The sequence below is a fragment of the Neomonachus schauinslandi genome, chromosome 1, assembly GCF_002201575.2.
Source record: "Neomonachus schauinslandi chromosome 1, ASM220157v2, whole genome shotgun sequence".
In the NCBI taxonomy this organism is placed as follows: Eukaryota; Metazoa; Chordata; class Mammalia; order Carnivora; family Phocidae; genus Neomonachus; species Neomonachus schauinslandi.
In genome coordinates this window covers 157,922,182-158,060,245 of record NC_058403.1, presented here as the reverse complement: position 1 = coordinate 158,060,245, position 138,064 = coordinate 157,922,182, and the positions used below count along the sequence as shown (strand labels likewise).

Here is a 138,064-nt window from a genome sequence, read left to right as displayed (position 1 = left end):
CCCCCCCCCCCCCCCCCCCCCCCGCACACACAGGATTGTCAGGATGGCCGAGAGGCGGCGGTTCACCGAGCAGAGCACCGAGCGAGCATTTGCAAGGACCGCGACGGCTGGCGTTGGTGTGTGCGGTGCATGCAGGCTCCCTGCGCACCGACCGGTGCCCGAGGAAGGGTGGCTTGCGGGGCATGTGGGCAGGACGGGCACGCCAGCTGTGGCCTGAGGGGCGGCTTGGGGTCTGGGGAGCGGGAAGGACCTCCTCAACGCTAGGGTTAATGTGGCGTAGTTCAGGTACGCGACGACCGAGGCCAGGGTCCGGGCTGGAGACCTCTGGGGGCAGAACCGAGAGGGTTCCCGGGACACACCGGACAGATGTTCAGTGCGGGCTGCCGCGCTCCTGGCCCTTCTCTACAGGGGAAGCAGCGGTGAGTGCCTAGCCTTTGCCGTGTGCAGCTGCCTCAGTCAGGGCCTCTCCAGACCGGGAGTGGAGTAGCCCCCCGCCCCCCAGCCCCTCCGTGTCACAGGCGCCCCGGGCACTCGGGGGATCGCCTCCCTTCCCGGCCTCTCTGCCCACGAGGGGGCGCGGGGCCCTGCGTTTCTGTCCCGCTGCCGCCGCCGCCGCCGGGCGCCCTGCCTTCCCTCTCCCGTCCGCCCCGCCGCCGCCAGAGGTCAGACCCGCCTGGCCAGGCCGGGGTGGCGGCGGCGAGGATGCAACCCCCGCCCAGGGTCCGCGCGGCCGTTAGGCGTTGGGCGCGCGCCCCGCCCCCCGACGTCCCCGCCGCCGCGGCCCGGCCCCGCCCCGCCCCCGTCTCCACGGAGACCAGCACGCTTCCCGGCGCCCGCCTCCCAACTGCAGTCCCGCTACTGCTCCCGCCTGCGCCTCGCGCTGCTGTGGACGCCGCTGCTGTGCGCGCCGTGAGCCAGGGTCTCCCAGACGCTTATTAACGTGCAGACCTCCAGACTGCCTTCTCTGAAGAGTCGGGCAATAGGTTCAGGGAGGGTCATGGGAATCTCTCCTTTTTTTTTTTTTTTTAAAGATTTTATTTATTTGAGAGAGAGAATGAGAGAGAGGAGGGTCAGAGGGAGAAGCAGACTCCCCGCTGAGCAGGGAGCCCGATGCGGGACTCGATCCAGGGACTCCAGGATCATGACCTGAGCCGAAGGCAGTTGCTTAACCAACTGAGCCACCCAGGCTCCCGGGAACCTCTCCTTTACCAGGGCGATTCTTATGATCGATGAGGATCGGCAGGTTTGGGAAAGGAATTAACCAAAGCCTAGAGAGTTTAGACCCTTGGGTATTGTTACTAGTAATCCAGGACCTGCATTAGAACTTTGCTGCAGCACGGTTCTCCTGAAACGTTGCTAATGTTTCCCTGGGGTGGAGCCGAAGCCAGACTCCAGGGATTTGTGCCCTGGGCACAGATCATCCCGGATAATTTGCCCCCCACGGGGCTGCAGTGAAGGAGGTTCTGAGAGGGTGTTGTATAAAGGGCCTATCTCCCCTCCGCTCTCCCCAAGAAAGCCCCGGGAAAGACATTGCTTTGGGGACTGCCAATCCGCAACAAATCTTAAAACTATCACAGAAGCTCTTAAACTATCACAGAAGCTCTGCAAAGCTGACACTGTCTTGGATCTTGAACTGGGAGGCTGAAAGAATATTCCAGCACCCACCTGTGGTCTCTCCCACTCAGGCTAGGCCACATCTAAGCCTACCCAAGAGACCAACTGCTGGTCTTGGAACACCCCCAGAACAGATTTTTAGCTACCTAGAGTCCCCGCAGAGGAACCCATGGGTTAAAAATATACATACTGGGGCAGGCTGACCTGAAAGGTGACTTCTAGGGTGACATGGTGAACTGAAAGCTGGTGCACACCTGACTTAATGTAGCGCCAGCTAGCAGAGCTAGCCTCCAGAATGACCTTTTAACTGATCCCCACTGACCACAGGATGAAGGCACTATTCCTGATGCTGCCTCAAGACCTGTGCAACAAGCACCTGCGGGCCTCTCCATGTTTGGAACCCACGCTGCCAGCCCCAGTGGTTACAATGAACATCGGGGACCAGTGCTTCCCAGACTTGCCTGATCATAAAACCACTGGAGACATAATCACATGTAGAACACCACACTCTGCATGTCTCAGTACCTGGCTCACACCCAGCCTTGAGGTGCCCAAACGAAGCTCAAAAAAGCTGCAACCAATTCTTGGGCCCCTTTCTGGCTGGCTTATATGTTAATCAACAACCTGCCTTTGTCGGTAACCCAGTACCCTACTCAGGCACACCAGTGATCAGGGACCACATTGTTCTGGGGAGTCTGTGCCTCCTTCCTATCCAGGTGAGGCATCCCGAAGGGCTGGGATATTCACCGTTTCCTCTGTGACCATATACATGTGCATATAATAAGGGCATGTGAAGAGCAGTTCTGCGGGCTTCAGGCCTTGATTAAGAAAGGAAAAGGGGTTTTCCTTTTCCTACACAGAAACGCACAAAGCAGGAATAGAAATAAACCTCCGTGCCCACTAATAATAGTCTCTTGCCAACCTGTCATCTTACAGGGCCAGGGATGCTAGAATATAGTGACTCCCAGCTCCTTTCCTAGTTCTGTATGGGGCCTTAAGCCAAAAGCCTCTGCTGATTAATCACCATCTGGACGTGTGGTTCTCCTGTATGCTTTTTAAAAAATACCAGTGCCTTCTCTCAGACCAATTGAATCCAAAGCGCTGAAGGTAGGGCCCTGTCATGAGGATGTTTTAAAGTTCTAGCTCTCCAGACAAGTCTAAGCATCACCGAGGGGGAGAATGACTGTTTCAGGTCATGTGTAAATACTGTCTTAGCAGCTCAAGCTCTGCAGCCCAACCTAAGGAGATGAGCTCCAGGGGCTCCCAGTGGTCAAAGGGGCAAGCTTCTGGGCATCCCGGCTTCCAGAATGCAGAGCAATCTGAAGCTGGGATAAAAGGGAAGTCTGGGAGGGGGCATATCACACTTCCCTGGACCATTTCACAGGGGAGGGAAGGGTGACCAAAAGGCATTCTCTTTTCCCTTCAGCTCATACCTCCTTCCAGCAAAGCTGGCAGGGGTGGCCCACAGGCTCTCTTACAGCATTTTAGCCAAAGAAATCATTCCTCACTCCTCCCCAACACTGCAAAAAGCTCACCCTCCGTTCATATAAGGGAGCTGCAGGCAGAAGGCTACAGAACTCAGAACTCAGTAGCTCTCAACCTGGCCTGAGAGCTGAGTTTATATCCCTTTGTCTTGCGTGCTGTGTGATTTTGAGTACTCACAGCCAGCCTCCGCTGCAGCTGGGAGGGAGGGCTGATACCAAAGAGGTGGGGCAGTTGCGGGGAGACCTGGGGTTTCTGTGAGGCTAAGCCCTATTTTCAGGTTCGTGGACTAAATTTAGGTACTAACTGCCTTTGACCATTTTACATTAAGGGTGTCCTTTTTAAAATAAAATGTACGTAACATAAAATTTACCATTTTAATCATTTTTAGTGTACAGTTCAGTGCATTAAGTATATTCACAATGTTGTGCAACCGTCATCACTATTTCCAGAGTATTTCCATCATCCCAAATAGAAACTGTACCAACTAAATATTAACTCTCCATTCCCTCTGCTCCCAACTTCTTTCTTTCCTTCTTTCTTTCTTTCTTTTTAAAAGATTTTATTTATTTATATGAGAGAGCATGAGAGAGACATCATGAGTAGGGGGGAGGGGTAGAGGGAGAAGCAGGCTCCCCACTGACCAGGGAGCCCAATGTGGGACTCGATCCCAGGATCCTGGGATCATGACCTGAGCCGAAGGCAGACGTTTAACCGACTGAGCCACCCAGGTGCTCCTTCTTTCTTTGTTTCTTCCTCCCTCCCTCTCTCATTCTCTCTCTCTTTCTTTCGACAGCTTGAGCATGCAAGTGGGGATGGGGGTTGGGGGCACAGTGTGGAGCCTGATGTGGGGCTCCATCTCATGACCCTGTGATCATGACTCCAGCCAAAATCAAGGGTCAGATGCTTAACCAACTGAGCCACCCAGGCGCTCCAGGAGCCCTTGCTTTTAAATAATCTTGACTAATAGGAATGTTTCTCATAGACACCATTGTAATTCTAGGTTGCTTTTAGTAAGATTTCATCATGTTTGGAAATATCTATAGATTCTGGTAGTGAAAGATGTCACACTTACCTGTTTAAATTTAAAAGATTTTTTCTTTTAGCTAAGCCTTTTTGGGTCCTTAGAGCCTGAGGGATGTGCCATGGGTTTGGAGATTGTGTGGTGTTTTACAGTGTACCTGTTGCACAGAAATTTTCTTGAGGTTGGCACAGACCCAGTGTCCATCTATTCCATTCCATGACCAATTTGTCCTAACATGGGAATCCTTGGGTTAGGTGGTGAGCATTCCAACAACTTTTATTTTTTTTATTTTTTCTAAAGATTTTATCCATTTATTTGACAGAGAGACAGCGAGAGAGGGAACACAAGCAGGGGGAGCAGGAGAGGGAGAAAGAAGCAGGCTACCCTCTGAGCAAGAAGCCCAACGTGAGGCTCAATCCCAGGATGCTGGGATCATGACCTGAGCCGAAGGCAGATGCCCAATGACTGAGCCACCCAGGCGCCCCATTCCAACAACTTTTAAATGCTCAACCTGTGCCCACCAATTTTGTGGCTGCTTCTGAGATTCCCCTTAGCAACAGTCTTTATCTACATGAAACAACACAAACATGCACATTAATATGTCAACAGTAACCAACAGATATTATGGCTTGCAGGCCAAGAGAAGCCCCCTGTGTGTACCGCCACCTGTTCCCACCATGGAAACTTGCACTGGAGAAAGGACTGAACCAGCAGACCTCAACAAATGGGGACTTCAGACTGCGGGCTCCACATAAATTAAGAACTATAAACTGTCCCGAACAGTTCCCATATGGACCTTGGGACATAAGCAAGGGCTGGGGGTTTCCACTAATTAAACAAGAATTGTGGTCTGAAACAAACACGAGGGGCTTGGGTTCTGGGCAGAACTCTTTCACAGCCGAAGCTCACCTGCCCTGAAATCCCCCTGTCCCCAGCTTCTATTCTATTTTCAGTTTCTTAGATTTTTCCTATTTTAGGCACTTGATATAAGTGGAATCCCACATTACATACCCTCTATGTCAGGCTTATTTTATTTAGTATAATGTCTTCAAGGTGCATCCATGTCATAGCATGATTCAGAATTTTATTCCTTTTAATGGCTGAGTAGTATTCCATTATATATTCCATGGAATACTATTCAGCCATTAAAGGAGTAAATTATCACATTTTGTTTATCCATTCATCTGCTGGTGGGCACTTGGATTGTTACCAGCCTTTGGCTCTTGTGGATAATGCTGCTAGGAATATGATGTATGTGTATCTCTCAGAGTCCTAGCTTTCAATTATTTGGGGTCTGTACCAGGAGTGGAATTGCTGGGTCACATGGTAATTCTACATTTAACTTGTAGCTATGTGGTTTTTTTTTTTTTTTTTGTAGCTATGTTAACTCTTTGTTTTTTTTAAATTTATTTTTATATATTTTTTTAAAGTTTTATTTATTTGACAGAGAGAGACACAGCGAGAGGGGAACACAAGCAGGGGGAGTGGGAGAGGGAGAAGCAGGCTCCCTGCTGAGCAGGGAGCCCGATGAGGGACTCGATCCCAGGACCCCTGGATCATGGCCTGAGCCGAAAGCAGACGCTTAATGACTGAGCCACCCAGGCGGCCCTATGTCAACTCTTTGAAGAATGGCTAAATATTTTCCACAGCAGCTGCACCATTTTACATTCCCTCCAGCACGCACAAGGGTTCCAGCTTCTCCACATCATTGTGAACACTTATTTTTTATTTTGTGTAACAGCCACACTAATGGATGTTGGGTGCTTTGGATTTGCATTTCCCCAGTGACTAATGACATTGAACATCTCGTTCATGTGCTTATTGGCCACCTGTTTATCTTTGGAGAAATGTCTATTCAAGTCCTTTGAACATTTCTGAATTGCATTGTTTTGATATTAAGTTGTAGGATTTCTTTATATACTCTGCTATTAATCCCTTATCAGATATATGATTTACTAAAGTTTTTAATGAAGTCCAACTTATCTATTTTGTTGTTGTCTGTGCCTTAGTGGTCCTATCCAAGAAATGATTGCCAAAGTCACTGCCATGAAGTGTCCCATGTTTTCTTCTTTTTTTTAATTTTATGTATTTATTTGACAGAGGGAGAGAGAGTGCACAAGCAGGGGAAGGGCAGAGGGAGAAGCAGACTCCCCCCTCCGAGGAGGGAGCCTGACTCGGGGCTCAATCTCAGGACCACGAGATCATGACCTGAGCTGAAGGCAGACGCCCAACTGACTGAGCCACCCAGGTGCCCCTCTACGTTTTCCTCTAAGAGATTTACGGTTTTAGCTATCATTCTTTGCTCCATTTTGAGTTGTGTCTATAGTGTTAGGTAAGGGCCCAACTTCTTTCTTTTGCATGTGGCTATCCAGTTTTCCCAGCATGATTTATTGAAAAGACTGTCCTTTCCCCACTCAATGGTCTTGGCACCATTGTTGAAAATTAACCGTATATGTAAGAGTTCTCTTTTTTTTCAAAGCCCAACATGGGGCATGAACTCACAACCCTGAAATGAAGAGTTGCATGCTTTACTGACTGAGCCAGCCAGGCGCCCGAATAAAGGTTCATTTCTGGGCTCTCTATTCTCTTCCATTGGTCTATATGTCTGTTCCTGTGCTAGTACTACATGTTTTGATTACAGTTTTTTTTTTTTTTTAAGGAAACAAATTTATTGAACATCCTGCAAAGGAGCAGCAGGTAGGACAGCAAAGGAGAGACTGCCTACACTAGTGTTTTTGCCTTTTTTTTAGAGAGGTGGGGGGAGGGGCAGAGGGAGAAGGAGAGAGAGAATTTTAAGCAGGCTCCGTGCCCAGAGTGGAGCCCGACATGGGCTGGATCTCACCATCCTGAGATCATGACCTGAGCCAAAATCAAGAGTCAGATGCTAAACCGACTGAGCCACCCAGGCGCCCTGATGGGTTTTTCTATTCCTGCAGAAAACATCGTGAGATTTTTTTAAAAAAGATTTTATTTCTTTCACAGAGAGAGCGACTATCCCAAGATTTTGATAAAGACTGCATTGAGGGGCGCCTGGGTGGCTCAGTCAGTTAAGCGTCTGCCTTCAGCTCAGGTCATGATCCCAGGGTCCTGGGGTCGAGCCCTGCATCGGGCTCCCTGCTCCACAGGAAGCCTGCTTCTCCCTCTCCTGCTGTCTCTCCCTGGCTTGTGCTCTTTTACTCTCTGTCAAATAAATAGTCTTAAAAAAAAAAAAGACTGCATTGAATCTGTATAGTTTTGGGTAGCACTGTTACCTTAAATTTTTTTTTTTTAAGATTTTATTTATTTATTTGAGAGAGAGAATGAGAGAGAGCATGAGAGGGGGGAGGGTCAGAGGGAGAAGCAGACTCCCTGCCGAGCAGGGAGCCCGATGCGGGACTCGATCCTGTGACTCCAGGATCATGACCTGAGCCGAAGGCAGTGGCTTAACCAACTGAGCCACCCAGGCGCCCGCACTGTTACCTTAATATTAAGCCTTCCAATCCATGAAGATGGGATGTCTTTCCATTTATTTAGGTCTTTAATTTCTATCAGCAACGTTCTGTACTTTTCAGTGTGTAAGTCTTACACCTACCAGGTTATTTTTAATATTTTTATTCTTACTGATACTATTGTAAATGGAATTATTTTTTTTAAAGATTTTATTTATTTAACACAGAGAAACAGCAAGAGAGGGAATACAAACAGGGGGAGTGGGAGAGGGAGAAGCAGACTCCCCGCTGAGCAGGGAGCCCGATGTGGGGCTCGATCCCATGACCCTGGGATCATGACCTGAGTTGAAGGCAGATGCTTAGCCAACTGAGCCACCCAGGTGCCCCGGAATTATTTTCTTAAATTTACTTTTTGAATTGTTGTTAGTGTATAGAAATGCAACTGGGGACCCCTGTGTGGCTCAGTCATCTAAGCATCTGCCAGGGTCCTGAGAGTTATATATAAATTTTATATATATATAATAATACTATAGTATAGTATTATTAACTATAGTCATCATGCTGCACATCAATTATTACATCATGGGCTTTTTTTTTTTTTAAAGATTTTATTTATTTATTCATGAGAGATAGAGAGAGGCAGAGGCAGAGGGAGAAGCAGGCTCCCCGCGGAACAAGGAGCCCGATGTGGGACTCGATCCCAGGACCCTGGGATCATGACCTGAGCTGAAGGCAGACGCTTAACCGACTGAGCCACCCAGGCGTCCACATCATGGGCTTCTTTATAACTGGAAGTATGTACCTTCTGACCACCTTCACTCATTTCACCCAATTCCCACCCCCTGCCTCTGGCAACCACCAATCTGTTCTCTGTATATGAGTTTGGTTTTTTGTTTTTTAGATTCCAGATATAGGTGAGATCATATGGTATTATGTCTTTGTCTGACTTACACTTAGCACAATGCCTTCAAGGTCTAGCTATGTTGGCACGAAATGGCAAAATTTCCCTTTTATGGCTGTGTACATACACACACACACACACACACACACCACATCCTATCCATCCATCGATGGACACGTAGGTTGCTTCCACGTCCTGACTATCCTATCATAAATAATGTTGCAGTGAACGTTGGGGTGAATATGTCTTTTGACCTTGTATTTTCATTTCCTTTGGATAAATACCCAGAAGTGGGATTGCTGGATCATATGGTAGTTCTGTTTTTAATTTTTTTTTTTTAAAGATTTTATTTATTTGAGACAGAGAGAATGAGATAGAGAGAGCATGAGAGGGAGGAGGGTCAGAGGGAGAAGCAGACTCCCTGCCGAGCAGGGAGCCCGATGCGGGACTCGATCCAGGGACTCCAGGATCATGACCTGAGCCGAAGGCAGTCGCCTAACCAACTGAGCCACCCAGGCGCCCTGTTTTTAATTTTTTGAGGAACGTCCACACTGTTTTCCCTAGGGCTGCACAAGGGTTCCTTTTTCTCCACATCCTCACCAACACTTGTTATTTCTCAGCTCTTTGATTTTAGCCATTCTGACGGGTGATATCTCATTGTGGTTTTGATTTGCATTTCCTTGATGATAAGTGATGTTGAGCACCCTTTCACATATCCATTAGCCATCTATCTTTGGAAAAATGTCTATTCAGCTCCTCTGCCCATTTTTTTATTTCTTTTTGCTACTGAGTTAAAGTTCTTTATTTTTTTTTTTTTTAAGATTTTATTTATTTGACACAGAGAGAGACAGCGAGAGAGAGAGCACAAGCAGGGGGAGTGGGAGAGGGAGAAGCAGGCTTCCTGCTGAGCAGGGAGCCCGATGCGGGGCTCGATCCCAAGACCCTGGGATCATGACCTGAGCTGAAGGCAGACGCTCAACCAACTGAGCCACCCAGGCGCCCCGAGTTAAAGTTCTTTATATATAGATAGATAGATAGATGATAGATGATGTATAAATATTTTCTCCATATTTAAATTGTTGAATATTTTTCAAATGCTTCTTCTACATTAATTGATGGGATCATGTTTTTTTCCCTTGATTCTAAGATTTTATTTATTTGTCAGAGTGAGTGAGTGAGCACAAGCAGGGGGAGCGGCAGGCAGAGGGAGAAGCAGGCTCCCCGCTGAGCAAGAAGCCCGATGTGGGACTCGTTCCCAGGACCCTGAGATCATGACCTGAGCTGAAGGCAGACACTTAACCAATTAAGCCACCCAGGTGCCTCCATTTTCCCTCCATTCTATAAATATGGATTATATTGATAGATTTTCATGTTGAAGCATCCTTGCATTCTAGGAATAAACCCCACTTGGCCATGGTGTATAATCCTTTTAATAGGCTTCAGCATTTTTCTAGCAGTCAGAGAATCAATGACCTAATAGCATTTTGGTGCTCTTCAGGATAACCTGAATTAAAGTCAGAGTTGGAGGATCCTATCCCATGGCAAGGAATTGAAAAGACAAGTTTCCTGGCCCTTCCACAACTCCTAGACAAAACAATCCCCAAACAGTCTTTTTTGGCGGGGGTGGGTGGGGGGGAAAAAGACCAGAGAGAGTCAGGGTACTTTTTCTGAACTGACAGCCACGCTAGAAGCAACAGATACAGATGCAAACCCAACTATCGAATTCACCACTTCAGTTCAATAGGCCCTCCCAGGTGGCTTTTTCCTTCCTTAAAGCTTGAAATGTATTATGCCTTTACCCTTTCCCCTCCCTGGCCTAAAGAAGGGAGTAATAATTCACCCATGAACTAGACTAAAGCCCAAGTGGCTAACAAAATTCCAGCACTGGCTCCCTTCGTGTAATTCCAGCAAAATTCCATGTACCCCCGCAAAAGAGGGCATCTTCAGCCTCGCAGGCTGAATGGAGGCGGGACTTCTGCCAGCTGAAGAGGAACCAGGAAAGGGAATGTGAAAGCACAGTGCTCCTCTCCTCGAAGGAAAGAGGGAGGCACAGGGTGCGCCATGCCAGCACTCAGGTTATCTTCCAGACATCCGGCATCTCCCAACTGGCCAGGAAAAGAAGGGTATGGAGGGCTGGCAGTCAGAGAGGGATGGGCAGAGCAGTCCGGCCAGTGCCTCACCAAGCCATAAGCCAGATCTCCTGAAGCAGGTGTAGTCCACTCAGAATTCTTGGCCAGCACTTGCACAAGGCACTGTATGACCTATGAGCAAGGTAGGCAAGTTTTAAGTGAGGTGGGTCCTCAATTAATAATCATTATGAGGTATTCAGGAATGAGATCACAGCGTTGCATTTTCTTCCAATAGTTTTTAAATTTTATTTTTAGTGTGTTAATTTTAGTGTGCTGGCTTTGCAGATGCCCTCAACAAATTCTTCTTTTTTTAAAGTAATCTATACACACCCAACATGGGGTCTGAACTCACAACATGACCCCAAGATCAAGAGTTGGATGCTCTACCAACTGAGCTAGCCAGGTGCCCCTTTCCAAGTTTTTTTTTTAAGATTTTATTTTTTGACAGAGAGAAACACAGCGAGAGAGGGAACACAAGCAGGGGGAGTGGGAGAGGGAGAAGCAGGCTTCCCGCTGAGCAGGGAGCCCGATGCGGGGCTCGATCCCAGGACCCTGGGATCATGACCGGAGCCGAAGGCAGACACTTAATGACTGAGCCACCCAGGCGCCCCCCTTTCCAAGTTTTTAAGAGCAGCTAGAAAACTGAATATTGTGTGGTATCTTCCAGTTTAAAAATATTGGTTGGATGTGTGTAGGGAAAGTGGGGTCAAAAATTAATGGGCAGGACTGCAACTTAGTGTGTGTGGGGGGCGTACAGCTAAAACACACATCTGAGATCTTTTTTTTAAGCCTAAATCCTCTTCTGTCTCTTAGGCAATGGGCCGTACATGTAATTGTAACTCAAAAAATACTTAGGGTAGTATTTTTCACCACTTCAACTCTGGCTGCACATTAGAATCACCTGGAAAGGGCACCTGGGTGGCTCAGTTGGCTAAGCGTCTGCCTTTGGCTCAGGTCATGAACCCAGGGTCCTGGGATAGAGCCCCGCACATCGGGCTCCCTGCTCAGCCGTGAGTCTGCTTCTCCCTCACCCGCTGCCCCTCCCCCCAGCTTGTGCTGTCTTTCTCAAATAAGTAAGATCTTTGAAAAAAGAAAAAAAAGTCACCTGGAGAGGTTTTAAAAAACTACCTTGGGTACCTGGGTGGCTCAGTTGGTTAAGTGTCTGCCTTTGGCTCAGGTCATGATCCCAGGGTCCTGGGACTGAGCCCCCACACTGGGCTCTCTGCTCAGCAGGGAGTCTGCTTCTCCCTCTCCCTCTGTGCTTGCTCTCTCTCATAAATAAATAAATCTTTATTAAAAAAAAAAAGGCTATCTTGGGGGCACCTGCCTGGCTCAGTAGGTGGAGCACATGACTCGATCTCCAGGTTGTGAGTTTGAGCCCCATGATGGGTGTAGAGATTACATGAAATCTGGAAAAAAAGGAAAAAAGAAAAAAAAAAGGCTACCTGGGATACCCCAGCACTGTCAAGTTTAATAAATTGGGTGGGATCCAGGCCTCCAGCTGACTTTTTTTTTTTTTTTTTTTAAAGATTTTATTTATTTATTTGAGAGAGAATGAGAGACAGAGAGCATGAGAGGGAGGAGGGTCAGAGGGAGAAGCAGACTCCCTGCCGAGCAGGGAGCCCGATGCGGGACTCGATCCCGGGACTCCAGGATCATGACCTGAGCCGAAGGCAGTCACTTAACCAACTGAGCCACCCAGGCGCCCATGACTTTTTTTTTTTTTTTAAGATTTTATTTATTTGACACAGAGAGACATAGCGAGAGAGGGAACACAAGCAGAGGGAGAGGGAGAAGCAGGCTTCCTGTGGAGCAGTGAGCCCGATGTGGGGCTCGATCCCAGGACCCTGGGATCATGACCTGAGCTGAAGGCAGACGCTTAACGACTGAGCCAAAGCAAAAGAGAGAGCACACACAGGTGAGGGGAATGACAGAGGGAGAGAATCTTGAAGCAGACTTCTTGCTGAGCGCAGAGCCCGATGCAGGGCTCAGTCTCAGGACCCTGAGATCATGACCTGAGCCGAAGGCAGCCGCTTAACCGACTGAGCCACCCAGGCGTCCCTCTCAGCCAACTTTAGACAAGTTGTTTTCTCTTAACTGTTTTTTCTCTTTACAGAAGGTAGTTCGCACCTTACAAGGTTTTTTGTTTTGTTTTTGCCTTTTTTTTAAGATTTTATTTCTTTGAGAGAGAGAAAGCGAGAGGGATCACAGAGGGAGAGGGAGAAACAGACTCACCGCTGACTGAGAGGAAAGCCCAATGTGGGGCTTGATCCCAGGACTCTGAGATCATGACCTGAGCCGAAGGCAGACGCTCAACTGAGCCACCCAGGCACCTCCCTTACAAGGTTTTTAAGGAAAGGGAAGGGGAAAGTTTTAAGTCAGGAAGGGAAAACCTGGCATGAAGCCAGCTTTAAGAAATAAAGATAAGTGAAAAGTTAATGATAGACATAGGAGCTAATATGGAGACAGGATATGTTACCAGCTGAATTGTCTTCTCCCTAATTCATATGTTGCAGTCCTAAGTCCCAGTACCTCAGAATGTGAAGACAAGCTCTTTAAAAAGGTAGCTGAGTTAAAATGAGGTCATATGCGTGGGCCCTAACCCATTATGACTGGTGTCCTTCTAGGAAGAGATTAGGACACAGACACTCAGAGGGAAGACGTGAAGAAACAGGGAAAAGATGCCCACCTACAGGCCGAGAGGGGCCCCCAGAAGGAGCCAATTCTGCTGACACCTTGATCTCGAACTTCTATCCTCCAAAATGGTGAGAAAATGAAATTGTTAAGTCACCCAGTCTGTGGTATTTGTAACAGTGGTCCTAGTAAACTAATCACACAGGACATACCCAAGAGAAAAGACAAAGAACAGAATGGGATCTGTGAGATGACAGTAATTTGGGACACAGGAAAAGGCCTCTAGGACTAGGGGCACATGGTCAGGTTCAGAGTTGGCTTCATGATAAAGTTCAAGGAGTAGCAGGTCAGATCATCATCTGTCAGGATGAAGGTAAGAGGATAAGGATCACAGTTAGTGTTAAGGTCAATTTTAAGTAATTATCAATTCAGGGTTGGGTGGGTTAAAGTGGGTCTGTCAGTACAGTGGCAGGATCAGTATGAAGGTAATGTTATTTCAAGGTCAAGTTTAGAAAGGTTAAAATGAATGTCAATGTCAAAGTGAGAATCTAGGGCAGTGTCAAGGTCAGGTTCAAAAAGCAAGATAGAGTCATCATGATGATCAGGGTCAGAACCAGAGTCAGATTCAAGGAAAAATTCAAATTCAAATTCACTTCAAGGTCATGGTGTCTCAAGGTAAAGGATTGTTGTTGGTGCTAGAAAGAGAGTTCTAAGGGGGCACCTGGCTGGCTCAGTCAGAAGAGCATGCGACTCTTAATCTTGGGGTCATGTGTTTGAGCCTCACGTTGGCTGTAGAGCTTACTTATTTAAAAAAAAAAAAAAAAAGTCTTAAGAATTTAAGGTCAGGTTCAAGATCCAGTAAAAATTTAGGATAAGATAGGATCAGAGTACTGGTTTCTATCAGGGTAAGGGTCCGGTCAAAGGTCTGAATATTCTGAAGGGCCATGATCAAAGTCATTTTAAGTTCAGGGCAGCTCAAAATCAGGATTATCATCAGTGACACGATGATGGATTCAAGGTCAAGTATAAATTTAGGACATGACAATGATCAGGGTGTTTCAGATTTAGGCTCAAGGTCATGAAAAGCATCAGTGTATTTGGTTCAGTACCACAGGCAAGGTCAGTTTCAAGGACAAAACTAAGAACAAAATATGGTAAGGATGATGGTCAGGGTGAAAACAAGGGTTAGAATTAGGGCCTGGTTCAGGATCACTTTCAAATTTGAGGTCAAATTCATAGTCATTCCAAGTTCAAGGAGGGTTAATATCAGGATGATTGTTAGTGTATAAGGTTGAAGGTCAAGTTCAAGATCAAGCTGAAAGAGTGAGCTATAATAGGTCAGAACATCAGATCAAGGTCAGGTTCCAGGTCAACTTCAAAGTTAATCCAGGTCATTTCAAGGGGATCATTGTCAGGATCATTAGTGTATGAAGGACAAGATCGAGGTCAAGAAGTTCTAGGTTAAAATCAGTGACTCAGTGTAAGATGGCAGGGTGATCAGGTTCAGGATACGGGTTAAATTTTTTTTTTTTTAAAGATTTTATTTGAGAGAGAGAGAGAGCGCTCAAGCAGCGGGAGCGGCAGAGGGAGAGGGAGAAGCACGCTCCCCGCTAAGCAAGGAGCCCAATGCGGGACTCGATCCCAGGATCCTGGGATCATGACCTGGGATGAAGGCAGGTGCTTAACTGAGCCACCCTGGCGCCCCAAAGGTAAATTTCAAGGTCACTTCAAGATGATCAAATTTAAGGGTAAGTTTAGCATTGATCTTGGCTAATTAAGATTTTGAATTTTAAGTTCATTCCAAGGTTTTGATGAATATTAATGTGATATTTAGGGTCAAGTTCAGGTCAAGCTCAAAATGAGGGCAAGAGGAACATGATATCCAAAGGATGAGAGACTGGATCAGGGTTAGGATCAAGGGCAGTTTCAAGGATAAAGTCAAGTCCAAGATTATTTCATAGGCAGGGTGGGTCAAGGCTGGGTTCATGGAGAAGATCCAGTTTAGGAGCACCTGGGTGGCTCAGTTGGGTAAGCGTCTGCCTTTGGCTCAGCTCATGATCTCAGGGTCCTGCGTTCAGCTCCCTTCTCAGTGGGAAGCCTGCTTCTCCCTCTCCCTCTGCTGCTCCCCCTGCTTGTGCTCTCTCTCAAATAAAATCTTTTTTGATTTTTTTAGATTTTATTTATTTGACAGAGAGAGACACAGCGAGAGAAAACACAAGCCAGGGGAATGGGAGAGGGAGAAGCAGGCTTCCTGCTGAGCACGGAGCCTGATGCAGGGCTCAATCCCAGGCCCCTGGGATCGAGTCCCACATCAGGCTCCCTGTTCTGCGGGGAGCCTGCTTCTCCCTCTCCCACTCCCCCTGCTTGTGTTCCCTCTCTCGCTGTGTCTCTCTCTGTCAAATAAATAAATAAAATCTTAAAAAAAACAAAACAAAACAATTAGGATGAGACGTGGTCAGAATGAGTTTCAAGGTCCTTTCAAAGCAAGGAAGGGTCAAAGTCAATGTGAGGTACAGGAAGGTTGTCAAGGTCACAATGAAGGTTAAGAGGTTCAATATCAAGGTCATGTTTATGTGCAAGGTCAGGCTGGGGGCAAAAATCACAGGTCTTTGGAGTGTGTCTGGCTTAGCATCAGGGCTTGGGGTCAGGATTAGTGAAACAAGATGAATAAAACTCATCAATATACATTCACCTCAACAGCCAGCTCTGAGAGTTTGAGCCAATTAAGAGGAGTCTAATTAATGTAAGCATGCTCAGTCTCAATTATTTGATTTACAAAACTCCTAACTGCATGTTAGCATAAACCAAGATGGACAAGAAGTGTGCTCCATATGTTCATCTCTCTGGCACATTATTTCTCTGAGGTAGAGTGAATTAGCATGAATCTAATTAGTGCTATTGAAAAGCATCATTATTCAGTTCAAACAAGCTCAGTCTCAGACATTCTTCCTAAAGGCAAAACCTTATTGCTGGCTAGTATTAACTAACATGAACATAAGCAATTCAACATATACATTCATCTCAAAGGCATATTCTTAAGAAGTGGGAGGAATTAAGATCGATCTGATTAGGAGTTTGGATAAGAATTCCTGTTAGTGTAAGGCACCGGGGTGGCTCAGGTCATGATCTCCAGGTCTTGGGATCGAGCCCTTCATCAGGCTTCCTGCTCGGTGGGGAGCCTGCTTCTCCCTCTCCCTCTGCCTGCCGCTCCCCCCTGCTTGTGCGCTCACATGCTCTGTCAAATAAATAAAAAATAAAATCAGGGGCACCTGCTTGGGTGGCTCAGTCGGTTAAGCGTTTGCCTTCAGCTCAGGTCATGATCCCAGGGTCCTGGGATAAAGCTCCACGTCCGGCTCTCAGCTCAGCAGGGAGTCTGCTTCTTCCTCTCCCTCTGCTTGTGTTCTGTCTCTCTCTCAAATGAATAAATAAAATCTTTTAAAAAAAAGAATTCCTATTAATGCAACAAACAGCCCCAGACTCCTTATAGATTGTTGGAGTAAACTGCCAAGTAAGCACTGCAATACACATTCATATTGTGAGACAGTGAATTTGGATCAAACTAAGGCATACTATTTATTTATTTAAAAGATTTTATTTGTCAGAGAGAGAGCACAAGCAGGGGGAGCGGCAGGCAGAGGGAGAAACAGACTCCCCACTGAGCAGGGAGCCCGATGTGGGGCTCAATCCCAGGACCCCGGGATCATGACCTGAGCCGAAGGCAGCTGCTTAACTGACTGAGCCACCCAGGTGTCCCTAAGGCATACTATTTAAACAAATTTATATTAGTGCAACAAATTCATTTCCATTCTTCTCAAAATTCTTGTTTGAGCAAACTGAGATGAATGGAAACACAGCAACACATGTTCGTCTCAATTCACCTTTTTAAGATTTATTTATTTGGAAGAGAGCAAGAGTAAGAGCGTACAAGCAGTGGCGGGGGGGGGGGGGGAAGCAGAGGGAGAGGGAGAAGCAGGTCTCCTGCTGAGCAGGGAGCCCGAAGCGGGGCTCAATCCCAGGAACCAGAGATCATGACCCGAGCCAAAACCAAGAGTTGGACACTCAACTGACTGAACCAGCCAGGTGCCTCTCAGCCATTACCTCTTACTCTAAGTGGTCATCTCAAAATGAAAGAAGTCAACGTCAGGATGGTTATCAGTTTTAGACTGATGGTTGTGATCAGAGGTCAAGGTCCATTTCCATGTCACATTTAAGGTTAGGACCAGCGAGTATGATCGAGGAATAGGAGCCTTGTTTGTAGAAGTGAGCATCACACAGATCCATAAACCAGAGAAGATCTAGGCCATGAGGCACTAGCCATGGTGGAGTTGTAATTGTGAGCTTCTATTTTTTTTTTTTCTTAAAAGGTTTATTTATTTGAGAAAGAGAGTGGGGGAAGGGGCAGAGGGAGAGAATATCCAAGCTGACTCCTGCCGAGCGTACAGCCTGATGCGGGGCTCGATCTCACGACCCATGAGATCGTGACCTGAGCCAAAACCAAGAGTTGGACATTTAACTGACTGAGCCACCCAGGTGCCCCAGTTGTGAGCTTCTGAAAATGCTATTTGTAACAAACAAACTGAGCCAAGAGTAGGCACGGGGAAAGGAACCAACTGAGGAACCTGAGAAGTGGAAATGTAGAAAAGTGTGGTGAAAGAGAATCCAAGAGCTTAGTCAATGGGGGCATTTCTAGAAGCAAAACCTACACCAACCCTGATTGAAACACTACTATTCTATAAATTTGGTTCTAGGTGGCATATATTCAGTTCCAGCTGGTGACCTATAATATCGGAATACAGGGCCCCCTGCTGCCACATCTTCCTCTCCTGTGAAAAATCAGAAATCCAGAAATATGATACCTAAGTATTAGCAACTACGCCAACTACAAAACAGAAAAGAGCACAAAGGCTAATTACGCTCATACCCGACAGGCTGTGCACGGTCCACAGGCACAGTCTGTAGTTGCTCCTCCACAGGGACAATGTTTTCTCTATTCAGAGTCCCCACACCCCATCACTGTGATTAAAAACACCAAAACCAAAAACTAGGGACAGGCACTATAGGGCCGGACGTGACAAGGCCTTTCTGCCTCAAAGGCACCACATGTGCCCAGTTATGAAGGGCTCTTAGGCTTGATAAAGCATCGGCTATGATTAGCTAACATGGTCTCTACTGAGCCAAGGGTCTAGAAGAAGGAAAAAAGACAGGGCAAAGGCAGATGATCTTTGTTCTTGTTACATTTTATTGGCATCACGTTCATCTCTTTACAGAAGAACTTGGCCCACACCCTAGAATGTAGACCTTTGGAAAAAGAGGAAGTGCTCCGTTAAGCAAGCTACAATGCAGGGGCAGATCCTAGGGAGGGGGCAGAACTGCCAGGGTTCCATACCAAAGAAACAGGTTAATGAATAGTGGGCAATACTGGGAGTTGGTGGGGAAAAGGAGAAAAAGGTTTGCTAACCTAAGGATACCACAACCCTGAAAGGAGTGCCTTCTAGAACAAAGGTAAAATCACTAGGACAGATCTGTTAGGATTTTCCTTTTCCTCTTAATCAGTAGGATGCTGACCTAATAGGGGAGTTTTGAAGTGTGGAGCAGAAGGGGGGGGGGGAGGGGGGGGGGGAAAAATGAGAATTTTAATTTCTGAAACAACAGCCATTTATCCATTGCACACACCACTGTATTATGCAAATCAACCTTTTGGAAAATGTAGACACAGAAGGGAACTAGACAGTGTTCCCCCTGGAGAGATGAAAGCTTTTTGGCTCGTAAGTCTTTGATAAAAGGCGTACATAATTCTTGTGTCTCCTGTACAGAATACTGCCTCTAGCTGGACTTCTGCATTCTGAGTTGCTAACACTCTGCAATCCAGACAGGGTTCAACCCTCCATCTTACACGCCTGCATTACAGGACTTAAACACATAATCCAAGAATTTCTTACACTAATTTATACATTTTTAATTGGTTGCATATATTAACATGTACTATAAGATTCTTTTCTAAGAAGCATTACATAATAAATGGATACTGTAAAAAGATCTGATTAGTTAAAAGTAACAAGCATTAACAGATACATACAAAACTCAGCCTGATCAGACTGGGTGTGAGCCTGTAATGAAGCATGGGGCACCAGCCTTCCCAAGTGGTAGCCTTCACAGGAGGGAGGGGTGGGGGTAGGGGGTAAAAACACCACAAGACCGTTAAAAAAATCAGATAACTAATTAGACACAGATTAACTGTAAACAGTTCTCTCTCCCCAGTGACAAAAAGAATAAGCTTCCGATGCTGACTCCACACCAGAACGATTTCTACAGCTTGCCTGTTGTGCTGCCGTACAAGGGCTGATGTGGTGGGTGGGCAGACCCCGATGGAGTCATCACAGGCCTGGGCTGGAGTCTGTCTGCTTGTATCAGGGCTGTGTGTGTGTGTGTGTGTGTGTGTGTGTAAGGGTGAGTGTGTTTGATGGGGTTTCTTTTGGCAGCTGGATTCAATAGATGACTTTATGTTTTGTTTGGAAGAGGAGAGGGGGCTTGTGTTGGAAGGCCTAAGTGTGTTCTTTGTTTGTGAAGGACTCTGTGCTCTGCTCTCACTGCCCCTTCAGCAACTGCAGCTTTCCCCTGAGGGCTTGGCCCGGTCGTTCTTGTCCAGTTTGATGGGTTCAGGGAATTCGTTGTACAGCTCCACCTCTGTTTCCTGGGCAGAGAGAGAGAGAAAGGTCTGTTACTCAGGGTATGGGGAACTTCCGAGCTCAGCGGTGCTCTTCCACAGCGCTCGGTGGGCAGGGGGCTGGGGGACAGACGCGGCAGTGAAGGGAGGGCTCTGGCAGAAGGTGCTCAACTCTCAAGGGCTGAGCAAGGGGACGACAGGTTTTGTGACAACCCTGGGAAAATGTGAAGAGAGAAACCGAGCAGGAAGAGCTGCAATCGATACTGAGCAGTCAGGACACAGCTGACTCATGCTCTCCATCATCATGATGGAGATCTGGTGGCTTGGGGACCACAGCCAGCTCACAAAGGCTTTCTGCGTGCTCCTTATCGTCTCATCACCAACACTTTGAAAATCAGACTTCAACATGGGCTGGATTTTGGCAGCTCTTAGCACTTCCACAAGGCAAGTGTGGGCTGGAGCATGAGTGCTCCCTGCCCTCTCAGTCCCAAAACATTCCTCTAGTTCCCTATTTGCCATTTATTTTTCTGGACTGATGGCCCGTTTTCTTTTTTTTCCAAGGGTTTAGGAGGGTTTTGCCTCTAAATGCTGCATACTTAGAAACCAGCTATGGATGAATTTTATCACCAACTGTGGTGAGAGGTCATAGGAGATGGACCGTGGTCAGTTTAGTGTGACTTTTTGCTGAAATAACATGTGTCTAGTGAGGAGCAGCTTTCCACTTCCTGGTGCAGGAAAACAGTTTGTTACTTCAACACTGAGCACCTATGTGACAGGCAGTGTTCTATAAAAATAAAAACCTCTAAGAATACACATTAAAAAACCAAAAAGGTTTACTGAGATAAATTCAGTGGTTTTTAGTGTATTCACAAATTGGGCAACCATCACCACTAATTCCACAAATTTTCTTCACCCCATAGAAACCCTGCACCCGTTAGCAGTCATTCCCCAGCCCCACCAGACACCCCCAAGCCTTGGCAATCACTGACATCTACTTTCTGTCTTTACAGATTTGCCTATTTTGGTTATTTCATTTGATGGGACATTTGTTTTTATTTCTGCTTTTTGGCTATTATGAGTAATGCTATTATGAATATTCATGTACAAGATTTTGTGTGGACAGGTTTTTGTTTCTCCTGGGTAACACCTACGAGTGGAATTGCTGGGTCATATAGTGACGCTTCATGTTTAACTTTTTGAGGAACTGCCAGACCGCTTTCCAAAGTGGGTGCACCATTTTACATTCCCACCAGCACCTAGGAGTATATTTAATATGAAAGGCAAAGGATGTGAAAAGTGATACAGTGTCACTGAAGGACAGCACACAAAACCTAAGATAATAGCTGTTACGGACTGAATGTCTGTGTCTCTCCAAAATTTCTATGTTGAAATCCTAATCCCCAGTGTGCTAGTATTAGGATTAAGAAAGTAATGAAGGTGAAATGAGGTCATAAAGGGTGGGGCCCTGATCTGACAGGATCAGTGTGTCCTTGTAAGAAAAGACATCAGAGAGTGGGGGTTCCCACTTGCTCGTGCTTGCTGTTGAGTACAGAGGAAAAGCCACGCACCCGAGGACAGGAGAAAGACGGCGGTCTGCAAATGGGGAAGGGAGCCCTTAGCAGAAAGTGAATTTGCTGGCACCATGATTATAAACCTCTGGCCTCCACAACTGAGAGACCATAAAAGCCTGCTATTTTGCCACCCAGTCTGCAATATTTTGTAATGGTACCCAAAGCACACTACTAAGAGCTCTGATGCGCAATCCCAATTAGAATCTCAATAAGGTTTTGTATTTGGGAAGGGTGAGGAAGGAAAAAGGTGGAACTGGAATAAAATTCTCAGTCTAAATGGAAAATGCACCAAAATAGCAAAAACAAACAAACAAACAAAAACAAAAACCAAACAAACCCCCAAACCAACAAAAAAACCCCACAAAAAAGTCTTTTTGTCAGTCACTAGTCACTTGTCAGCAGAGGTCAGACTACAATATAAAGGCAGTCAAATCAAGACGGTCCAGGCAAGGAATATGCACGCTGCCAAACAGACTGGGAAGACCCAATTTTGGAAGACCAAAAATAGATCCCAATATACATGAGCATTAAATACACAAAGGTAATGCTTCAGTCCACTGGGGAAAGTGGTTTATTTAACAATTTGCTGCTAATAATTGAAACAACTGGCTATCCCGCTAAAAGAAAAAAGGTGAGTCCCTATTTCCTGCCATAAGCCAAAAATAAATTTCAATTGAATTAGACAACAAATAATCCAGACACAGGAAACCCAGACACTTAAAATGACACACCTAACAAAAATTACTTTTTTCGATGCCCCAGAAAGACAGCAGAGTTGGAAAAGTCACTTGCCATACCGGTCAAGTTAATTCCAGTTCACAGAAGGCTCACGGGAAGCGGCGGGCGCCCAGGCCAGTGCCACGGGCTGGCGGTGTGCAGCAGGGGGGCCCGACGACTGGCTGCACGGCAGCAGGGCCCCACACGGTGCCGGCCATTTGCTGCTGAGCAGGAAGAGAAGGACTGAAGTATGAGTGCCTTTGAGGAAAGTGATCTGGCACCATCTTTTGAAAGCGCATGTACCTTTCAATCTAACAATCTTACTCCTGAGAGGCTAGCGTGTAGGAACAAAAAAATATTCTAGTAAGGCTACAGGGACAGCAATATTCAGAGAGAAAAACTGTTGGTGATGCCAGTCAACAGGGAGCTGGTGGAAACAATTCCCCAGACCTGTTTAGATTTGCATGCAAGTGTAGGAACACGAGGAAAAGCATATTCAGTTACTGACCTAGGTGTGAAGGTGGGTTAAAGGAAGGGGGAGGGGGGGAGGCAAAGGCCTTGGGCCTGCATCCTCTTTGTATCAGTGTTGCTCAGTGGGGGCTCTCCTAGTGTTTTGGGTGGATCGATTTCTTTCATCACGGAACACTCAGTGCAGCCTCCAGCCCTTGGAACAACCCATTCCAGGTACTTCCCTGCCCACAGGTCCAGATGCCCTGTCCTGCTGAGAACTGGTACCTTCTATAAACCCAGTTTCCTGGAGCTGGCAGAACCTGCCTTGCCCTTTACAGCCACCACGTGCTTCCTTAAAATGTTCTCCGCATCTTCTGGTGTGCACCTCACCTGACACTCACCCGCTCCCCAAGTCTGACCATCACAGATGACTGATGGTGCCTCACAATCTGTCCTAACTCACTGGCCCCCAAAGAGCTGCTGAATCAAAAGAGCCTTCAACTCCCTCATGTCAACAAGAAGTAACGGTCTCTTTTTCTGGGAACAGTTGAGTAAACAACATAAATCAGAAAGAACACCTCACTCAAGGAATACAATTCCCAGAACTTCTGGTTAAGCTTTCCTTCTGGTGATCTGGTGATCCAATATAACCAGTTACGAGAACGCCAAGAGCGAACCCATCTCATTCCATCTTCACAACCACCCTCCAAATCAAGTATTATTTGACAGAGGAGGGTATGGAAGCTCAGAAATGATTTAAAAACAAACAAACAAACAACACAAAAAACTAGGTCTAATGATGGGTAGCAGACCTGGGATTTGAATTCAAGTTTATCCCCTCCTTCAGTAGCAGCCATCTGACTAAGGGCCTCCTAGTGGTCTCATCTCCTAACAGCATGCAGAGAGAGTAAGAACATACCCAAATAAGGGTGGCCTCAGCCTGTCTTCATTGCCCTTGCATTGTATAGGTTATTCACAAACAAGTGGAATTTCTGGAAGCTTTAGCAGAATGCCTCATTGCCTTCCCAGATAAACACACGGGTTCTTCTGGCTACACAGAAAAAAGAGCTAAGAAAGATTAAGGACAAGAAAGCCAGGCAGGGGCTGGGTCGATGGTCAGTCACCAGAGGGAGCCAGACAGCTGCAAGAGACCCACCTGTTTAAGTGCATTCCGTGCAATTGTCTGGAACGCCTGCTCCACATTGATGGCCTCCTTGGCACTGGTCTCGAAGTAGGGAATGTTGTTTTTGCTGTAGCACCAGGCCTGTGCCCGCTTTGTGGCCACCTGGAAGAGGAAGAAGGGTGTACGTGTGCTCCCGATAGAGGCAGCCAGCACGGGTGAGGGAGCAGACCGGGGATGAGGGTGTGCGGGGGTTCGAGGAAGGGAGCTGCAGGCCTGGCCAAGGTCATGCTGCTGGCTCTGTGTAATACTGCTAGGCCTCAAACCCAAGCCCATTCTACAGTCCATAGGTTCCAACCCTTAGCTACACTTACAGGCAGATGATGAAAGAGTAAGCAGCTAGCCCGGGAAGTACTGAATTGTTTCTCTTGGGACCTCAGAGGTCCCAGCCCAGGAAATGCCTGGCCGCTTGGTCTCAAGCTTTGCAGTCCCATCCCCATTACTGCTAGTGTTACATCACCTGTACCACCGAATTCTGCAGCTCTCACTGACACCCCTGCCTCTCCTACCCTAATTCCTTCCCCACCCCTAGCCCACTTCCAGGCATGAGAGGACTGTCACCTAAGGGAGAAAAAGAGATCAATGGCCAGAAATAAACCAAGCTATAATTAAGAGTCTATGCTCCCAAGAGAAATGCTATTTCAAAGTAAACCAGAGCAATTTTACTCAAAAGCCCAAAGCACACATGGAGATCCAGGCAGGCCCCTGAGGTGCAGGAGCACTCGAGAATGACAAAATCTAATTATCTCCTTTCGAGTACAGAAGGAGAACTGAGGCTCAGAGGGCAAAGACAATGGCCCAAAGTGAGAGCCGGCTGGAGACAGCATGGGGATTTAAACCAGGTCTCGTGGGCCCTGGTCCTCAAAGGGTGCTGACCGGAAGGTAGTTCACATTCCCACAGGTACCTTTCTGGAGCCATTCTGGGCTTTGCATAGAACCCACCAAACCACAAGTCACCTTAGAAGCCAGTGTCTCTCATAGGAGAGGAAAACAGTAACGGGCCAAACTAGAAAGCCACCATTTCCCAAGCTCCTCCTGGGTGCCAGGGCTTCTGGGTACACTGTCATCTGATCCCAGAGTATTCTTGTTATGTAAGTCAAGATTCAGACTCCAAGAAATATTCCCAAATTAAAAGTGCATGAGCCAGGCTTTAAATGCAAGTCTGCCTTTAAATCCAAAAGACCAAAATGCAGACTGCAACTGGCCTCAAGTCAAATTACTTCATAGGGACCAAAATGATGGCCAGTACAGGCAACTCCACAAAGTGGACTTGCTCTTCTCTTGGCATAATTTCAAAGGGAATAGCACTGCAGACTTTCACTGCCCCTGTTCTGCCCCAGGGGAAGCAAAAACGGTATGCCTTTACTAGACTAGGAAGCAAGGCCCGATTCCAAGGACTGGGCAGGTAACTAGTTAGTTATGCCTCCCCTCTACCCCACTATGGGGGGCACACATACACAGAGATATGCTGGGGACTGGTCCTTAAGGCACATGGCTTTTTACCAATCAAAACCAAAAACAGGGGCGCTTGGGTGGCTTAGTCGTTAAGCGCCTGCCTTCAGCTCAGGTCATGATCCCAGGGCCCTGGGATCGAGCCCCGCATCGGGCTCCCTGCTTGGCGGAGAGCCTGCTTCTCCCTCTCCCACTACCCCCGCTTGTGTTCCCTCTCTCACTGTCTCTCTCTGTCAAATAAATAAAATCTTAAAACAAAACAAAACAAACCACCCACTAAAACCCGTACCTGTCATCTGAAACTTAGCTGCCACTTTTAGAAGGCCCAGGAGCCACGACCTAAATGAGGGTAGATTCATAAGCCTCCACATTTAGGATTCCTACTATCTTTAGCACTTACTTGTCTGTTTTCGAGGTCAATCTTGTTTCCCAACACAACGAAGGGGAAGTTTTCAGGATCCCGGGGACTGGCCTGGATGAGAAACTCATCTCTCCAGCTATCGAGGGTTTTGAATGTGTTGGGGGCAGTAACGTCAAATACCAGAACGCAGCAGTCTGCGCCTCTGTAGAAGGCCACACCAAGTGACTGGAACCGTTCCTGGCCTGCTGTGTCCCAGATCTGCGAGAGATAAAACATTATTCCTTGGGGGGCACAGCACTAGGAGTGGGGGACGCCAGAGGAAACGAGCTGCATTATGGAGCCACCGAGAGACAAGCGACTTCAGATTTCAGAATTCAGGAAGCAGAGTGCAGCACCAGAGTATCCCACACAGCCCTGACAGAGAGTATATGTGATTGCATGTTCTGCAGAGGGCAGACAACGAGTCTGAACTCTGCTAGAAAATGTTTTCATCTTGATCTGGGTGGTGGTTCCATGAATAGATATTTATGTAAAATTCATGATATAAACTTAACATTTATGTACCCTGGGAACTTTCTGGGGGTGATGGAAATACAGGGACGTAATTACACACTGAATTGTACATTTAAATCTACATATTGTACTGTATATAAAGTTTACCTAAAAAAATCAGAATGTTTTATTTATATTATGACTCAATTAAAAAAAAAAAAAAGGCAAACAAAAACCCCTGAGAGAGAGAGATGAAGGGAAAGACAACAAGGACATACTTTAGAATAGAGGGGAAAGCCAGCTTTTAATCAAAAGAACACCAGGTACTACTGACTAGCTCAAAGAACTTCATATCGTTCATTGCCATGCTAGGTTCGAGAGCAAGGATGGATTTCCTTACTGCCCTAGATCCCTAACAAGGCCACCCTGGTCAGCCTGAGAGATGGTGAGTGTTCTGAGGAATGGTTCCACAACCCCCAGCAAGTCATCTGGTTTAAGAAAGTGGGGGTCAGAAGCAGCATACCATTACTTCTAGCTGACATGGGTCTTTAACTGTTGGATTCACTGGTTTGCAGGAAACCCACTTAACTTCAGAACATAAGAACTTGGACCATCCTTTATAACCCAAATAAATGGCAATTTTATGTCCAAATCACCAGCCAACTACCCCAAAGGCCCAGGGTTTGAACCAAAATGGGAGTGTGGCTTGGGCCACTAGTTTTATCTCCAGAACCAAATTCTACAGAAGGATGGTTGAGCTCCTTTTTTTTTTTTTTTTAAAGATTTTATTTATTTGAGAGAGAGAGAATGAGAGAGAGAGAGAGCATGAGGGGGGGGAGGGTCAGAGGGAGAAGCAGACTCCTCGCTGAGCAAGGAGCCCGATGTGGGACTCAATCCCGGGACTCCAGGATCATGACCTGAGCCAAAGGCAGTCGCTTAACCAACTGAGCCACCCAGGCGCCCAGGATGGTTGAGCTCCTTTGTGAAGGCTTTCTCAGGCGGTCAGTCCTGCCTCCCTCCAAGTGATGCAGAACACTTGGGGAACCCGTCAAGTGTCCCTAGGCCATACAAAGATTGAGCTCCCAGTTCAGGTAGGAAGAGCACCCTATAAGACGAGGTTATGATGCTTGATTAGAATAAGTAAAAACAGGCACAAGAGAAATAACAGGACAGGGCAGTAATCTGGGATTCACATTTCTTTAACACTACCAACGTAATCAAAGCTCATGATGTTCTACTAAATCCCCTAACACCTCCCAAAATATTCTCTGAAAGGAGTCCTAAAACCTGTGCAAATCCAGACAGTTGATTTACTCTTGGGGACCGGCTCAAATGACAGTGCAGCAAACAGGAGTGGAGCCAGAACTTAGATACTGACTGGAGGGCTGGATACAGCAGCATTAGAACCCCCTAGAGAAGGTCCAGTAAAGCAATATGACTACACAACTCTAAACTCTGGCCCACAGACTGGCCAAGAATAGCTCAGGCCAACAGCATGCTGGAAGGGGGCTACTGTGGTTACCAATGTCAGGGCTGAGCAAAAGTGCACATTTCAGCTTTCTGTCAATGAACAGTCCCCAAGAGCCCAAGTGTTACTCCTATGAGGAGGACAGGTCTGAGAAACCCGCCTCAGCCTTTTCTTCCAATGCGCATGACCCTCCATAACCAGTACATGAAAACATGGCTGACAGGACTCTTGGCCACAACTGTGAGACCAGGGAGCCTGACCTTGGCAGCCCACTCCATCCCCAGGAAACCCCAACCACTACATAAACTATCTATACGCACTTCACTCTGGGAAGAATCTTTCTAAAATAGGACATGCCCTAGCAGCCATGGGAGGTCAGCCTGACTGTAGAGTAGAGGTAGGAGGCTGTCATGAATGTCTGTGTATGGCACAGGAGTGCTCAGGCCACTGGTAAAAGCAGCAGCCACTCAAATAGAACCAGAAGGAAGTGACGATGACTTTGATATAAGGGTGAAGACAAACTCAAAGGCAATTATTTTCCCCGCCTCTCATCAGGATGGGGAACTAAATGCAACCCCCACTACAACAAACAAAGCACACATATGCAGACAAAATTCGATCTCTGGTGCCAGTGGATACCCAGTAGAGGGACTGCGGGTGATGTCTGCTTTTGTGCTTTTCTGGTTTCCCAATGTCCTACAGTGAGTATGTGTCTCTGAGTGAAAAAATGAACCCTTTCTTGTAACAGGGAGACTGACCGATGGAGGGGGACCCAAGAGCCTGGTCATACAATAAGGAAAGTAGAAACAGACAACTATTTCTATAAAGAGAAAGTAGGAAAAAAACAGAACTTAAATCTAGGCTTGGACAAATTAAAAAAAAAAAAAATTTTTTTTTTTCCATTAGAGAAGTAACACTGTCACTACGTAAACATTTGGGTAAGTAAAGCCAAAGCTAAAAAACCCCCTGAAACACTTGGCACCCTCCCACACAGAGAGCATCTTCATTAGCTCATTTGTTATTCTAGGTATCCAGGCTGTGGGGTTTTACGTAGCTGAAATCTCACACAACGCATCACGCCGTGCCCTCCCCATCACTCCTCTCTGCCCAAGTGACACATCACAGTACTCTCTGACAGGAGTTCCCACCTTTACTGCTGCCCAACAAACTCAGCGAACAATTTCACTCTTGTTTTTTAAAAACATATTACTGTCAAATTTCCACAATTTTAAGGACCTCAGGAATGAATGTTAACTTACAGAGCCTCTTCCATATTTCCGATTGCTTGTTTAGGACAGAATCCCAAGAGGAGAACTCTATGACTTTTTTTTTTTTTTTTTTTTTAAAGATTTTATTTATTTGACAGAGAGAGACACAGCGTGAGAGGGAACACAAGCAGTGGGAGTGGGACAGGGAAAAGGAGGCTTCCTGCTGAGCAGGGAGCCCAATGTGGGGCCCGATCCCAGGACCCTGGGATCATGACCTGAGCCGAAGGCATACGCTTAACGGCTGAGCCACCCAGGCGCCCCTAAACTCTATGACTCTTGTTGGAACCAAACGGGTACTTGGAACTCAGATAACAGAGAAGGCAAAGTAAGGCATTAAGAAGTGAAGTTGAAAAACTGCGCAGTTATTCTTTGCAACTTTAAAAAATTAATTTATCTTCACACCTAGAAACGTAAAGTTCTATGACTGTGATCTCTTAAAATTTTTAATATTTTATAGCACACCCATATATCTATTTACCCATACTCTAATGTGACAAATATTAACACTGCCACAGTAATGTCAGTTTTTTTTTGTTTGTTTTTTTAAAGAAACAGAGTTAACCCTTCCTCACAGCATTCCCTTTCCTTCCTCCCCAGACGTAAATGGGTCCTGAAGAGTTAAGAGTCTACAATGTAATAGTATGATCCTGTACATCTTTCTGCAACTTGCTTTTTTTCCTTTTCCAAAGGTTAACGGCTATATAGCATTCCACTACCTTAATATACACACTCTATTCCCTGGTCATCTCAGCAGCAAGGAGCATTCTTCCTACACTTCTCTTCCTATGCCCAGAGCTAAGTTTCTCTAGGCTCTCTTCCTAGACAGAGAATTGTGCATGCTCAACAATGGAGAGCAAAATGGTAGTCTCTACTGAAAAGGGCTGCATTGATACACTCCCACCATCAACTTGACAATATTCTACTCCCTATATTCCAGCCAAAGCTTGATTTTGTGAGCCTTTTTTCCCCCATGTCTGTACATTTATAGCAACATGCTTTATTAACTTTAAAGTAAAATGTAGGGCGCCTGGTGGCTCAGTTGGTTAAATGTCTGCCTTCAGCTCAGGTCATGACCCCGGGATCCTGGGATTGAGCCCAGAGCCAGGCTCCCTGCTCAGTGGGAAGTCTGCTTCTCCCTCTCCTCCTCTCCGCCACCCCACCCCAGCTTGTGTTCTCTCTCTCAAATAAAATCTTAAAAAAAAGAACATTTGTGTTATACATTTCAATCACTTTGAAGAACTCTATCTACATCAAGACATATCTATATAAAATGAGGAATATATTAGAATTAAAAGGTTATCTGGGTTTGCATTTTTCTTAAAATGTACATAAATTCTCACTTCCAACTCTAATTTCAGTATGTCATGTCTGAATATTTACTTTCTACATGAGGGACTCTGCTTTTAAAATGTTGTGGTATGACCACCTTTTAGTTCTACTGATGATAAATATATCTAAATAATTTCAAACGAGGGGCGCCTGGGTGGCTCAGTCGTTAAGCATCTGCCTTCGGCTCAGGTCATGGTCGCAGGGTCCTGGGATTGAGCCCCACATCGGGCTCCCTGCTCCGTGGGAAGTCTGCTCCTCCCTCTCCCACTCCCCCTGCTTGTGTTCCTGCTCTCACTATCTATCTCTCTCTCTCTGTCAAATAAATAAATAAAATCTTAAAAAAAAAAAATTTCAAATGATACTTTATATTGAAATAGGACACTTTCCCCCCCACATCCATGATTTACTTACTTTATAACCAGAAGTTTGTTCCTCCTAATCCCCTTCACCTGTTTCTCCCATTTCCCACCCCCACCCCCCTGGCCCCCACCAGTTTGTTCTCTGTACTGAGGAGTCTGTTTTTGTGTTGTTGTTTATTCATTTGTTTTTTTAGATTCCACATATAAGAGAAACCATATGGTATTTGTCTCTGTCTGAATGATTTCACTGGGCATAATACTCTCTAGGCCCATCCATGTTGTTGCAAACAGCAAGATCTCACTCTTTTTATGGTGAGTACCACATCTTTATCCATTCACCTGTAGATGCTTCCATTTGAAATAAGACACTTACTGAATATTATTATTTTACTTCAAGTCTAATTTTAGTTCTAGAGAAGGTGGTCCTATCTCAAAGGCTTGGACAAGGTTTTCTTTTTCTCTTAGTCCAGGAAGATCACTTTATAGAGCAAACACTTGAGGTTTCTTAAGTGATGCAGAGCAACGATGCCTGTCTGTGATACATCCACATGAAATTATTTCCAACATGCTTTTATGTAAATTTTTAACTTTACAAAGTCTCTCTCTGAACAGTCAGGCTCAATATATGACACTTGCATGACCTTGTTTTTCCAGCATGCTGTTAGCCCTCCATGTGATCAAATCCAATGCTCATGATTTAAGAGCAGTGGCAACAACTGCCTGAATTCTGTTGTCTAGAGGGCCTGATGAGAGGTTATGTCCTTCTGCCAACTCTCCTGGCCCTGGTAGCACACCACAGCCCCACAGCAAAGCCACTTGGATGCCGCCAGTCAGGGTTGACATCCACTTTATTCAACCAGCCCCAGAAGTATCTGGAGTCACATGACCATGGGAGTTTCTTTAAGCCACACAACTGCTGGGAAATTTTTCCAAAGGAGCATCTTTTGATAGCATTGAGAGGGAGGGAGGGAGTGATCCCTGTGACTACAGCAGTGTCACCCTGCCCTGTCACCTTTTTAAATTTGTAATTCCCTGAAATCAAGCCACTGGACATTAAAGGTTTCTTCTGATAGTTGCCTGTTGATGTCTGTTGTCCAGTTATCCACGGGGTTGTTGACTGGATACTATTATGCATTATCAACATTTTTTCTGGTCTGTGGTTTTTATTATTTGGGAATCTTGTTATTCAAATGTTTAATTTAATGTAGTCTACTATTGATCTTTAATCTTCTTTGATTTGTGCTTTCTCTATTTTAAACACCTTAAGGTAAAACAATTACTTTAATTTGTAAAGTTTTCATTTTGTACTTTTTTCATTCAGGTCTTGAACCCTCTGGTTACTCCCCACCCAAAATAGAAAACCATGGGCCCACTCCACTCACTGTGTAACTCCCCCTTTTCCTACTCTTTTGGAAGCCGCCTCTCTACTCAGTGTCCAGCTAGGTGTGCCCTGCTTGAGTGCCCCCTGTTCCCTTGATCCGCATGTCTCTGACAATATCACACTGTTTAAATTACCATGGCTTCATAGTAAGTTAACTTTAAATTTTTCTCGCATACTTGATTCCATATAATGTTTAATATTGATGAATTTCTACCTTCTTCCTGAGCAATATAAGGTATCCACAACAACCACTAATCTTCCCTAACACATTAAATTATATAGGTCTAATCCTGGTTTTCTGTGATAGTTTGGAAGTTACATGCTCTTACTATTAGGGTCATAATTCTAACAATAAATATATGCATACAATTAAAGTTTTATCTCAGTTTATCTTATCTCAAACCTTTCTAAATGGAATCACTTTCTTTCTGCCTGAAGTACATCTTTTAGAATTTTTGCCATAGAACCTAAGGATGTATGCTTTCATTCTTCCAGGATATTTTTAGCAGGGACAGAACACAGTGCTGAAGGTTTCTTTCAGAATATATTCCGCCTGTTGATTTCCACTGTTACTGTTGAGAGTCAACTGTTAGTCTCATTCCTGTTCCTTTTTAAGGTCATCTTTTTCCTCCAGATGCTTTCGAGTTTGTCTTTTGTTTTTGCAATTTCATTATAGTACGTCGAGATTTCTTTTTTATTTATCCATCTTGGAATTTGGGCTTCCTGAATCTGTAGACTAGTGCCACATCAATCCTGGAAAATTCTCGACAAATATCATCTTTGATCTATTCCCTTTCTTTTGAGATTAAAAGGAAGTCTGACCTATCTACTGAATCCTGTTTGTACTTCTCTTTCCTATCATTCTTCCTTTCAGCCCTCTTCTGGCATGTCCTATCTGCTGCTAAAAACATTCTTGGATTCCCACCTTTTGGTTATTATATTTCATTTTTAGAAATTCTATTAACCTACACCACCTGTTTAGTTTCTTCTCTCCAGATACATAAGATTGCCTTATTTCTTTAAATATAAAAACCACTCTGAATGATCAGGGAGCTTTCCATTGGTTCTGCCTTGTTTTCTTGTTTGGATTATCTTATTGCACGCTGCTAAAAGCCCGTGAAAAATATGAGGATTCCTCAAGATCTAGGATGATGATGCCTCTGTCCAGAGATCATGGTTTTCATTTACTTCTAGTCTTTCAAGCTGGCTGCAATAGGATGAGGGCCAGCCTTTTGTTTCAACCTTTCAGAACACCTTCTTGCCCTGCTGTTTCCAGACTCCAGTGACCTGAGATTCTCCAGCTGGAGTTCACTCCAGCAGTGCAGCCCTGCAGGGTCCCAGCTTAGTAGGGTACATGGAGCTCTATGATAACAGCCCCACACCCAGAAGGAGCTGGGTTCTGACTTTGGAATCAGCCCGCACTGCTATCGAAGCCATAGCCTGGCTCTATAGCTGTTTTCTCCTGGTACAGGAAGCAGCTTTTAGTCTGGCTGGTGCACATGTAAAATCTGCAGGTAGTACTTTACACCAGCAGCCTGAAGGCATTCCATTCCCTTCTGCCTCCTGTCGTCCCCGAGAACTCCTCTGTTAACCTTTGTAAGTAATCCTTCTTTCCTCTCTAGTTGCTCTTATAATTTTGCTTTTGGTGTTCTGCAATTCTGAGTCTTCTGGGTAATTTGCTCAGTTCTCAAAGCTTACTGTTTTCTTCAGCTGTGTTTAATCTGTAGGTTAACTGTTCATTTGGTTTATCACAATGACCATGTTTTCACTTCTTCAAGTTCTAAGTTCTCCAGATCCTCATTTTTTTATAGTATCCTTTTTCATTATGGTTTCGATTCCTTTTTTAAAAATCTCCAGTCATTGTGAACATTTTTTGTGGTACATTATTTCCTCATGTGGCTATGAGCTCACCTTCTGTCCTGAAGTTGCAAGTCTTCCTAAGAATGGTCTTATCTCTGCTTTTGTCAGGAATAACAGGGATTTATGGGTTTATGTCAACATTCCTGTCCCATGTAGAGTATAAGCTCAGAACCCAGACATGAGCATAGTGGGACTGAGAGTCTCCAACAAGAAAGCAAAGAGGCAAAGCCTCAAGCCTACTTCATTCATGAGCTTTGCCACTTCCTTGGGTTGAGGGTATTTGGTCCTGTTTTCTCATATTTCCAAGGTCCCGGGTGAGTGTGAGACTGAGTGAGTGAATGAGTGAGTGAGAGAGAGAGAGAGAGAGAGAGAGAGAGAGAGAGAGAGAGAGTGTGTGTGTGTGTGTGTGTGTGTCTTCCCAAGGGGATTCTCAATTCTAGTTCCCCTACCTTTTGTAGTCACATCTCCTGCCCCTGGCGAGTGATGAAACTCTAGTCCTGGTTATAAACTTGCAAAGCACCATGGCAGAAGCCCCCAAGCTTATCACTAGCTTTCGGTTCCCTCTTCTTTCCTGAAACCTGGAAATTTCTTTTTCTCTCAAGTTTGGCTTATTAAAACTGTAGTCATATTTTGGACATCTGTATGTGTATGCTTGGGGGAGGTGGGAGGCGAAATCCGTATTAACTCCATCCTGGATGTGTGAGTCAAGGAAGTGTCAAGAGTCCTTATCCTCTGGGAGCATGTCACAGCTTGAGGTCCATGTGTGTAAAAACTTCTACCTGTAACACCTGGATCATTCAAACATTTCGGTGAGCCTGGTGTTTGCTAGGACTACAGTGGGATAAGAATTATAGTTGTCTCTTGAGGCCTAGTTTGCCAGGGACCTCATTTAATACAGGAAGGAACAACTGCTGTGGAGGTAGGAGTTTCAGAAGACAACACCTGGGCTAAAAGTTGGAGACTTCAGGATGAAGACAAAGATGGGACAAAGGGGCTGGGATGGAAGCAGACAGATGCAAGGACAGGTTTGTAAGAGCAGCCCGTGGTTTAGAAGGACTGGCAAAAGACAAAAAAGTGAAGAATAGTTTGTAGCCAGAATGCAAAGGCTTTCAAAAGTTCCTATGAAGGAATGTGTATTTTAGCCTAATTGTTGCAAGGGAAAATCTTAAAAGATTAAGGTGATACACAAAAAAGCTAGGCTGGCTTAAGAGAAACACAACTTTGGTGGCTATAGATAGGACAGATTAAAAGAAGCCAGAAAAATAGGGAAACTACATGAACAGCTACTTTAAGAATCTAGGAGAAACCCAAAGACATTTTGGCCTAAAGAAAGGAATGAGTTAGACATTTTGGAGACACAGCAAGACAGAGGCCTGTATGTTGTCAAATTCAGCAAAAACAAAAACAAAAAAACCCAAACCAAACCAACAGCAAAAAAAAGGAACTCCAATTAAATTTGAGCTTTGGAAAAACAATGAAAAATTTCTAGTATGTCTCATGCAATATCTGGGTCATACTAGATGTCCTGTATTTTATCTGGCAATCCTACCTGTGGCCAATTATCCATGAATATTGTAGTGGGAAATGAAGAACAGGGAGGGAAAATGCCTAGGCATGAACAAAAGGGTTCAGCCCGAATGAACAAGGCTTGGTTGGCAAAGTGGAGACGCGTGCTTACCTGCATTGTAACTAGTCTGTCATCCACCATCACCTCCTTTGTCAGAAAGTCTGCTCCTATTGTAGCTTTGTACTGATTACTGAATTTCTTGTTCACATACTGGTTCATGAGTGATGTCTTACCAACTCTGAAATTGGAGAAAAACCACAAGTATAGGTCAACTAGCAAGGGATGGAAAACAGATTCTGATCCTTGCAACTCTGAAGATACCTGCCTATCTTAAAGGAGAACAAGGAACTGTAATCACAACAGAGAGCCGTGCCAGCCAACTGCCCAGTGTTACTCATTCGAGGTTGTATTTTCTCCTGGGATAAAAATACGGGGTACAGATATGGGCCAGATGTTGAAAAGCTGCTTTTAAGTTTGTACAAGCAAGTCAGATGGTAGAACCTAGTATTATCTTTTTCCTTCCAGAAAGATGTCAGCAAATACTCTCCTTCTAAAAGGAGCTACAGCAATAAGATCACTCTACCACTCCAAAAATATCTCTGCTGTCTTGGGTGTCTCTCCATTTAGGGGTTGCTATTCAGTCTAAGAAAGTAATAGCACAGGAGGAAGTCAATGGCTGCGAGCAGACATACACACCAGTCAGCCACCTGCTGCTCCAAAGTTTAAAATCTGAAGTGGAGAAAGCATCAATATTCCACCAAATCAGAATCTACCTCAGAGTAAGCTCCTCCAGAGATGTTTTCCAATAAGAAAACTCAGCAAGAGACAATGTGTGGATTTTTTTTTTGGTGATGAGATTAGCTGGGGCAGGTTGATGATAATACAAAAGGCTTCTTCAAAGTCAACGGGAATGCCTTCCTTTCCCACTGAGAAACACACTCATTTTCATATGCAGAGAACCTGGTAGTACAGTTATGGCTTAAGGCAGTGTTCTCCAACCCAGGCCACCTGGATCTGAATTTTCAGAGGAGGCCAGGAGATCTGTAATCAAATAAAGACTTGGTGATTCTTTCCAGGCAAGTTTGGGCCTAAAACAATACCTTTCAATCCTGACACCACACTAGAGTCACCAGGAGTAAGGGAGGCAAGGGAGGGACAGAGACAGAGAGACAGAGAGATGTGTGTATTTAAGTACTGCTAACTAGGCCCAACCCACTGGTATGGAAAACTTTTAAAAGGCTCCTCAGGGGGCGCCTGGGTGGCTCAGTCACTTGGCGTCTGCCTTCGGCTCAGATCATGATTCCAGCGTCCTGGGATCAAGCCTCACGTTGGGCTCCCTGCTCCACGGGAAGCCTGCTTCTCCCTCTCCCACTCCCCCTGCTTGTGTTCCCTCTCTTGCTATGTCTCTCTCTGGCAAATAAATAAATAAAATCTTTTAAAAAAGAAATAAATAAAAGGCTCCTCAGGCAATTAAAAAAGCCAGCCAGGGTAGAAAAATCACTGCCTTTTTAAAGGGCAGGGAGCTCTGGGATAAGGAGGCATACCTGCATTTATTATTATTATTTTAAAAAAAAAATACAGGGGCGCCTGGGTGGCTCAGTCGTTAAGCGTCTGCCTTCGGCTCAGGTCATGATCCTGGGGTCCTGGGATGGAGCCCCGCATCGAGCTCCCTGCTCAGCGGGAAGCCTGCTTCTCCCCCCCTCCCACTCCCCCTGCTTGTTGTTCCTGCTCTCACTCTGTCAAATTAATAAAAATCTTAAAAAAAAAAAAATACATAGCTTCCAGTTGGTCTAAGGTTTCACAGGTCACTTCAGATGCTGAGTCTGAAAAGCCTCCCACAGAATCCTAACAGCTACTAAAGAGCTGGTCACTTACTTAGTGGCAGATCTAGGATCAGAATCCAGTTATCCAGTCCCAGGTTCTTTTGAATATAGACCTGAATCTGGCACAGCGGTGGGAGGATACCGCACAGCACACCCCAAACCCACAACTGGTAGGCATGAGGTCAGTGGCAACAAATCTACATAAACAGAACTCCCTTGTCTAACCAGCTCAGAAAAAAGGGATTCCATGAAACTATTCTTGAGTTTAAATAGCTACCCCTTCCCCCAAATCATGCCAAAGATCAGGGAATGAAGGGTTACAGAACAAGAGATCATTCACATTTCTGCTGTGCCCGAAAGAGCAGGAGACCTACGGCCCCACTGCCACCACTATTAGAGAAGGAACTGCCAAATGTCAGCATGGAGGGCACAGGCTTCAAGGAGGTCACGTTTATTAATCCAAGCCAACATGTTAGTTCAAACGGTGAGAACCACTTACCCAGAATCTCCCAGGATGATAACCTTCAGCAACACTTTCTTCCTAGAGGTCATCCTTCACACTAAAAGGAAAAAGGAGAAAGCACTGTGAGTGTGACAGAAATACCAAGGCTAACCACATCCCCCAGTGTAAACATCGAAACAGCCCCGGGAGCACTGAGTCTTGGGCCTTTCTGTTGGCTATTTCCCTGCCATCCAGGGGGACTGGGCAGAGAGCAGTATCAGTCATTAGAACTCTGGACCCAAGCTGGGCAAAATAGTGAGTCAGGCTCATCCTGCCCCTCGGGGTAGTCCAAAAGAACGGATTCTCCCTCTTGGATGTTGGATCAGAGTGGATTAATGCTCCAACTTCCTCAACAGCTCAGTCCTGCTTCATTCAAGTCTCTGCTCACATTGCACTTCCTCAGAGAGGTGATCTTATCTAAAGTAGCATACCCTCTCCCCATCTGCTCTATCCCTTTACATTGCCTTAGTTTTCTTCAGAGCACTTAACCACTACTTGGCATCTGAATCTATTACATTTGTCTGTCTTCTCCCTTTTCTTTTTTTTTTTAAAAGATTTTATTTATTTATTTGACAGAGAGAGAGACAGTGAGAGCAGGAACACAAGCAGGGGGAGTGGGAGAGGGAGAAGCAGGCTTCCCGCCGAGCAGGGAGCCCGATGCGGGGCTCGATCCCAGGACCCTGGGATCATGACCTGAGCCGAAGGCAGACGCTTAACGACTGAGCCACCCAGGCGCCCGTCTTCTCCCTTTTCGAATAACCTCCACCAAGACAGTTTTATTCCCCACTACATCTCTAGTGCCAAGTAGAGAATTGTTATCAAATACTGGGGTAGTGTGAGAATAATACTTGACCTGTAGCTCTTGGAATCACCCTTTTCTAGAAAACCTTTCAGGCAGCCTTCCCTACCCTTGACCAGACAATGTAAGATGCCTAATCTTTGCTCATCTCTATTCCAGAACCTGCTCCTATTTACTTTTCAAGACAGGGTTCCTGTCTTAATTATCCCTTAGTCTCCTGAACCTGACCCAGTGACTTTCAGAAAAGCAGAAGTCTTAAATTCTGGACCCCAAAGTTAGCAACTTATCTAAAACTGCTAGACGATCACTCCTCCGACAGCTGGAATCCCCAGCGTGAGGCCTGTGTTCTCTGGAACCAGGAATTCAAGACTGAATGACACCTATACCTGAGAGCCCTTAGCTCTGGTCCATCATCCTCAGGAGACCGTGAAACAGCAAGGGCAGCAGACTACAAGTAACAAGGCAAGGGTCAACATCTACCTCCTGCCTTCAGTGGAGCTGCGGGAAAGAAGTGTTTACATATAAAAAAAGGTAGGTAAGGAACTGGGTTCAGTAAAGCCTGTTGTTATTCTTCTACAGTTTGGGAGAACAAGGCAGTCAAAACCAGGTCTCAGAAAAGCTATTTTTTAGTTTCATTTTTATTTTTTTAAAGATTTTTATTTATTTATGTGTCGGGGGGGAGGGGCGGTAAGTGCCCAAGTAGGGGGAGTGGCAGGCAGAGGGAGAAGCAGGCTTCCCATCGAGCAGGGAGCCCGATGTAGGGCTTGATCCCAGGACCCTGGGCCATGACCTGAGCCGAAGGCAGACGCTTAACCAACTGAACCACCCAGGCGTCCCTTAAGTTTCATTTTTAACCACCTAGCTTCTAGAAGGCTGAGGCTGGCTATAGTGACTGTGACTTTATCCTTTAGTGCTTGCTTCTGTTACAGTCTTATACATCTAATATTCCTTTGAGTGAATTAAGTGTTTAAATAGCTATTCCTGCCTTTTACTTAATATACCAAAAATCTGGGGAAAGTAATGCTGTAAAGAACATTTTTGAACTTCAGTTTGTGGGATCATTTCCTTGGGACCCAGCAACAGCCATGGGGCGGTGCAGGTGGGGTGGGCATGATCTTCTTAGATTCAGACTCACAGGATTATCACAGGCCATACCTGGCACTTGCCTACAAGAACACAGCTTGCTGGCTGTTCTTTCAACAATCCACACAGCAGATGGCTCTGGTATAGGGAGACAGTGTGGGTTCAACCCCTGACTTAAAACCCTCATTGTTGAGGGGATCCAATCATCTGTTTTAATAGCTCTGTTGGCTTCTTGTGAGGAACACAACCAGCACAAGAGCCACTGTACTCTGTGAAGCCCAAGCATGGGGCTCCATGGGGGTACTTCACAGCCTCTCCCTATCCAGATGCAATTACCAACCAGGAGACATTTTACCATAAGCTACAGTGCCCAGCAACAGAAGGTGACAGTCTGCCTTTATCAGGTTCCCCAGAAAAAAAGTTAACCAAAGGTCAAATTCTCACACAGGCAAAAGGGTTCTGTTAAACTTAACTTACAGATATTGTTTAGGAATGGGGTTACTGAATCAAAAGTATAAACATTTTCATGACTTTCACTAATTCACTTTTCTGAAGGATTTTCCAAATTTATACTGCAACCACTGTTGCAGTGGTTAACAGCAGTATAGGACTTAAGTAAGAAAATGACAATCTTACTGAAACAAAGGAAATCTGAATTAATGAAGAGATATCTCCAATAGGAAGACTTAATGCAGGGATGTAAATTCTCCTCTACTGAAACAATCCCAAGGATTTTTTGGAACTTGAAATAATCCTATTCATCAAAATAAATTCACAAGAGTCCCTCCCATTCTTCCCCAAAAGAATAATGACAAGAGGACAGAGGACTTGCCTTAACAGTCTTGGAAAGTATGTTATAAAAAGACAGTATTAAAAGTATGGGGCTGGAATAGGACTAAACAGAAAAATAACCCAGAAATGAATAATTTGGACAAATATGGCATTATAAAATTCAGTAGCAAAAGGATGAAAAAAAAAAAATTCACAAAGTGAAGGCAGCCAGAAAAATTCTGAGAATTAAGATCCTTACACTTGATGCTCCAAAACGGATTACCAAAGGAGTAAAGATGTAAATGTAAAAATGAAGTTGAAAGGAATACAATATTGGGTTTTTCCTGGATTGTAGAACTACAAATAGCTTTGTTTTCTTTATACTATCTTATTGTGACCTTTGGAGGAACATATTACCCTTAAACTGAAAAAGCTATTTCCATTTTGGAGAAAAACGTTAATCTGCTGATTTTTCAAGTAAGTTTTCTCATTACAATAATAGTCCTTATTCATCATGAAAGATGAACTACACACGAATGAGGATTTTCATCCTCACTTAGGGCCTGTCGAACATTCAAGGGTTGTTGCAAATGATACTCAACAGTGGATCTGAAGAAACCCAACAAGTGGTTTCACCGGGATGTTGATGGCTTTAAACTGGCAAAGTTCAGAGCCATGTTTTTGTACTTACTGTTCTCCAGGATCAAGAATGGGGGACACTTGTTTCTAGAAAAGAGCTAAGAAAAAAAAACAAAACTCAAGCACAACTTTTGCTACAAGAAGCTGCCCAAGCTGCAATGTCTTTAAACTCCACTCGCAGTTTCTTCTGTTACTGATTTCCATCAACACCTTCATGGATTTCTGAAGACTGAAATTACTTTTTGAAATTCTACAAACTAAGGGGATGCCTGGCTGGCTCAGGTGGTAGTACATGCAACTCGATCTCAGGGTTGTGAGTTCTAGCCCCAGGTTGGGCACAGAGTTTACTTAAAAATAAATAAATAAATAAATAAAAATCCTACAAACTAGAAACTTCTAACTGGGAAACAGTTTCTAACACAGAGACCATTCCTTTTACAGGAGAAACTGAAGCAGGCAAAGAGGAAAAAAAGAGTTGTACAAGGTCCCTAGCCACTGTGTTCCTTGGAAATGAATATTTTGGATAACATCTATTAATCCATTTACATATGATATCTTCTAAAACCTTTTTAGAATAAGGTGTATTCAGAACACATTTCCTTCCTTCTGCTTTCAAACCAAGCCTCATTAGTGTGCTCTGGAACGACTTCCTAGGAAGAACAAGCAATACTAACTATTCCATATGATGCATCAATTCTTTCCCTCAAGTATAATTTTTTCTCACGTAATAAATCAAAAGCTAGAATGTTCCTCTGTTAGCCTGGAGTTATCACCTTCTTCATCTCTGAAGCAGAGAAACAAACTGGCCATAAAGGCAGACACAACAAAGAAACCCCATGTAGGTAAAAAGGTCAGGAAAATAATATCCAAGGGTCTGGGCTGGGCACGGCCAGTGAGGTCAGAAAGGGCCCAATAGAGAATCGTTAGGGCGAGGGCAGTGAGAACAGATAACTGCTATGGGAAAAACTGGAGGAGCAGGGAAGGGGTAGAAGTTGGCGGTCAGCGGGCCACTGCAAAGTCTGGCCAATGCAACTTTGTGTGGTGATCACAAACTTAAGATGACTGCTCAAGTAGAGGTGAGACTAGGGAGTTGCAGTATCAAGGAGTTGAAAGCAAAGCGTTTGCAAAGCCATCAAGACAACTATAAAACACAGGGAATGAAGGTGAACCAGGTGTTGTATCATGTCCAAGATCACATAGCAATTGAGTGGCAGAGCTGGAATTGTCAGAAGTGTCAGCCCAGGCCTCAATACTTGACCATCATGCCACTCTGTAATGTCAGCTCTCACCGCAAAGAGGATTCTGGTTCACCAGGGCTGGGGATCAGTCCTCAATTAGGCATTCTTAAAAGTTCCTTCTGGTAACTGAGGCACACACACCAGGTTTGGAAAATACTGACTTGAGGTCCATAACTGCTGTTCTGATTTACATGTGTGTCTGATACAGTGATAGCACATATGTTAGAGGTGCAAGGAAAGGGCAGTTAAACCAACTGGTTTTCTAGAGCCCATTAACATTTTTATTTGCTTGGTGTTGCCAAGTTGCCTACTCTCTAACAGCTAGATCCTAATCAAACAAGTGACTTTTCTGCTATCCTGTCTCTCCCCCCACCCCCCAATTAAAGTACTGAATTATAGAAAATTTAGAAAGGTACACACAAGAATGAAGCAAAGACAAAAAGGCACCCAAAATTCCAACTCTTAGAAACAATCACTATTAGCACCAGGGGCGCCTGGGCGGCTCAGTCGGTTAAGCGACTGCCTTCGGCTCAGGTCATGATCCTGGAGTCCCGGGATCGGGTCCCGCATCGGGCTCCCTGCTCGGCGGGGAGTCTGCTTCTCCCTCTGACCCTCCTCCCTCTCATGCTCTCTGTCTCTCATTCTCTCTCTCTCAAATAAATAAATAAAATCTTTAAAAAAAAAAAAAAAAAAAGAGAGAAACAATCACTATTAGCACCAGAGTTTAGGTCTTTCTAGTTTTCCTTCAAATGGCTGAGATTATACTGTTGCATCCTGTTTTGTTATTGACATTAAGGTTGCATAATACTGCAGCATATGGATAATGCCACTATTATTAAGCATGCAATTATTTTTATTTATTTATTTATTTGACAGAGAGAGAGACAGCGAGAGAGGGAACACAGGCAGGGGGAGTGGGAGAGGGAGAAGCAGGCTTCCCGCTGAGCAGGGAGCCCGATGCAGGGCTTGATCCCAGGACCTTGGGATCACGACCTGAGCTGAAGGCAGACGCCACCCAGGTGCCCCTATTTTAAATTATGTATATAATCTGATCAGACACACAAATGGGTTATCACTCGGCAAAATAGTATGAATATTTTAAAGGCCCTTGAAATACACTGACAAAATTATTTTCCAGAACAGTTTTACTAACACCCACACCATCAGTGAACTAGTTATTTCCATTTCACCATACCCCAGCCATCATTAGCACAAATCATTGTTAATCATATAGCTAGAAAAGAGGGCCAACTGGTTCCATCTGCATCTCTTAGCTCAGCAGAGGTCAAACATTTCAACCAGGTATCTCTCAGTTGTCTGATGGTCTCTGCCTATTTTATCTACTATAATGTGATTTACTGCATACATAGTCTATAGTATTGAGAAGGAAGCATCATGGGGACAGAAGTTTAGGCTTCTGAGCAGATTTGAAAGTACCATTCTGAACTATAACCAGCTTGAAACCTCTCCATCCCATTTTCTTCCAAGACTCCGTGCTCTGTACCTGACCATTAAAGAAGACCCAGCAGGGGCACCTGGGTGGCTCAGTCGGTTAAGCATCTGCCTTCTACTCAGGTCATGATCCCAGGGTCCCGGGATCGAGGCCCCCGCGTCCCCCCGTCTGGCTCCCTGTTGAGCGGGGAAGCCTGCTTCTCCCTCTCCCTCTGCCCCTCCCCTGGCTTGCACGCAAGAGCGCTCTCTCTCAAATAAATTAAATCTTAGAAGAAGAAGATGGGGGCGCCTGGGTGGCTCAGTTGGTTAAGCGACTGCCTTCGGCTCAGGTCATGATCCTGGAGTCCCGGCATAGAGTCCCGCATCGGGCTCCCTGCTCAGCAGGGGGTCTGCTTCTCCCTCTGCCCTCTTCCCTCTCGTGCTCTCTGTCTCTCATTCTCTCTCTCTCAAATAAATAAACAAAAAAATCTTAAAAAAAAAAAAGAAGAAGAAGAAGATGGCGATGATGACCCAGCAGTCATCTTGTCCTCAAAATCAATGAATTCAAGGCTCAGAGTGAGGTAGGCAAGCAACATGTACCGATAAGGTTCTGGAGAAGGTCACAGGGGAGGCACCGGGAAGGCATATACTACCACTGTGCTGGTCACCAAGCTGAACAGTAACGTCCGCTGTAGGTAGATTCTTTGGAACTTTTCAAACCGAGGAATCTGATTAGGGCCTAACGAGTGAAAGAGCAGAGCCTATGAAAGAGCAAGAAATAAAGACCACTTCCTGAGCGCACTCCGTGCCAGGCACTACACTATAGGTCATGCATTTTTTTTTTTTTTTAAAGATTTTATTTATTTGACAGAGAGAGACACAGCGAGAGGGAACACAAGCAGGGGGAGTGGGAGAGGGAGAAGCAGGCTTCCCGCCGAGCAGGGAGCCTGAAGCGGGGCTCGATCCCAGGACCCTGGGACCATGACCTGAGCGGAAGGCAGATGCTTAACGACTGAGCCACCCAGGCGCCCTATCTATAGGTCATGCATTTAATCCTCACAATGAGCCCATAAGGTCGAATTCTCATTTAACAGACAAGGAAAAAGAAGTTTGTAGGTGGTCACTTAATTTGTTAAAATATTCAGATGTGAGATGGGAGCCCAGGACCAATTACAAAGCGCTTCATATTGGGTTGATCAACGAGATCAAAAAGGCTTGTCATGCTTCAAAATAATCCACAGGGTGAGATGGGAGTGCACAGCCAAAACAAGACAGGCTGGTAACAGGCTGAGCGATGGGTGCAGGGGGGTGCACAGCACTGTTCACACTACTTTTTTTTTTTTTTTTTTTTTAAGAAGAAAGAAAAAAAGAAAGGGGGGGGGGGGGGGGGGAGATAGAAGGAGAAAGCAGACTCTCCGCTGAGCACGTGGGACTCGATCCCAGGACTCTGAGATCATGACCTGAGCTGAAGGCAGGTGCTTAACGACTGAGCCACCCAGGCGCCCTGTTCACACTATTTTTGCACTATTTGAGATTTTCCATAATAGAAAATTATAAATGCAATTCACACTTTTAACAAATTAGGAAAAATCAAGAATGTAATAAATTTATTTTCATTAATAAAAATACTGTGACAAACTTTTATGACAAATGTGTCCCAGATTCAGGCTTGATAATCATCTCTGGTTATCTGTGATAATCAGCCTCTGGTTTGCGGGCAAGCATACTGTTAGTCTTGCCATGATAGAAATCTTAGGTTAGAAACGTCTGGCACACTGGCAACGATGTGGATGGAACTAGAGGGTATTATGCTAAGCAAAATAAGTCAATCAGAGAAAGACAATTATCATATGATCTCACTGATATGTGGAATTTGAGAAACAAGGCAGGGGCACCTAGGTGGCTCAGTTGTTAAGCGTCTGCCTTCGGCTCAGGTCATGATCTCAGAGTCCTGGGATCGAGTCCCACATCGGGCTTCCTGCTCAGTGGGAAGCCTGCTTCTCCCTCTCCCACTCCCCCTGCTTGTGTTCCTGCTCTTGCTGTCTCTGTCTCTGTCAAATAAATAAAATCTTTAAAAAAAAAATATATATATATATAACCTTCCCTTCTTAAAAACAACAGAGCAGCGACCCACCCACAGAGGTGTCTTTAAAAAAAAGAGAGAGAGAGAAACAGGCAGAGGATCATAGGGCAAGGGAGGGAAAAGTGAAACAAGATGAAACCAGAGAGGGAGACAAACCATAAGAGACTCTTAATCTCAGGAAACAAACTGAGGGTTGCTGGAGTGGAGGGGGGTGGGTGGGATGGGGTGGCTGGGTGATGGACATTGCGGAGGGTATGTGCCATGGTGAGCACTGTGAACTGTGTAAGACTGATGAATCACAGACCTGTATCCCTGAAACAAATAATACATTATATGTTAATAAAAAGAAAAAAAGAAAAGAAATATCTGGCACATACCTTCTTTTAAAAAGGAAGCCTAAATAAAAAATTATGTTACGACTTTGATAATAACTTTTTTTTTTTAAGATTTTATTTATTTGAGAGAGAGGGAGGGAGAATGAGCAGGGGGAAGGACAGAGGGAGACGCAGACTCCCTGCTGAGCAGGGAGCCTGTCGAGGTGCTAGCTCCCAGGACCCTGAAATCATGACCTGAGGTGAAGGCAGCCACTTAACCGACTGAGCCAGCCAGGCGCCCCAGAAGTAACTTGTTTTAAGATCAGTTTGAGAGAGAGAGAGAAAGGGAGGGGAATAATATAAATTTGGATTCCCACAACTGAGCTGTTTAAGATGGAAAGTTTGAACAAAAGAATTTTCTTTCTTTTTTTAAGTAAACTCTACCCTCGAACTCACAATCCCGAGATCAAGACTCCCATGCTCTGCTGTCTGAGCCAGCCAGGCACCCCAAGAGCAAAATTTTCAACAAATAGTATCACCCAGCCAATTCCAATTCCAATGGCTAAAAGGCACTACACAAGGGTTCTAGAGTAGCAGGAGACAGCCATAAAAGGTCAATAAACGTATATAAAAACAATCCACGAAGTGGAAGGAAGTTATGCTAGTTGCAGAAGGTGGTTTGCTTGATGGGCATAGGAACCACAGATAACAAGTGAAGGAAGACTAGCTACACAAAGGCTTAAGATCAAATGTTACCAAGTGCATCTCTTGAAAACTCACTATGTGCTTGTCTTCAGGCTAAGCATCTTATCTGTATCATCTCATCTGGGTAAGCATGAAGATTAAGATAACTCAGTGTTACTTATGGGACAGTTTAAGGGTGTTCAGTGTGTCCTCTGTGGATGGGAGTTGGAGCGTGACTACTGTAACAATCCCAGGGTTAGCAAATCCAGGAAATACTCTACTTTAAAAAAAAAGAGGAAAAAGGACAAGGGCGAACAGATTGCCTGAGTTAAAAATAAAAATGGCTTCAAAATTCTAGGCCCAGAGGAAAGGCAAGAAATAATATCTCGAATGATGTTTTGAAAGCTCCCAAATTAAAACAAGCCATAATTTCAAATGGTAGCAAAAATGTCCCTCCAATAAGGAAATGAGAAAGATGGAAACTGGAGTTGTTTGGAAAACCCCATGATCAGATGGTGCCCGAACCAGGTGCAGGTACAGGAAAGTGAACGAGAGAAGAATGTAGGCCACAGCCACATACTTCCCGGAGGGGATACAAGGCTCCAGAGAGGAGGAGGCTCATCCTGGGCAGGGGGCAGGAGTGGAAAGACTGACTGCCAGTCTGGGAAGGAGGAGGGAAGGGGATGAGTGGGGGCCTTCGACCAAAGCCCTTTCTGTGGAATCATGAAGTCACTTTGGGGAAGCTCAGGATAGTGCTGGTGTTCTAGAAACTCAGACAACAGGATTAGGTTGGAAAGCAGACTTTAGCAACCGGTCAGTATGGACAATCACTATCTCCAAATGCACAACAGGCGTTTAGGCAAGTAAGCCACCTTTTTACTTTTAACTAGCCTTTCTTGTTTTTACGGAATAAAGTCACTTGCCTGGTCTGGAGCACCTTCCCTGCCCTTCAATTGGCTAAGTTCTAATACCCTTCATTCAACACAAGTGTATTTCAGAATAATCCTAAAACCTTAAATCTAGGTTCTCTACTTCTAGGGCACCAGAGTTTGTAGCGAGTTTTTTCTTTCCCTTTCAGGTCAAATGCTGCCGTCAGCAGGAAGCCTCCCCTAGCCTCCCCAGGGCCCAAGACAGACTCCAGCCTTCCTTCCACCAGTTTCCATTACATCCACCCAGTAAATGAAGAGATACTGTGGGTAGGACTAAGCTGTGACCAACCCAGAGTGGAATCTGCCCAAAGAGGAAGCCCACACCTGGGACACAGATGGCTGGGGGCAGTGGGCAGGGCCTGTGGAATTTCTTCCCGTGTTAAAGCAGTTGGTACTCTGGAAAGTTCAAGAGCCACTGGTTTAATAGAGTCAAGGATCTGGTCAGGAACATGTATTTTCAAGTCTAGGAATAATATGAGCTCAGTTGAATTTTATCATATTCCTCTTTCCTCCTAAATAGAGGGCCTGGAGTAATCTTGCAGTCAAATCTTTTTTTAAAGTTTTTAAGTAAAGGGGGCGCCTGGGTGGCTCAGATGGTTAAGCGTCTGCCTTCGGCTCAGGTCATGATCCCGGAGTCCTGGGATCGAGTCCCACATCGGGCTCCCCGCTCTGCGGGAAGTCTGCTTCTCCCTCTGCCTCTCTCTCTCTCATGAATAAGTAAATAAAATCTTTAAAAAAAAAAAAAAAAAAGTTTTTAAGTAAAGGGACGCCTGGGTGGCTCAGTCGGTTAAGCATCTGCCTCTGGCTAGGGTCATGATCCTGGGGTCCTGGGATCAAATATATCGGGCACCTTGCTCAGCAGGGAGCCTGCCTCTCCCTCTGCCTGCCACTCTCCCTGCTTGTGCTCTCTCTCTGACAAATAAATAAAATCTTTAAAATAAAAAATTTAAGTAAAATCTACCAGTGTGGGGCTTGAATTCACAAACCCGAGATCAAGAGTCACTTGCTCTACCGATTGAGCCAGCCAGGCGCCCTTATTTTTTAAAGATACACTGTATTTAGCCGTATCTCAGATTTCACTGCTAATTGAGGAATGCTTGTTTGTGCTAGGATTTTATGATTTCAGTCTAGATGCCTGTGCTAAAATGAGAATGTCAGCATTCACTGGACACATAGGGCAGTACAAAGAATAATAATAGATGGCTGGCCTTGCCTTCTAGAGGTCTGCTATCTGGTAGGCAAGAAGACATAATCATTCCACAGGGCAGTATAAGTAACAGTACTTTAAGGGAGAGAACACTATCAACAGAAATACTGGAACATTTTCAAAAGCAAGACTGAAGAGCTGTACAAGCAAGACTGAAGAGCTGTACATGCAATGCCTAAGAAGGAGAGTCCAGTGTGTCAAAACTAATTGGTCAGGATGTTTTACTTGTTTTCTATCTCTTACAAGCTTCAGAGAAGTTCTCAGGAAGCCCAGTGGGAAATGTTAAAGGACTGAAATGAGAAAGAGCAAGACTTTGAAGGGACAGGTCTGAGAAGCAGTTGGACCACCAGAGGGATCAAAAAAAGTTTTCTGGGGCCAAGACATTTGGGATGCCCATAGGGCCCGAGAGCATGAATCCACCAAGGCTGGAGCTGGCACACAAAAGCTAAAGCCCAGCCTGCCACGGGCACTCTAGACCATTCGAGGCAGCTATCTAGTCTAGCCTTGTATTTTTCCAGAACATGCATCACTTCTACTCCTATGTGCCCTGTATCTCAAGTGTGCTTGCCACTCCTCCCCCAGGGTCCCGCCCCCTTCATGTACCAGGAGCCTGCTTATCTGGGAGCGGGCGACGTCTAGGCAGTCTGGAGAGCCTGTCTTCCTGCACACCACTCCCCAAACTCCAGAGCATCTGGGTCCCAGGGCCCCCTTTCATCATACTGAATCGTGACTTCCTGCATATCTGCCTGCCACCCAAATGGGGACAGAGGAAGAGGAAAGTTCTCCTCAAAGGCAGTCTCTCCTTCATCCCTGAATCCCCGATTCCAACAGTGTGTGCCCCAAAGGAGGGCTTGGTATACAACTACTGCTTGGAGAGATCACATATGCTGTATAATAGCTACTAAGCACAGGTGGCTATTTAAATGAAACTAAATGAGGTCAAATACAGTTCCTCAGCCACACTAGCCACATTTTAAGTGCTTGACAGCCACCTGTGGCTGGCACCTACCATACTGGACAGTGCGGATATAGAACATTTCCATTATTACAGTAAGTTTCACTGTACGGTGCCGGTCTAAACAATTCTGGAGCATTTCACTAGGAGTAATATACAGTCCTCAAACATCTCAAATCTCCATTTATGGCCACTCCTTGTTTCATCACCAGCTTATCTTCTGTCTTCTTTCATGTTTTTTTTTTTTTTAAGATTTTATTTATTTGACAGAGAGAGAGACAGGAAGAGAGGGAACACAAGCAGGGGGAGTGGGAGAGGGAGAAGCAGGCTTCCTGCCGAGCAGGGAGCCCGATGCGGGGCTCGATCCCAGGACCCTGGGATCATGACCCGAGCCGAAGGCAGACGCTTAACTGACTGAGCCACCCAGGTGCCCCCTGTCAGTGACAGTTTAGATAGTTTCATCAGATCGGAGAAGGTCCTATTAGGAACCCTTGTATACAATTTTGTGAGGCAGTCACACGTATTTTACTCAAGTACTTTTATAGGAACCACGGTGAACTGAGGTGTTTCATATGGCTAGATTTATATTCCAAAACAATTTCTTCCTAGCCCCTTCCTGAAACAAGATGTCAAGGTAAAAGAAATCTAGTCTGGTAAATGATAAACTGTCTCCACACTGGAACTTTTAAAAAATTAATTTATTATTTCAGAGAGAGAGAGAACACGATGGGAGGGGTAGAGGGAGAGAGAGAATCCCAAGCAGACTCTGTGCTCAGTGCAGAGCCTTGACTCAGGGCTCGATCTCACGACCCTGAGCTCACGAACTGAGCTGAAACCAAGAATCGGATGCTTAACCAACTGCGCCACCGAGATGCCCCCACATTGGAATTTTTTAAAGCTCTAAAATAAGTATAACAAATAATGTACATGTAATATCATACCTGTTTAGGTTAGATGCCCAAAAGTTAACTCCCACCATTCACGGGACATATGACCCAGAGGTCCCAAACAGGGAAGCCTAGGCAACATTGTACGGTACTGCCACTAAGAAAGAAGGAAAGAAGTCAGAGAGGCAGGGTGAGTCACATCAGATGGAAAGCAAATGTGTCCTTTTCCCTCCTAGTAGAGGAAGGGTAGAGACTAATGGCAGACACATTCAACCAGAACTGACGAAGACAAACACTGTTCAAATGAGGGCGAGGTGAAGGACCTCACTAAAGCCAGGCAGTCTACCAGTCCCCGTCTTAACACAAGCTCTGGCCAGAAATCATGGCACACCACACATGTCAAGGCTGCATTAGTACCTTCTCTCCTCTCTAGCATTTCCTGCTTTTCTCCAATGGACACACCCCAATCAGGGCTCTCCCTGCATGGCAGCCCACTCCTCACACATTTAACTGAAGGGTATGAGGACTCTCAATGGCTGCTGGGTCTTCAGAATACCCAAGAGCCCTTTAGTTCCAAAGGTGTTTCAGTTCCCTGAAAAGGTAAACTTCAATTTCAACTTCTGCATCACCACACCACACCAATCCCACCTGTCCAAAGAATAAGATCTGTTAAAACAAAACAAAACAAAAAAACAAGACAACAGGCACAAGATGAAGTCACTTATGCTAAGCCCAGCATCACCAAATTGAGACTTAATCACAGTTCTGGCCTCTCCCAGAAATGGAATCTTAAACCAGTCAGTCAGGAATTATCTGCTCAACACTGGTGAGGTAATCTACCTGACAGACCCCTGCCGTCCCCCACAGGAAAGTGATCTTCTCACAACCAATCCACTTATAACTAGTATAACTTCCCTGTCCCACTCTCGTCTGCCTATAAAAGTCTCTTCATTTTGTACAGCTCCTTGGAGTTCCCTTCTCTGCTAGATGGGATGCTGCCTTATTCATGACTACTTGAATAAAGCCAGTAAGATCTTTAAAATTTATTCAGTTGAATTTTCTTTTTAATAAATCAAAGGAATAAAAAACTGTGGCTATATAGCATTTCTCTCTCTCTCTGATATTAGAAGGAGGGAGGGGAAGATACCTCCTAGGGGAAATACAAGTTAGAGCAGCACACTCTTACCCAACGTTTAAGGTTTTACAGACTTCTAAACCCTTGATTCTTTCTTCAAGTCAGATACTAAGAATGTAGGAGTACTCCAAGACTGACAACTTGTCTGAAGGGCTGAAGCTCAGTGGCTATCATCCTCAGAACAGATACTCAAAATAGAAAATGGTTTTAAGTACATCAGCCTTAAGGGGTACCCGGGTGGCTCAGTCGCTTAAGCGTCTGCCTCCGGCTCAGCTCATGATTCCGGGGTCCTGGGATCGAGCCCCGTGTTGGACTCCCTGTAAGTGGGGAGTCTGCTTCTCCCTCTGCCCCTCCCCTCGAGCTCTAATAAATAAATAAAATCTTTAAAAAATTAAAAAACATCATACTTCATACCATGTCTCCAAAATACATGAACAGATTAAGCCTAATATGCAATCACTGGGACTTAGGTGGTGAGAAAGTCTCACTACCTAAACCATTTTTAAACAAGTATTTAAAAACTTGAATATGAAAGAAAAGAAAGTAGAGAACAGTATTACAGATTCTCATATTCTGTAAGCAAACTTGAAATTAAAAGCAGCATGGGATGTCTCCAGTGGGAAACTATGCATTATTTAGACTCTGAATCTAGAGCACTTCCTTTTGTGTCGACTCTAGCCTTCCACTGCCTGTGACCCAATTGTAAATTGTAGAGAAGAACCCCTGTCTGTGGATACACAAATGAATTCTCCTAGAGAATTCTCTTCCCCTGTGGAAGAGCCAGTTTTGTGTTCACGTGCATGTTCCTTTCAACTTTATTGACCTACACTTAACATCTGTTCTTTGTATTCTTTGGTTGTAACATTACCCCCATTTTCTTCTTCAGTTAGTTTAAACAAAATCTTTGACGTGTTCATTTCATATTTAGATGACAGTCATGATCTTACCTTTTCTTGAAAAGGATCATAGATTTAACAGCTAACATTTCTAACAAAGTTTTTAAGTATGTTTGGTTTATCTTCAGAGGCAAAAAGCAATACTCTTAAGGAGAGAATATGAGGAGTGATGAGATTCCTAATAATCCAAAGCTGGTCATACAAAGGTTGGTCGGAATGCTATGGCTTCAGGAGTGTGCTCAATACTCTTCCCCAAAAGCAGCTCAGATCTGCTCCTTATTCAGATGCGACACAAACTCTGGGATAATAGACCAACCAAGGGCTTTGGGACCTGAGAGGCTCTGGTTCAAATCAGGGCTTTGAAACTTACTAGTTGGGCAAGTTGAGGTAAATAATCTGTCTTCCTTGGGCCTTTTATAGTGAATTCCTAAATCTGTAAAAAGTGGATAGTTTTATCTTTCTGAGCTTCTGTGAAGAATGAGAATGAAGATGTAAAGGAACCAGAGACACCAATGCCTGATACATTACCATTAAGTGGTGTTAAGCTCAGTATCTCCCCACCTCTTGAATTTCTGGAGCTACTACTGGCTCCTGGTAAAACAACATTCTCCAATTCAGTCCTTCAACCAGTGCAATTACAAAACATATTTTAGTCTTCACCCTTATTGTTGAGATGAGGCCCATGACTGAGGAAATTTTCCAAATATAGAGCTTAAAATTAAAACATATCCTCTCTTGGGGTGCCTGGGTGGCTCAGCTGGTTGAGCCTCCGACTTGTGATTTTGGCTCAGGTCATGGTCTCAGGGCCATGGAATCGAGTCCAGCATCCAACATCTGGGCTCCACGCTCAGCAGGGAGTCTGCTTGAGATTCCCTCTCCCTTTGCCCCTCCCCCGTCCGGTACGCATGCTCTCTCTCTCCCAAGTAAATAAATAAATCTTTTTTTTTAAATTTTATTTGTATTTATTTGAAAGAGAGAGATAGCGAGAGCAGGAACACAGCAGGGGTAGTGAGAGAGGGAGCAGGCTTCCCACTGAGCAGGGAGCCCGATGCGGGCTCGATCCCAGGACCCTGGGATCATGACCTGAGCCAAAGGCAGACGCTTAAGACTGCGCCACCCAGGCGCCCTCAAATAAATAAATAAATCTTAACAAAAATATATCCTTTCTTAACATTTAAGGAAAAGAAAAACAGCAGCAAGAGTCCAATCAAGAAAGGAGCATCTACAATAAGCAAACGCAGCCCTCAGGGATAACAATCCGCTTCAGCCAAGACACCTATGCCAAAGTACAATCGACAACAATGGAGCCTAAACAAACTAATGGCCAATAAGAATAGATCAAGTGTTCAACCAAATTTAGGTCTCCTTAGGAATTTAGGAAGTAAGAAAGGAAACATGGCTAGAAAGGGAAGGAAGAAAAACTCAAAACAAAAAGACCTGAAAATTGGGAACATCTAGGTGACAGGAGCAAGAACACAAGAGGCTTTAAAAAAAGTGTATGTAGTAGCAATTGATCAAAAGCTTCCTCATCTCTGGGACGCCTGGGTGACTCCGTCAGTTAAGCGGCTGCCTTCGGCCCGGGTCATGATCCCAGGGTCCTGGGATCGAGTCCTGCATCGGACTCCTTGCTCAGCAGGGAGCCTGCTTCTCTCTCTCTCTCCCTCTGCTTGTGCTCTGTCAAATAAATAAAACCTTAAAAAAAAAAAGCTTCCTCATCTCAAGCAAAATAGGATTCCTTCTCTAGCAAAGCAAGGCATGGACCAGAAGGGAATAGAGAGCAATCCTTATACCTTCAGGGTTCTAATGGGCTCTGCAACTACACCTTTTACAAAGGGAGTCCAGCCACACGCAGAGATGGAAAACTCCAGAGGGAGAAAAGCCCAGGCTCAGCAAACTCTCCAAAACCACAAAGTTCTTAAACATTTCATGGAAAAGAGGAGTAGTGTAATATTTGCTTTATTTATGTAAAAAAATGAAGTCATTGTGTCCTTGGATTTTTTAGGAAGAGAAAGGAGATTTGCCTTCAAAATTTTACTTTTCTTAAGTTAACGTTGATTCTTTTTCTTTAGGCATTCATTTGACAGCAGAAAGAGCTAGGTTAGAAAACGGGGGAGACAGATGCGAATGAGGAACCCTGTATCATTTTAGAGCTGGCTAAGTACAGGCATGCTCACATAATGGATGGGTGACTGAGCAACTGACTACTTTGATAACTGGCTTATTTATTACTCCTACAATTTCTGACTCTCCAGTGTATCCGGTGAAGGACACAGATGATAAATGTAAATGCCCCCTGGGTACCTAAGTGAGACCCTTAGCTTAGTTTAAAATCTAGTCCTATTTCAAGATTGTCAGAAATGTGGGCTAGGCAGATTTCCTAGGTATCACACCAAAAGCACAATGTGTAGAAGGACTGACAAACTGAACTTCATCAGGATAAACAAATTCTGTTCTTCAAAAGACACTGTTAATACAATGAGAAGACAAATATGGAGAAAATATATGCAATCCACATATCTGACAACAGACTTAGAACTCTAAAACTCAGTAAGAAAACAAACAGCTCAATAAAATAAATAAGCAACAGATTAACCAGATACTTCACTGGAAGATGAATAAGCATGTGAAAAGATGAGCAACATTATTACTCATTATGGAAATGCAAAAACCATGACATAAAAATACCAACCTGCTTGAATGGCTAAAAAAAATTTTAATGACCACACCAGGTGTTGGTAAGGATATGGAACAACTGGAGGATGTGGAGCAGTATTGCTGGTGGGAACGTAAGACAGAAAAACCATTTTAAAAATTAAACATACATTTTGGGGTGATGAAAATATGTCCTGGAATGAAACAGTTGTGTTGGTTGCACAATCTGGTGAATATACTAAAAAGCACTAAAAACATGGGATGCCTGCGTGGCTCAGTCGGTTAAACATCTGCCTTTGGCTCAGGTCATGATCCCAGGATCCTGGGATTGAGTCCCACATCGGGCTCCTTGCTGGGCGGGGAGTCTGCTTCTCCCCGCCTGCCGCTCCCCCTGCTTGTGCTCTCGCTCTATCCCTCTCTCCAACAAATAAATCAAATCTTAAAAAAATAAAAATAAAAATATAAAAAAACTAAAACGAACCTTGAAAGGATGACTTAACGATTCCCCTAAGTATCTACCCAAGAGAAATGAAAGCATATGTTTAGACAAAGACTTGTACATAAATGTTCATAACAGGTTTATCTGTGATAGCCAAAAACTGGAAGCAAATGTCCATCACAATTGGTGAATGGAGAATTGTCACCCACCTATATAATGGAATACCATTCAGCTATAAAAAGGAATGAACTATTGATATATTTAACATGGAAGAATCTCAGAATAATGCTGTTGAGCGAAAGAAGTCAGACACTTCTCCCCCAAAAGTACCTCCACAGTATGTACATATACATAAAGTACATACACGGATTCCACTTAAATGAAATACCAGAAAATGCAAACTAGAAAGCAAGTCAGTGGTTGCCTAGGGATAGGTAAGGAAGGGGAGGCAGGCAGGAGGGAGGATTTATAAAGGAGCATTAGGAGACTTCTGGGGTAATGGATTTGTTCAGCATCTTGATTGTGGTGCAGCTTCAGACACATGCACACATCAAAACTCAACACGTACAGTGTAAATACATACAGTTTACTATATGGCAATTATACCTCAATTAAGCTGTTCTATAAAAAAGAGAAGATAATCAGGGGCTATCTGCAGATATTTGAGGGGATGACATGGAAGAAGCAGTGACCTTGCGACACTTCACTTCCCACTTCATTCAGGATGTCAAATCTGGGTTCCGGTTTAGGCTTTTCTTAATTTTCTGCTGTGTGTATACACGTCTGTCGTTCTGTTAGCACCTAGAGTCACATTACATACAGAAACCTTCCACCCACCCAAATCTGTCCAAGGGGAACATTGTCTCCTGTTCTCAGACTCAAAACTATTTCCTATGTTCCTCTACCTTACTATTACATGTGCTCTAGTCCTACCCATAACTAATCTTCCCCAAACCTCTTTTTTTCATTTGTATAACCCCAGTTTGAATCCTCATTACGTCCTGCCTCTTGTATTTCCTCAGCTTCAGAGTTGCCCTGCTGTATTTAGCCTGCTTTGCTATAAATACATAGTGTTAGCTACCACAGTCATAGTTCCTTGGGCTAACTCTTCCAGGCCTCCCAGGCTTGGCCCTAGCTCCCTATTTGCTTACCACATCCAACTTCTCCTTCTATTGCAACCTGCCTCTCCATACTTCCCTAGCCCCAGCTCCTATAAAGAGCATCTCTGTTGTACTATGACCCAAACCCAGCAACTCCTGATTAGACTAGAGGTAAACAACTGACTGAAGAGAAAGTCAATCCATCGTAGGGGCTGAACCATTCAGATTCTCAATGGAATCTGAATGCCAACATGCAGCATGGTCAAGCAGTGCCAAGCACTAGGCACAAAAACTGCAGCAACAGATGGTGTTAGGCAAGTAAAACCCAGGTGAAAGTCGGAAGAAAAGAACCCACTTCATACCCACTAGGATGACTATAATCAAAAGGACAGACAGTAACAAGTGCTGATGAGCATGTGGAGAAACTGGAACCCCACACACTGCTGGGGCAAAGGTGAACAGGTGCAGCCGCTCTGCAAAAGTCTGGCAGTCCCTCAGAAAGTTAAACACAGAGTCAGCCTATGACCCAGCAATTCCATTCCTAGAGACGAACCCAAGAGAAATGAAATGAAACATACATCCACACAAAAACCTGCACACAAATGTTCATAGCATCATTATTTGTAACAGCCAAAAAAGAGGAAACCACCTAACTGTGTACCAACATTTGGTGATGAAGAGAGAACAAGCTCTGAGAAAGCAGAATCATTTGGACACTTAGGGAACCTAAAGAAATCAAAAAGGGAGAGATGAGAACCCATGCGGTGTTCCGCAGAGATGACAACCTTCCCCCTCCCATTACGCTGGGCTGGAAACGAATTCCCTGATTCTCTCCAGTATCCTTCTGGTAATTCTTCCCAGCCAGTCCATGTGAGTGATGAGTAGGGCAGAGACAGCCTGGACTGCACACACTGTTCCCATCCCCGGAAAGAAACAGCTCTCTTAGCCACAACTTTCTCACTTTGCCAAACTCAGTCCCTTTCCAGTGCCCTAGACTTTTCTACTTCTGAATCTGCTGGTGACACTGTTCTTAACTGGAATGGCCTTCTTGCCCCTTCTCCCACCTACCCTCCCTAACCCGACTCGAAAAACACAATTAAATAACGCCTCCTAAACTGAACAAATCTCTGTCTTCAGTTGGCCTCTCTACCTACACAAGCAAAAAATTAATATTAACAGTGATGTGCTCCACTGAATACAGACACTCAAAAACAGCAGCCTCAGTAAAGAATAAATAAATATTTGCCAAACTGCATTACTCTGGAGGACAGAACCTGAACCAGCTGTTTAACAAGTAAGTTTTGAGGGGCCCCTGGGTGGCTCAGTCAGTTGAGTGACTCCTGATTTCGGCTCAGGGTCATGAGTTTGAGCCCCATGTTGGGCATGGAGACTTAAAAAAAAGGAATACAGAAGGAATGACTGAAATAGAAAAAAATCATTTTGCAAACCTTAATGAAAATGAAAGGTTCAGGTCAAGATCATCAATGATTGCTAATGCCATAGGTGAAAGGTGGGTTTGGGGAACTAAAGATCGACATGTCACCAAAACAGCACCTCACAGATCACTTCCTAATCACAGAGGTTGGGAAGGAAGAGCTGTATATAGCTGTAACCATCTTAATATAGTGATTAAACTTATCTTCACTAATAGTGGGACAATCAGACATTATGAAATATTCTCATCAAAAACATATAACCTAAATTTACCCGAGCTTTTAGATCTAACTGGAAGTTAGTTAGATCAGGGCTAGAGGAACACATTAAATATCAAATGATACAACCAGCCAAACCTAGAATGTGGAACATTCTGTTAAGACAACTGGCTTGATCTTTTCAAAGTTAAAGGTAATGACATAAAAGGAGGGAGGGGGAAGGGACCACATTCTAGATGAAAAGACTTGAGCATTTAGGGGTGAAGTGTCATGATAATATCTAATTTATTTTGTTTCTTTGTTTTAAAGATTTTATTTATTTGAGAGAGAGACAGAGAGCGCACATGCGCGCATGAGCAGGGGTGAGGGGTAGATGGAGAGGCAGACTCCCCGCTAAGCAAGGAGCCCAATGAGGGCGGAAGGCAGATGCTTAACCGACTGAGCCACCCAGGCACCCCTCTAATTTACTTTGTATTAGTTCAACCAAATACAGCTGACTCTGAACAACACAGGTCTGAACTGTGTGGGTCCACTTACATGTGGACTTTTTACAGTACGGTACTGTAAATGTATTTTCTTTTCCCTAGCTTACTTTATTGTAAAAACACTGTATATAATATATATAACATACAAGTGTTAATCGACTGTTTATCGGTGAGGCTTCTGGTCAACAGTAGTCTATTACTACTTAAGTTTCTGGAGAGTCAGAAGTTACACTAGAATTTGACCCACATGTGGGGTTGGTACCCTTAAGCCCTGCATTGTTCAAGGGTCAACTGCTGAAATAAGGTAGGAGTGTGTGTGTTTGTGTATTTTAAAAAGAGACAGCTACTCCACATTAGAGGAAGGGTAGCTTCCTGAAGCAGTGCTGTCAGAGCATGATCTCTGATCAGATCACAATCTGGTTAAAGAGTAATCCCCAGGATCCCCCAACTTCACAGGGGCTGTTAGACCTGCCAGGGAACATCAACATGCAGAAATGCCTCAAATCAAGCCAAGGTGTGCTTAACCAGTTGTCAGTCCCCCTCTCCAGGCAAGAAGGCCCTGACTACTAATTCAGATTTAAGTAATCCTTCACATTATATTATTCCCACCTGTTTTTGTTTGTTTGTTTGTTTTAGATGGTTGCAGCTGTAATAACACTTCAGAAAGTTAAGAAGTGGGGGGAGAGGTTTGTAATAAAGAATACATAACATGGTTTGTTTAGTTTATTATGTTGGGGAAGAAGGGCCTGAAAGGGAATAAATACTGGTAAACATTCTAATTCTTGGGGAAGGGTGAGCAAAACCCTTAAGTTTCCATTTTCTCCCCTTCCCTTATCCTTCACCCTTACCCTTTTTCATCTTTAATCTTCACACAACACCACCTACCTGTAGCCTAGAACAAACTGACCCGTCCTTTTTAGCTCAATATTGCCAGAAGTAACCTCACCCCAAGAGGTTTTCAAATTTTCTAGTATGAAGTTATAGAAAGCATTCTTACTGTATTATAACTTATATTATGATTTACTGTGGTAAAATATGCATAACATAAAATTTACCCTTTTAACCTCCTTAGCTTTATAAACAAATTCTCACATCTACAACTCAATTTTCTTCCTCACTTGTAAGAGAGCCTTCCTGTCCACCTCTTAGGGTTGTAGGAAGGATTCCATGTGCAAATATAGGTAAAGCGGCTTTGTAAACAATAAAACACTTTACACAGATACACAAGTTACCTGAAGTCAATATGGGACTGACATAGGGAATGACATGATTTTGCCTTGCTCCCCTGCCCCCCCACAAAGAGGATTAGATTTAAAAAGATTTCAATTACCATTAGTCTAAAATGTTTTTGAATCCGTTAACCTAGAGACTGTTTTCCTGTAGCTCTCACTCACCCAAAAGCGACCCATCCTTTCATTTCTACATCTCACTTCTGTTATGGTTGGTGGATGAACTTCCTCACTTTTACTCAAAGGCTTAACCATCAAAAGCCTTGTTCACAAACCAGACACCAGTTCTCTGAATTGTAACAAGTATCTGAGAAACATGGGATGCCTGGGTGGCTCAGTCGGTTAAGTGTCTGCCTTCAGCTCAGGTCATGATCCCAGGGTCCTGGGATCGACCCCACACTGGGCTCCCTGCTCAGTGGGGAGTCTCCTTCTCCCTCTGCCTTCCACTCTCCCTGCTTGTGCGTTCTTTCTCTGACAAATAAATAAAATCTTAAAAAAAAAGTATCTGAGCCTGGGTGGCTCAGTCGTTAAGCATCTGCCTTCCGCTCAGGTCATGGTCCCAGGGTCCTGGGATCAAGCCCCGCATCGGGCTCCCTGCTCGGCGGGAAGCCTGCTTCTCCCTCTCCCACTTCCCCTGCTTGTGTTCCTTCTCTCACTGTGTCTCTCTCTCTGTCAAATAAATAAAATCTTAAAAAAAAAAAAAAAAAGAATAAAAATTCTGGGGTGCCTGGGTGGCTCCGTTATTAAGCGTCTGCCTTTGGCTCAGGTCATGATCCTGGAGTCCCAGGATCAGAGTCCTGCATCGGGCTCCCTGCTCAGCGGGAAGCCTGCTTCTCCCTCTCCCCACTCCCCCTGCTTGTGTTCCCTCTCTCACGGTCTCTCTGTCAAATAAATAAATAAAATCTTAGGGAAAAGAAAAGTGAGAAACAGAGGTATGTAAAGGATCAGTATAAGGATGCTCTGGGACCTGTCCTTAGAAAAGAGTGCCTCTATTATTTTTTTTTATTTTTTATTTTTTAAAGATTTTATTTATTTGAGAGAGAGAGAATGAGAGACAGAGAGCATGAGAGGGAGGAGGGTCAGAGGGAGAAGCAGACTCCCTGCCGAGCAGGGAGCCCGATGCGGGACTCCATCCCGGGACTCCAGGATCATGACCTGAGCCGAAGGCAGTCGCTTAACCAACTGAGCCACCCAGGTGCCCGAGTGACTCTATTATTAATGTCAAGTTTATTAGGGCTGTCCAAAGAAACAGAACCAACAGAACCACCAAGATGGAGGATGAGAACCTAATGGCTCTGCTGGCAACATATATATGTAAGGTCATATTTTGCCAATTACCTTCAAGTGAGATTTAAAATATATTGTTAAAAATAAACTTCATATACCGGGGTGCCTGGGTGGCTCAGTCGTTAAGCGTCTGCCTTCGGCTCAGGTCATGATCCCAGGGTCCTGGGATCGAGCCCCGCATCGGGCTCCCTGCTCAGCAGGGGGCCTGCTTCTCCCTCTCCCTCTGTCCCTGCTTGTGTTCCCTCTCACTGTGTCTCTGTCAAATAAATAAATAAAATCTTTTTAAAAAAATAAACTTCATATATATAAGATTTACATATGTAACTATGTATAAGATCACATAAATACATACAGGATTATATATATACATATATAAAGTTTATATAAGTGACATTTATTACAAGTAAGTAGCTCACACAATTATGGAGGCCAAGGAGTCCTGAAATCTGCAATCTGAGGGCCTGACAACCAGGAGAGCCAATGGTATAAGATCCAGTCTGAGTCTGAAGGCACGAGAAAACCTTCAAATAGAGTGAATTCTCTCTTCTTCAAGCTTTTTGTTCTATTCAGGATTCTAACAACTGGATGAGGGCAATCTGCTTTGCACAGTCTACAGATTCAAATATTAATCTCTTCCAGAAAGACCCTCACAGACACATCCAGAGTAATGCTTTAACCAAATAACTGGGCATCCCTATCCCAGTCAAGCTGCCACATAAAATTAACCAGTTGGCCAGGGCTAGATATGAAAAGCTAACAGAAGCTCACCCACTTGAGGTTTCAGGTAAAAAAAAAAGGGGGAACTGTAATGCTCAAGCACAGGCCCAACTCTTCAGGCTGAAAAGGAAATGCTAAAGAACAGAAATGTCAAAAGTTTCACAACACTCTCCTTCTATTTCAAAAGTTATTGAAGAGAAAGTTTAAAAGGACTGAAACTGTGCTAGTTAAGATTTTGGCAAAATAAAGACCGCCTGCCAAACTGGATCACCAATGCATAGCTTGTTTCGGATAACATTTTAGAAACATCATTGCTGGGCGCCTGGGTGGCTCAGTTGTTAAGCGTCTGCCTTCGGCTCAGGTCATGATCCCATTCGGCTCAGGTCATGATCCCAGGGTTCTGGGATCGAGTCCCACATCGGGCTCCCTGCTCTGCGGGAAGCCTGCTTCTCCCTCTCCCACTCCCCCTGCTTGTGTTCCTGCTCTCGCTATGTCTCTGTCAAAAAAAATGAATAAAATCTTAAAAAAAAAAAAAAAAAGAAACATCATTGCTAAATACGAATTCAAGGTGGAAACACAAACTACCATGACAAAAAGGAAAAGGGATGAACATTCCATATTCCATAACTACACATGCTTTTCCACCACATCACATGCACAGCTGAGCACACTATGAGGTGGTAATACATAATTTATGAAATCACATTTCAAGGTCAGAGATCTGTCAGTTAAGATGCAGTCTGGCTTTATTTGAGAGGAAGAGTCTATGAAGAGAAGGTACTGATCTTAATTTCCTCATTTGTAAGAACATCACACTGTGGTGCAACATCACCATCTATTTCCAGAACTTTTTTCATCACAGCAAACAGAAACTCCATACAGATTAAGCAATAATTATGCAGGTCCCGCTCCCCTAGCCCTTAATAATCTCTATTCTACTTTCTGTCTATAAATTTTCCTTTTTTAAATAGCTCATGGAAGTGGGATCATACAACATTTGTCCTCATGTATGGCATATCTCAGCATGATGTTTTCAATTTCATCTACATTGTAGCATGCATCAGAACTTCATTCTTTTACATGGTGAATAATACGCCATTGCAAGTAAATACACCTTGTGTAACCTTTTTTATTAATTTTATTTAAATTCAAGTTAGTTAACATAAAGTGTATTTTATTTATTCTTTTATCTGCTGATGATGTGGGTTGTTTCTACTTTTTGACTCTCTTGAATAATTCTGCTATGAACAACAGTATATCAGTATCTGTTTTGAGATCCTGTTCTCAAATCTTTTGGGTATATACCTAAAAGTGGGTTTGCCAAGACATACAGTAACTCTGTTTAAACTTTTAAGGAACAACCAAACTGCTTTCCATAGCGCCAGCACCGTTTCAACTTCTTAGCAGCAATAGACAAGAGTTCCAATTACTCCAGATCCTCACCAACACGTGTTTTATTTATGTATTTATGTATTTATGTATTTATTTGAGAGAGAGAGAGAGAAAGAGCATGAGAAAGCACAAGCAGGGGGAGTGGCAGAGGAAGAAGCAGACTCCCCAGTGAGCAGGGAGACCGAGCCAATGAGGGGCTCAAGCCCAGAACCCTGGGATCATGATTTGAGCCGGAAGCAGACACAGATGCTGACGCTTAACCGACTGAGCCACCCAGGTGCCCTCCCGCCCGTTTAAATAACAGCCATCACCAACAGACACATGAAAAAGTGCTCAACATCACTCGGGCATCAAGGACATACAAATCAAAACCACAATGAGATACCAGCTCACACCAGTCAGAATGGCTAAAATTAACAAGCCAGGAAACGACAGATGTCGGCGAGGATGCGGAGAAAGAGGAACCCTCCGACACTGTTGGTGGGAATGCAAGCTGGTGCAGCCACTCTGGAAAACAGTATGGAGGTTCCTCAAAAAGTTGAAAATAGAGCTACCCTACGACCCAGCAATTGCACTACTGGATATTTACCCCAAAGATACAAATGTAGTGATCCAAAGGGGCACATGCACCCCAACGTTTATAGCAGCAATGTCCACAATAGCCAAACTATGGAAAGAGCCCAGATGTCCATCTACAGATGAATGGATAAAGAAGATGTGGTGTATATATATATATATATATATATACACACACACACACATATACATACATACGTACAATGGAATATTATGCAGCCATCAAAAATCTGAAATCTTGCCATTTGCAACGACCTGGATGGAACTAGAGGGTATTATGCTAAGTGAAATGAGATAATCAGAGAAAGACAATTATCATATGATCTCACTGATATGTGGAATTTGAGAAACAAAGCAGAGGATCATAGGGGAAGAGAGGAAAAATGAAACAAGAAGAAACGAGAGAGGGAGACAAACGATAGGAGACTCTCAATCTCAGGAAACAAACTGAGGGTTGCTGGAGTGGAGCAGGGCAGGAGGGATGGGGTGGCTGGGTGATGGACACTGGGGAGGGTATGTGTTGTGGTGAGTGCTGTGAATTGTGTAAGACTGATGAATCACAGACCTGTACCCCTGAAACAAATAATACATTATATGTTAATTAAAAAAAAAAACTAAATGCCATCATAGCCAGTATGAAGTGGTATCTCATTGTAGGTTTAATTTGTATTTCCCTAATGACTAGTGATATGCATTTTTGTGGTGTGAATTAGCCATTTGCGTATCTTCTTTGAAGAAATGTCTATCCAGGTCTTGTGCCCCTTTTGAATCGTGTTTTATGTTACTGAGTTGTAGGAGTTCTTAAATATTCTGAATATTAATTTCTTATCAGATATATGATTTACAGGTATTTTCTCTCATTCTGAGGATTGTCTTTTTACTCTCGATAGTGTCCTTTGAAGCACAGTTTTTAATTTTGATAAAGTCCAATTTACCTGTTTTTCCTGTTGTTGCCTGTGCTTTCAGTGTCATAGCCACAAAATCACTGTCAAATCCAATGTCATAATTTTTTCTCCTATGTTTTCTTCTAAGAATTTTATAGTTTTAACTCTTAGATTTAAGTCTTTGGTTTTGATCTAATTTTAGTACATGGTGATAGGTAAGCTCATTCTTTTGCAGGTAGATGTTTCCCCAGTACCATTACCATTTGTTGAAGACACTGTCCTTTTACCACTAAATGGGACTTTTCGCACCTTTGTGGAAGTTCAACTGATCCTGTATGTGAAAGTCAATTTCTGGGCTCTATATTCCATTGATCTACACATGTATCCTTATGCTAGTACCACAATGTTTTATTACAGCTTTGCAGAAAGTTTTGAAGTCATGAAGTGGGAAGACTTCAACTTTGTTTTGAGCTTTCAAGACTGTTTTCACTATTCAGGGTCCCATGATTTTCTATATGAATTTTAGGATGCATTTTTCTATTTCTGCGAAAAACAGGTCATTGAAATTTTAATATAGATTGAACTGAATCTGTAGAAGGTTTTGGGAGTATTGTCATCCTAATAAAATTAAGTTTTCTAACCCCAAAACATGACATGTCTATCTTTTTATATCTTGTTTAATTTTTTCCAGCAGTTTTAGTTTTCAGTTTATAGGTCTTTCACCCACCAAGTTAATTTTTAAAATTCAGTTTTAAAAAATTTTTAATTCCAGTACAGTTAACATGCAGTGTTATATTAGTTTCAGGTGTACAATACAGTGATCATCACTTCTATACATCACCCAGTGCTTATCACAAGTGCACCCCTTAATCCCCATCACCAATTTCACCCATCCCCCCACCCACCTCCCCTCTGGTAACCATCAGTGTGTTGTCTATAGTTAACAGTCTGTTTCTTGGTTTGTCTCTCTCTTTTTTGCCTTTGCTCATTTGTTTTATTTCCTAGATGCCATATATGAATGAAATCAGATGGTATCCGTCTTTCCTACCAAGCTAATTTTACTTTTTTTGATGCTATTGTAAGTGGTTTCCTCTTTGGATAGTTCATTGTTAGTATACAGAAATGCAACTGAAAAAAAAAAAAAAAGAAATGCAACTCGTTTTTGTGTCATTTTCTATCCTGCAACTTTGCTGAATTAGTTTATTAGCTCTAACAGGTTTTTATTTTTATTTTTTAGTATGAAATCTTCAGATATTCTACATATATAAGATCATGTAATCTGCAACAGAGATAATTTTACTCCATCCTTTCCCACTTGGATGGCTTTTATTTCCTTTTCTTGACAAACTGCTCTGGTTAGAACTTCTAGTACTGTTATGAATAGAAGTGGTGGCAGTGGGCATCCTTGCCTTGTCCCTGAACTAAATCAGAGGAAAGAGCTATCAGTCTTTTACCACTGACTATAATGTTCACTGGGTGCTTTTCATATATGGCTTTTATTATATTGAAGTGATAATCTTCTATTCCTAGTGTTTTCAGTCACGAAAGGCTGAATTTTGTCAAAGGCTTTTCCTGCATCAATTGAGATGATCATGTGTTTTTCCTGTTCCTTTCACTTTGTTAATGTGGTGTACTGTATTGATCACTTTTTCAATGTGCAATCATCCTAGCATTCCAGGAACAAATCCCACTTGCTCATGGTGTATAAATTCTTTTAATAGGCTGCTTAATATTTGGTTTGCTGGTATTTTACTCAAGATCTTTGAATCATTATTTGTAAGGGCTACTGACCTGTAGTTTAACTTTTTTTTGTAGCATGTGCCTGGTCCTGGTATCAGAGCAATGTTGGCTCACAGAATGATTTAGTAAGTGTTCCTCCCTCCGATTTCTGAGAAGAATGTGAGGATCGGTGTTAGTTCTTTAAATGTTAGCATTCACCAGTGAAGACATCAGGTCCAGGGCTTTTCTTTGTTGGTAGGTTTTGGGTAACTGATTTGATCTCCTTACTTGACAACAAGTATGATTTTTATTGGGTCGGTTTTGGTAGTTTGTGTTTCCAGGAACTTATTAATTTCATCCAGGTTATTAAATCTGCTGGTATACAAGTGTTCATAGGACTCTCTTATAATCTTTTTTTTTTTCCCTGTAGAATTGGTAGTAACATCCCCACAAAGTTAATTTCTGATTTTAGAAATAGGAGGGTTTTTTTTTTTTTCTTAGTCAATCCAGCCGGAAATCTGTCTGCTCTAATCTTTATTATTTCCTTTCCTTCTACTAGCTTTGGGTTTGTTCTTTTTCTAATTCCACAGGAAGTAAAGTTAGGTTGCTGATTAGAGATGTTTCTTCTTAGGGCACCTAGGTGGCTCAGCTGGTTAAGCATGTGACTCTTGGTTTCGGCTCAGCTCGTAATTCTCAGGGTTGTGAGACTGAGCCCTGAATGGGGCTCTGTGCTCAGTCCAGGGTCTGCTTGAGATTCTCTCCCACTCCTCCCCCTCTGCGGACCACCGGCCCCCACCCCCGCGCTTGTGTGTGTTCCTTCTCAAATACATAAATAAAATCTTGAAAGAGAGGTTTCCTTTCTTTTTTTAATGTTAGCATTTATCACCATGAATTTCCCCCTTAGCAGTGCTTTGCTGTGTCGCATAAGTTTTAGTATATTGTGTTTTCATTTTATTCATCTCTTAAGTATTTAAAAATTTCCCTTGTGATTTCATTTTTGGCCCACTGGTTCTTTAAGAGTGTGTTGTTTAACACCCACAGATTTGTGAATTTTCCAGTTTTCCTCCTGTTACTGATTTCTAACTTCATCTCATTGTGGTCAGAAGAGAAATTTGTATGATATCTATCTTGCCACCAAGCCTTAAATTGTGGCCTAACACCAGGTGTGTCCTAGAGAAGGTCCCATGTACACTTGAGAAGAATGCATGCACTGTTGTTGGGTGGTGTCCTGTGTCTGTTAGATCTGGTTGGGTTACTGTTGTTCAAGTTCTCTATTTCCTCACTTCTCTGTTCTCTGGTTCTACCCACTCTTGAATATCATTGTGAAATTACCTATTTCTCCCTTCAGTTTTGTCAATTTTTGCTTCATATAATTTTTTTTCATTTTAACAGTTTTTGTTTTTTTATTTTTTATTTTATTTTATTTTTTTTTCCAGTTTTTGTTTTTTAAAAAAGATTTTATTTACTTGACAGACAGAGAGAGAGCATAAGCAGGGGGAGCGGTAGAGAGAGAGGGAGAAGCAGGCTCCCAGGACCCTGGAATCATGACCCGAGCCAGAGTCAGACGCTTAATCGACTCAGCCACCCAGGCGCCCCTTAACAGTTTGTATTTAAAGTTGCATATAAGATTACTCCTGCATCTTCTCAATTCTTTCTTCCTTATATATGCCCTTTTCTTTTCCTACTTGGCAAGATTTGGCTTCATGTTCAAGGATCTTTTGGCAGTCTTTGTCCAGTTTTAGTCTAGTGATAACCACCTTGCTAAAGTGAATGTCCACATGGACAGCTGTGCCATTCGCCTTCTCTCGCCTTCTCTCGCTACTCATTCAATGTAGATAACATACTTCTTCCTGTAAACCTGGGCTACTTTGCCAATTTGCTGACCTTTGTAGTGTCCTCGCACAACCTGCAATTCATCAACCTTTCGGATGGGCATGGAATGAACGTTTTACTTCTGTCCCAGCTCTTTGGAAAGAGGGGAAGACATGCTCTTCTTGCAAATTTTTTGGGAAGGCGCACTGAAATGCTGCTTATGGTTCTTGCTCCGGTCAGAAGTCACAAAGGGACTGAACTTCATTTTGGCCACTGGCGCTTCAGTGATGGCCACAAAAGGGAAGGGCTGCGTCATATAATTTGATGACCTGTCATCAGATGTAATAAATGTTTACCATTATTTTATCTTCTTGCTGTACTGAACCTTTTATTAACATATGTTCTTCTTTGTCTCTTGTAAATTTTTTTTATTTAAAATCTATCTCGGGGCGCCTGGGTGGCTCAGATGGTTAAGCGTCTGCCTTGGGCTCAGGTCACGATCCCAGGGTCCTGGGATCGAGCCCCACATCGGGCTCCTGGCTCAGCGAGGAGCCTGCTTCTCCCTCTGCCTCTCTCCCTGCTCATGCTTTCTCTCTCTCTCTCTATCTCTGTGTCTCAAATGAATAAATAAAATCTTAAAAAAAAAAATCTATCTTGAGGGGCACCTGGGTGAGCTCAGTCGGTTAAGCATCTGTCTGCCTTCGGCTCAGGTCATGATCTTGGGATCCTGGGATCCAGGCCCACATCAGGCTCCCTGCTCAGCGGGGAGTCTGCTTCTCCCTCTCCTTCTGCTCCCCCTGCTTGTGCTCTCTTTCTGACAAATAAAGAAATAAAATCTTAAAAAAAAATTTATCTTGACTCATTTCAGTACAGCCACCCCAGCTCTCTTTTGGTTACTATTTATGTGAATTATCTTTTCCCACTCTTTCATATTCAAATTTTTTGTGTCTTTGGATCTAAACCGAGTCTCTTGTAAATAAACAGTTGGATCAGGTTTTTCTATCCAATCTGCCAATCTTTTTGGAGTTTAATGCGTTTATATTTAAAGAAAGTACTGATAAGGAAGGACTTATTTCTGTCACTTTGGTGTTTGTGTTCTATAGGCCTTAATAGCTTTTTGATTGTTCTGCACATCTTCTGTGTTCAGCTGATTTTTTTTGCAGTAAAACATTTTAACTCCCTTCTCATTTCCTTCTGTGTGTATTCTATAGCTATTTTCTTTGTCATTACCCCTCAGTTTTACAGATATTAATAAGGTACCTTATTGTGTTGTATGCAACAAAACCCTTTCCTATAGTACTGTGATGCTAACAGAGTTGTATCATCATTTTGAGACCAGAGTTTAAGCAAAATGAAATGATATTTTAAGTGTAAACACTGAGGTCTTTAAAGCCAGAAATTATTACAGATTTCCAAACTAGAAAAGAAAAAGCCCACTGAAGCACTACACATTTTAATTTTCAATAAAGTAAATATTACTCTCTAATAATGATCCACCTAAACAAAAAGCTCTTTGGAATCTTTTAAGGAAAAAAAAAAAAACCTGACTGGGTGGCTCAGTCAGTTAAGCATCTGACTCTTAATTTCAGCTCAGGTCATGATCTCAGGGTTGTGAGACTGAGCCCTGCATTGGGCTCCCTGCTCAGCAGGGAGTCTGCTTCAAATTCTCTTTTCTCCCTCTCTCCCCACCCTCTCTCTCAAATAAATAAATAAATCTTAAAAAAAAAAAAAAAAAAAGCAAGAAAACCATTGTAGATTATCCCCAGCCATTATCAGCCCATTTCTTGCCCTGCACCACTGTGATGGAATTACAAAGACCCATTTGGGCCCCTGTCTAGGCCTAGGTTTTTGGTCTTTATAGCTCAGAAAGCTGATTTCTGGTGACCTGATGGACTTTAGTAACTGGACAGGTTTACTCCTTTTTTTCTTTCCATCTTCTTTCTTTTTCTTATTTTTCTTTGTTCTACCTTATTTTTCTTCATTGTCTTTTCTCATTTTTATTCTTTTATTAGCATAGTTAGTAAGCGTAATTATTATTTTATATCATTAGTGTTGTTAGCACAATTAGTATCGCCAGTTAGTACAGTTAGCAGATCACCATGCAGCACGGCCTTGCAGCCATCTCTGCTAACAAATCACCCCTATCTACAATTACGAGCTCCTTGAGACCACTGGCCAGGGTAACTGCCAGTGGTGAGGTTAGCCCAGCACATCTTGACTGGGACAGAGGCTGTGAAGGTCACTAAGAACAGTCAGCAGAGCTCCTCCAGTTTCCAGGGACTTTTCTAAGACGCACACAGCACAAAGGCCTTGAATCACACCAATACTGTAAAGTTGAGGTGACTGACACTGAGGAAGCACTATTCCTTGTCTTAGAGTACGTTAGTGGAGGAGACATGTTTATTTACAATGGACCATGGCCACATGACAGAGAAAGAGGCCAGAGGCAAATTCCAGCAGCTAGTATCCACTGTGCAGTAGTGCCACCAGAATGGTATCATCCACAGGGACCTGAAGCCAGAGAACCTTCTTTGTGACACTCAGCTGAATGTAAAAACTGCAAACTTTGGCCTCAGCAATGAGTTCCCCACTGGCCATAAGCAGAACACCTACTGTAACGGCCTCCCTTATACTACCCCAGAACCCTTCCTGTGCCAAAAGTACAATGATCCAAGGTCACTTGCGGGGCTCAGTTGGTTAAGTGTCCAACTCTTGATTTCAGCTCAGGTCATGATCTCAGGGTTTTAAGATCGAGCCCCACATCGCCCAGCATAGAGCCTGCTTAAGATTCTCTTTCTCTCTCCCTCTGCCCCCACCCCCCAAATACAATGATCCACTATGGTGGATGTGTGAAGCATGGTAATCATTCTGTCACTATGGTCACTGGTGTCCCTGCCTTTTGTGGGAGAGGACTTCAGGGAGCTACAGAAGCAGATCCTAAGGGGGCAATACCACATTCCAATGTTCTTTATCTCTTGAATGTGAAAATCTTGAGAAAACTGATGACCCTCAACTGCAGTGATAGAGGAACATTAGAAAATATTATGAGGGGGGCGCCTGGGTGGCTCAGATGGTTAAGCGTCTGCCTTCGGCTCAGGTCATGATCCCAGCGTCCTGGGATCGAGTCCCGCATCGGGATCCCTGCTCCTTGGGAGCCTGCTTCTCCCTCTGCCTCTCTCTCTCTGTCTCTCATGAATAAATAAATAAAATCTTTAAAAAAAAAAAAAAAAGAAAGAAAGAAAATATTATGAGGGATCCAAGGATAAATATGGGTCAGGAAGAGAAACTCACATCTTACAGAGTGCCTCATGACAACAAGGACCCCCGGGGTGACAAAAGTAATGATGAACATGGGCTATGGGTGGGACCAGATCCAGGACTCATGAACAGCATGGAGGTACGAGAGTGTGATGGCCACCTAAGTGATCCCAAGCTCAAGAAACCCAAGGTGAAGGGCCACCCCCATCATAATAAGCCCCTCCTCCCCTTCTGCTAACCCTAACAGTTGCATTCTTTCCCCAACCTAGAAGGTTCATCAGGTGTCTTGACAAGGCAGTAAAAAATACCTGCAGCAAGCCTGCTATTTCCACCTAGGAGCACCAGAACTCACAGTAGAAGGCCACAGTGCCTGCCAGTCCCCCACACCCCGTCTGGAGTCAAGGACCACCATCCCCAGCTCAGCCCCCTAGCAGTGGCCCTGGGGCCTCCTCCACCCCCAGCACCAGCAGCAGTAGCACAGCACCAGAGGGAACCAACTGTCCTCAACGTTTGTCCTTAAAAGGAAACCCTCTGCAAACCACGCAGCCTGATGGTACAACCCAAACCTCTCCTTCAGGTCACAGCCAGGGCCAACAGCAACAGCTGGCAGGTTCCTCAACTTTATTCTAAGACACTTTTTTTTTTTTTTAAAGATTTTATTTATTTATTTGAGAGAGAGAGAATGAGAGAGAGAAAGCACATGAGAGGGGGAGGGTCAGAGGGAGAAGTAGACTCCGAGCCCGATGCAGGACTCGATCCCGGGACTCCAGGATCATGACCTGAGCTGAAGGCAGTCGCCTAACCAACTGAGCCACCCAGGCGCCCTCTAAGACATTGCCTCTAAGGCAAACAAAATAGAGGCCAATTTAATCTCTCATGGTGAATGGCCAAGGCAGAAATCAAATCAAAGACCATGGGGGAGGTCGAGCTGTACTTCCTGAATTTTAAATGAAGAGAAAGAAGATGCTGAGCTCCAGCAAGCCTGACAACACAGTACAGGTCAGCTAGAGACTAGGCACAAACAGCTGCAGATGGGAGCAACGTAAGAAGTACATGCTGTGTCTGCAAGATACTTGGGGAAGAGGACTTGGTTATTATTGATAAAGAAAGATTTACTTCCACCATGTACCATTCGTTTTCTGTATATCTATTTTTCCATTGTTCAGTTCTTCATTTACTGATATTTTTTGTATTTAGTTGAATTTTTAATATAATTTTAAAAAAAGATTTTATCTGAGAGAAAGCGCGCAAGCGGGGAGAGGAGCAGAGGGAGAGGGAGAAGGAGACTCCCTGCTAAGCAAGGAGCTGGACATGGGCCTCGATCTCAGGACCCTGAGATCATGACCTGAGCTGATGGCAGACGCTTAACTGTCTGGAGCCACCCAGGCGCCCCTAATGTAATTTTTCTGTATCATTTTGGTTCTCTCTTCTTTCCTCTTCTGTATATTAATTATTTTCTTAGTGGTTACCTTGGGGATTACAATTAACATCTTAAATTTATAATAACCTAATTTAAATAATATCAATTTAGTTTCAACAGTTTACACTCTGTTCTATTCTGTCCTTTCTCCTTTACATTGTTATTATCATAGATTACATCTATATACATGTGTGCCTGTTATGACAACTTATAACTTTCATGTTTCTGTCATTTATTCAAAAAAGATTTTACTTATTTATTTGAGAGAGAGAGAGAGAGAGAGAGAGAGAAAGCACAAGTGGTGGGGAGGGGCAGAGGTAGAGGAAGAAGCAGATTCCTCACTGAGCAGGGAGCCCGGTGCAGGGCTCCATCCCAGGACTCTGAGATCATGACCTGAGCCAGTAGGGAGACACTTAACCGACTGAGCCACCAAGGGGCCCACGTGTTTCTGTCTTTTAAATCATATATTTTTAAAAAAGGACAAAACAAAAGAGAATACTGGCTTTTATAGTTACCTACACCAGTATTCTTCTTACGGCTTTGAGTTAGTATCTACTGTCTTTTCACTTCAGACTGAAGAACTCCCTTTAGCATTTCCCGTGGTGCAGGAGTACCAGTAATGAATACCCTCAACTTTTGTTCATCTGGAAATACCTTAATTTCTCCTTCATTCTTGAAGGATAGTTCTGCCAGATATAGAAGTCTTAATTGGTAAGGTTTTTTCCCCCCTTTCAGGACTTTAAAAAACATCATCTTTACTGTCTTCTGGCACCCATGATTTCTTTCTTTTTTAAAAAAGATTTTATTTATTTGAGAAAGAGAGAAACAGCCTGAGTGGGGTGGAGGGGTAGAGGGAGAGGGAGAAGCAGACTCCCCACTGAACAGGGAGCCCGACATGGGCCTCGATCCCAGGACCCCAGGATCATGACCTGAACCAAAGGCAGACACTACATGACTGAGCCACCTAGGTGCCCCTGGCATCCATGATTTCTGATGAGAAATCAACTGTTAAAATCTTATTTAGTATCCCTTATATATGACAAGTTGATTCTCTTGCTTTCAAGTTCTTGTTGCTTTGCAAATTCAAGTTACAACTTGACTGTAATGTGTCTTGGCACAGATTTCTTGAGTTTATCCTCCTTGGAGATCATTAAGCTTCTTAGATGTGTAAATTCATTAAATTCTGGAAGTTTCTGGAGATTAGATTTTCACAAACGTTTTGTTCCTCTCTATATATTCTCCTCCTGGAGCTCCTATGAAGTGTATTTGGCATGCTTGATGATGTCCTGCAGATCCCTCAGGCTGTGTTCATTTTTCATAATTTTCTCTTTCTGTTCCTCAGGCTGAATAATTTTGATGGTCTTACCTTCAGCTTGCTGATCTTTTCTTCTGTCTGCTCACATCTGCTGCTAAACCCTTCTAATAAATTTCATTTCAGGGGTGCCTGGGTGGCTCAGTCGGTTGTGTGTCTGACTCTTGATTTTGGCTCAGGTCATGATCTCAGGGTTGTGAGATGGAGCCCTGCGTTGGGCTCCCTGCTCAGCAGGGAGTCTGCATGAGATTCTCTCTCCCTCTCTAAAATAAATAAATAAATCTTAAAAAAAATTTTCATTTCAGTTACTGTACTTTTTTCTGCTCCAGAATTTGTTCCCTTTTTATAATTTCTTTCTTGATGGTCTCATTTTGTGCAGACATTGTATTCTCAATTGCCTTTATTTCCTTGTCCATGATTTCCTTTAGCTCATTGAGTATATTTAACACAGTTGACTTAAAGTCTTTTTTTTTTTTTTTAAACAAGGTTTATTTATTTTATAAATGAGAGAGAGAGAAAGCACGGGCAAGCAAGGAGGGGGTAAGGGAGAGAGAGAGAAGCAGATTCCTTGCTGAGTACGGAGCCCACAATCGGTCTCGATCCCACAACCCCAGGATAATGACCTGAGCCGAAATCAAGAGTTGGACGCTCAGCCACCCAGGCGCCCTGATTTAATGTCTTTAACTTATAATTTCAATGTCTAAGCTTCCTCTGAGATGGTTTCTGTCCAATTCCTTTTTTTCCTGTGAATGGGCCACACCTTCCTGTTTCTTTATATGTTTCATATTTTTTTCTTGTGTGAGAAATGAACATTCTGAGTATTATAATGTGGTATTCTCACATTGGATACCAGGAAATCTCACTCTCCTGTTCCTCAGGGATTGCGGATTGTTGTTTGCTGAGAGCAGGAATTGTCCATTTGTGAGCACAGCAATCACTTATGAAAGATCAGGAGTCTATCCCTTCATGAAGCACACCTCCACCCAATCGGGTTCCAGAGTTCCAAGATAGTTGATTCCAAATATTCTTTCAAGGTCAGTGGCTGACTTGGTAGAGGGACTGACCTCTAAAGCTTCCCACTCAATCATTTTGTGTGATATCACTGCAGTCTATAGTCTTTTAATTAATTTAAATTATCAGTGAACCAGTCCAATTTTCAGACCTTGACCAAACTCATTCAAGCTCTTGAATCACTGCTAATTCTCTCAGCAGAAAATGCCAGGTACATGCATTTTTTTTTTTTTTGACCTAAGTATGATTTTTTTTCTAGTTTTGGTAAAGGATCAGGATGAGTCATTCCCTCCTTAAATGTAACATCTTTCTTAAATCTCTTGTAACCACAGAGGACCACCACAGGAAAGGAACTGATATGTGGCAGAAGACAAAGATAATCTAATAGCACAGACTTAAAATACCAAACTAGTGGCTCCTGGGTTTAAGTACTGTTCAAAATACTAGAAGTGATATGTAGTATTAAGAGGTGGCTGATGGGAGCATGGCATAGAATTTACTTCGGAAGTCTTTATTCTAGGTACAACTGTCCAGTGCTCTGAAGGTACAGCTGGAGTTAATACTTCTAACTCTGTGCTCAGAACACATTAGGGACTTGAAGATTTGCTAAAATATTTAGCTTCCTTTGTCTTAAGAGAAGCATCTTTCTGGAAGCATATGTAAGAAAGGATACAAAGAATGCTCCATACAGCTAAAGTACTTAGCTCTCACTCCAGAAGCCTTCTCTCTCTAAAACATGTCTTTTGGGGGAGCGCCTGGGTAGCTCAGCCAGCTGGGCATCCGACTCTTTTTTTTAAAGATTTTATTTATACATTTGACAGAGAGAGGGAGGGGACAAGCAAGGGGAGTGGCAGGCAGAGGGAGAGGGAGAAGCAGGCTCCCTGCTGAGTAGGGAGCCAGATGGGATGCAGGGCTAGATCCCAGGGTCCTGGGATCATGACCTGAACCCCTGAACCGAAGGCTGATGCTTAACTAAATGAGCCACTCAGGTGCCCCGGGCATCCGACTCTTGATTTCAGCCCAGGTCATGATCTTGGGCCCCATGTTGGGCTCCACACTCAGCAGAGTCTGCTTATTCCTCTCCCACTGCTCTTCTCCCTGCTCTCTCTCTCTCCAATAAATAAAATCTTAAAAAAAATGCCTTTTTGAAGCAATAAATTTGTATCAGCAGGATAAGCTTGGAGTTATAATGTCTGGGAAATTAATGTTCTAACAGTCAGCAATTCCCACCAAACAAATTCTCCCTCCAAAAACAGCCAAACTACCTCACAATTAACTTGTCAATAGCTGTGAATATGAATGAGTTCACTATGAATATGACATAATCATTGGTTAGGAGCAATAGGGGAAGTTGGGAACTTATATTCAGTATCACCAGAAATGGATACAAATCAGGGTACCACACCATGCCAGCACTGCCCATGCATCTTTGGTTAATGGTTAATCCTATTTTTTCAGGAGCAGTTAGCTCTATTTCCTTTTTCACCGTCGTTGCTGTGCTTGCCCATGCCTACCCCTATCTGTGCAAAACCTGTCAAATAGGTGTCCCTGCTTTTCGAGCCATAGTCACCATCTTAGACCAGGCTTGCGCATATCCTACCCATGCTATTTTATTATTTTTTTAAGATGTTATTTATTTGACAGAGAGAGAGAGAAACAGTGAGAGAGGGAACAGAAGCAAGGGGAGTGGGAGAGGGAGAAGCAGGCTTCCAACGGAGCAGGGAGCCCGATGGGGGGCTCGATCCCAGGACCCTGAGATCATGACCTGAGCTGAAGGCAGGCACTTAACAACTGAGCCACCCAGGTGCCTCTACCCACGCTATTTTAGTTGTAAATCCTTGCAACTAGAATAATGTACCACATATTTTGTCATTTTCCTTTCAAATATGTAAATACGGGCAGATTATGAAATGTGGTTAATATGAAAATGAGAGTACCACAAATCTGTTTGTCTTTAGCCACATCATATAGTACTTCCTACCTGGGCTCTTGAGTAGTAACATACCCGGAAAACACAAAGCCTGCCACACAGAGTAGTAGTGTATACCACGCCAGCTTTCTTACTGTATTCAGTCCCAATTTTTCCTCCTCATTTTCAAGGCCTACCATCCTCTCAAATCTATCAACTCAAATCAATTGCTGCCAAGAATCTAGACGCCCTACTTCCAGGTTCTGCCACATTAACATACTGGGAAGGTCATGGGTCCACTTCTCTCCTTTCCTTGATGCATCTCTCGCAGCCAAGAAAACCCAAGTGGTGAAAAGAGTTCTGCCCCTGCTTCACAATGTATATTCAAAACACATAAACGCACACAGGCAGACTTACATGTATTATGAGTGAACATTCTAAAATGTAGTTAGTTTTTAAGGTAGGGTACAGAACAAGATAGGCTCCCATTTGTGTCTATTAGGTTGAAACCTATGAAAACGTCATTTCTGTAGGTCAAAACCAAGCAACTTTATAGGGTTCACTGTCTCTAAAGTAGGAGGGATTAAGGTAGGAAAATATTTGTTTTCAAGGTTTCCTTCTGTACAATTAGATATATGAAATTTATCATTACCTCTTCACATCCAAAAACTGAACACCTGTCCAGAAGCCTACTATCAAATGTTTTTCACACTTCATTATCCCCTTTTGTGGGTGGCTCCTCATGTGTCACACAGTCAGAAAGAAAAATTCCTCCAGAACAGGAACTATCTTCCTCCTTTGGCATTTCCCTAGCATAGCACCCGGTACAAAGCATCCTTTGGATGCTTGCATGTCTGAATGACTACATTCCACTTTCCCTGTCACCAAGGGTGGAACCTGTTCTCTACCACAGCAGTGGGAAGCAGAAAAACCAACTCCTCAGATTCTGACATGCACTGTTTGATTTTGGACCGTGAACAACCAGAGGTGAAGTTACTCACTAACTGTATACACCATCTGTCTAGGGAGGGCGTACCTTACAAGGCTGACCAACATGAGCTCCTCCTCACTCCTCTCCCACCCCCCTTCCCAAACTCACAAGGGGAATCTTGCTACTGCCTCACCTCTCCAGTGGGCTAAGTCTGGCCACAAGGTTCCACCCTTCACAGAAACAGCACACCTTTCTCTCCCCCAAGTAGATCACGGATGCTCTTTATCTCCAGATTACTTTATGGGCACACAGAACTGCAAGCCACAGAAGACGTCGATTTGGCAGGGGCAGGTGGCAGATGAAATCCAGTCACATGTAGACAGGATTTCATATTGTTGTCATGCAGAAATGATTAGCTACAACTTTAGAAAATAAGCAAGGGGGAAAAAAGGAAGAACCCGCTGACCAAGTGTACTTTTTCCTGTCTAAAACACAATCGTTTCGGGCGCCTGGGTGGCTCAGTCGGTTGAGCGACTGCCTTCGGCTCAGGTCATGATCCTGGAGTCCTGGAATCGAGTCCCGCATTGGGCTCCCTGCTCGGCGGGGAGTCTGCTTCTCCCTCTGACCCTCCCCCCTCTCATGTGCTCTCTCTCTCATTCTCTCTCTCTCTCAAAATAAATAAAATCTTTAAAAAAAAAATAAATAAATAAATAAAACACAATCGTTTCTCCCAATTCAAACTGCTAACATTTTTTCAACAGCCCTGAAAATAAAGACTGGCCCAATGGTCTACTCTTTATCTGTAAAAATTAATTAACTCCCTTTTTTTTTTTTTTAAAGATTTTATTTATTTATTTGAGAGAGAGAGATACAGCAAGAGGGAACACAAGCAGGGGGAGTGGGAGAGGGAGAGGCAGGCTTCCCGCAGAGCAGGGAGCCTGATGCGGGGCTCAATCCCAGGACCCTGGGATCATGACCTGAGCCAAAGGCAGACGCTTAATGACTGAGCCACCCAGGCGCCCCAACTCCCTTCTTATTTGTTACAATTAATTAGTAAAAAGAAAAAAAAAACATTTTTAGCTCATGCCAAGTCTGGGACACTCGTATGGAATCTGCTATTACAACCCTCCAAGAGGAGTGACAAAGAAATCTAATTTGTCAAAGTTAAACAAGAAAAGTTGGTAAAAAAAAAAAAATCCATCTAGAGTGTAGATTATGAACTGTGTGTGTTCAAATACTGCAAGAAATGACCACAGAAGGCAAAACATGAAATGCATAAAAACTTCATGAATATAATTTAAAACCTAATACTTGCTTTCCAAAGTCTTTTTTCAATCCATCACCTAAGGCAGTTGGGTTACAAGGACTGAAAGATATGTACCACTGCCCTATCAAACCCAAGGCTCCTTGGGGGTCAGAAAGCAGGTTTTCTACTGTTTGTAGAGCTACTACCTTGCACAAGGCTTGGGATGTAGTGGTGCTCAATAAAACCTACTGACTATATGAGAAATTACACAGTATTTGTCCCAGACATAGGGGAGAGAATTTAGCTGCCTCTCTCTGCCAGGGCACCTTAGAAAAAGCTTCTTCTAAATTTCTTGATGGATGAAACTGCCAAACTGATTAAAGGACCAGGACAAGGGAGTAGAAAGAAAACCGATTTAATCAGAAGCAAACATATTCTGAGCCTAACTCTGACAGAGTTCTGTGAAAGATGGAAAACTGCTGAACTTATCAAAATATATTATGAAGCAGAAGCAAATAAGACAGTGGTACTGTCCCAGAGACAAAGAATGGATCAGATGAATTAAAAAAGATACATGTAGGTGGGTAATTAGTGTGTGATAAAAAGATTTCTAGTCAGTGAGAAAAGGATGACAATATAACAAAATACTGGCACAACCGTATATTTGGAAAGATTCTGATGTCATATTGCATCATACATAAGAATTCCAATATGCTAAGTACTAGGGAAAAACATTGTTTTTATTTGTTAGGATAGAGAAGGCCTAATATAATAACATGAAACCCCAAAACCAAAACAAATCGACGATACTGACTACAGGAAAGTTTCTTTACTACAAAAACACACCATTAACCAAACCCAGCCATGAGAAACAGCCTGGAATGTTTACAACATGAAAAAGGGTCAATATTCTTGCTATACAAAAAGTTTAGGTTGGGCGCCTGGGTGGCTCAGTTGGTTAAGCGACTGCCTTCGGCTCAGGTCATGATCCTGGAGTCCCGGGATCGAGTCCCGCATCGGGCTCCCTGCTCAGCGAGGAGCCTGCTTCTCCCTCTGACCCTCCCCCCTCTCATGTACTCTCTCTCATTCTCGCTCTCTCAAATAAATAAATAAATCTTTAAAAAAAAAAAGTTTAGGTTAAAACAAACAACCCGCCTCACTTGGGCGTTAGAGAAAACAATCAATTCACAGAAGAAAAATAAATAAATGGCTAATATTTTTAAAAAAACTTAATCTACTCATCAATAAAATGGAAATAAGGTATCATTTAAATTTTTCCCACTAGTTAAACTGGCAACCATTAAGAAAATTGACAATCGGCAACTATATAAATAGAATTCTCAAGCTACAAATGTTAAGTACACAAACTTTTTGGAGGCAGTATGGTAATGAATACCAAATTTTAAGTATGAATAACAACTATACTTTAAGGAAGTGATCAAACAAGTGGATGAAGATAACTATTAAATAGCTGTCTTTAAAAAAAAAAAAAAAGATTTTATTTTTAAGTAATCTCTAGACCCAATGTGGGGCTCTAACTCACAACCCCGAGATCAAGAGTCACATGCTCCATTGACTGAGCCAGCCAGGAGCCCCTTAAATAATTTTCTTAAAGAGAAAAGTTGGAAGTAACTGAAACACTCATTTAGAAGATGGTTAAACTTGGTAAATGCAATATTATACAGCTATTAAAAAAGAGTATGTACTGGGGGCGCCTGGGTGGCACAGTTGGTTAAGCATCTGACTCTTGGTTTTGGCTCAGGTCATGATCTTAGGGTCATCAGATCGAGCCTTGCACTGGGCTCTGCGCTCAGTGCAGTCTGCTTGAGATTCTCTCTCCCTCTCCCTCTGCCCACCCCCCCACACACACTTGCACACGCACGCACATGATCTGTCTCTCTCTCTCTCATATAAATCAATCTTTAAAAAAAAAAACAGTATGTACTGACAAGGAAAGGTGTGCAGTACATACAGAAAAATTTTAAAAAGCAAGTTACAGAAGAGTGTGTACTGTATCATCCCATTTAAATATAAACATGTAAGTTTGGAAGTATAGCCACCAAATTATCCAGAAGTGTGATAGAGAACTATTCACTTGCTTCTGTAATTTAGAAACAAGTCCATTTTAGAAAAAATCTAACCACCTAGGGATTCCTGGGTGGCTCAGTTGGTTAAGCATCTGCCTTCGGCTCAGGTCATGATCCCAGGGTCCTGGGATCGAGTCCGGCATTGGGCTCCTTGGCTCAGCCGGGAGCTTGCTTCTCCCTCTGCCTGTCACTCTCCCTACTTGTGCTTGTGCTCGTGCTCACGCTCTCTCTGACAAATAAATTTTAAAAATATCTTAAAAAAAAGAAAAATCTAACCAGCTATGGTGAGGTTACTTTTGCCCCTCAAAGTGAATGAGCAGGGCTCCTTGTGGGTGATAGCTTCTGAAATGGCTTAAAGGGTCTTCAAAGTTTCTGATGGTGTCATCTTGACAGTTGGGATATTGCAAAAGCCACTGCAGTATGATCAAGAGCCAAAGAAAGCCAAAATATGAAAGGATCTTGAGGACAGCCAATCCGCTACTCTCATCTTTCAGAAGTGGAAACGGAAGCTTAGTTAACTTACTTAAGAATCATGCTGTGGCCCTGCTTAAGGAAGTCTCCCAGTCCTACAGCTTCTGGCCTACTGATTTCAAACAAACAACGTGAAGAATTTACAGGTATTTCTTTTTTTCAGCCAGAGAACACAACAGATGAGAACACACACACACACACACACACAAGCCACCTGGAGAATATATTTTCAGTTCTTTCTTCCAAATGATTAGGGAAAACAGATAAATTAGTTTAGTATCTACCCTGAAGCCCCTCTCCTAGAGTAGGCAAGACACATATATAAAATGTGTGTAAGACACATATACGAAATACCAGTCATAGGCATTTAGTGAAAGCTGAGAATGGTATGGGCTGAAGCGGCCACAAACAGCTTTAAAAATGGAGCTGGTGGTACCTGAGCCAGGCAGGATGCCAAAAGACAGAACCCAGAAATGAAGGGAAGTGGCAGGAACCAAGCTTAAGGAAACAGGGAACAAAGTGTGGTATGGAACGGGTAAGTAAAACAATACAGGGTGTGCATCAGAGAAAGGACAAAACCAGGAAGACAAGCCGGAGGCGGTTTGTGGAGGGACATAACCAAGGGCAATGGAAAACCAGGGGTTCTGCAGGCAGGGAAGGAAGAGGACCTAAGGAGTATTTTTAAGACTATCTGATAGCACCTTCCAAGGGGGACAAGGGGTGGGAGGGTGAGAAATCAGTTAAAAGACAGCTCGTAAGTCTATAGGTTTCCAACACTGAAAACACGGAAGGCAAGGGAACGCTCACTCAGATTCAAATTGTTTCTTTCACACCTACTTCTGCAAAGGGTACTTCGAGGCACTTAAATTGAGATTGTCACACGTCATTTAAAAGAAATAAATTTCTACAAAAAAAAGAGAAAGATTTCTTAGGATAAAAAGGTGATCTGTGAATAAGGCAACTTGGTATCCTTTTCTGCATTTAAACTGCCAGTTGATGGGAACAACAATCTACAAGTGAGCCATTCATTCCCCAACAGCTATTACTACAGCAAGCCACTGTAAAACTGGTACTATTTCCCAAATATTTCCAACTCTGTGCTTTCCAGGTCCACGGTAGAATCACACTCCTTAGTTTCTTGTATGGTGTGACTCATTCTGGCCAGTGAGCTGTAAGCCGAAGTGACGTGTCATCCTGGGCTGGAACATTTAACTGCAGGAGAAAGACCCTCCAGTAGTTCTTTTTCACTTTGCCAAGACACCCAGCAATATTCCATATCGTGGCTGCTCCTTCAACTGAAGTAGGAATGATGCAGAGCCCCTGGAAAACTCATGCTGCACATGCTGCATGAGCAGAAAATAAACCTATGTTGCTTTCAACCATTTTGAGGTGATTTGTTGCTGCAGAGTAACCTAGCCTATTCAGTCTCGTATTGCTGGAAAACTGACTACCTGAAAACTTATATTTCAAAAGAAACAGAATAATCAAAACATCTTTCATTTTTTAATTTTTATTTTAAAGATTTATTTATTTGTTTGAGAGAGAGAGATAGCAAGTGAGAACACAAGCGGGGACGGGGGTGGAAGAGGGAAGCAGGCTCTCCACGGAGCAGGGAGCCCGATGTGGGGCTCGATCCCAGGACCCCGGGATCATGACCTGAGCTGATGGCAGACGCTTAACCAACTGAGCCACCCAGGCGCCCCAAAGCATCCTTCTTTTAAAAAAAAACCCTAAGTAAAACGGAACAATAAAATTTACATAGGCTGATCTTCCAGATAAGATGTTATTTTTCTCACCGCTATTAGGGTTAAAAAAACATCTGATAAACTTGGAATATGAAACGCCAGTTCCAATACTGAGCACTTCCTTTTGGGTCATTTCCTTATCTGGAAAGAGACAGTCACAACTCATCAGCTGCTTGGATTGAACTCTGAAGTGAAGCTTAAACAAGGTAACAGCTGATCTCCATAAGAGACTGATTATATATACACTTTGTTCCATGTATCAGTGATGGGGGGGGGGGGGGGGGGGGGGGAACTAAATCAACTTTTACAAAGAGGCAAGTTCCTGGGAAAGCAATTCCTGTTGAGGACTTTGCAGTCCAGCCCAATAGATTCTTGACTATAATGCACCCCACTGCTCTCAAGCTAAGGCAGGTACCAAACCAAAGCTGAGTCTTTAGCTAGGGACCTGGATGATGGTGACTTTTTTTTTTCTTTTATGGTGAAACAGACTGGAACGCAGAGAGCTAGTATAACAGTTATATAGAACTATTCTCAATAGCTCAAAGCTTTTGCTAGTAACTGTAGGTTATCTCAAGCATTTACCCAGTAAAATAGATTGTCCATAAAGTGATAAGAGAGGCCCACAATGGGCTGGCTGGCTAAAGAGTAAAACCACAAACTGTTTTTTCTCCATCCCATCCGTCCCAAGCCAACTCCTTTTAATCCATGTTAAAGACACTTCTGAGGAAGGACCTCTTTGAAGGCTTAAACACATTTGTATTTGAGTCCCAGCCCCACTAATCTCTCAATATGTGTTTCTCTAGGTAAATTATAACATCAAAGTCATTCCTTATTCATAACTGGGGTACCACCTGCCTTACTCAATAGGGTCGTGAGGTTCAAGTGAGAGGATTATGTCCTATCCTAGCTTTATCTAGTGAAGTATCACTTTGTTAAACATAAACCCTTCAAGAAGGCACTTGAGTGCCTCCCCTCCCCCACTCCACCTGGCCCCCATACATATACGGTCATTCCCAATTTGGAGATGCTGCAGCTACTCCATCTGCCTTAGCATTTCCCTACCTCCATTCATTTGCTTATGCCATTCCCTCCAACTATAATGGGTTTCCCCAGTCTTGCCTCCATACCACAACTCCACTCCACACCTCTAGCATTTTCTTTAAGCTGTTTTTATGACTCTTATCCGCCTTGTTTTTACAATTATTCCTAAACCTCCAGTGATCTTTATTTTATACTCCCCACAGCTGCCAGCAGTATTTTCTTATACCAGACAATAAAAATCTGTCAAATGAACACAGAACACAGTTTAGCATTCAGGAAAGCTCTACATATTAATCACTGGCCCAGAAGCATAACTTATGTGCTACAAATAGTAACTTACTATGCAAAGTTAGAACTGGAAAAAAAAAAATTTTAAGTTTACTGAGTAGTATCTCAAGATCCATCCTAGAAGGATTCATCCCTGCCCTCCAGGAGTTTAGAGTGGGGGAGGGGTAAAATCATGTAATATTATTCCAACCAAACTAAGGTCTAGAGCAGATGTACAAAAAAGCTCAAGATCACTCGGCCAGAAAGCTGCTGGTCAAACACCAGTATCTAAAGGGACAGTCAGACCATGCAAACAGGCCTATTTCTAACATGTGTATGAAGGAATCCAATATTTTAAGAACTCAAGTGCAGATCAAAGAAGAATTTGAATGAAAGCACTGTTTATTATGGCTAGATTTATAGCCCACAGATGATACTTTTAGGCCAATTCCACCACCAGGAATGGATCCAGATTATAAATGCAAAAACTAATCCACAAGGGCAACTATGGAGGACTAACCACTCACTAGACTGAAACCATTCTGCTTTTCTTTTCTTTTTTTTTAAAGATTTTATTTATTTGAGAGAGAGAGAATGAGAGAGCACATGAGAGGGGGGAGGGTCAGAGGGCAAAGCAGACTCCCTGCTGAGCAGGGAGCCCGATGCGGGACTTGATCCTGGGACTCCAGGATCATGACCTGAGCCGAAGGCAGTCGCTTAACCAACTGAGCCACCCAGGCGCCCCCATTCTGCTTTTCTAACCCTAACGGATTTACAAAACATTTACATGACATTGTCTCAAACTGTAACACACTCAGCTCCAGAAACAACTTCTCCACTCCCTCAAGGACTACCTACACTGGTACTGAATGGGGCCATAAAAAAAACAGGTTCCTAGCAGAGGGGCAAAAAAATGAAAAAGAAGACAAGTGTTAGCAAAGATGTGGAATATTTGGAACCCTCAAATACTGCTGGTGGGAGTGTAAGCTGGTACAACAATTGGATAATTGACAGTATCTACCAAAGTGTAACAGCTATCGGCACGGGATGAAGTGTATCCCCACCAAATTCATATATTCAAGTCCTAACCCCCAACACCTCAAAATGTGATGATCTTTGGAGACAGGGTCTTCAAAGATGTGACTGAGGTTAAATGAGGTCATGAGGGTGAGCTCTAATCAATATGACTGATGTCCTTATAAGAAGAGATTAGGACCCAGACAGGTATAGAGGAAAGACCATGTGAAGACACCAGAAGACACCCATCTACAAGCTAAGAAGTCTCCAAACAAGGGGCACCTGGGTGGCTCAGTCGGTTAAGCATCTGCCTTCGGCTCAGGTCGTGGTCCCAGGGTCCTGGGATCGAGCCCCACATCGGGCTCTCTGCTCGGCGGGGAGCCTGCTTCTCCCTCTCGCTGACGCTCCCCCTGCTGTACTCTCTCTCTCTGTCAAATAAATAAATAAAATCTTAAAAAAAAAGTCTCTAAACAAATCAACCCCACCAACACCTTGATCTTGAGCTTCCAGCTTCCAGAATTACAGGAAAATAAATTTATTTTGGTTAAGCCACGCAGTCTGTGGTATTTGTTACAGCAGCCCTAGCAAAAGAATATAAATACATACCCTAAAACTCAACCTTTCCACTCCTTGGTATTAACATAATAGAAATGTGTACATATATTAGTCAGAGGCAGACACAAGAACATTCATACAGCATTATTTGTAACAGCCATAAATTATAAGCTACACAAATAAACATCAATAAATTAATACATGATGGTATACCACATAATGGAATACTTCTCAGCAATGAAAACAGTTTACAACTGCACTCAATACAAAATCTCAAACAACAATGGATCAAAGAAACCAGACACAGAAGAGTACACAGCGTATAACTCCATTTATACAAAGTCCAATTCCAGCAAAATCACACCATACTGTTAAAAAATCAGCAGACTCTTTACCCTAGGAGGAGGGGAGGATAATGACTTGAAGGAGGCACAGGGGGGCTTCTAAGTTTATAAAAATTCTCCAAGTTCACTTATTTGTGTGCTTTTCTGTATGTTCTCCTTCAAAGTTTACTTATAGAAATGAAAAATTATTTAAAAATAAGGGCAACACTTGGGGTGCCTGGGTGGCTCAGTCGTTAAGCGTCTGCCTTTGGCTCAGGTCACGATCCCAGGGTCCTGGGATCGAGCCCCACATTGGGCTCCCTGCTCCGCAGGAAGCCTGCTTCTCCCTCTCCCACTCCCCCTGCTCGTGCCCCCTCTCTTGCTCTCTCTCTGTCAAATAAATAAATTAAATAAATTAAATAAAAAGGTTAATCGTATTGGCTTTATCACGCATTCTCAATTACCCGAATTAAGAGTTCATCAAATGGAAATAAACTTTTAATTAAAATTGCATGCAAAAATAAGAAACCAACAATGTAACTATTTAGATCACAATGTAATTTTTAAAGGATTACTGAACTGAGCTAGGTAACTCCAGGAAAGCCAGTAAGCAGCGAGCACAAGGCCATCTTGAAGGGTCAGAGAGAACAGAGAAGCTCCTTCACCGTGTCTGGCAGCAGTCACACAAGCTTCATTTGAGAGTCAAGTGAGGTTACAGAATTCCTAACACTGACCAGGTCCCCAGGCCTCCCTTAATACGCTTCCTCAGATTTGCTCTGCCCCGACAACAAGCAGTCCAAGTCGACCAGGAAATGGACAACAAAACCAAACTGATCTCCATGGCAGTGATGACGTCACCAAAACAGACAGCCCAGGAGAGGCTTGAGGTCCCCTGCATTAAGTACTGCATCCTCAGGCAAATGAGCAAGGCCAACACTGTATGTCACCACTGGAACTAACTCCCAAGCTTTCTTCCTCCCCCACAGAGACATTTTGCAAGTAGCTATTCTTAAATTTGTTTTTGAAATCACAGCCTGAGTACTAAAATTGAAACTAGTCAGAGGCACTGCTAAAAAGCCTGTTCTGATTTCATCCACCACACATCACTTTTACCTTTGATTCACAAATCACACTGACCACGATGACCATTAAGAAGTTTTAAAACATTAATGCAAACTATTTTTCTGTGTTTAGGAAAAGGCAGAAAACAGAAGGAAGATGTGAGAACAAATAACTGAAGAAATCAACACGTTAGAACAAATAACTGAAGAGATCAACACGTTGTAAAATGTGTCTGCAGCAAACTGCAGACATAGAAGCACAGAGATCTATTAGATGGCATTAACAGATAAATGTTTGGTAACACAGGAATGGATGACAGAGAATACAATGGCAACCTTACATGGGAGGTAAGAGTCAGCAGAAAGCCAGCAGCCGCACACGTTTGAAGGGGGGGGTGCTCATTTCTAGAGCTTCAGTCTCCTTTGGAGGATGACAGCAGTACCAAGGGGAACCACCGTTTAGCCTTACTCAGGAGAACTCCTTCCTTCCCCAGGAAACCTTGCCTGTGGTAACTCCTAGTCTAATACCTAGTCAAATCCTTGGCCTTATTTGTTGAATTGCACAGATGCAGAGTTAAACAACTTTATCATAGGAATAATAGTATATATTTATGTCAAATATCAGAAAGGAGCAATGCATAGAAGACTATCACAAGAGTGTGGTCTGGGTTTGCTACACCTTTGCACAGAAAGGCTAATACCAATATAAGGGAAGAAATGATATTAGCGTAATTCTCTTTGGAGATTTATTAGAAGCTAATCAAACAACCAAAACCTTTTTGCTTCACTTGGTGGTGGGGTCAGGAATCAGATTCAAAGCCATACTTTATTATAAAGCAATGCTCTTTTTATGGAATTTGGGGGCCTAGGCCTGGTAGACACAAACAAAACATAATAAAACAATCAAATACCCAAGTGATCACTAACAATTACCTGGAGATATATACTAACAAAACTATTTTTAGAGTGCTTTCTCCTACATTCCACCCTTGTTTGTTTACTCATGCAGTTCTACCACAAACACAAAACTCACATCTCCTTTTAAAGAAGGGGAGCCAGAGCGGTTGCAGGAGATGGGGTGGCATAGGGCTTTATTTAGTAAACTATAACTGGTGGGCACTATATTAAACTTTCTTCATCAGCTAAAGAAAAAAAAATCCAGCATGTCAAATGTGCCTTTGCTCAAAGAGCAGTGCAACAGCAAACATCTGCAGTGTCAAATAGCAATGACATGAACTCCCTCAAGTGAACAACAAAATGCCACTAGAGCCAAAGGAAAAACAAGTTTAGTGTCCAAGGTTTCTCTTCCAAAGACATGATCAATTTGAAACTGTAACATTATCTTCTATACTCTCAAGAGCAAACTATACAAATGCTATTATGATTAACAAAGGCTTCGAGTTGGCCAGAATACCAGACTGCCTACTATGGATTCACTTGCAGAGATGAGAAACAACTGCTCTTTCCAAAAGCCTCAGGTTCTACCACCAAGCCATTCCACAACAGAATTCCTGGCCATGATCGCGCATCATTTTTAAATTCCTTTAGGACAATAACCACACCTATCTCCCTGAGTCAATAACCAGTAATGCCTAATACTCAAAACATCTCAATGAATGAAAAGGTGCTCATCATTACTCTACTCTCTAAATTTAAACATTATTTAATTTAAGACTACCATACTTATTACTCACTTAAATACATCATATTTTTAGGTACGCAGAGTTAAAAAAAAAAAAATTAGAATACAACAGGGTTGGGAGGACTAAGCTTTAGCTTGGACAGTATCTTCAGAAGTACTCACAATTCACCTTCCAGTTCTTAGACTCAAATCTGAGCAAACTCTCCCAAGTCTGAAGAGAAACACACTAAGAGGAGACTCTATTAATCCATGGATGAGAAGTCATGCGGCTAATCAGCTGCTTAAGTCACAAGGAAGAGACAAGAGCCTGTTCTTTTGTAATCCAAAGAGAAGATAGAGTATTTTCAACAGGAAAGAACCAACTGGCTATATACCCATGTACTAAGGTTTTAAGAAAGGTTCACATGGCAGGATTGCCAGGCTTAATTCGTTTGACAAAACATTTACGTAACAAAATTTTTCAGACCTCATTTAAGCACTTGCTAAAACTGTAGAGCTTCTAATACTGGCACTACACTACAAAAAACCTGTGTTAAAAGTCACGACCGCAAATGGAGTATCTTATGATTTTAAGGTAGAACTAAGGTGGCTGTAAGGTAGAACCAAAAGAGACTTTCAAATGTCATCAACTAGAAACAAAGGAGGCAGAGAGAGGGAAATACCAGGTGGCAAAAGATAGATCACAAACTTCTGGAGCATCGGAAAGCAGTACAACCCAGAGACTGAGTACAGTACTCTGGAGTCTGATTGCCTGGGCTTGAATCTTCGCTCCTTAACTTATTAGCTGTGTGACCTCGGACAAACAACTTAACCTCTCCGTTCTTTGACAATAATGGTACTTGAGGGCTGTTCTGAGCATTAAACATAAAAATCTGTGCAAAAGTTTTTGGCGCGCTGCCCAGAACACAACCAGCGCTCAAATGTTTGCTATTATTATTCTCAATTTTCCACTTTTACGAACCACTAGGCATCAAGCTTTGATTTAAGGCAGTAAGAGGTCCCCGACGCGGTGGCGTCCAAACACAGCTCTACAGCCAACCACCAACTTTCCCCCAACAAGTTTGAAAACTTCCTTCGGGATTTACCACAACATACTTACGACAAAAAGCTCCCTGTCTCCCAGAGCCAGAAGCGTCTCATGTGTATACAAGTGCTTGGGGCGAGCCCAATGCACGTGACCTGACTCACTGCCTTGACTCAGTTGCCGTCAGGGAACCTCTCCCACTTAAAAGGGTCAGGCTGTTCAACTGAAGACACAGATGGGAACGTGGCTCAGCCGTGGGAGCCTGTTAGCAAGGCCCGCACGGTCGGCGGCGCCCGGGACAGCGTCCCCAGACAAGGCAGCGGGCGCGGTCGGCTCCGACACACTCCGACTCGCTGCTCCAAGGGACTCAGCCCAATAGCGCGTCCCGCCGCGGCGCAGGCCCCCAGTGTCCAGAGGCCACCCAAATCAGGAGACACTCCGGGTCTCGATGCTACCAGCAAACACGGCGTCCGGGATCGCCGGCCAGAGGTCACACCCGGCGACCTCTGACCTCCCCCCAATCCCCTCGCCGGGTGCGGTCCGGGCCTGTTCTTGGGCCCTGAGCGACGCTGGGTTTCCCCGCGAGGCCTGCGCTGGGCCCAGAGCCTGCCCAAGGTACGGACGACGCGAGGCCCAGGCGAACGAGGAGCTGAGGAGGGGGATGGGGCCAGGCCACCGGCCAGGCTGGGCCCGCTGCTTACCGCGGCCGCTCCGTTGGGGGCTCCGGGCCGGACGCGTCGCTAGGGCTCCCACCGAGGAGGAGGTACAAGGGAGGACAGGAGCTGAGGAGAAGTTCAAGTTCCGGTTCCGGCTCCTGCTAACTCCTCGGCACTCCCCAAGCCTTCAACGCCGCCGCTGCCGCCGCCTCGAGCTTTATGGCCAAGACTCCGGCTCCGCTCCCACTTCCGCCACCGCCGCCGCCCCGAGCGGAAGTACCTGTCACGAGACTCTCGACGCCAAGAGTGCGGGGGAGGAGCCCCGCCTCAATCTTGCGACACGTTCCGGCCGCTTCTGGGCTGAGCCTAGATCACGTGGCACAAACATGTCTGCCCCCAATTGGTTGTTGCCATCTTTGAGGCTCGTACAATGAGAAGGACGGCGCCATGTTGAATCCGCAAACCGCTGTCTCAGCCATCGCCCCCTCTTCCCCCGCTCCCGCGTTCCCCCCGGAATAATGAATGCCACGGAAGAGAGGACGAGAGTAAACTGGCTCTTCCAGTAGTGTCCGTCTGCAGAAGGCACTGATCAGTCAACTAAGTAGTCCTACTGTGTGCCCTGAGCTCTTCAGGATCAAACAAAGCATGCATGCTCTAGGAACAGGCTTTTTCAGGGAGAGGTCTCTGAGTAATGGGAGCTAAAAGAGTGGTTATTTGACAGACTTACATTGTGTTGAGGAAGGGTACCCATATTTATTGAGCGCCTACCATGCCTTTGTACTACACCTTTGGATCATCTCCATTTGTCCTTACTTTAATCACTTAAGGAAAGATTATTTTCACCATTTTGGGAACAGGGAACAGAGACCTGCTACAGGTGGGTTTGACCTAGCTCACACAGTAAGTAGTAGAGTGAAATGTGAACCAAGGGAGGTTGGACGTTAATGTGCATGATCTAGTCGACTGAAAATGATGTACCAATTGTGTAACAGAGTGATAGACATTACCAGAACATTTCTTCTGGTCCAAGAAAATGGAAAACCAGTGTAACCCAACTAACATGAGGTCACTCCTTAGTGAGTCACAGATGTACCAGGTGGAGTTGTCTCACAAAGTAAACTTTATTTGCAGCAAATAAGGAGATCGCTGGGAATAACTTCCAAATCCGTGGCTCACAGAGCAAAGGCAAATGGATTCCTTTTATTTAGGGTTAGGATGAATATTTAGATAAGGGAGCCTTGTCATCTTATGTAGAGGCGAGCAAAAGGAGGTGCATGTGCCTTAAGGAAACATGCCTATACATACACTGTATGTTATGTATGTATGAGGCTTGTGCTCTTCCTTGGGTGGAGATTTTACAGTTACAATGAGGTAAAGGTAAGTCTTGGTCAGTCTGTGGGCCACTCCATGGTCCATCTGCATAGGTGTGAGTAGGGGGTTAAGTTCAAGCTGGTGTGGGTGGTCTGGGCAGTTGTTATTGCTTGAGGAGTATTGTTTGTTTGTTTGTTTTTTAGAGATTGTATTTATTTATTTGACAGAGAGAGAGTGCACACAAGTTGGCAGAGTGGCAGGCAGAGGGAGGGGGAGAAACAGGGCTCCCAGCTGAGCAGACAGCCCGATGCAGCTCTATCCGAGGACCCTGAGGTCATGACCTGGGCCGAATGCAGACGCTTAACTAACTGAGCCACCCAGGCACCCCGACTGAGGGGTATTTTGGTTTCCATCAGGGAACGTTATGCCCCTCAGGTCTTTGTCTGAGTTAAAAGATAAGCTAGAAAGAAGAGCCTAAGGAAAAATGTGGGACAAAGGTCAATGAGTACAACAAGCAGGTAGGCATAAAGGTCAGGCTTTGGAGTCCAGCTGGTGACAACAGCTCAAGACTCCCTGAGCTTACTGTCAAAGGTGAGGCAATAAAGTTGTACACTGTAAAGCTCTTAAGAGGGTGGGACACCCTATCAAAGACCCGCCCCATCTAAACACATTAAGATCAACTCGGAACTTTATCTCCATCTTCAACAACATGCTCTTCTCATAGTCTTTTCCTGTCTTGGTTCATGAAAACTTCATTCTTTCAGTTGCACATTCCAAAAAACTTTGGAATCATTCTGTCTCCTGTAGCAGGTTGAATAGTGACCCGCAAAAAGATAAGCCTACATCCTGGACCCTGTGGATGTGACCTGATTTGGAAAAAGGGTATTTGCAAATTAATTAAGGATTTTTTTTTGTTGTTAAGATTTTATTTATTTATTTGACAGAGAGACAGCGCGAGAGAGGGAACACAAGCAGGGGCAGTGGGAGAGGGAGAAGCAGGCTTCCCGTGGAGCAGTGAGCCCGATGTGGGGCTCGATCCCAGGACCCTGGGATCATGACTTGAGCCGAAGGCAGACGCTTAACGACTGAGCCACCCAGACACCCCTGTAATTAAGGATCTTGAGATGAGAACATCCTGGATTATCCACGTGGGTCCTACATCCAATGACAAGTGTCTTTAGAAGGTACACACAGTGTCACAGAGTACAAACACACAGAGAAAAGAAGTCCCTGTGAAGATGGAGTCAGAGATCTGAGTGAGTATCCACAAACCAAAGAATGCTGACAGACACCAGAAGCTAAAAAAGACTAGAAAAAGGGAGGGGAGGGGTTGATTTTGAATTTTCTATTTGAGTTGTAGGAGAGATTACATTTCTGTTGTTTTAAGCCTGTGGTGATGTGTTACAGCAGTCCTGGAAAATGAATTTAACTCCCCTCTCTCTTATGCCCCTCATCCATAGCCTTCAAAAGATATTCAGAACGTGACTACCTCTTACTATCTCTGCCATTACCACCTGGTCTGAACCTCCATCATTTCTCCCCTGGAGTAGTGCAAAAAATCTTGGTTTCCTGCTCCCACGTCTCTCCTTATCATTTCTTAACACAGCAGCCAGAGTAATTCTATCAAAATGTCAAACCATCATTCTCCTGCTCAAACTCTTCCCATAAATCAGACTAAAACTAAAAGCTTTGACCCCCAAATACCTCTCTGACCTCATCTCCTTCTAATACCCCTCAGATCAGTCCGCTCAAACTATACCAGTTTATGAAAAGAGAAGGCACACATTTAACTCAGGCCTTTACAGTTGCATTTCTTTCTGTCTGGAAAGTTCTTCCCCCAGATACCTGTATGACCACTCCCTCACTTTCTCAGGTCTTGACTTAAATGTCATCTTCTCAGTGAGAATGGCCTTTCTTATTTAAAATGAAAGTTCTTTTTCCTATCAACACTTAGACACAAAACACCACTTGCTATTTTCCTTCCTGCCTTTTTCTTTTTTTTTTAAGATTTATTTATTTGAGAGAGAGAGAGAAAGAGAGTGAGGGGAAGGGCAGAGGGAGAGAATCTTCAAGCAGACTCCCCGACGAGTGTGAAGCCTGATGCAGGGCTCGATCCTATGACCACGAGATCATGACCTGAGCTGAAACCAAGAGTCAGAAGCTTAACTGACTGAGCCGCTCAGGCACTTTTTTTGTTTCTTTATATTGTTTACTTTTATTGCCTGTCTCTCCCACTAGAATGGCAGTTCCATAAGGGCAGGCATTTTTGTCTGTTTCACTCATTGCTGTATCCCTGATCCCTAGAACAGTGCTGGAGCACAACAGGTGCTCAGTGAGTACCATTTGCAGAGTATTCAGGGGAATGGAAATTGGAAATAGTCTCAAAGGTGAATAATTATGGAAATTCCACCCCATTCTGCAGCCATACAAAATGCTAGGTTTGAAGATAAAGGAGTAATTAGAGAACACCTGAAAAGGCAAAGCCCCTGCCTTCTAAGAAGTTGATTGAGAAGGCTATTCAGATGTAAATATGGACCATTTCTTTTTTTTTTTTTAAGTATTTTATTTATTTATTTGAGAGAGAGTGAGCCCAAGCAGGGGGAGGGGTAGAGGGAGAAGCAAACTCCCCGCTGAGCAGGGAGCCAGACTCGGGGCTCAATCCCAGGAGCTTGGGATCATGACCTGACCTGAAGGTAGACACTTAACCAACGGAGCCACCCAGGTGCCCCAACATGGGCTGTTTCTTATGGAAAAGAAAGGATGACTTAGAAGAAACCCATGAGCCAAGAGGGTAGAATCAAGAGCTACAGAGAATCATTCCCAGGGAGCAGGACTGTACCGTAATCAAAGAGCTGGCAATGTGTGCCTAACTGGATTTCAGAATTGCTATGGCCCAGTGGTAGCTATGTGACTCCTGTTTTTCCCTTTTTTGAACAGAAGTGTCTGCTCTGGGGGCACCTGGGTGGTGTAGTTGGTTAAGCATCTGACTCTTGGTTTCAGCTCAGGTTGTGCTCTCAGGGTTGTGAGATCAGGCCCCTCAGCAGGAAGTTGGCTTGGGACTCTCTCTCTCCCTGTCTCCCTCTGCTCCTCCCCAACCTCAAATAAATAAATAAGTTTAAAAACGAAAAAAAAGGTGTCTGCTTTGGTTATCTCAAGCCTGTCAACTCTGTTGGTTTCTGGAGAGCAGAAAACCTGTCTATATCTTACAGGTCTTCAGATCAAGAAGAATAGTACTCAAGAAGTGATTCTTGAGGAATCATACCTACTCTGTACCTGGACCCAATTTATATGATAAGATCCATTATGAGCCAGTGATGTTTTGGGACAAGACTTTAAGGGTCCTTGGGAGGAGGTGAATATATTTTGCACATGGAAGGAATGTAAATAATTTGTGTCCAGAAGGTGGACTACAATAGATTAAAGATGGTGGTAAATTCTTTGCTCCTCCTTTGAGATGTAGAATCTACTTCCCTTCCTTTTGAATTTGGGTTGAACTTCCTGACTCATTTGGCCAATAGGATGTAGCAGAAGTGATCATAAGAAGCTTTACAGTTTTCACCCAGAAGTCTTGAAATGCTCAGGCAGTAGAAGCTCCTCCTCAGAAAGCAGGCTCCATGCTTTGAGAAGCCCAAACCATTACAGGTGTCCTTATCAATCGCCCCACCTGAGCCCCCAGCAAGCAGTCAGCATTAATTGCCTGCCATGTAACTGCACCATTTGGGATGTCCAGCCATGTTAAACTTCAAATGACTGTAGCCCCGACTAAAAGTTTACTGTAGTCATACAAGAGACTCCAAGTGAGACCTGCCCAGTTGAGCCCAGCCAACCTACAGAACCAAGAGATGCTAATAAATTCTTGTTTTAAGCTGCTATGTTTTGGGCTGCTTTGTTATACAGCAATAGATAACCAGAATAGGGCCTATAGAAAATGAAGGGGAAGGGAACAGTTATATAAAAGACCTTTGGTACAACAGGTTTGGGTTGGGGAAGACAGACTTCAGAGTTGTTGGTTAAGGGAATGACATGATGACAGCTGTTTTAAGAGTCTCCCACTAAATTGGTGTCCTGCTGGAAGCGAGAGAGGAGAAAGTCCAAGCTGGGACTGCATGTGAGGCTGGGTGGACAGGGAATGTCTGGGATTGTGACTTACTGATCTGTGCAGAAAACTCACTTGAGGAAGTTTGTCACATCAGTGGGACATGGATGGGACCTGGTACTATCTGATTGAGCTTGTGAGGTCAGAGAGAGAGAGAGAAGACTGGAGCCTGGAAGGTTCAAAGGAGGTTAAAGTGAGGTTAGGAGTGAGGAGTTCAGTTCCATAAATACTGACTCAGAGGACCTCTGTGGGACACGTAATTGGAGATGTGGAGGAGGTTGAGGCAGAGAGGGGGCAGTTAGCAATCTGGTTCCCTCAGCGTAGCCTGGGCTGACAATAAAGATTGGAGAGTAGTGATGGGTGTAAAAAAGATAACCCATGAAAAAAGTCTAGGAGGGGTGCCTGGGTGGCTCAGTTGGTTGAGCGACTGCCTTCGGCTCAGGTCATGATCCTGGAGTCCCGGGATCGAGTCCCGCATCGGGCTCCCTGCTCAGCAAGGAGTCTGCTTCTCCCTCTGACCCTCCCCCCTCTCATGTGCTCTCTCTCTCTCATTCTCTCTCTCAAATAAATAAAGAAGGTCTTAAAAAAAAAAAAAGAAAAAAGTCTAGGAGTGTTTCATTCTTTCAATAAGCTATTTACTGAGACTCTCTTATGTGCTAAGCTTTGTTACATGCTAAGAACATGAGAAAAGCAAGGCCTCTCAAGAGCTTTACTACTTTGTGTGGTAAACAACACATAAGTAGCATCCCCCCCCCCCCACAAGCACACACAAAATTTCACTTAAATTTCCATCAAAGGGGAACTGGTTAAATAAGCTACAATACATCCAGTCAAAGGAATACTATGCAATTATAAAAAAGAATGAGAGAATTCTCTATATATTGATATGGAATGATCTCGAAGAGGTATTATTAAGTGACAAAGCAAGATATAGAATTGTATATACCATATGTTTCTTTTTTGGAGAGGGGGCGAAGAGTGAAGGTAGAAAAATAACATACTTCAGCAAATAAAAAATGTGATTAACTGGTATATCAATTAAGATTTAATAAGAGCAGTTAGAATAAGAAGTTAATGGTAGGGATTAGACCTACACAATTTGTTGGAGTTGTTAAAAAAGTTTACGCAGGCTATTGTTTCTGAGTTCAGTGTTGGACCCAACATTGGTCACCATAGGTCAGGTAGACCAGCAATCAGGAAGAAAAGCTAGATGTGGAGGAGGACAATGGCACATTGGACCCCATAAGGATAACTAGAACACACAAAGACCAAATGGAAGCCATGTTTGTCTTTTCTCACCTCTAACTTCAGTGCCATGTGTGGGTGACCTGCAGCAGAACCTGGTGTCTTTCGCCACAAAGCTGCACACATGCCTGGCCCAGGATTCAAAAAAGCTGAAGGGGGAGATTTGATGGGGGCTGGAGGAGGTATGGGTCTGGGTGCTGCCTCAAGGCAACAAGACCAGCAGACCAGTGACACCAGGAGCTGCCCCGTGGCAGGTGCCCTGCATGATTTTCAGAGTATAAACAGGATAATTGCTCTTTCACTTTTGCCTTCCAAATCTCATGCAAATGTCTCTTCTGACCGATGTGAATACAGATCCATATAGAGAAGAGGATTCTGGGAAATGTAGTTCCAGCTTAGTTGTACTACAAAGCCACCATACCTCATGAATGGGATAAAGGTGAGAACTAGATTTTCAGTGCATGTCCTTTATATTATCTTTAAGTTTTAATCATGAGATTATATTATCTATCAGATATTTAAATTAAAAAAAGAAATCCATAAAGTGATGAATGGGATGCTGATGATAAGATGGTATATGGAACAGAGATGGAAGTTGGAGGAAAGGTGGTATTAGACACAGGTGGTAAGAAAGGCTCCCTGAGGAGGTGACATTTGGGCAGACTCCTGTTGACAATGGGGGAGCCCGCCTCTTGACATTACCTGAGCAGAAACTGTTATAGGTAAATGGAACGGCAAGGGAAAAAGCTTTGTGAAGAAACAAGGTGTCCTGCTCAAGGAACAGCAGAGAGGCCAGTGTGGTTGGAGCAGAGTGAGGACGGGAGAACGTGCAAAGAAGTGAGGTGGGAGAAATGGGCAGAGCAAGTCATATAGGGTTTCATGGTTCATGGTAAGACCTTTGAAATATATACTATGTGTGATGGAGCCCACGGAAGTTTAGGCAGAGAGTGTATGCTTGTGTGTGTCTATGTGTGAGATGTGTCTCCCTTCACAGGTCACTTGCACTGCAGGGCCTTTTCTGGCCATCACTCTCTTTTCTCCTGTTCCCACAGGGAAGCCATGGCCCTGGTAGGCCCCTGTCACAGCCCCACAACCCTGCTTACTTGATGTCTGCTTCTCCCTCTGCTCCTCATCTAGACTGGGGGGCTCCTCAAGGGTCAGCACTTGTTCTGATCTGCCTTATTGTCCCCAGCACCGCAATAGGCATTGACAAACCTCACCACACGACTGAACCATTCAAAACAGAATGAACTGTTGCATTATTCTCTCTGATACAGCTTTGCATGATTTATGAAGTACTCTGGGGTTTGCTATTTAAACATGGCCAGTTTTCCTCAGGGGTTCCTTCCTTGGCAGTTTTTACTAATCCAGGAGTCACTGGCTGGCTGTCCCTCCATGCCCGCTCTAGTCTTCCCTTCTCGGTACTCCCCCAGTCTAAGCTCCTGAGCCTTTGAGAAACTCACTTGACAATCTGGGCCTCAATTTCTTCATTCTAAAATGGTGTTAATAACCCCAACTCTGAGATATTGTGAGAATCAGATGTGAAAGTGATTTATCAAGTGCTCTATCATATGTAGGAGAAAGACTGAAGTTACGTATCAGTTGCTGGGTGATATAAATCTGGGGTGGTAGTTTCAGGCATTTTTCTGCTAGATATGGTGAAGAAAACAAAGATCCATTCATTCATTCATTGATTCATCCAAAACAAATCAGTCCTCAGCTTCCAGGACAACCCTAGGGACACAGTGATGAACCAGCCACGGTTCCTGTGCTCCACGATGTCCCAGTTGTGTGTGTATATATGTAGGCAGGGGTGCACCCACAAAAAGATAACTCACATCATACTAAGTCCTCTTCCTCTTCCCATAACTAGCCATGGACTGCATTCCAGAGCCTTCTTACTCACAAGGCTATACTGCAGCTCTCCGCCCACAGTAACCCTTTCAGGGACAGGCACTCAACCAGTTCCAGGGCAATCAAGGCCGGTAACTCTCAAGTCTGGTTCTTTTTTAGAGTGGAGGAAGGCAGCTATATTGGGAGAAAGAAGACCTTTTCTCTGTGGAGAAAGAGTAAGACGTGTCTAGAATTGCTGGGGGACTTCTTGTCACCTCAAGGGCAGAGCCTACCCGAGAGTAAAGCTAAATAAAAAACAGAGGAAAACAGGGGTGTCTGGCTGGCTCAGTCAGTAGAGCATGCAACTCTTGATCTCGGGGTTTTGAGTTTGAGCCCCATGTTGGGTGTAGAGCCTACTTAAAAAATAAACAAATAGGGCGCCTGGGTGGCTCAGTCGGTTAAGTGGCTGCCTTCGGCTCAGGTCATGATCCTGGAGCCCCGGGATCAAGTCCCGCATCGGGCTCCCTGCTTGGCAGGGAGTCTGCTTCTCCCTCTGACCCTCCCGACCCTCCCCCCTCTCATGTGCTCTCTCTCTCTCTCTCTCAAATAAATAAATAAAATCTTTGAAAAAACAAACAAACAGGGCGCCTGGGTGGCTCAGTTGGTTAAGTGACTGCCTTCGGCTTGGGTCATGATCCTGGAGTCCCGGGATCGAGTCCCGCATCAGGCTCCCTGCTCTGCAGGGAGTCTGCTTCTCCCTCTGACCCTCCCCCCTCTCCTGCTCTCTCTCTCTCATTCTCTCTCTCAAATAAATAAATAAAATCTTTAAAAAAAATAAAAAAAACAAACAAATAAAAAATAAAAGCAGAGGAAAACAAAGAGATGGTGAGGGACACAACTTAGGGTTAAAATCTGGGCACTTGTATCCAGTGATGCTTGAATCCAACTGCCCCTGTCCCTCCCCCATTTCCCCAGCCCCATCCCCACTCCACCCTCCAGCCTTCACCACTTGCTTAAGGGAAAGTCACAGCCACACCAGGGGCTGGTCTCAGCAGGAGCTGCGGCAGCTTCTGGTCCCAAGTCCTGTCTAAATGGACTCACAGAGGCTCTGGTGACTCTTCTAGTGACTGCTCAGAAAAGTCTGGGAATACAGCCCAGAGATGTGGGGGAGTGAACATCCCCAATGAGACTCAGAATTTGAGGAGGAGCTTAGAAGTCAAGTCTCTGCTTTTACCTTGCCCCAGTGGATGGTTCCAAATGCCTTTCTGGAGATAGCTCATGGGACTAAAGTTGTCAGAATTAGCAAATAAAAACACTTGGCCTAAAACATTGTTTGTGTTCATCTGGAATTCAAATTTACCTGGGTGTCCTATATTGGTCTGGCAGCCCTGTATGAGACCCAGCAACAAGCTGTGTCTGCTGAGACTGTGACCAGTGTGATAATAGTGTGATAACCTCGTGTTTCTTTTCTCTGCTCCCCGTCTTTTCCTCACCTCTCTTTTTCACTCTTGCTGCCTGGGTACTGAACTCCATAATAAAGTGACAGCATGTTAGGCTTGGTCTCAGGCACTGCTTTCTAAGAGACAAGCCAAGATAAGGCAGTTGAAGTTAGATTTCTGTCACTTATATCCCAGAGTCCTGAGGAAAACTCAGCCTCTTTCCTCTTCTGTGGAATGAGGTAAGAGTTCCCACCCCACTGACAGCCTAGGATGGACGAGAAGGTCAAAAGACCTTATGAAGGGCAAAGTGGTAACGCCAGAGCCAGTGGGTCACCGCGGTCACCCCGGAAGACAGGAGGTTGAGTCCCAGGGCTGACCCCTGCCTCACTGAGTTAAGGGCACTGGGAGACAGGGCTGCTATCTCCTCATGGCTGCTGGCTCCATCTGTGTTCTCTCACGTGGGCGATGTCTCCCCTGGCTCCACTTCACTGGACCACCTGCCTCTGACTGTTTCAGGCTTTGCACTTCAGATGAACTAGCCCCACAGGGACCAGGGAGCCCTGCTTCCACCCAGTCAATCTTTCTACAGTGTGGATTGACGCCCTCCTCCGACTCCATCCTGACAATGCTGTGGGTGCTTTGTCCTGTCTTTATCAACACATGCCCATCCCTATGGGTGCCTCTGGTCCCCTTTGCCTGGAATGGCCCTACTACCGTGGTCTTCGTGGCCCTACGTCATTTGGTCTTTGTCTCTTTTTCATGGATTTATTCATGCAACAAGCCTAGGTTTGAGCGCTTACTGTGTGGCAGGCACTATTCTGAGCCCTGGAGAGAGAGCAGTGAACAAATTAGACAAAATCCCCGCCCTCGTGGAACTTACGTTCTAGCGGCAGCCCCAGAAAATAAAGCATATAAATAAGTGAAATATGTAGTGTATTAGATGGAGTAAGTGTGATGGAGAAAAACAAAGCAGGGAAGCAGGGTGGCAAAGGACTCTGCCCCCAGCCAGTCTCCCTTTCTCCCCTGATCAGTCAGTGCACTCACTCCTGCCACACTGGCTTTCTTGCTGTTCTCAAATACATCAGACTTGTTCCACCATTGCCCTTCTTAGTTCCTCTGTCTCAACAGCTCCTCCTCTCCCCCATTCTGAAGATCTTGACACGGCTGGGTCCTTCCTGCCATATGAGTCTCAACTCAGGCCCCCCTGGATCACCCTGTCAAATGTTATTTCCCAGTTATTCTTTATCTTCTAACCTTGTGACATTGTAATATTTCTTCCATATCATCTCTAGATGCAAGAGGAGTGAGAAATGAGGGACCCGGGTTAGGCAGTTGCCTTCTAGCAACAGCTGTTTGCTATAGAAGTGGAAGAATAAACTGCGGTGGACAGCTTTCTGCCCCTGCCACAAATACAGCACGATATATACTACAAAAAGGAAGCAAAGGCGTGAAGATGGCCCAGGAGAGATACCTGATGTAGCCTGCGAGACAGAGTGGTCATGGGGCCCAGAGGAGGCAGTGCTGAGGTGACTCATGAAGGGTAAGAAAGAATCTGCTGGGCAAAGGTAGAAGGAGGTTACTGCCAATAGAGGGATGACTATGTGCAAAGGTATGGAGAAAAGAGAGAGCATGTCATAACTCATTCCAGAAACTGCTGATGGTTCAGTGTTCCTAGAGAACAGAGTTAGAGGGAAGGAAGCAGGAGCAGGAAGGAAACCTAAGAAGAAAGAGCGGGTGTGAATGCCTTTGATCTAGATGTTGAGGGGGCCTTTTCCTGTTTTCCTAGTATTGACAATCGAGATACAAGATTGAGGACAGAGTTGAGGATCTCACATTTAAGGATGATTAAGGATGTCTCCTAAGACTGGGGCAAGAACAGGCACTGCCCCAGAAGTATACAGCGAAGTGGCAGGACTGGCCTGACCACGTCACTCACCCTCCTCCCCCACCCCCAATGAGCAAAAGTGTGGGAAGAGATGAGACAGGGAATCCTCGTAGGCCCAGGGTCCACTGGAGAGTACTGGGCTTTTCCCCTTCCCCACCATTGCCAAGGTGAGGGGGTTCTATGAGACTTACTCTTAAAGCTGGGGTGGAGGGCTACAAGCAAGATTGATGAGCATCTCATTTCCCAGTGGAACCCCTCCTTAGGCAGCAGATGTACTGATCCTCCCCTATGTCTCCCTGGACAGGGAAAGGAGAGGGACATAAGGACAAGAGGAGGCTGCAGGAGAGCTGCCAATGAATCCTCGTGGGTCGGGCTAATGTGCAAGAGTTTCCCAGAGTCAAGGGTTTGGTCCAGAAGGGCTTCAGGCTTGAGCCACTATGTTAGCTACCTATTGCTGCAAAACTTAGTGCCATGAACCAATAGTCATTTATCATCTCATGATTTCCAGGGACCAGGAATTCAAATGGAGCACAGCGTGCCTGATTTATCTCTACTCCATGATGTCTTGGACCTCAGCTTAAAGACACAAAGCTAGATGCTAGAATCATCTGAAGTCTTGCCTGGGGCTAGAGAATCCGTTTCCAACGTGGTTCACTCACATGACGGGCAAACTGGCACTTGACAAATTGGTTTCTTTCCACATGGGCCATTCCATAGGGCTGTTTGATTGTCCTTATGACATGGCAGCTGACTCCTTCCTGAGAAAACAACCCAAAGGACCAAGGTAGAAGCTGTAATGTGTGATATGTCCAAGCTTCAGAAGTCATACACCATCACCTCTACAGAATTCTACTAGCCATACAGTTCAGCTTTGATTCAGTGTGAGAGGAAACTACAGAAGGAAATGAACACCAGGAGGTAAAGATTATTGGGCCCAGTGTGGAGACTGGAGACCACATCCCTTTTTTGGCTCCTCACCCAGGAAAGTTGGTGAAGGAAGGGGGAATCATTAAGAGGATTGGGGTATTTCCTCAGCAGAGCTGAGGGGCAGAAATAGTTCAAGCCTGAGTCAGATCTCCCTCATGGTTTTGAGCTATGGGAAGGCCCCACAGGGTTCTGTGCATAACTCATATGTGCCCTGTATGGAAATGTAGGCCCCACAGATGATGTCGGCAGTCAGTGAGCATAGCCACAAAAGCAGCCATGACCCTATTAAAAAGACCATCTTGGGGTGCCTGGGTGGCTGAGTCAGTTAGGCAGCTGACTCTTGGTTTTGGCTCAGGTCGTGATCTCACGGTCCTGGGGGTATTGAGCCCCATGTTGGGCTCAGCGAGGAGTCCGCTTCAGGATTCTCTCTTTCTCTCCCTCTGCCCCTCCCCCCGCCACTCTCTCTCTAGAATAAATAAATCATTATTAAAAAAAAAAAAAGACCATCTTTCCCCACTGCTTTCATATTTCCCCACCTTTCTCATAAATCAGATGACTGTATATTTATGGGTTCATTTCTAGACTCTATCCTGTTCCACTGATCTGTTTGCCTATCTTTATGCCAATACTACATTGTATTAATTACTATACTTACATTATAAGTTCTGATATCTGGTAGCATAAGTCCTCCAACTTTCTTCTTCCTCTCCTGAATTGTCTTGGCTATTGCTGGCCCTTTGGATCTTCATATAAATTTTAGAATCAACTTGTCAATTTCTATAAAAAAATTCTGCTAAAATATTGACTGGAATTGCATGGCATTAGTAGATCTCTTTGAGGAGAATTTCTTTTTTTTTTTTAAGGTTTTATTTATTTATTTCAGTTAGAGAGAAGGAGAGAGAGCAAGAGCCGGGGGCAAACGGAGAAGGAGAAATAGACACCCCGCTGAGCTGAGAGCTCGAATGCGGGGGGGCCTCAAATTCCATTGTCTGCATACCACCTCCATTATTTTTGACAGTCCACACTATCAATACTGCTCTTTACAGAAAGGGAGTTGATTTAAAATAAATTTTTTTTTTTGGGGGGGGCGCCTGGGTGGCTCAGTTGTTTAAGCGACTGCCTTCGGCTCAGGTCATGATCCTGGAGTCCCGGGATCAAGTCCCGCATCGGGCTCCCTGCTCGGCCGGGAGTCTGCCTCTCCCTCTGACTCTCCCCCTCTCATGCTCTCTCTCTATCACTATCTCTCTCAATAAATAAATAAAAATCTTTAAAAAAAAATAAAATAAAATAAATTTTTTTAAAAAAGATTTTATTTATGGGGCGCCTGGGTGGCTCAGTTGGTTAAGCGACTGCCTTCGGCTCAGGTCATGATCCTGGAGTCCCGGGATCGAGTCCCGCATCGGACTCCCTGCTCTGCAGGGAGTCTGCTTCTCCCTCTGACCCTCCCGACCCTCCCCCCTCTCATGCTCTCTCTCTCTCAGTCTCTCTCTCTCAAATAAATAAATAAAATCTTTAAAAAAAATTTTATTTATTTCTTTGACAGAGAGAGTGAGAGAGCACAAGCAGGGGAAACAGCAGAGGGAGAGGGAGAAGCAGGCTCCCCGCCAAGCAGGGAGCCCAATGCAGGACTCGATCCCAGGACCCCAGGATCATGACCTGAGCCGAAGGCAGACGCTTAACCATCTGAGCCACCCAGGCGCCCCGATTAAAAAATTTTTAAATTTATTTTTTAAAGGAAAACTTTCTATCACCATTATTAGGTGAAAATGAGTCTCTCTTAACGTGTAAAGATAACTCTCAAAATAAGCATAATTAAACGTTGTTGAGTTATAACTAAGTATTGTCTGCTGAAGACTTTGAGCATGAAGCCTGCTGTTTGTTCAAAAGGTATATTTGCAAGTGTCAGAGAAGTGTAAATGACACATTGCTATCATATTTGTAATTTTTACTTTAGGTAATCAGAAAGATTGGAAAGTAACTGGAAAAAGAATAATTTTATCATTCATTTTGTTGTGAATTGTAGATTCACATGCAGTTGTAAGGAATAATACAGAGAGATGACTTGTACACTTTGCTCAATTTTCCTCAATGGTGACATTTTGCAAAGCTATAGTAAATTACTTCGAGGATGCTGACGTCAATCTTATCCAAAGTTCCTCAGTTTTACTTGTATTCATTTGGGTGTATGTATGTGTGTGTACCAAGTTCTATACAATTTGATCCCCTGTCTAGGTTTGTGTATCTACCACTACAGACTCTGTGTTTTTTTTAATGGTATGTCTTGCCCCAACTTGTCCTCCTTTAGGAACCTGGGCTGATGGAGCCAGCCTTCCTGGCATATCGCGTGTTGCTGTGTCATGGGGGTGTGACTATGGAAACTATGCTCTGCCCCCCAACCAGATGTGAAATGCATTGCTTCCATTCGTGTTTCCTTAGACAAAGTCTGTCACATGGCCATGCCCTAACTTCAATGAGACCGGGAAGCATGATCTCACTATGTCCCTGAAAGGAGGAGAATTTGAATACTAATGACCACTATCACACTATTTATATAGTCTTCTCCCACTGTGTGCATTGGTGAATATCCTGAAAGGGCCAGGTCTCTAATCCACTCTTGGGGGAAACGAGGCAAATAGAATACAAACAATTAGGTAGAGCCTTCAAATAACCTGATATTAATAACACTGTGGGAGGCGAGAATTCTACCATTGAACCACCAATGCCTAACACTGGCACTGTGAGAGAGTAGATCAATTTCCCTTCTCAGGGGTCTTTGGAAACTATGCCTAGTGTGGGACAGTTATTTTGGTCATGTCTCTGCCTCCTGTTAACCAGACACCAGGGTCTACCCATCTGGCCTCCTATTCCTCTCTTGGGTTCATCCTTCCTTTTACTCTAACCTCTGACCTCTGCATCCCATACAGAACCACCATTCCACTCTCCTCCCACGGCCTAGCCTCTACTCTGCTTTTCTCCAAGGTCTGCCAAGGTCATTTTTCTTTATTTTCAATGTTCCGGTCAAGTGGAACTCAATAATGAAACATAGTAATAACAATTAATTTGATATTCAAAGGGAGATTCCAAAGAATTAACTGTTGCTTTTTTTTTTTTTTAAGTAGGCCCAATGTGGGGCTCAAACTCATGACCCCAAGATCAAGTTGCATGCTTTACCAACTGAGCCAGCCAGGCACCCCGAGGATTAACTGTTTTGAGTTTTCCTTTCCGGTCCTTATCCAAATACAAAAGGAATTTTTATGTAATAATAGTAGTATAGTATACATATAATTTTTATATTATTTATTTTACCTAATATTGTCTTAAATGCATTTTATATGTTATCAAATAGTCCCTAGGCATACTTAAAGTAGCTATCACTTTTCTTTTCTCCTCTCATTATGTAAACAATATGTTCATTATTGAATATTTAAAAAAAACTAGGAATCTGTGAATAGGAAAATAAGGCATCAAAAATCACACCACCTAGAGATAACCAGCAATATATGGTATACATGATTTATGGTTTTTTGTCTATGTTTGATATAACATACTGTATTAGTTAACTTTAGAAAACATTAAAATTACCTCAAAACTCAGCAGCTAAAACAAGAATTTATTATCTCACAGTTTCTGTGGGTCAGAAATCCAGGAGTAATCTAGTTGGGTGTATCTGGCTCCAATGCTCTCAAAAGGCTGCAGTTGATGGGTTGGCTAAAACTATAGTCATCTCAAGGCTTGACTTGGGCGGGGGCGTCCTCTTTGAAGCTGACTTTCTGGCTGTTGGCAGGCCCTGGGTCTGCATTGGCTTCTGTCTGCACACATTAGTTCCTCACTACATGGGATCACCATAGAGCTGTTCATGATATGGCAGCTGGCTTCTCCAGAGTGAGGAATGAAGTGAGAGGAAGAGAGCTGGAGAGTCTCCGGTATGGAAGACACAATCTTTTTATAATGTAATATGAAAAGTGACATTCCACCACTTCAGCTATGTTGTTTATTACCGGTGAGTCACTAAATCCTGGCCTACACCAAAGGGAAGGGATTATACAAGGGCGTGAATGCCAGATGAGAATCACTGGGGGTTGCTGGGGCACGTAGGTGGCTCAGTCGTTCAGTGTCTGCCTTCAGCTCAGGTTATGATCCCAGGGTCCTGGGATCGAGCCCCGCATTGGGCTCCCTGCTCGGCGGGAAGCCTGCTTCTCCCTCTCCCACTCCCCCTACTTGTGTTCCCTCTCTCACTGTATCTCTCTCTGTCAAATAAAAAAAATCTTTAAAAAATAGAAAAAAGAGTCTGCCTACTTACCGCTTATACAAAACATTATTTTGTAACTTACTTGTTTTTCGTTTATTTGAGATATAATTCATATACCACAAAATTTACCACGCACCAGTTTTAGAGTATACAATTCAGTGGTTTCTGCTATTCTGGTATATTCACAAGGTTGTGGAAACACTACCACTTTTTTTTTTTTTTAAGATTTTATTTATTTATGGGAGTGGGAGAGGGAGTGGGAGAGGGAGAAGCAGGCTTCCCGCGGAGCAGGGAGCCTGATGCGGGACTTGATCCCATGACCCTGGGATCATGATCTAAGCTGAAGGCAGACGTTTAATGACTGAGCCACCCAGGAGCCCCGAAACACTACTACTACTTCCAAAACATTCTCATCACACCATAAAGAAACTCTATGCCCATTAACACTCTCCATTCCCCTCTTCCCCAGCCCCCCAAAACCATTAATTTACTCTCTGTCCCTATGGATTTGCCTATTGTGGATATTACGTATAAATGAATATATGCAATATCTGGATATTACATACATGTATGCATATGAATTGCATACATTATGTGACCTTTTGTTTCTGGCTTCTTAGCAATAATGTTTTCAAGGTTCATCCATGTTGTAGCATGTATCCTTTCTTTCTTTCTTTCTTTCTTTCTTTCTTTCTTTCTTCCTTTCTTTCTTTCTTCTTTCTTCTTTCTTTCCTCTTCCTTCCTTCCTTCCTTCCTTCCTTCCTTCCTTCCTTCCTTCCTTCCTTTCTTTCTTTCTTTCTTTCTTTCTTTCTTTCTTTCTTTCTTTCTTTCTTTCTTTCTGTAGGCTCCACGCTCAGTGCGGAGCCCAACATAGGGCTTGAACTCACAAACCTGAGATCAAGACCTGAGCTGAGATCAAGAGTCAGACACTTAACTGACTGAGCCACTCAGACACCCCTGTACTCATTCTTTCTTACAGCTAAAAAAGATTCCACTGTATGGATACAACACATTTTGTTTATCTCCTTTTTTTTTTAAGATTTTATTTATTTATTTGACAGAGAGAGACACAGCGAGAGCAGGAACACAAGCAGGGGGAGTGGGAGAGGGAGAAGCAGGCTTCCCGCGGAGCAGGGAGCCCGATGCGGAACTTGATCCCAGGACCCTGAGATCATGACCTGAGCCGAAGGCAGCGGCTTAACGACTGAGCCACCCAGGCACCCCTCATTTTGTTTATCTACTGATCAGTTCATGGAAATTTGGGGTTTTTTTGTTGTTTTGTTTTTTAATTTTTTAACTATTATAAATCATGCTGCTATCAACATTCATGTGCTAGTTTTTTTGTGAATGTATGTTTTCAATTCTTTTGGTTATAAAACTGGCTGGTCATATGGTAACTCTAAGTTTAAGGGTTTAAAATTTCTTTTTAAGGATTTTATTTATTTGAGAGAGAGAGAGAGAGCGCACATGAATGGGGGTGGGGGCAGAGGAAGAAGGAGAAGCAGGCTGCCCGCTGAGCAAGGAGCCTGATGTGGGGCTCCATCCCAGGACCCTGGGATCATGACCTGAGCCGAAGGCAGTGCCTTAACCAATTGAGCCATCCCGGGCCCCACTTTTTTTTAAAAGATTTTATTTATTTTACAGAGAGAGAGAGAGAGAGAGTACACAAGCAGGGAGAGGGGAAGAGGGGCAGAATAGGAGGGAGAGAGAAAAGGAGAGAATCTCAAGCAGACTCCATGCTGAGCACAGAGCTAGAGCAGGGCTCGATCTCAAGACTCTAAGATCATGACCTGAGCCAAAACCAAGTTGGACGCTCAACTGACTAAGCCACTCAGGTACCCCAAACTTTTTGAGGAACTGCCAAACTATTTCCCAAAGCTGATGCATAATTTTACATTTCCACCAGCAATGTATGAGAGTTCTGATTTTTTGGTGTCCTGGGCAACACTTGTTATTGTCCTTTTTTTCCTTTCTTTTTTAAAAACTGTAGTCATCCTAGCAGTGGTTTTTCTTTCTGGTTTTGTTTTGCATTTCCCTAATAACTAATGAAGTTGATTATCTCTTCATGTGCTTATTATCCTCTTGTATACCTTCTTTGGAGAAATGTCTATTCAAATATGTTGTCCAGGGCGCCTGGGTGGCTCAGTTGGTTAAGCGACTGCCTTCGGCTCAGGTCATGATCCCGGAGTCCCGGGATCGAGTCCTGCATCGGGCTCGGAGTCTACTTCTCCCTCTGACCCTCTTCCCTCTTGTGCTGTCTCTCATTCTCTCTCTCAAATAAATAAATAAAATCTTTAAAAAAAATATGTTGTCCATTTTTAAATTGGGTTGTCTTTTTATTATTGAGTCATGAGTGTTTATATATTTTGGGTAATAGATTCTTAGTGGATGTATGAATTGAAAATACTTTCTTTGATTCTATGAATTGTCTTTTCACTCTCTTGACAGTGTTCTTTGACACATAAAAGTTTTAAATTTTGATGAAATTCAATTTATTTTTTCCTTGGTTGCTTGTGACTAAAGAAACCATTGTGTAATCCAAGGTCATAAAAATTTACATCTATGTTCCCTTTTTATTATAGCTCCAGAACTTACATTTAAGTTTGATCAATTTTAATTTTTGTATATGGTATGATGTAATGATCCAACTTTATTCTTTTGCTGTGGTCCAAGTACCATTTTTTGAAGACTATTCTGTCCCCATTTAATGGGCTTGGCACACTTGTTGAAATCAATCGATTATAGATGTATGGGTTTATTTCTGGACTCTCTAATCTAGTCCATCAATCTGTATGTCTTTCCTGATGGCATTACTACATTGTCTTGATTACTGTTGTTTTGTACTACATTTTGAAATCACAAAGTGTGAGGTTCTCCAACTTTGTCCTTTTCCAATATTTTTTTTGGCTATTCTGGATCCCTTGCATTTCCATATGAATATGAGAATTCTGCAAAAATCCCCACCCCAAACAAAAAAGGACAGTTGGATTTTTTTTTTTTCTTAGAGAGATTGAGAGAGTGTGCACAAGTATGGTGGGGAAGGGGCAGAGGGATAGAGATAATCTCCAGCAGACTCCCCACTGAACACAGATTCCCAACGCAGGGCTTGATCCTATGGCCTGAGCCAAAACCAAGAGTCGGACGCTTAACTGACTGAGCCACCCAGGTGCCCCAATACAGTTGGATTTTGACAGAGATTTTATTGTATCTGTGTATCAATTTGGAGAGGATTGCCATCTTAACAATATTATACCTCCCAATCTATAAACACAGGGTGTCTGCCCATTTATTTAAGTCTTCTTTAATTTCTTTCAACCATGTTTTTAACTTTTCAGTGTATAAATTTAGCACTACTTTTGTTAAGTTATTCCTAAGTATTTTATCCTTTTTTAATCTATTATAAATGGAATTTTCTTAATTTCATTTTCAGATTCTTATCATTAGTGTATATACTATTTTTCTTGTATATATATCTTCTTTCTTGCAACCTTGCTAAGCTTGTTTACTTGCTCTAATTGCGTGTGTTGTGTGTGTGTGTGCATTTATTCCTTAGGAGTCTCTATATGCAAGATCATGTCATCTTTCTTTCCAATCTGAATGCCTTTTATTTCCTTTTCTTGCCTAACTGCCCTGGCAAGAACTTCCAGAATAATGTTGAATGGAAGTAATGATGTCTTTGTCTTGTTCCTGATCTTAGGAGAAACTCTCATTTGGTATGATGTTAGCCGTGGGTTGTTCTTCGATGTCCTTTATCAAGTTCAGGGAGTTCTCCTCTATTCTTAAAATACAAAAGTTTTTTTTTTTTAATCATAAAGGGTATTGGATTTTGTCAAATGCTTTTTCTACATTTATAGAGATGATCATGTGTTTTTTTCCATTTTATTTTATTAATATGATGTATTATCTTAATTGACTTTCATATGTTGAATCAACTTTGCATTCCTGGGATAAATCCCAGTTGGTCATGGTATATTATCCTTTTTATATGCTACTGAATTCAGTTTGCTACTATTTTGTTGTGGGTTTTTATATCTATAATCACAAAAGATGCTGGTCTGTAATTTTTTTTTCTTGTGATGTCTTCTCTCTCTCTCTTTTTTAAGATTTTATTTATTTATTTGACAGAGAGAGAGTGAGAGAGGGAACACAAGCAGGGGGAGTGGGAGAGGGAGAAGCAGGCTTTCCACCAAGCAGGGAGCCCGATGCGGGGCTCAATCCCAGGACCCCGGAACCATGACCCGAGCCGAAGGCAGACGCTCAATGACTGAGCCACCCAGGTGCCCCTCCTTCTTTGGTTTTCTGTCAGGGTAATACTAGCCTCATAGAATGAGTTGGGAAGTGTTCTCATATTTTCTTGTTGAAAACTGGACATTTTAAATAACTGAATGTGCAACTCTAGAAATCACATTGTCTCCCTTCTCAAGGTCTTTTGTCGTTACTGCTTCTTGTGGTAGTTGTCTGTTAAGTGACCATCCTGAACTATAGTTTCTGTTTTCTTTGTCATATAAGGCCACTGACTGACGTCTACTCAGTTAGCTTAGTGGTCAGCTAAAGATGGGACAGAGATTTCTATAAATGCCTGGAATCAATAAATCTCCTAGTTTGCCAAGGGGCTCTGAGTGTTTATTAGGACATGCTTTCAATGTGCAGGCAAGCAGTTACAAATCCACCTTAGCATTCACTTGTGCAGTGCTTCAAGGGCAACCAAAATGTGAGAGGTTAGGGTTTTTTTTTTTATTCTTTCCTGAGCATGTGCATCCCTGGGCACACAAACCTATGCATGTGCATGAACTTCTAGATTTCCTAGAATATGTCGAAGATTTCAAAGCCCCTATGGACATCTATTCCCTAACTTTTCCTTTTTCAGCCTTTTTTCCCATCTATTGTGTGACCCAACTCTTATCTACTGCCTCTAGCAGTCACAAAGTTAAAACACTTGCCTATACTTGTTTTTAAGATTTTATTTATTTGACAGAGAGAGACACAGTGAGAGAGGGAACACAAGCAGGGGGAGTGGGAGAGGGAGAAGCAGGCTTCCCGCGGAGCAGGGAGCCCGATGCGGGGCTCGATCCCAGGACCCTGGGATCATGACCTGAGCCAAAGGCAGATGCTTAACAACTGAGCCACTCAGGCGCCCCAGTTGTCTGTACTTGTTTTTAAAAAATCATCCCTTAGGAGCGCCTGGGTAGCTCAGTTGGTTCAGCGTCCCATTCTTGATTTCAGCCCAGGTCATGATCTCGAGATCATGATCTCAGGGTCATGAGATGGAGCCCTGTGTTGGGGGGGGGGGTCCAAGCTCAGTGGGGAGTCTGCTTGAGAGTCTCTCTCTCCCCCTGCCCCTCTCCCCTTGCTCTCTCCCTCTCTAAAATAAATAAATCTTAAAATTAACTAAGTATATAAATAAATAAAATCCCCTAAAGAGAAAACTTTCCACACTGGGTGAGCTCCAAGTGGGGCCAAATACAAACAAGTCTTGACCTGAAGTCTTTTAGGGAACCACCAGACAAGTCAAATAATGAAAATCATTTGGAAATGTATCTTTTAAAGAGTTTTAGCTCCATTCCTCTTCCTCTGGTAGCTGCCACAGTATAACAGGACTGCAGATTGTTTTTTTTTTTTTTTTAAGATTTATTTATTTTTTTTAGAGAGAGAGAGAGAGGAGGGGAGGAGCAGAAGGAGAGGCAGACAGGGCGCCTGGGTGGTTCAGTTGGTTAAGCGACTGCCTTCGGCTCGGGTCATGATCCTGGAGTCCTGGGATCGAGTCCCGCATCGGGCTCCCTGCTCGGCGGGGAGTCTGCTTCTCCCTCTGACCCTCCTCCCTCTCATGCTCTCTGTCTCTCATTCTCTCTCTCTCAAATAAATAAATAAAATCTTAAAAAAAAAAAAAAAAGAAGGAGAGGCAGACAGAATCTCAAGCAGATTCCCTGCTGAATGCGGAGCCCAATGCAGGGCTCGATCCCACGACCCTGTGATCACAACCTGAGCCGAAATCAAGAGTTGGACACTCAACCGACTGAGCCACCCAGGCACCCCACAGATGGTTATTTTTGAAGGCTACTGTTGACCTGGAGAACAGGAGATGGGTCTAGGGCAAGTTAAAATGTCATAAAACTCACTGTTCTTACTGACACTCACCTTTATTCTTTTTTTTTTTATTAGAGAGAGACACAGCGAGAGAGGGAACACAAGCAGGGGGAGTGGGAGAGGGAGAAGCAGGCCTCCCGCTGAGCAGGGAGCCAGATGCGGGGCTTGATCCCAGGACCCTGGGATCATGACCTGAGCCGAAGGCAGATGCCCAACAACTGAGCCACCCAGGCGCCCCACTCACCTTTATTCTTGAATAAATGTTCTTCAGGTTGTTCCAAGCCTTTGACTAATTTCCACACTCCTCAAAAAATTGATTCTGATCATTTTTGCCATTTTCTGGTTGATTTTATGGAGGAGATGATTTTTTGAGTCCTTACATTGCCATTTTCACTGACTCACTCACACGTACTTGTTTTTTAAACTTGAAAATGAACCTTGAAATTTTCAAGTAAGACTAATTATTCTAAAGTATGATATTCTCATGACTGGATTGCATTCCATTCCATGAATAAATTATTGTTTCTTTAAGAACCACCTCCCAACTGTTAGACGTTAGGAGGTGGAAATCTCCAGGGTTTGCTGGAGCCAGTGTGCACTGACTCTCAGACCCACTTGTATATCTCTCCCAATTCTCTGTTCAGTGTTCATTGGTAGCTTGAAATCAGCCATGGTGGAAATGCTTACACCACAGAAATTGGCAAAAATACAAAATGTTTCTCTCCACCCCCAACTGATAGGTGGCTGTTAAACATTTAACTGCACATCACTGGGTGCCGGTACCGTAACAGAAACCCATATTAGGACCACATTTTATTCATTTGTGTATCCTTAAGACTCAGCAGAAGGCCAAGCACACCGTAAGTGATCGTGATTTTTTGTTCTTTTTGTGTACATGCTTCTTAACAGAGTCAGATTTCCAATTTGAGTATACTATTTTATAATCTTTCTTTTTTTTTAAGATTATTTATTTATTTATTTGAGAGAGAGAAAGAATGAGAGACAGAGAGCACGAGAGGGAAGAGGGTCAGAGGGAGAAGCAGACCCCCCGCTGAGCAGGGAGCCCACGGTGGGACTTGATCCCGGGACTCCGGGATCATGACCTGAGCCGAAGGCAGTCGCCCAACCAACTGAGCCACCCAGGCGCCCTATTTTATAATCTTTCTTAATTCAGCAAAACTTCAAAGCTTATTATACATTGACACATATTTGTCATTATTTTAATGGCTGCAATTTTCCTTTGAATGAATGAATCATGATTTCTTTAATCCCTCCGATGTTGATTTATTATTAGGTTATTTCCGATGTTTCACAGCGATGGACATCTTTGTGTAATGACCATTTTATATCTTGTTACAACTCCTTTAAACCTGGGAACAGGTTATCTTGTTAAAAACACAACACAAAACAAAATACCTGAAGGGTGCCTAGGTGGCTCAGTCGATTAAGTGTCCAGCTCCCGATTTTGGCTCAGGTCATGACCTCAGGGTCATGGTATTGAGCCCGTGTCAGGCTCCACGCTCAGCATGGAGTCTGCTTGTCCCTCTCCTTCTGCTTCTCCCCCCACTCGTGCTCTCTCTCTCTCTCAAATAAATAAATAAAATCTTTAAAATAAAAACACCTAAGATAGAGTAAAAAAACACATATGACCTCCTAGATCATTAATTCTTTTATATACTGAGTGTCTTTTCTAGGCCTAAGTCTAACACCTGTTACAGGGACTAAGGAATAACATTGGCCTGGGTCTCACATTTACAAACAGGTCCTACATTTAGAATTTTACTGATGTGATGTCTCCAAAGGAAATTATACCTGCAAAACAGTGGTACTCATCATATATTTCCATTCTGAATCAGGTTCTGGTTCTGAACCAGGAATAATCAGGGTGTACTTTCAGTTGCTCTAATAGAGAACCTAAATACTTGCACATTAGAGAGACAGAAGTTTCTTCTTCATCTATTAATAGTCCTGCTTTGGAGGGCGCCTGGGTGGCTCAGTCGTTAAGCCTCTGCCTTCGGCTCAGGTCATGATCCCAGGGTCCTGGGGTCGAGCCCTGCATTGGGCTCCCTGCTTCGTGGGAAGCCTGCTTCTCCCTCTCCCACCCACCCCCTGCTTGTGTTCCCTCTCTCGCTGTGTCTCTCTGTGTCAAATAAATAAATAAAATCTTAAAAAAAAAAAAAGTCCTGCTTTGCAGTATCAGGGAGTCAGCCTCCAAATATATCATTGCTCAACTATCCTTAGGCATGCCCCAGTCTGCTCAGCCCAATGTGGCATACTGCCTATTGGAAGTAAGAAAATATCTTTTCCCTTTTAGAGACCCTGAAGTTGTGTATATCACTTGCTCCCACATTCTATAGGCCAGACTTAATTATATGGCCACATGTAGCAGCAAGGGAGTCTGGGAAATGTAGTATTTGACCTGGTTGACCATAAATACAGATAAAAATTGAGGATCATGATAACATAAAAAGTAGAGAACTCATTTGGAGTAAAATTAACATTTTCTCCTATAGTTTCTAATACCTTTTAAAATGAATTAAGACTTTCATGTTCTACAAATTTATAAATTAAAATTTTTCTGAATTCATTTTGAAAATATTCCAGTTACACTGCATCATTTTTATGTTATAAAAGCATTAAGTTGGTAAACTTAAGCCTTTAAATTGTACCAGCAATTTTGTTACCCTGTTTCAGTCTTCTTTCACTTTTTTAATATGCAAGGAGCTAAAAGGAATTGGTCCCAACCTTGCTCAGCTGTGTAAACAGAGACAGGTGAGACCTAGTCTCTGCCCTCTTGGACTAGAATGGGTGACAAACATATAAATAAATCATTAGAGAAGGTATGCATATAGAAGCCTAGAATAAGATTTTTCCCCAGGAGGTAAGAGAAAGCTTCTAAGAAGAGGCAATCCAGGGGCACCTGGCTGGCTTAGTCAGGTAGAGCATGTGACTCTTGATCTCAGAGTTGTGAGTTCAGGCCTCACACTGGGCATAGAGCCTGCTTAAAAAAAAATAGAAGAGGCAATCCAAATTCATCTGGTAGGCAAAGTAAGAGTGTTACAGACAAAGGGCCATCTTGAGCAAAGACACTGAGTGTTGGAGGTACCCCAGCAATTCAGTTGAACACAGGGTGGGTGGGTGGGTTGGATAGGGGCTGGAGATGAGGCTGGGAAGGTCAGCTGGGCCCAGGGATTAGAGATGCTTCATTTGTTTGACTGTGGTAGGTATGATAAACTGACTCCCATTATCCATTCCAATCTCTTAATGTGCCTTCACATGCTCCAGAGGCTAGAAAGCCAAAAATTTCACTGCCTTCCTTGCAGGTAGAATTCTGGATAAGAGTTAGCTCCACCAGTTAAACACATCGATGCAGCTAGGAGTGAGGTAGAGGCCATCATTTTGCTTCTCTGGTTGTAATTGCTGGCTGGCATGGACTGGGAGATACTGGGTTTCAGCAGCAGTTCAGCTGTGCGGGAGCTAAGAGATTGAGAGTTGCAGCAGTGAAAAAGGCTTCCTTATATCCGGCGGATCACAGTCCGGGTGACAGCCTCCTGACTGTCCTGCCTCCTGTGGGAGAGACTGCAGCTCCTCTGGTAGGCCAGTTCTGCTGTGTCTTCTGGGTGCTGGCTTAGAGGCCCAGAAAAGGCGTTCCTCTAGGCCCTCCAATGATTTTGTAAGCATCTGATCCTCTGTATTAAATCCCCTTCTGATTAAAATTGCTAGAATGGTTTCTGCTTCTCATAATTGAACTCCGATTAATGCAGAGGATATGCAGTTGGAACTGACTATCCAGCTGCATTCCACCTAAAATGTGGCCCCAATTCAGCCTCTGGCTTATGTTCTGGAGAGCCTGTTGCTGATATGTCCAGGCGGCAATGTGGTCACCCCCTACCAGAAAGCTCCCATGGCCTGCTCTAAGTGGAGAATAGGCCACTTCTGAGAGTGGGTTAGGGTAAGCGTAAACACAGCCTTCTCTGCAGAGATCCTGCTCCTGACATATCAATTGTAGGGGTGGGAAAAATTTCCCTTCTTCCCTTCTAGGTTCTTTGGCTGATCTAATAATCAAACTGACGTAAGACAGATTAACAGGAGAAAAACAAATTTACTTTCATACATACATAAGGGTGCCCGAAAGATAGGAGACTCAAAGGCAAGTCAGGCAATTGAGGCTTATGTGCCATCCTGAGCTAAGGAATGGGATGGGGGTCTGGGGCTTCAAAGGGGAGGAGGGTAATTTAAAGGACAAAAAGAAGAGTAGATGTTTGGTAATTAGGTGTTTGCCCTGCCATACAGATATGTCTTTCAGCCAAAAAGTTATCTCTGGTAAGAGCCCTCTTTCTCAGCCAGGCTTCCCCTATCTAGATTATTTTAGGTAGTTAAGGGAGAGGTAGAAGATTTTTTGATTGCCTTCAGCTCAAAATAATCCATATGCCAAAGTGGCATATTTTGGGGTGACATGGTCTGCTCTTTCTCATGGTCCTCCCTTCCACACCCAAATCCTGGTCATGACTCAGGCCACTTGAGTCTCTGCAAAAACATACTGAATGGGTTAAAATACCTATCACTGCAGACTTTTGGGGCCCCTTTCATTTCCATACAAACAAAGCCATGGACATTAAATCAGAGACTGGGGAGGGGGGGAGAGGTATTGGTGGTAGTGCGTACACAGAGGGGAGGGAGGGATCACTCTGCATCCATTACCCCACTGTGGTACACACATTAACACTTTATTTTCTTTATTTTTTAATTTTAATTTTTTGTCTGTTTCAAGTTTTTATTTTAATTCTCATATGGACACTTTTAAGTTTAATCATTGTTCATTTCTTCTAAGGTATAGTAGAAAAATAAAATATGTGAAATAAAGCCAATTTCATGAGCAGTATTTCTTCAGGACATGTTTATTTTATTTAATTAATTAATTAATTTATTTTTTATTAAAGATTTTATTTATTTATTTGAGAGAGAGAGAATGAGAGACAGAGAGCACGGGAGGGAAGAGGGCAGAGGGAGAAGCAGACCCCCTGCCGAGCAGGGAGCCCGATGCGGGACTCGATCCTGGGACTCCAGGATCATGACCTGAGCCGAAGGCAGTTGCTTAACCAACTGAGCCACCCAGGCGCCCTTATTTTATTTTTTTAAAGATTTTATTAATTTATTCAACAGAGAGAGACAGCGAGAGAGGGAACACAAGGAGGGGGAGTGGGAGAGGGAGAAGCAGGCCTCCCACCGAGCAGGGAGCCCGATGTGGGGCTCCATCCCAGGAGCCTGGGATCATGACCTGAGCCAAAGGCAGACGTTTAATGACTGAGCCACCCAGGCGCTCCAGGACATGTTTAAAAGGCAAACCAGTTAGGGGGAATTATTAGGTAAGTAATAGTAGAGCTGGCACGAAGACATGGCCCAAACCATGCCGGTGGCATGGCATTTCCTAAGATCTGGAAAGCCCACTGCAGGATCACAGTGAGTCCTCCTGACAACTGTAGGAGTTGCTTATTTTTTGGCCCCACTTTAGACTGGAAAGTGAGGGTCAGGAAATAGAAATGACCTGTCAGGGTCACACGGCTGCAGCGGTCAGTGACAAAGTTGAGATTCATTCCTGGCCAGTGTTTTCTTCAGCCCTCTCCCACCCCCACTTTTTTTGTCATATACAGACTCTGAAAGCCACCAGTAAGGATAACTTTAGAGAAGTGAAAATTCTTCCAGCCCACTTCCTCCTGGTGGCTGTGGTTATCCACCAGATTCCAGTTCCCCTCTGATGGGGGTGGTCTGTTGGAGAGAATGCTCAGGAGATCTGTCAGGTTTGGGGCCTGGACATCTAACTTGGCTGCCTCCTCCAGCATGCCAGCCTGGAAGGTTCAAGCCAGAGGGTTACAAGGGGCCTGTCTGGGTCTCTGCTCCTTCTCCTTGCCCTTGTCTCTGGACTACAGTCTATATTTTAGGAAAATAAAAGAGAAAGGACAGTGGGGATGGCATAGGGGGTTGGGATGTTGCCTGAGCACAGGCTGAGAGTTCCTTCTCCAAAGTCAATGACTCATGTGGCTCCAGGACTCAAGGTCAGAGCTGTTTGAGGCAGCAAATGGAAGAGGGGGTAAGATCCAAGCCAGCCTTCCCAAGGATCCAGTGGCCATTGGTGTGCCTCTTGGGCCAGAAGTTTCGATGCTGTCCTAGACTGCAGGCTGGGGGGCCCTGAGACCCAACGAGCAGGGAAGGAGAAGGTCTTTTGGGGCAAGGCTGCAGTCTATTGCTCTTGCTCTAACCCAAATAACTTCTGTTTTATGTCTTAGAGTCTAAAAACAGTTTGAGAACCATTGCTCTAGCATTTTCTAGGCTTCAGGTTTAAAGAAATGCCCAAGGGCCTCATTCAGCCACTGGCTCTGAAGATATCCAAGGCAGAAATGGATGAGTTAGAGGAGGAGAGCAATGGCAAGTGGTGACAGAGGAACCTGGAGAACCACGTGAGCAGAAAGGATACTGGGTCCCAGAAGCTAGCCTTTACCAACCCTCTTCTGAAGTGCCTCCTGTCATTCCCCTAACTAGCTTAGGGGAAAAAAATACACATTTGTCTCAAAGTATCTCCTCATGATAACTTCCTGATTACAAAACACTGACTTTCTGGGGGAAAAACCTGGTAGACGTCTACTTTAATCAAAGGATCACACTTAACATCAGCAATATTGAGATAAAGTAACATCAGGGACCTCCTGATGAGGTGAACTGAGACAGTTCACATACAGCATTTCTGGCAAAAATGTAAAGCCTGGATCTGTCTAACAAGAAGGAAACATCAGGCAGGCCCAAACTGAGGGACAGTCTATAGAATAACTGACTTACGGTCTTAAAAAATATCTAGATCAGAAAAGACAAAGAAAGGCTAAGAAATTGTTCCAGATTAAAAGAAACTGAAGGGACATGAAAACAAAATGCAGTGACTGGTCCTGAATTGGATCTTGGGCTGGGGAAAAAAAAAAAGCCATAAAGGACATAACTAGGACAATGGAAAAACATGAATATGGGCTGTGAAGTAGATAACAGTATTGTATCAATGTGAAATTTCTGTTTTTGATAACTGTACTCTGGTTTTGTAAAAGAATGCTTTTGTTCTTAGGAAATAAACCCTGAAGGTAGAGGTAAGTATAAAGCTGTTTTCAATGTACTCTCTCAATGTACCCTTGAGAGAGAGGGAATGATAAAGGAAAAAACATAAATAACACATACTTGGGGCGCCTAGCTGGCCCAGTCAGAAGACCATGCAACTCTTGATCTCAAGGTTGGGAGTTCCGAGCCCCACATGGGGTGTAGACATTACTTAAATAAATAAATTTTATTTATTTGTTTTATAAATAAAACTAAAAAAATTACATACTCAAGTCAAACAACAGAGAGTATAAAGGAAAGGTAAGAATCTCTCCCAGTCTTACGGCCTCCCAGACATAAGCACTATTTTTTATTTTGAAAGTCATTTTTAACATTTTTTATTTACTATTATTAAAGCAATACACACATTTGGTTAAGAAATAATAGTACTCAAAGGGCTTTAATAAAAGCCAATGCCCCACCACTTCTTGATCTCAATGCTGCTCCACAGAGCAATCACTCTTTTTTTTTTAAGATTTTATTTATTTGACAGAGAGAGACACAGCGAGAGAGCAAACACAAGCAGGGGGAGTGGGAGAGGGAGAAGCAGGCTTCCCGCTGAGCAGGGAGCCCGATGCGGGGCTCGATCCCAGGACCCTGGGATCATGACCTGAGCCGAAGGCAGACGCTTAACTGACTGAGCCACCCAGGTGCTCCCAAAGCAATCACTCTGAACTATTTGCTTTTCTGGTAGTTAACCTCTATAGCTCTAAATAATCTATTCACGGATATATGAATGATGTTATCAACATCCTGCTCTGTGTGAGGACTTAAGTCATTTGTACCCTGCCAACCCCCACTCTTTCCAATAGAGTTTTTATCACTATTTTTAGTCCTTGTAACTTCAGGTTTTATGTTTTGTTCTAAGTTCCAAGTTTGTCAGATATGGCTACTCTGGCACCTACTCTCCCCTTTGCCTCATTCTCCTACCTCCCTACTTCCCTGATCTGTGATTTTAGTTTTTTTTTTTTTTTTAAAGATTTTACTTATTCATTTGAGACACAGAAATATAGAGAGAGAGAGAGAAAGAAAGCATGAGCAGGGAGAGAGGCAGAGGGAGAGGGAGAAGCAGGCTCCTCGCTGAGCCAGGAGCCCGATGTGGGGCTCGATCCCAGGACCTTGGAAACATGACCTGAGCCGAAGGCAGCCGCTTAACCATCTGAGCCACCCAGGTGCCCCTCTGTGATTTTAGTTTTACACCATCAAACTGGATAGTGCTTATGTTTTGTTCTGTAACCACAAGGGTCGTCCTTGCTGAGTCTGTAGATTGGTTTTCAAAGTCGAAAAGTCAATAAATATTGCTCATATTACTAGGACTATATAAACATTTTTACCTGCACAACCAAGCAGTTTACTGTGGTTACATTTCCTTTCTTAGGCAGCCTTTGACTTTTCTTGTATTCAACAACTTTTAGGGGCTCCTTTCTAGCTCAGTCAGTGGAGCGTGTGACTCTTGATCTTGGGGTCATGAGTTCGAGCCCCATGTTGTGTGTAGAGTTTACTTAAAAAAATAAAATAAAATAGGGGCACCTGTGTGGCTCAGTTGGTTAAGCATCTGACTCTTGAATTCAGCTCAGGTCATGATCTTAGGGTCGTGGGACTGAGCCCCGCCTTGGCCTCCGCGCCCAGCGTGGAGTCTGCTTGAGATTCTCTCTCTCCCTCTCCCTCCACCTTGCACTCTCTCTCTAATAAATAAATAAATAAAATCTTTTAAGGGCACCTGGGTGGCTCAGTTGGTTAAGCGACTGCCTTCGGCTCAGGTCATGATCCTGGAGTCCCGAGATCGAGTCCCACGTCGGGCTCCCTGCTCAGCAGGGAGTCTGCCTCTCTCTCTGACCCTCCCCCCTCTCATGCTCTCTATCTCATTCTCTCTCTCAAATAAATAAATAAAATCTTAAAAAAAATCTTTTAAAAAATAGAAAAAAGTAAATAAAAATAAACTATTTCTACTTAACAGTGTCTGGAAGTTCTTCCATTTTTTACAATGACCATATGGTAATTCAGGTCTGTAGACTTAAATTTTTTAAATTAAATTAAAATTTTTATTGCAGTGAAGTACATGTAACATAACATTTGCCATATTGACCATTTCTAAGTTGTTTAATTCAGTAGCATTAAGTACATTCATACTGTTCTGCAACCATCACCATCCACCCACAGAACTTTTTCATCAATCCGTACAAAACTCTTTACCTATTAACGAATAACTTGCCATTCACTCCTCCCCAGCCCTTGGTAACTACTGTTCCACTCACTTTATGAATCTATTTCAGGAACCTCATATAAATGGGATCATATGAGAGGGAGCAATATACATGATCCCAAAATATGTCACTTTGGCATGTGGATTATTTTGAGCTGAAGGCAATCAAGACCCAGCAGACTCAAGAAAAACTTCTACCTTTCCCTTAACTATGTAAAGGAATTTAGACAGTGGTCCTGGCCTAGAAAGAGAGCAATTGCCAAAGGCAACTTTTTATTGAAAGATTTATCTGTATAGCAGGGCAAACACCTAATTACCTAATATCTGCTCTTCTCATCGTCCTGTGGATCACCCTCCTCCCCTTTGAAGCCCCAGGTCCCCCCGCCCCATCCCATTCCTTAGCTTAGGATGGCACGTAAGCCTCAACTGAATGACTTGTCTTTGGAATCTAATGGTCTTTGTGGGGCCCCCATATGTATGTAATTAAATGTTTTTCTCCTGTTAGTCTGTCTTATATTAATTTACCAGCCAAGGGTAGAGGAAAAATTTTTCCTCCCCAACAGTTGGCACAGTTGGCAGGATGAACGACTAGCTGGACACTTCTTGCTTTGAGGCTCTGCTGCAGCAGAGAGAGCCTGGGATCTCTGATCAGCATCAGCAGAAGGTAAGAATTCTTACCACTTCAGTCTCCCAGATCTCTGCCTGAAGGGACGGTGCAAGTGAGAGTGGTGACTCTTTTTCTCCCCTCTTTTTTCCCTTTTTAAATTTAGGTGAGTGGGATAAAATATTTGTGCAACTGGTTCCTTGGATTTATTGACTTTGCTAAAGACTTGTTAGGAGTACTCTTGATTTTTGTTGATCCTTTTCCTCCCAGAGATGGTCACTGTTTTCCTTTGTCTCTGTTGCGTCATTTGTCACGAGGAAGAAAACCATAGGGAAGAATGCAGGCGCTGGCTTGTAAGCCTGCTGTTTGACCTGGCCTCACAGCACAGTTGAGTCCATGGTTCTCACAGACCAGTGTTCACTTAGACTAACTCTGCCATGGGTTAATGTGCACATAAGGTAGAGGCTGTTGCTAAGGGACGTTTTGGAAGCCAAAGCCACAAAACTGGTGGGCATGGGTCTAGCACTTTAAAGCTATTAAGAGTGATTGCCGCCTAACTCAAAGACTCATGTGTTAGGATAAGTTGGTCACTTGGTCACAGAACAGGTTAGACTGACCATAGGTTACCTGTTAACCTCAAAAAAATGTCTGTGTAATGAGGCACTTTGTAAACCACCACAAAACCCCCAACCCTGGGGCACATCCCTCCTACATATTAGTTTGGCTCTGAAACCCAAGGCTTAGCTAAAGCTGTTAATGTGCATTTAAGAAAAACTGAATGAGGTTTCCCTTTTGCCTCATTCTATGTCTTGAGAGCTTGGCTTTATGAAAAGTAAGGATATTCCCTCTGGTCTCTGCCAACTGGGGGATGCATATACTGGTGTATCTGGTGCATAGCCATATGCTGTGGATCTGATAAGCAGAATTTTCTTTGTCCAACTGTACCAGCTTTCAAGGGAATTTGTCGTAAGGGGTCCTGGTCCATAAGGGGCCTTTGTTGTCTCAACATCTGTTGTCACTAATTTTGCTGGACAGAAATGTGAGTGTACTCCATTTGCAGCTAGATCTTTTTTCAGGTTAACTTTGGGAGTGAACTTTTTGGATTTGTAAGGGCTGCATTTTTTGTACTCTCCTTTGGAAACACCTCTTGAGTTCATGGTTAGGTCATAAAAAGGCTTATTGGTTTGAGTTGCTATTGAAATTAATTTAAGATCCTACTTGTCAATAGCCAGATGATGGAGCCTCTGAATTGGCTATATTTAAAAGAAAAAAAAAATTGGTTTGGGGCACCTGGGTGGCTCAGTCGTTAAGCGTCTGCCTTCAGCTCAGGTCATGATCTCAGGGTCCTGGAATCGAGCCCCGCATCGGGCTCCCTGCTCAGCGGGGAGCCTGCTTCTCCCTCTCCCACTCCCCCTGCTTGTGTTCCGTCTCTCGCTGTGTCTCTCTCTCTGTCAAATAAATAAAATCTTTAAAAAAAAATAATAATAATAAAGAAAAAAAAGAAAAAAAATTGGTTTAGAGAGCTCTCATCCTAAATAATTATCTTATTGGCACCTATATAAAGACCAAATTAAAAAGAGGACACACACAAAAAATTATAATGGTTAGCCTTAGGAACTCCCTTAACAAGATGAAAGAACACAAATTAGACTTAAAACAAAAATTAAATCCAATGTGAATTCCTCTTCTTAAAATCTGGCCCTGTCTGCCTATTTTAACTTCCTTTTTCCTACAAGATTTACAGAGAGCACTCTGGCCTGATCTCCAGACCCATGATATATAGGTTACTCACGTAACTGCTGAAAGTCAGGAAGTGAATTTAGCAGAAGCACCTGGGACAGGGAATAGGGCTTGGTTTGCTGGGCTCCACAACCAGGCTCTGCCAGCATCAGGCTTTCCTACCAATGTCCTTTGCAGGTATATTCTAGAATCCCATCCAAAGAATTCATGTTCCCAAGATGGCAGAAAATAAAATTTCACGTTATCCCTTCCTTTGCAAATCCAGACCTGTTCAGTTTTTGATCCTTTCACCCCAGGGATAATTATTGCCTTCTTGCTTGCCTAGTTTTGTGTCCTAAGAACTTGGTTTGGCTTTCTGCCTGCCTGGGACATACAGGTTTTGGGTTCTTTCTTTTGGCTTCCTTTGGGAGTGACTCTGGATCTTGGGAAGGTAATATCCTTTGCACCCTCTTTGGGGGCCCCTCTTACATCCAAGGGGGGATTTGTTTAATAATGCCAGAAATATTTACTGTTTGTTCTGGCTGAAAACTGACACGATACAGGCATACCTTGGAGATACTGCAGGTTTGATTCTAGATCGCCACAATAAACAAATATCACAATACAGTCAAATGAATTTTTTCGCTTCCCAGTGAATGTAAAAGTTATGTTTACACTATACTTCAGTATATTAAATGTGCATTATGTCTAAAAAAACCAATGTACATACCCAATTAAAAATATTTTATTGCTGGGCGCCTGGGTGGCTCAGTTGGTTAAGCGACTGCCTTCGGCTCAGGTCATGATCCTGGAGTCCCGGGATCGAGTCCCGCATCGGGCTCCCTGCTCAGTGGGGAGTCTGCTTCTCCCTCTGACCCTCCCCCCTCTTATACTCTCTCTCTCTAGCTCATTCTTTCTCTCAAATAAATAAATAAATAAAATCTTAAAAAAAAATTTTATTGCTAAAAAATGTTAACCATCATCTGAGCTTTCGAGGAGTCATAATCTTATTGTTGGTGAAGGGTCTTGACTCGATGTTGATGGCCACTGACTGATCAGGGTGGTGGTTGTCCAAGGCCGAGGGGGCTGTGGCAACTTCTTAAAATAAGACAACAATGAAGTTTGCCACATTGATTGACTCTCCCTTTCACAAACCATTTTTCTGTAGCATGAGATGCTGTTTGGTAACATTTTACCCACAGTAGAAATTATTTCAAAACCATAATCAACTCAAACCCTGACACTGCCTTATCAACTAAGTTTATGTCATATTCTAAATCCTTGTTGTTATTTCAACAATCTTCACAGCATCTCCAACAGGAGCAGATCTCACAAAACCACTTTCTTTGTCATCCATAAGAAGCAACTCCTCATCCATTCAACTTTTATCAGGAGATCACAGCAATTTAGTCTTGTCTTCAGGCTCCGATTCTCTTGTTTTTTCCACCACATCTGCAGTTACTTCCTCCCCTGAAGTCTTGAACTCTCGAGGTCATGAGGATTGCAGTCAATTTCTTCCAAACTCCAGTTCATATTGATATTTTAACTGCTTCCCATGAATCACAAACTTTTTTTTTTTTAAGATTTTATGTATTTATTTGACAGAGAGAGAGAGAGAGCGAGTGCACAAGCAGGGGGATGAGGAGAGGAAGAAGCCTGATGTGGGGCTCGATCCCAAGACCCCAGAATCATGACCTGAGCCGAAGGCTGATGCTTAATCAACTGAGCCACCCAGGCACCCCAAAAATCACAAATGTTCTTTTTTTTTTTTTTAAGATCTTTAATTATTTGACAGAGAAAAAGACAGCCAGAGAGGGAACACAAGCAGAGCAGGGAGCCCGATGCGGGGCTCGATCCCAGGACCCTGGGATCATGACCTGAGCCAAAGGCAGACATTTTTTTTTTAAAGCTTTTTTAAAATTTTTATTTATTTGAGAGAGAGAGAGAGAGAGAGAAACAGCATGAGAGGGGATAGGGTCAGAGGGAGAAGCAGGCTCCCCGCTGAGCCGGGAGCCCGATGTGGGACTCGATCCCAGGACTCCGGGATCATGACCTGAGCCGAAGGCAGTCGCTTAACCAACTGAGCCACCCAGGCAACCCCAAAGGCAGACATTTAACGACTGAGCCACCCAGGCGCCCCACAGATGTTCTTAATGGCATCTAGAATGGTGAATCCTTTCCAGGAAGTTTTCAGTTGACTTTGCTCAGACCCACCAGGTCCACTATCTATAGCAGCTGTATCTTTACACAGTGTATTTCCTAAATAAGAAGACTTGAAAGTTGAAATCACTCCCCAATCCCTGAGCTGCAGAATGGATGTTGTGGTGGCAGGCATGAAAACAACATTAATCTCATACAGCTCCATTGGAGCTCTTGGATGACCAGGTACATTATCAATGAGTGGTTATATTTTGAAAGGAATCTTTTTTGTCTGAGCAGCAGGTCTCAACAGTGGGCTTAAAATATTCAGTAAACCATGTTATAAACAGATGTGCTGTCATCCAGGTTTTGTTGTTCCATTTATAAAGCACAGGCAGAGTAGATTTAGCATAATTCTTAAGGGCTCTAGGATTTTCAGAAAGTAAACGAGCACTGACTTCAACTTCAAGTCACCAGCTGCATTAGGTCCTAACAAGAGAGTCAGCCTGTCCTTTGAAGCTTTGAAGCCAGGCACTGACTTCTCTTTTCTAAGCTATGAAAGTCCTAGATGGCGTCTTCTTCCACTAGAAGGCTGTTTCGTCTGCATTGAAAATCTGTTGTCTAGTGTAACCACCTTCATTAATGATCTCCGCACGATCTCCTGGATAACGGGCTGCAGCTTCTACACCAACACTTGCTGCTTCCCTTTGCTCTTCTATGTTATGGAGACGGCTTCTTTCCTTCACCTCAAGAACCACCTCTGCTAGCTTCACACTTCTCTTCTGCAGCTTGCTCACCTCTCTCCGCCTTCTCAGAATTACAGGGAGTTAGGGCCTTGCTCTCCATTAGGTTTTGGCTTAAGAGAATGTTGTGGTGGTTTGATCTTTTATCCAGAATACTAAAACTTTCTCTATATCAAAATAAGGCTGTTTTGCTTTCTTATCATTCACAGATTTATTGGAGTAGCACTTTTACTTTCCTTCAGGAAATTTTCTTTTGCATTCACAACTCTGGCTGTTTAGCATAAGAGGCCTAGTTTCCAGCCTCTATCTCAGCTTTCAACATGCCATAATCATTAAGCTTAATCATTTCTAGCTTTTGATTTAAAATGAGAGACATGGGTCTCTTTGTCACTTGAACACTTATAAGCCGTTGTAGTTTTATTAATTGGCCTAATTTCAGTTCTGTTGTGCCTCAAGGAATAGGGTGAGCCGAGGAGAGGGAGAAAGAGATGGGGGGGAAATGGCTGGTTGGTGGAACAGTCAAGAACACACATAACACTTATCAGTTAAATTTGCTGCCTTATGTGGGCACATTTTGTGGTGCTCTAAAAACAATTACAATAGTAACGTCATAGATCGCCGATCACAGATCACCATAACAAATATACTAATAATGAGACAGTTTGACATATTCTAAGAATTACCAAAATGGGACACAGAGACATCAAGTGGGCATGGTGCTAATAGATTTGCTCAATGCCAGGGTGACCACGAATCTCCAACTTGTAAAAATCACAGTATCTGCAAAGTATAATAAAGTGAAGCACGATAAATGAGGCATGCCTATATTTAAAAGGAGGAATTTATTTTTTATTTTTTTTTAGGCCTTCTCTCCTAAGGTAGAATAAAACTATGTACCCAGAGGGAAAGAAAAACATTCTAATATAGGTGTAGGGTGTGTCAGTCCTTCATTATCCAGGCTACAAACCAATTCTTTGAGGAATTAAGGATGACTGTCCTTATCTTACAAATCTTTGCAAAATTAGAAATACAGCTCTAGAGGCCATTTCAAACTCCACCTATTCCTTTTTACCAACCCAGAAACCTAAGTACTACAAGAATTCTTCCCTTAGGAAACCAAAGTTCTTGAAAGAACTTGCATTAAGATTACTTGTCAAGAACAAATACAAATCTTTTTTTTTTTTTTAAAGATTTTTATTTATTTGACAGAGATAGACACAGCAAGAGAGGGAACACAAGCAGGGGGAGTGGGAGAGGGAGAAGCAGGCTTCCCGCGGAGCAGGGAGCCCGATGCGGGGCTCGATCCCAGGACCCTGGGATCATGACCTGAGCCGAAGGCAGGTGCTTAACAACTGAGCCACCCAGGCGCCCCCAAATACAAATCTTAAGTGTCTTCTAAAAGGCTTTAGCCATCTAAGCAGACAAACTTATTCCAATTGTTCTTTTATAATGTGAACTTTACATTATCATACCTATTTCATGGCTAAAATTTTAAAATGAAACTATAAGGTTTCTGTGTCCGTCTATATTTTTATATGTGTCCAAATATATATATTGTAGATGTGTAGCATTTTATCCCTGTGGATAGTATCACCAAAATTAACTTGTAAAAAAAACTTTATTTAATTGGCTTAGAGAAAATGAAGTGCTTATATAATTGAGCTGTCAGAAATATAACAGAAAGTAACCCAAATACTTTTTAGGATCAAGTGATCTGGAAAAACATTTAGTATTAAAGCTAATTTAAATTTGTTGGCTTAATTAAAATAGGCATATCTTCAGAGTTATCAGCATAAAATATACTTCTATTCTACCTAGGTTTACCAAAAGTCAAATAAGCTCACGCCATCTCCATTACAGAATTTGTCAGCAAGAAAGATAACTTAAGATGATGGTTAGCTTTCTAATTTCTCATGAAATTTTCCTAACTAATCTAAGCATAATTGTTAAGAACAAGTGAATTAAATAGATGTAAGATAACAGTTTATAAATCAACTTTCCAGGAATATTTATGTGTTATGGTACGTCTATTTAAATAGTTTCCCCAAATCTTTTTGGTAACTTAAAACTTTAGAGTTTTGCTAAGTTAAATGATGTATAGTCATTAAATATCTAGGGGCGCCTGGGTGGCTCAGTCGTTAAGCGTCTGCCTTCGGCTCAGGTCATGATCCCAGGGTCCTGGGATCGAGCCCCGCATCGGGCTCCCTGCTTGGCCAGGAGCCTGCTTCTCCCTCTCCCACTCCCCCTGCTTGTGTTCCCTCTCTCGCCTTGTCTCTCTCTCTCTCTGTCAAATAAATAAAATAAAATCTTTAAATATCCAGATCATTTCCAAATAAGATAAAATATTGAATATATTTTTTTAAAGATTTTATTTATTTATTTATTTGACAAAGACAGAGAGCCCTGGGCGCCTGGGTGGCTCAGTTGGTTAAGCGACTGCTTTCGGCTCAGGTCATGATCCTGGAGTCCCTGGATCGAGTCCCGCATCGGGCTCCCTGCTCGGCAGGGAGCCTGCTTCTCCCTCTGACCCTCCCCCCTCTCATGTGCTCTCTCTCTCTCAATCTCTCTATCTCAAATAAATAGATAAAATCTTAAAAAAAAAAAAAAAGACAGAGAGCCGAAGCAGGGGGAGCAGCAGAGGGAGAGGGAGAGAGGGAGAAGCAGGCTCCCCACTGAGCAGGGAGCTTGATGCGGGGCTGGATCCCAGGATGCTGGGATCATGACTTGAGGTGAAGGCAGATGCTTAACCAACTGAGCCGCCCAGGCACCCCAAAATACAGAATATTAATTATTGTCTCTTCTGCCTATAAAAGCCTTCCTTTTTAAAAAAAAGATTTATTTATTTATTTATTTTGGAGAGAGAGAGAGAGAGAGTGTACGCACAAGGGAGGGGTAGAGGGAGAGAGAGAGAATCCCAAGCAGACTCCCCTCTGAGCATGGAGACTGATGTAGGGCTCCATCCCACAACACTGAGATCATGACCCGAGCTGAAATCAAGAGTTGGATGCCCAACTAACTGAGCCACCCAGGTGCCCCAAAAGCCTTTCATTTTGTATAGCTCCTTGGATACTGTTCTATTCATGAATCTTGCCAATCAGATGTTCAAATTTTACTCAGTTGAATTTTTTAAAATGGAATTAAAGATATTTGGGTCTTTTGGTAAACATGTCTTGTGTCATGTTGAAAGATTATATTGTGAAGAAGCATATGTTTCTAGAAATTATGAAATATATTCATAAACTTGCCAATCTAAAGAATACTAGTATAATATAATTCAAAATTGCTTATTCTTAGTTTTCACTAGAAATTAAGATTTCTAAGGTTTAAGAATTCTAATTAATATATGTAATTAAAGTTACAAGAAATAATAAGGGAAATATCTCCATATGTAAGGAAAGTAGGATGTATGTGTTTGGTAAAAGAAGGTATGAGGAAAGGAAATGAATTTTTGTTGAAGGAAAAGAGATTTGTAGAAATTTGTAGGAAAACAATCTTTGGAAAGAAATTTTAATGTTTGGTCAAACTTGCTAACGTTAGAATAAATTTAATTAAGTTGAATTTTATTTTATTTTTTATTTTTTTAAAGATTTATTTATTTTAGAAAGAGAAAGTGGAGAGAGAGAATGTGCATGTGAGCAGTGGGGGGGGGGCAGAGAGAGAGAATCCCAAGCAGACTCCCTGCTGAGTGTAGAGCTCAACAGGGGTTCAATCTCATGACCCTGAGATCACGACCTGAGCCAAAACCAAGAGTTCACCACTTAACTGACTGAGCCACCTAGGTGCCCCAGTTAAGTGAGTTTTAATATAAAAAATAAGCTGGTGCAAAATTAGAATTGGTTTTCTCTCTTAAAAGGACAAAGTTTTCTTGGACTTTCGGTTTGCTGTTGGTAACAGACTGCAAAAGAACTTTACCTTTTAAATAATCTGCCTAGAAAGCAGAAATTCTTTGTTTTATCAAAATAATTTTCTGTGCTTTATTTGGTCTTTCACTGGTTTTGCTCAGAACTACATAACATTTTGTATTTGCCTTTAAAATCTTTTGTCACTTTGGTTCAATGGATAATTATTGTTTCATAGTGATCTGTGATCCTATTTGGTCAAGTGTCCAAACCATTTGATATTTTTTTACAGTTTCCAGAATCAAATTCTCAGTAAAATCTTTTTTGACCTCAGGGGCACCTGGGTGGCACAGTTGGTTGGGCGTCCAACTCTTGGTTTCAGCTCAGTTCATGATCTCGGGGTCATGGGATTGAGCCCTGCATTGGGCTCCCAGCTCAGTGTGGAGTCTGCTAGAGATTCTCTCTCCCTCTCCCTCTCCCACTCATGCTTTCTCTCTTTCTCTAAAATAAATAAATAAATCTTAAATATATATATATATTTTTTTACCTCAAGCTAAATTTTGAGAATTTCCAGAGGGTCCCTGCAATATCTCAAAAGATTTGTATTCTCTCCTTATAAAAAGAGAGCTGTTAATACCGATTGGGCTTATTTGGTATGTTAAATTACAGGGGAAGGATTATCAAATAATCCTGATAAACCTTCTTAGGTTATATTGTATGTTATTGATATTATTAATATAATTATTCTAGAAATTGTATGAAATTCCTAAAATTCTGACATGTACCTGTATAATGTTATCAGTCATAATTCTAGTTACTACCTTAAAATATTATATGTCATACAAATAAGCACATTTATGTATTAATTCCACTATAATGAGCTCTCATCAGATCTTTAACAATGGTCATTTAAAATGTTTTTGTCATTTACAGATAGTCATTTTAGTTTGATTCTCTGCAAGTGTTCTTGCAAAAGTACTCCTCCTTCAAGGAGATTCAAGAGAAGAACTTTTGACAAGTTCAGGTTTCTGGTAACTTGAAATTATAAAACTGGGCTGGGTAATGTGGGCATCTCTCTGGCTCACTTGGTAGAGCATGTAACTCTTTAAAAATTTTTTTTTAATTTTTGAAAAAAATTATTTGAGAGAGAGAGGGAGAGAGAAAGAGAGCACGAGCAGGGGGAGGGGCAGAGGGAGAGGGAGAAGCAGACTCTCCGCTGAGCAGGGAGCCCGACATGGGACTTGATCCCAGGACCCTGGGATCATGACCTGAGCCAAAGGCTTAACTGCCTGAGCCATCCAGGCACCCCTTTAAAAAAATTTATTTTGGGGGGCGCCTGGGTGGCTCAGTCATTAAGCATCTGCCTTCAGCTCAGGTCATGATCCCAGGGTCCTGGGTTCAAGCCCCACATCGGGCTCCCTGCTCAGCAGGAAGCCTGCTTCTCCCTCTCCCACTCCCCCTGCTCATGTTCCCTCTCTCACTGTGTCTCTCTCTGTCAAATAAATAAATAAAATCTTTAAAAAAAATTTTTTTTACATTTATTTCCTTTAGGGAGGGAGAGAGAGCATGAGCAGGGGGAATTTTTTTTTAATTTTTAAAAAAATTTTAAAATTTATTAATTTGAGGGGGGTGGAGAGAGAGGGTAGAGCATCTAACTCTTGATCTCAGGGTTGTGAATTCAATGTCTGTGTTGGGCATGGAGCCTACTTTAAAATAAAATAAAATAAAATCAGATAAAATAAAATAAAACCTTTACCAAAAAAACTGCTGGGTAAGAATTTCCAGAGCCAATGGAAAAACTGGATTCAGGTGGAACAAGTATTAATTATTTGGAAATGATGGGAATGCAAGCTGGTGCAGCCACTCTGGAAAACAGTATGGAGTTTCCTCAAAAAGTTAAAAACAGAGCTACCCTATGACCCAGCAATTGCACTACTGGGTATTTACCCCAAAGATACAAATGTAGTGATCTGAACGGGCACCTGTACCCAATGTTTATACCAATGTCCACAATAGCCAAACTATGGAAAGAGCCCAGATGTCCATCTACAGATGAATGGATAAAGAAGATGTCATACACAGACACACACACTGGAATATTATGCAGCCATCAAAAAATGAAATCTTGCCATTTGCAACAACCTGGATGGAACTAGAGGGTATTATGCTAAGCGAAATAAGTCAATCAGAGAAAGACAATTATCATATGATCTCATTGATACGTGGAATTTAAGAAACAAGGCAGAGGATCATAGGGGAAGAGAGGAAAAAATGAAACAAGATGAAACCAGATAGGGAGAAAAACCATAAGAGACTCTTAATCTTAGGAAACAAACTGAAGGTTGCTGGAGGGGAGGGGGGGTGGGGGATGGTGTAATGGGGTGATGGACACTGGGGAGGGTATGTGTTGTAATGAGCACTGGGTATTATATAAGACTGGTGAATCGGGGTGCCTGGGTGGCTCAGATGGTTGAGCGTCTGCCTTTGGCTCAGGTCATGATCCCAGGGTCCTGGGATCGAGCCCCGCATCGGGCTCCTGACTCGGCGGGGAGTCTGCTTCTTCCTCTCCCTCTGCCTCTCCCACTGCTCGTGCTCGCTCTCTCTCTCTCTGTATCTCTGTGTCTCAAATGAATAAATAAAATCTTAAAAAAAAATAAAAAAAATAAAAGGATCTTCTCTTAAAAAAAAAAAGACTGATGAATCACAGACCTGTATGCCTAAAACAAATAATACATTATATGTTAATTAATTGAATTTAAATTAAAAAATAAAAAAATAAAAGGAATTTGAGATGAAAAATAACTAAAATGGAATTGATCAAAACTAAAAAAATTTTTTTGGAAATGAATTATTATCATTTTTATGACTTTTGGGAAACATTTTATGGCTTTTTGTTTCTCCAGATTTAAGGAAACCTTTTTCTCTTTTCTCTTATCAACAATTTGGTAACTTATACCTTTGCATAACAATTTTTCTCCCTACCTGGTCCCTCTAGAATTTGGTAATTCCTAGTGAGTGAATATTCTTGTTTTCATGGCAACAGAATTATTTGCATAAGGTCAATAAGAATCTGTTCTCCTTGTAACAGGACACAATTGGAAACATAGGTATTATTACCAAGGCTTTGACTGGAATGTCACCGTTTGAGAGAGATGTATATAGACTCAGATATAACCAGACAGCTTTTTAAAAACTTTTTTTTTTTTTAAGTGATCTCTATGCCAAACATGGGGCTTGAACTCACAACCCTGAGATCAAGAGTCAGATGCTCCTCTGACTGAGCCAGCCAGGTGCCCCCATGACCAGACAGCTTTAAGGAACTAATACTGACTTTATGGAGCCAATAAAGCCCCATGGAAAAACTAGCCTGGTACCTTGCTTACAGGGTTCCCAGGAGCCTTACCAGGTGAATAAGGAAGGTCACATCCTGGCAGGTGCAGGACCCTTAGGATATTTTGAAGACCTCAAAAAAAGACGAATTCACCCAAATCTATAGGTATTGCAGGCATAATCTGATGCTAGTCCTTAGTATGGCTTGTTAACCTTGAGAAGCTTTTAAAAGTTCAATCTGAGGGGCGCCTGGGTGGCTCAGTCAGTTGGGTGTCTGCCTTCAGCTTAGGTCATGATCCCAGGTCATGACCCCCGCTGAGCAGGGAGCCTGCTTATCCCTCTCCCTCTCCCACTCCCCCTGCTTGTGTTCCTTCTCTCACTATCTCTCTCTCTCTGTCAAATAAATAAATAAAATCTTTAAAAAAATAAATAAAAGTTCAATCTGAGATTCCTTATGAAAAGTTCCAGCAAAGTAGATTTAAAAGAGCCTATATGGTCAATCACTATTCTTGATGCACTTATGTAAATGATCAGGCCAAGTTGATTAAAACTAGACTTGGTTTGCAGATGCATTAGTCTTGCTGTGGTTATCTTTGATAAAAATGGGGGTGATTGTAGAGAGAAAAATTATGTTTCAGTAATACACCTTTGTGGATATCAAATTCTAGTGCTGTTAATTGTCTTTGAGATTTTGTTTTCTACCTGTAAACTGGACTAGATCCTGAATTTTTCTTTTTTTTAAAAGCTTTTTTTTTTTTAAAGATTTTATTTATTTATTTGACAGAGACATGGCGAGAGAGGGAACACAAACAGGGAGAGTGGGAGAGGGAGAAGCAGGCCTCCCGCTGAGCAGGGAGCCCGATGCGGGACTCGATCCGATCAATGCATAAAGAGATCATGACCTGAGTCGAAGGCAGAGGCTTAACGACTGAGCCACCCAGGCGCCCCGATCCTGAATTTTTCTAGTTTCCTCCAATATTTGGCTCAACTCTCCAAACTAATGTTTCCAGCTTGAGAACTAAAACTGCCATTTTTCTGAAGCCATGCAAGCTGCAGTTGGACAACTTGATATAAACTTCAGAGAAATCACCACAACAGCTCATGTATGGACCATGAGGCCTGTTGCGGTGTGGCTCCTCAGTGATATCACCAATGACATTCAAGCTACAAACAAGAAAAATCTGCGAGATTGCCTCTGCCTGAAAATACTTTGAGCCGACACCTAGGAATCTTCCAGTCTCACTGCCTTTGGAATTCAGAAACAGGGATTATAATCTGCTCCAATCATTAATCCTGTTTTTCTTTTGTTTCCATAGAAATGCCTCTTGTACCATAGCCCTAACTTTGGGAGCCCAAAAGGGAGAATCACCACCTCCTGAAATGAGATACAACTGTTTAACTGAATTGACCTATTCTCAGTATTAAGAGAATGGTTCAGTGAGATGGAGCAATCTACCAACTCAATTTCAGGATTGTGAAACTTCTTGGGGAAATTTCCAAGGTGGGACTGAGGCGAGGGACAAACTATGTGACTCCAAAATATGCCCTTTTGGCTTGTGGGTTATTTTGAGTTGAAGGTAGACTCACGAAAACTTTTATTTCTCCCAAATCACCTAAAAGAATTTAGATAGGCGAGCTGACCCAGAAAGACAGCCGT

At 43.4% G+C, this 138,064-nt stretch overlaps 1 protein-coding gene and 2 pseudogenes across 3 annotated transcripts; all 3 read right to left on the bottom strand.

The window, feature by feature from the left end:
- Positions 1–19,143: 19,143 nt before the first annotated feature.
- On the bottom strand, positions 19,144–91,891 carry RAB7A (RAB7A, member RAS oncogene family). Of its 3 annotated transcripts, XM_021695184.2 has the most exons (7): positions 91,673–91,891; positions 38,842–38,953; positions 37,654–37,714; positions 35,443–35,569; positions 25,647–25,865; positions 23,771–23,899; positions 19,144–19,903 (listed from the first exon to the last, which is right to left on the bottom strand). In XM_021695184.2, the coding sequence occupies exons 3-7, from the start codon at positions 37,704–37,706 to the stop codon at positions 19,808–19,810; spliced, it is 624 nt and encodes a 207-aa protein (XP_021550859.1). In that variant the 5' UTR covers positions 37,707–37,714; positions 38,842–38,953; positions 91,673–91,891; the 3' UTR covers positions 19,144–19,807. The 3 variants fall into 3 exon arrangements, with proteins under 3 accessions (XP_021550859.1, XP_021550858.1, XP_044776839.1); XM_021695183.2 differs by lacking the exon at positions 38,842–38,953; XM_044920904.1 differs by lacking the exons at positions 38,842–38,953; positions 91,673–91,891 and adding an exon at positions 50,731–50,767.
- Positions 30,872–31,577, bottom strand: LOC110585058 (annotated as a pseudogene).
- LOC110584997 lies at positions 68,366–69,083 on the bottom strand (annotated as a pseudogene).
- Positions 91,892–138,064: the final 46,173 nt, after the last annotated feature.

Excerpts from the sequence above, each read along its gene's own strand:
- RAB7A (XM_021695184.2), bottom strand. The coding sequence starts at position 37,706 with ATGACCTCTAGGAAGAAAGTGTTGCTGAAGGTTATCATCCTGGGAGAT. Across the intron at positions 23,900-25,646 it reads TTGACCTCGAAAACAGACAA|GTGGCCACAAAGCGGGCACA; the intron begins GTAAGTGCTAAA and ends TTCCTCTTCCAG. Across the intron at positions 19,904-23,770 it reads CACGGAATGCACTTAAACAG|GAAACAGAGGTGGAGCTGTA; the intron begins GTGGGTCTCTTG and ends CTCTCTGCCCAG.